We start from the raw sequence: 132,160 nt of genomic DNA, 5'->3' as shown, positions 1-132,160 counted from the left end.
CAGCGCCCTGAGGTGCGGCCAGAAGCTTGTCACAGTGTCCCCGGGGAGGGCGTGCTGCAGGCAGGCCTGTGGACTCAGGGGACAGCCAGGACCTCCGTGGGAGGACGAAAGGGAGGAGGCGGGCGGCCCACTGAGCAGCAGAGGCGTCTCCTCTGCAGGCGGGCCAGGTGTCCTGGGGGTGACAGCACCCCCGGAAATCTCTGATGGCCGTGGGACCCCCGGGGGCCGAGCACCAAGACGCCTCACTGAAGCCCGAATTCCCCTCCATCCCAGCTGGGGCTCCGGTGTGAACCTGACCTCTGACCTTTAGCCCTGAAGGCCTCAGGAAACTCCCAAGGGACACAGAGGTGGCACTCCCCGCTCTCCCAGCCCAGAGGTCTGCTGGCCGCAGAGGTGGGGGGTGACAGCTGTAGGGCTGGGCCAGCTGTTCTGAGTGAGAGAGAGAGAGAGAGAGAGCGCACCTGACTCCTCACCAGCACCAGTCACAGGCTTGTGACTTTCCGCTCACAGTGACCTCGGAGTTACTCCTCACTGTCACCCTCTGTGGCTTAAGCCATTTGCCAGCTCTGTTTCGTGACAGGTTTTTTCATGAATTATTTGCCCAGGCTGGCTTTGAACCGTGATCCTCCTGATCTCTGCCTCCAGAGTAGCCGGGATTACAGGCGTGAGCCACCGCACCTGGCTGACAGATACTTTCTTTTTTAAGAAACACAGCCCAGCCATGTTTTCCCCAGGTGTGACCCAGACCCAAACTGCAAACCTCAGGCTCCTATCTCCTGTTCAGAACCCCCTGGCCACAGGAAGGACACAGTGGACAGGTGTTCTGGGGGGTGGCCACAAGGAAAGACCCAAGTCAACCAAGGCACCCTGCACACCCAGAATCCATGTTTCCAAGGTTCAAAACCAGCCAACTCCCAACACGGCCTGAGGATGTTTGATGATTGACTCTAAGTTGACCAAGTCCCTCTGTCCCTCCTTGTGTCCCTCTCTCTTGGGTCCAGTATATACGTGTCTGCTTAGCTAGCATTTCCTCTCAAGAAGCCCTCGTGGGGGCCGGTGCAGTGGCTCAGGTGGTAGAGCGCCTGCCTAGCAGGCACAAGGCCCCAAGTTCAAATCCCAGTGCTGCCCAAAAATCAAATTAAATTAAAAAACAAAGTCCCTGTGTCCATACTCATTTTCCTGGGTCATTAAGAGAAGCCCCTCGGCCATGGCTCCCTGGGGGTTATTTCTGCGCATGTGGAGCCCAGAGCTGGAGGCCACAGTGGCCGCCAGGGGTACCACAGGAGGAGCCGTCATTTCCCACCGTGTCTGTCGCCCTCCAGCCGTCCTCGGGGCCCTGCATGCTGTCACCCATGCGTGTGAGCGCGTCATCGTCAGGACGCCTGCCGCTCTGTCCACACGGCTCAGGCCAGGACCTTGCAGAGCGGCAGGAGCCACTGTCTCAAGTGGTAAACTGAGGCTCAGAGACACTGAAGGACTTGTCCACGGTCACACAGCTTGGAGGCAGTAAGGCCAGGCCTGGCCCTGGACCCCCAACTCCCAGCACACTTGAGGGGTCACCATCCAGGTAACCGGCCGAGGACCAGACATGTCCCACTCACCAGCGATGACTTCTCAGCCCTGCTGCTCTTGACACTCGTGTCCCTTCCTCTGGGCCCCACCCTGTCCCCGCTCCTCCTCCCCGGCGAGGACCTGGGGCACCCCGATGGCGGGTGATCACGGTCAGGTGTCTGGGCACTGCCTGTCCCCACACGGCCAGACGCACAGACTCCTGTTCTCAGCTCACTCTGCAAAGCGTCCACCGGCTGCGGCTGCTGGTCACCAGGCGTCCTGCACAGGAAGGCGCTGACCCGGTCTGCGGCTGTGCACTTGTCAGAAGGCGCAGGAGGGGAAACTGAGGGCTGAGAGCATCAGGGATCCCCTGCAGGCCCCATGTCCCCCGCCTGAACCCTGAACTCACTTCTGTTTCCTCCTGGGGTGGGGAAGGAGCCAGGTCACGGGGTGGGGGGACCCTGGCAGGTGGGGCACGTCAATGATGGCTGCAGTCCCTCCTGCTCCCCTCACTCCGAGTATTGGGGTGCTGGGATGGAGCCCAGGGCCTCTGCCACAAAGCCACACCCAGGGGACCCTGCCCTCTCCTCCTGGAGGTGTGGCACCCAGGTCCCTCATCAGTGGCCTGCTGGTCACTGACACCCGGGCTGGGGAGGACGCCTTCCATCATGGGAAGCGCTCTGGGCTCTGTCACCTCCGGTTGGCTCCACCACCCCGGTGACAATTGCACTCAGTCACCCTCAGGGACCTGGTCCTGGGCTGCCTGGACACCAATACCTAGTGTGACACTGCACCAAACCTTCCCCCCGCGGCCAGGCGCCAGCTCTGCAGCCCCTGCCCCAGGCGACCATTGTGCCCTGTGGGCCACCTCCACCAGGATGTCCTCCCAGCTTGCTCCAGCCTGTCCCCTGCCCCTCAGCACAGGGTTCCCACTGTCCCTGTGTCCCCTCCCTCTGTCCCCCTCCAGCCTCTCTGTACCTCTGGTCCCTGCACACCCCTACCTCACAGCCGCCCGAGGGCACTCGGCTCTGGTTGTGGCCACCAAGACAGTGAGGTCCCTGTGTGACGCCAGCAGGGTCGGGGTGGACGGGTGAAGTGCGCGGCTGAGGGCGGTGAGTTGGCGGCCGGAACCACAGGCGCAGTCACCACACTGCCACCTCCAGGGCCACCTGGGAGCACAGCTGTGAGGCAGGTGAACCTTAAAGCCCAGGTGAGGCCCCAGGCGAGGCAGGTGACCAGTGCCGCCCAGGCACAGCAATGTGGAGCTATGACCCCGACACAGCACGGCCGTCACCCACCCACTTAGAGCGCCGCCCACTGGACTCCCCTCCCCCTACGGTGACAATGGCTCTTGCAGCGCTGTCTGCCGGGCAGAGCACTCATCTCCGCCCAGCTCCTCACAAGCTGGGACTTGACCCCTCTCCTGTCCCCACCTTACTGCTGAGAAACCGAGGTGGGCAGCAAAGGGACAGCCCAGGTGGCCGCAGCCCGGGTCCAGCTGCCAGCCTCCCCAGCCCCGTGCTCCTGTTCTGGGCGTTTCCTCTCCAAATGGCAGCTCTGTGGGGCCCCGGGAGCTGCCCCAGCCTCCTGTAGGTCCTGTCACCGCCCCTCACCTGGGACGAAAGGTTCCTCAGGGGCTGGTGGGTCACTGTCCCTCCCACGGTGTCACAAAGGCCACTCGGCATCACCCAGAACAGGGCCTGGAGCTCGAGGTGTCCGAGACACACGTGGGCAAAGACATTTCCCGTCAAAGCCATCATGTCACCTGGGATGGCACTTTCAGTGACGCCCACCTGGGCCACAGGTCCTCTTATGGGACAGGAGTGAGGTGGCCCACGTGAGGCCACCTGACGCCAGGGGAGGAGGACTCAGGGCACAGGAGTGAGGGCCACCTGTCCCGGCCTAGGACTCCAGTGTCCAGCTTGCCTGGCTGGACATCTGCCTCATTAGAGCCACACCACGAGGACAGGGCCAGCTGAGAGTGTGGTCTGGCCCTGGACAGCCGCCCCCAGGGAGCGGGGAAAGGACTCCCGGTGCAGGGTGACAGCCGGGCCTGGCCCCAGGGCAGTAGCCCTGCCCTTTCTCCCTGGATAAATGCCCCCTTCCAGCCCCATGGCCTCCTGGGGCCTCGGGAGGCAGCTGGCCACCCCGGCCTCATTCCATGCATGACGCGACAATGTGTCACCGTTGTCCCCACGCCCCTCAGGAATTGTCCCGAAGCGTCAGCATGATGATTGACTGCTGGGGGCACAGCGGCTCACGCCTGTAATCCCAGCTACTCAGGAGGATCGCGGCTCGCAGCCGGCCCGGCAAGTGGTCCAGCCGTTCACGCGACCGGATCTGGAAAAACCCCTCGCGTAAGCGGGCACCGCTGCTCGTCCCTGGGGATGAGCCCGACACGGATTCCGGCTCAGACGCTCCGGTGCGACTTCTCCACGCGTTTCTGCTGGGGACAGAAACTCGGAGGCCGAGAGATCCGTGCGCTGTCCTGAGCCTGCACGGCAAGGGACTTGCAGCCGTGAAGCGGCTGCCCCGGAAATGCAAAGTCCCGCCGGCTCCTGCCACAGGCAAGGCCGGGGACCCGGAAACCGGATGAGAAAAGACCCCAGGGAGCCAGGACTCCCCAACCCCCAAGGTGGGTGGCACCCAGCCAGCACCAGGGCCACCGGACACACAGGCAGCTGCTGAGACCAGGCCCACCCTGCACACTGCACATAGTGGACCCCCAGTTGGAGTTCAGACCTCTATGGTCAAAGCCAGAGTCTGTTCTAGAAACGGCCTCAATACGGGGAGCCCTGTCCCAGCCAGAAAGGTCAAGAGTGACCTCTCTCTCCAAGGTCACCATCCTCTGACCTGAGCACGCCTGGGGTGCACGGGGAGCGGAGTGGCTTGTGCAGCTGCTCTGACATGCTGAGCCTCAGTTTCCCCGCAGCAGAGAGGTTGAGCAGTGACCCCCGAAAGCTACCCTCACCTGCTCCCTCAGAGTGGGGTCTTATTAAGGATCGGTGCAGACAGAGTTAAGGGAAGGCCACCCTGGATCTGGGGGACCGTCAACCCACTGACAGTCCTCAGAAGACACAAAATTGGGGGTGACACGTGTGACACCAAGGCAGAGAGGGAGGGATGGGGCCACAAGCCAGGGGACGCCTGAGCCTCCATCGGCTGGAAGAGGAGCCCCCACGGAGGCCGCCCGGATCGGCCCCAAACCGAAGACCTGCGCAGTCCGCCACCCGGCTCCTGGTGACTCGTCACAGCCGCCGCAGGAAACGCCCATTGGCGAAACAGGAAAAGGCGTCGCGCAGACCGTTACAGGGTCAGAGGTGTGTGCGGCTCACGGGGCAGAGCACGCGTGACGCCTGGTTCCATCCCCAGGACACCACAGAAGGAAAAGGAAAAGGACACACGTGTGCTCGCAGCACACAGTGGGTCCACAGGGTAGGACAGACATTCACTCAGCAAACGCTGTGCATGCCTGGCCTCTCTGTGCCCCCGGCCGATGCCAGCAGGTGGAGCAGGGCAGGGGGCCAAGGACAGCTTCATGGGCTGGTGTCACACACAGAGGCCAGCGAGACGAGCCAGGGTCAAAGGGCAGAGAGCGATGGGCCGGGAGGGGCCGTGTGCACAGAGGCTGGCTGTCAGGGTGCTGGGGTCCTGGGCAGAAGGGGGGACTCAGGGCAGCGGGGCCAGGGATGGCCCAAGGGGGCTTCCCAGCATGCACTGCGGCCACCTGGGAGCAGTGGGGTGGGACAGGTGAGGTAGGGAGGGGGACAGGCAGGACCCCAGCCCAGCTCTTCAGGACTTAGGGTCTGCTGAAGTAGAGAAGGGGAGCAGCTTCAAGGCCTCTCCCGCCTGTGCCTCGGTTTCCCCAGGCCGCCCTGTCCTGCTATCTTGCGGGTGGACGGCTGAGGCCCCTCCCCTCGCCTGTGCTTCCCCGGCTCCCATTCTCTTCTGGGGACCCTGAGGGCCCAGCCGGTGTCAGCTGGAACTCGGGCCCCCTCCCTGTCCTCAGGCCTGCGACGGGGACGCCACCCAGCCTGCACACCGACGTCCTTGCAGAGCTGGGCACGTGGCGGGCGCTGCCCCCAACACGGGGCGAAGGGAGGGCCGGGCTCCCCGGGTCTCAGTGCGTCTGTGGGGGGAGGGAGGGGACCTGGCACAGGAGGGACCCTGGCCCGTTCTGTCTCCGTGTCACCTCTGAGTGACAGAGAGCCGCAGCTCTGCTCTGCCTCTGTCTGCTGTCCCTGTGTCTGCTGTCCCTCTCTCTCTCTGTCCCTGGGGTCTTGCTTCCTGTCACATGTCCCTCGCTCCGTCTGCCCACCCTCTTGGGTTTGAGGGGCGTGGGGAGAACGGGCGCCCCCACTGCTTCCCAAACAGAAAAGTCTAGGCTGAGACGACGTCACGTCCACTCGCGTCCTGGCCCCTGCGCTGGGGCCCAGTGACAACCACATCCCCCAAGGGGCTGACCCTGGCCAGCCTGGTGCCACCAACGCCAGGCTCCACGAGCAGGCACGCCCGGCTGTGTGGCACCTGCTTCCCACGCGCATGGGCCCCGGGGGTGGCGGCCGTGTGGCGTGGGCAGAGGTGGCACAGCCACCTTGGCTGAGCACTCACAGGTGCTGAGGGGAACGAGACCCAGGTGACCGCCGGGCTGACGACAGCCGCTGACCAGGTACGTAACTCTAAGCGTGTGGCCAGCCTTTGCCAAGCTGTTTCCATGGCAACGCATCTTGGCTCTGACAAGAGCTGATGAGTGCAGGGAAGAGGGTCCCCACGGAGGCGTGAGAGGGGAGGTCTGTGCGTCCCCTGTTGCTGACACCCGGGAGACAACCCCCAAGTGGAGACATCCACCACCCCAGGCTAGGCTTGTACCCCAACATGGAGGCTCTGCGCTGTTTCTCTTGGCTGCCTGGTATAAGAACTGACTTAGATCACTCAGTCATTCAACAAACCTCCTGCCCATAGCTGGGGCTGCAACACTGCCTAGCATGTGGTTCACAGAGACCTTTGAGTCCTGATGCTGACCCGGGGTCCCCACAGCCCCTTGTCATTCGAGGGAGGTCACTGTCAGCAGACCTCTGAGCACCAAGGTCCACTACCTACTGTCTCCAAGGCTGGATCCATGGGGTGAGGGCTGTGGTTCAAACACTCAGAACCACAGTTCTCCAGCCCCACCCCCGGCACCCTGTCCCCCCCCCGGCACTGTCCCCCCGGCACTGTCCCCTCGGCACTGTCCCCCTGGCACTGTCCCCCCGGCACTGTCCCCCCAGCACCCCCCTCGGCACTGTCCCCTCGGCACTGTCCCCCCGGCACTGTCCCCCCGGCCATGCAGCTTTGCCCCGGCTCCTATCACAGGTGGAGTCCGTGTCTCCATCCTTCAGTCTGAGTCTGTCCTGGGACTTGCTTTAGCCAGTAAAAGGTGACAGAGTGTCGGGCACTGGTGCTCACACCTGTAATCCCAGCTACTTGGGAGGCTGAGGTCATGAGGATCATGGTTTGAGGTCAGCCTGGGCAAACAGTTCTCAAGACCCCGTCTCCAAAATAACCAGAGTGGAGTGCACTGGAGGTGTGGTCAAGTGCTAGAGAACCTGCTTTGCCAGTGTGAAGCCCTGAGTTCAAACCCCAGTCCCACCAAAAAGAAAAGTCACAGAGTGACATCGTACCAGCCCTGAGCTTAGGCCTCGAGAACACGCAGGCCTCTGCCCGCCATCCTGGACTCCTGCTATAGCGTGAGGCCAGTCATGGCTGCCGTGCTGGAGGGCGAGGGAGCCCGGAGAACCCAGGGCTTCCTGGTCCAGCTGACCACAGAGGCACAGGCCCCACCAAGATTAGCCGTGGACCTGCCCGGGCGGCAGGGGCCCTTTGCAAGTGACAAAATGCTGGTTTAGGTCAGTTGTTACCCAGCACTGGCTAACTGATACACTCTTTTCTAGCGCCCCAGCCCGCAGCCACCCAGCCTTGCAGTCGGCGCGTGTCGAGGACTGGAGGACATGTGTGGGGAGGGGCTCCCATCCCACGTCCATGACGGGAGCCCCTGCAGCAGAATGCAGAATGGCTTGTTTTGTTTTGTTTTTTAAATGCTGGGGTTTGAACTCAGGCCTTCACCTTGAGCCGCTCCACCAGCCCTTTTCTGTGATGTTTTTTTTTTGAGATAGGGTCTCACAAACTGTTTCCCCAGGCTGACTTTAAGCCTCGATCCTCCTGATCTCTGTGTCCTGAGTAGCTGGGATTACAGGCGTGAGCCGCTGCACCCAGCTGTGTATTTTGCTTTTGACACAGGGCCTCGCTACCTTTGCTGCTGCTGGCCTCGAACCCTTCTCCTGCCTCCACTCCTGAGTAGCTGGGATTTCAGGACACTGCAGGAGCTCCTGGGCCGGAAGGCCTCGGCGCCAGCCTGGGGCTACGGGAGCCACGTAGGGAAGTGAGCGGCCCAAACAGGACAGGTCAGATCTGGGCTGTCAGCGTGGCTCAAGTGGTAGAGCACCTGCCTAGCTAGCGTGAAGTCCTGAGTTCAAATCCCAGTTCTGCCAGGAAAAAAAGTGATCATGGAATCCAGGGGCGAGGAAAAGTGGGTGCCATGGAGCCTGGGGCCATCAGGCCTAGCAGGTAATGTCACATGGTGTTCCCCTAAAAGGCCATGTGCTGGAAGCAGGGTCCCCAGTGTGGCAGTTGAAGGTGACTAGGTCATGGGGCTCCCCTCAAGAATGGACGAATGCTGGCCTGGAAGGGTGGAGGATCCCAGCCCCTCCCCGTGCTCGCTCTCTCACTCTCGCTCTCTCTCTCCCCCCTCACTCACACGCACGCACATCCTCTGCACACAGCTGCCGCGCTGTCTGTCTTTCCACCATGTGACACGGCCAAGGGGCTGGGCTATGCTGACTGGACGTCCACCCACCAGAACTGTAAGCTGGAAAACCTCTTTGCTTTGTAAGTCACCCGGCCTCAGGCGGTCACGAGTGGTGTCCTCGGCTGTCCTGATGGGCTGAGCAGACGGCAGGGCCTGCAGGGCCAGGGCTCAGGTTGGAGTCCAGGCGGGACGTGGAGAGCCGGTGTCCTGGGGTGCTGAGCGAAGCCAGAGAAGAGAACAAGGTCGGGCAGTGTGACGTGACGTCGGGGATAACGAGGAAGCGGGAGGGGAAGAGAAAAGCCGGAAGCTCCGTGGGGGGCTCCACTTCACAGGCCAGCACTCAGGGCCCAGCTAAGTGTGCTGGGGACACAGCCGCCTGCCAGTGTGGGGTGGGACCATGTGACACAAAGGCGGTGTTGGAAGCAGCCCACGGTCTGACCACAAAAGCAGATCTGCCCTGGGCCATCTGTCAGTGCCAGTGTGCCCTGCCTGTCCCCTGTCCTGTGGCCCAGGTCCTGCCTCTGGCCTCCCCTCCCTCTCCCCTGGGATCTGCCCTGGGCAGTCCCCAGCACGACCTGTGGTGCTGCTCGGCCACCTCGTACTCAGGACGTACCCCGCCTCACTTCCTGGTCACAGACGGCTCACACACTGAGACCCCGACACCCGTCCTCCTCCCCGTGTCCCTTTCTGATGTCCACGTGCCCCCTCTCCCTCCAGGTCCAGGAAAGGCTATGACTTCCCAGGGACCGTGTCAGGGTCGGGTCCTGTCCTGCCTCTTCCTCCTCCCTCTGCTGCACCTGTCACCCACTCCTCGGGTGTGTCACACAGCATCGTCCCCTGGGCTCTGGTGCGTTTCAGCCGTGTGTTTTCTGTGTTCTTAGGAACTCACGTCACCTGCATGTGACACCCAGCAGGGAATCAGAAAACATGGTGGCACTGAATGACCTGGGCCTCGGTGCCTCCCAGGCCCCCAAAACCAGCCTCCCACATGTGCCTCCAGAAGGCACTTCTGCAGCCAGCGACTTCTCATCCCCACAGGCGTGGCCAAAAAGTCCCCAAGCCTCCACCACCGCTGGCCGCCACTCCCACCGAGAAAGTCCCCTGCCCTGTCACCACCCAGCTCCCACCCCGCCCCACGATTTCCATGAGCAGCTTGGCCACAGGGGGGCCACGGGGTCCCAGTGCCGCCTGTTCCACAAAGGACACCCTGCCCACTGCTCTGGGCTCTGGGAAGGCCAGGAGCACGGGCACGACAGCCTCCGCAGCTCCACCCCACGGTGGAGAGCCAAGGGCCGGCGGTGTGTGCGAGACACCGCTCTCGAGGGAGCCGGCCCAGTGCCGTGAGAGGTGAGGATTTTAGTCCCTCGTAACCCAGGCGCCTCTTAAGGCCCCACCTCCCGAGCCTGCCAGTGACATCTGAAGCTGTGCCCTTGGAAGGAACAAACCATGTTCAAAGCACGGCAGCGCTGTCCCCTGAACCCACACAGGTCTCTTGAGCAGCGTTTGTTGATGACTGAAATGGGCGTTTTCACTGGAGGGAAGTCTGCCCGGGAAGGGACGCCCCCCTCCATGGGAAACGAGGGCTGCATGGGAGAAGCTCTTGCCAGCTCGGGCCTCTCTCCCCAGGCTTCTCGCCTTGGGTCTCTGCCTCAGGTCACTTTTTTCTTTTGTGTGGTACTGGTCTTTGAACTCAGGGCTCTCGCTTGCCACAAAAGTGCTCTCCCACTTGAGCCACGCCCCAGCCAAAATCCTTTAGTTATTTCTCAGACAGGGTCTCTCATTCTGCCTCAGGCCAGCCTTGGACCACAGTCCTACTTCCATCTCCTGCGTAGCTGAGACTACAGAAATACTCCACCATGCCGAGTTTTTTTTGTTGAGATGGGGTCTTAACTTTTGACAGGGCTAGCCTTGAACCATGAGCATCCTGATCTCTGTCTCCCAAGTAACTGGGATGGCATGCAACTGGCTTCAGGTCACTCCTGGGACAATGCACCACAGGAGGGCTGTGGCCAAGTGTGAGGCCTGTGTGGAGGCTGAGCTGCCCATCTGAACGCAGGACCATGGGAGCAGGTGGCCATGGGCAGTGGACGCTCAGACACCTGAATGGCAGACCCAGAGGGGCCCAGCACCAGGAAGGGACAGGGCCGGTCCCCTGGGGGCCTGCCTGGGTCCCCAGCACTCCTGCTGGGCTCTGATCAGCATCCTCTGGTGGTCACTAGACACCCAAAGAGAGGAGAAACCGGTCTGTCTGTTCAAGGCCAGCCTGGGCAAATACTTCTAGAGGCCCCATCCCCAAAACAGCCAGAGCAAAATGGACCAGATGTGGTTCAAGGAGTAGAGCACTCGCTTTGCAAGTGAGAAGCCCTGAGTTCAAATCCCAGTCCCACCAATCCGTCTGCAGAGATCATGACCTTTCAGAGAAAACCCTAGACTACCAGAGACCCCAAGGTGCGGGGGTCACTGGTGCAGGATGCAGACGGGACACGCCGAGACCAGCTGTGTCCACATGTGCACAGCTGATCCTGGTCAGTTTCTGGAGGCAGCACACCCCAGGCGCTGGGCCGGGTGCGGAAGTCAGCTGGCACCGGCGGTCTCTCGGTCTCGGTCTCTCTCTCCCTGCCCCTCCCCACCACGATGGACGGCACTGACACCAAACCGCGAACCACAACGACTCCTTCCTCCCTCGCTTCACTCACGTTGGGTTTTTATCACGGCTACCTGAGAGATCGGTTCGTAATGGCGTCACGAATAAAGAACTTGGAGCCATTTCACTCTTGAGGTGAAAGCCCCGCGCGGCAACTGAGACCTGGAGAAGGAAACGGTGACAAATCGTGTCATCACAACCCAGGGTGAGAGCTGGAGGTCCAAATCAGCTCGAATGGCCACACTGACCACATGACCCATGGGCTTAATCAAATTTCTATCAAAACCCTATGGCATTCGCACAGCAACAGGAGAAAAATCCGACGGTTCATACAGCCACGAAAAGCCCCAAAGAGCGAAGGCCCCGCCCGGGTGACGCGTCCTGGTGACCCAGTTTACCGTAGCGCGCCGATCAGGACATTGACCAGGAGCAGCCACACGGTGCCAGCTAAGACTAATCAAAACAAGCCCCCAACAGGAGGGACACCTGTAGGGGACCGGGACATCATGAGCAAAAGAACGAACGAGGCCCTCATGTCACGCCACCCACAAAACTAACCTGGAGCGGATTAAAGACGCCGGTGCCAGTTGCTGTGTGTAGAAAACAAGCCACTGCTTTAATGTACCTCCAAGTGTAGGAATGTTGGCTCTGGTTTGGCGGCACTGGGATTTGAACTCAAGGCCTCACACTCGCTGGGCGGGTGCTCTAAGCACTTGAGCCTCTCCACCAGCCCTTTCTGCGTTAGTTTTTTCCAAGATAGGGTCTTGGGAATTATTTTCCCAGGCTGGCATTGAACCACGATCCTCCCCATCTCTGCCTCCTGAGTAGCTAGGATTACAGATGGGAACCACCAGCGCTAGCTTGTTTTGATGTTTTGAGATTTGAGCTGGGGTCTTACTATGTATCTCAGGCTGGCCTTTTTTTTTTGGTAGTACTGGGGCTTGAACTCAGGGCCTTCACCTTGAGCCACTCCACCAGCCCTATTTTTGTGAAGGGTTTTTTGACATAGGGTCTCAAGAACTATTTTCCCGGGCTGGCTTTGAACTGCAGTCCTCCTGATCTCTGCCTCCTGAGGAGCTAGGGTTACAGGCCTGAGCCACCGGCACCCAGCTCAGACTGGCCTTGAACTCGCAATCCTCCAGTCTCAGCATCCTGAGGGCTGGGATTACAGGCATGGCAACCACGCCCAGCTTAATATGTGGGAGCTCGATCCACTCCTGGAGGGTCTTGAGAACCAGCCTGGATGAAGCCCTCGGGACAGCAGAGGCTGGAGAAGGCCGCCAGCAGCATAGCCTCAGTAGCAGTCAGCCTCATTCTCCAGCATGCCCACTGTGGCCAGCATGTCCTGCAGGAGGGACTGCAGACTCTTCTCCACATGCTCACTGCCCTGGGCCAGCCGGCTCTGCAGGCCCTCCAGGTCCATGGACCTCAGGATGGCCAGCACGGCCTCAGGCTCCATGTCCCCCAGGGGCTGGCCCTGCTCACCCGCCCGCCACCTCTGCAGGGCAGCTTCCACAGAGGACAAGTCGGGGCTGTCCCCCACCTCCCGCAGGCCACCACAGGCATCGATCTGGTCCCTGAGGTACAGCAGGAGGTCACAGGCCTTCTGGGCCACAGGCCGGTCACAGTCGAGCAAAGCATGAAAGGCGAAGTCCAGAAGCCGCAGGCGGCACAGAGTCCTTAGCACCGTGGGGAGCCGGTCAGCTGGGGTGACTGTGGGCAGGGCCACTGCGTAGGAACAGCAGGGCTGCCCCAAGGTCTGGGCCAGGAACACCTGCGCCAGCTCCAGGCCCTGCACCCGGACCTCCCAGTCCAGGTCCCTGCTCACTGCCTGGAGTACGGTGGCCACAAACTGCTCTGTGTCCTGGGCCACGCCAGCATGGCCGTCCTTCAGCCACTCAGTGAGGACCTGCACAACAGCCCTTCGCGGGAAGCCCTCCGAGTCTGTGGACAGGATGTGCAGGAGGTCCCCGAGCAGGTCCTGTGGGTAGTGCACCAGAAAGGTCAGCCGCTCGGGAAGGTGGGACCCAGGGGACATGAGCCCGTGGTCATCCAGGCTCAGGCCACCTGCTGTTCTGGCCCCTTCCTGTGACAGAGTGCCACACTGCCCTGAGCCCATCCCCCAGGTGGGGCAGTGTCTGAGAGAGGGTGTTGGGAAGCCCACAGCACCATGGATGACTACACCGGGATCCTAGTGGTCACTCCTGCCTGCACTGCCCCAGGAGTCACCCAGCCCCCAGGCCTGCAGACCAACAGCCACGGCTGCCCGGTGTGGACGCACAGCCACGTGTACCTGCTGGGCCTGAAGGTGCTCAGAGCCCTTGGGGGCGGCCTGCAGGCCCCGGCTAGACAGCTGCCCGGTGGCGGCCACCGCACTTGCTCGGACATAGCTCTCAGGGTCTTGGAGCAACTGCCGGGCGAGCGCCGGTGCCTCTGATGCCAGGAGCACCTGTCTGAAGTCAGCCTGTCCTGGGGTGAAACAGCCACGCAGCCGTGACCAAGGACTCCTGAGGGCAGGCTAGGCACCCCAGGGTCCCGGAGCTGTGGGGACGTTGCTTGCCTGGCACTTACCTCCCCAGTGTCGGCACAGCTGCGTCAGGAACTCCAGGGCCGAGTCTCTCACCTCCCAGCCGGGGCTGCACAGGCGCTTCTGCAGCACAGTGAACAGCTCTGGGCCAGGAAGGGGTGGTCAGAGTGGCCTCGGGGCTTGCCTCGCCGGCCCCTCCGCCTCTGTCCGCCTCCGCCCCTGCACTGTGGCTTCGCACACCCCTGTGAGGGGCTGGGTTACCTCTGAGGAACAGCAGGGTGTGGGGGCTGAGGTTGGAGCAGCCAGCTGACGTGGATGAGCTCAGGAGCCACCGGAGCGTGGCCTGGAAGGCTTTCTTCAGGACCTAGAGCGAGCACGGCGGGCTGTAGGACAGGAAGGGCCAGCCACCGCCTACCCCGTCACAGCTCCTGTGCAGCCCCTGCCTGGAGCAGAAGCCTGAGCCAGCACAGGACTCTTTTCAGACTGTGGGACGGAGGGGCTGCCCTCCTCAGAAACCCTGCCTGGAGATGGCTTCGGTGTCATGACACACCAAGCCACTCAGGGCCCCATGTAGCCCCAAGAATCCTGGCATTGTCTGGCCTCGTGAGACAGGCATGCCCGCAGAAACCGATTCTGAGCCAGGCGTGGTGGCACAAGCTGTCATCCCGGTATACGGGAGACTGATAAGAGAATCCCAAGTTCAAGGCCAGCCTGGGCAACATAGCAAGACCCTGCATCAAAAAAATAAAAAAACAAAACAAAACGGAACCCCAAACAGAAGGGCCACCTTCCCTCATCAAGAATTCCCTGTGGTAGATGGCAGAGTGGCTCACGTGGTAAACGCCTGCCTAGCAAGCAGGAAGCCCTGAGTTCAAACCCTATTACCACCAAAAAAAGGAAAAAAAACCCAGAATCCGGCGTGGGAAGACTGTCTTCTCCCTCACTCACCGCGGCCCTTCCAACCCCTGGCACGTTAGCTTCACCAACATGGACCTGGGGCCCAGAGGCCACATGGCCACCTGCCCTCAAATGTCACTGTCAGCAGCAGCTCTGCGCCCCGCTGGAAGACACCCTCCAACCCCCAGCCCTGTCCCTGTACCGTGGGGCTGGAGTCGGGGCTCTCCAGGTACTCCAAAAGAACAGCAAACACCTGCGTCACCAAGTCTTGGGGGCCTGTGACAGATGTGAACAGACAAGTCACCCCGACCTGCCCAGAGCCCCCACCTGACAAGGAACGTGACATCCAGGACTTCTGAGTGTGAGGCCCCCCAGAGAAGTGCACAGGACAGCCGTCCCTGGAAGCCTCTGAGCAGAGAGGAAAGGGACTCCAGTCACCCAACAAGGTCATGCAAGAGGAAACATTGTCACTCACTTGTCCCCTGAGACAGCGTCCCCAGAAAGTCGAGGGCTGCTCGCTGGACACGGACACAGCCTGCAAAGGTTGCACAGAGGCGAGCACCCACACTGGAGCTAGGGGCCACCAAGCCACGGCAGAGCCGCAGTACAGTCACCGCAGCACTCAGCAGGGGCTCTTGGGGCCAGGGCGCAGGGCGCTGGGGCTGAGGGGAGAACAGAGGGTCAGTCGAGACCATGGGTCCTGCTGTGTGTGGGCACGACAGGGCCACCGCACCTACCAGAGGGTGCAGCTCCTCCAGGTGTGCCAAGGTCTGGCACAGGACCCCCACACAGGCCGCCTTGGAGGACAGGAGAGCATCCACCGTCAGAGAGCTGCCCTCAGTCCTGTCCAGCCAGCCTAGAGGCCAAATGCAACGTCTCTCTTGTAGAGGGGGTGGTTCAAAGCCAAGGCCAGGGCCCGTCTGGCTCTGCCCTGGCCACCCTCGCTCTCAGGGGAGGCCTGGGTGGACCGAAGCTCGGGCTCTGCTGCTCCTCATCTTGCCTGTGGCCCAGGTGGGGGTGTGAGGGTCCCCTCCCAACCCCATATGCCATACCTGGGGGGCCAGGGGCCTGGGCGGTGGCTTTCAGAACACAGGCCAGGAGCTGCAGGAGGACTCCGAGGGCCTGAGCCCTCAGTGCCTGGGGACTGGAGAGAAGACACAGGTGTGGCAGGCTGCTCACATTCCTTAGCATCCCCAGGGACCAGGGCACCCCTTGAGAAAGTCACTGACCAGGGAACTCCATGGGTATGGGACAAGCTTGACCAAGGCATGTGGGGCCGGCCCTGGCATCCTTAGGAGCTGCTGGGCTTCAGATGCCCACTCAGGGCTGCTTGCACCACCCAGAGGGACTGTGCTACTCGGGCAACAGGGAGTCCCAGCCTCTGGGAGCCGTGCCCAGGCACCCCATCTCTGCTCAGTGACCTGAGATGTCCGTCTCACGTTCTGCAGACCTCCTGCCCCAGTGTTGGGGCCGCAGGGTGAGGGAGGTGACACTAGCTCAGTGTATGCTGCGAGCAGAATGCCAATCCCTCACTACCCCGTGCCGCTCTTTCCAGCAGCCCCGCAGGAAGGGTCCTGAGGCCCCTTCTGCACCTAGAATCTGCGGGCCTTCTGCACCCCTATGCCCACCCTGTGGTGCACCCCTCACAGGAGGAAGGCAGAGCACAGCTGAAGGGTCAGGTGTGAACTCATCCGCCAGAGCAGAGCAGCTCCAGGATCAGCATTATCTCTGGGGATCCCCAAAGCTCTTGTTTGAGCCACAGCAAACAGTGCTGCTGCCAGCCTGCGCCAACACCTGTGTCTGCCCAGTTGGCCCAGCTGTCTCCCGCCTGACTTCTGGGCCCTAGTCCCAAGCTGTGGATTTCCAATCACAGCCCCCCGTTCTCACGCCTGGCACCTGTGAGCCTGACCGTACCAGTGCTGGAGTTTCAGCATCCCCACAGCCAGAGGCCCGACCTGCAGGGGGCTCAGACAGTTCAGAGCCTCGGTCACTGTCCCCCACAGGCCGCAGTCGGCAGAACTGAACACAGGAGACCTAAACAGAGGACCACAGAGACCACTGCTCCCCCATCCGCAGATAACCTCCGTGCCCGGAGGGGCTGCCACGGCCCCAACCAGAGGCACCCAGCCCTGTAATGGGCCTTGCCAGTGACAAAGGTAGCAGGGTCCTCCCCGGCGGTACCTCCCCTCCAATCAGCTTCTTGGCTGCCAGGGAACAGCTGTTGAGACACCCTGGGAGAGCACTGCTCACCCAGCCCCCCGCCAGCCATGCCCCAGGGACCTGACCGGGCCACGTTGAGAAGAAGGTCCACGAGCGAGTGTGCGGCAGGGATGGTGGCTCTTTCAAGTAGGCGGGCCACGAGGGGACACAACTGCTCCCAGAGGACCTCTGTCCAGGGGCTGTGGCAGCGCCCAAATGTGGTGGTCAGGACATTCAGGGCCTGAGTGACCTGCGGGGCACCTGTGGCACACAAGGACTCTTCCAAGTGGCCCACAATCTTCCAGGCACACATGGGCCAGGCACCACCCTGTAGGCAGGGGTACCCCGCAGCTTCACCCTGCATGGACAAAGCCAGGATGTGCACCAGGAGCTGACTGCTGGCTGAGGCCACAAACAGGCTGGGGTCCCCTTGTAGGGAGAAGATGGTGTCAATGGCACCTGGAGAGGGAAGGAGCAAATGCAAAAGGGGGTCAACCCAAATAGAGAAGAGGAAGAGAACCTGAACCCAAACTTCAGTGCCCAGACAAAGAGCCTGACCAGGTGGCCCGCAGGAGGCACTGTCGAGCCCCCACACTGGACTGCAGAAAGCTGGCAGGAAGCCGCAGGGGTGAGCGGTGGCATGACTGTATTTGGAACCCCCAGCAGATTCTGCTCCCCGCGATTTGCTTCAAAGACTGACACTTGGCCCCTGGTCTGTAAGCAACTCAGCAGGTGGCCCCAGTTCCTGAGGCTGGGCTAGGGACCAGGGACATGACCACCCCAGGGTTTCTGTGTATGCGGCCGGGCAACACGGCCATTCCCACGGGGCCCTGCAGTTGGGTCAGGACAGGGAGAAGGTGCACTCACCGCTGTCGGCCAGGAACTGCAGGGCGCTGGGGTGCTGTGCCAGGGAGCGCAGGCCCTGGATCCAGCCACTACGCACGGTGGGGACGTTCCAGGCCACCCAACAGAGGGGACCCACCTCCCCAAAGAGCCCCAGCAGTAACTCGCCCTGCTGGAAAGCAAAAAGAGAAGCGGAGCCTGGGGCGGGGTGTACAGGGGTCCAGGGTAGACGGAGACAGGTTTTCTGTTTCCCATGATTGGCCAAAGCCTTGAGTCAGGACACCTTCACACCAAGTGGCCAGAAAACCGTGTTCTGGGAGTGTGAATGGGGCTTAGCTCCAGTCAGGGGTGGGGTGGGAGCTTTTGGGGAAGGAAGAACCCAAATTTTTTATTTGTTTGTGACAGGGTCTCACTGAGCAGCCTATAGTGGTCTCGAACTTGCTATCCTCCTGCCTCAACCGCTGAGTGTTGGGATTATAGGTGGGAACAACCATGCCCAGGAGAATGGGTATCAGTGAGAGTCTCTCCCTCCTCTTGAGAAGCCCTGCCCCAAACACCACCAACAGCTTCTGCACACTGCCTGTCACCGGGACCTGAGCTCCAGAAGCTACTGCTGCCTCTCCACAGCCGCCTGAGCTCCTGACCTGTGCCCACCCTCCTCTTCCAGGTGTCCACCCCAACTTCCTCAAACTTCCTAGAAAGGAAGCAGAAAACATTTCACATACCGCACATCCTGGTGTTTGGGGAGGAGGGACCAGGGCCTTGGGACACTGCTCCAAGTCTATGGCACCCCAGGGCCCTCATTTTTCTTTTGGTCCTTTTCTATAAATCCAACTCTGGCACCACTGTGGAGCCATGTCTGTGCCTGGACCCCACTCTAGGCCCAAGACGCCCACCCCAACTGAAGGGGTAGGGCTCTTGGTGACTTGCAGGGGACCCCCTTCGTCAGAGTCCTACTCCTTCCTCGGCACTACTCATAGGGGTGCCCAGCCTGTCCCCAGTCCAACACTGTCCCTGCAGACTGTTCAGTAGTGAGCAGCTGGCTGATGGCGCCAGACCACAGCACAGAGGTGGGAAGAAGGGCAAGGGGGTCCACCCCGTGCTCAGTCCAGGCCTCTCCACAGGCTGGGTCCCTGCACAAAACAGGCTGGGCACTATTGGATCACGCCTGTAATCCTAGCTACTTGGGAAGCTGAGACTGGGAGGCTTGCAGTTTGAGGCCAGCCAGGGCAAACAGTTTGGGAGATCCCATCCAAAATAATCAGAGCAAAAAGGACTGGAGGTGTGGCTCATGTGGTAGAGCACCTGCTTTGCAAGTGTGAAGCCCTGAGTTCAAATCCTGGTCCCAGAAAAAAAAAAAAAAAAGTGGGGGGAGGACCAGCAATCACAGCCCGAAGGTTCTCAGCAGCCTTTCAGGTCTCCAGCCACCACGGGTCTTGAGAAGGAGGAAGAGGAGACAGAGAAGGAGCTGGGCGAGCAACAGGAAGTATCCAGGAGATCAGAGACTGAGAACAGTCACGGTGGTGACTGAGGACAGGGGAGGCAGCTCAGTAATAAGGGTTTAATTTTTTTTTTTTGGTGGCACTGGGGTTTGAACTCAGGGCCTCATGCTTGCTAGGCAGGCGCGCTACTACTTGAGCCACTCCGCCAGCCCTGAAGGTTTAAGACTGCTTCAACAAAGCCATAAAACCCTGAAGGAAAAAACCGAAGATGACTCCGCAAGATGGAAGGCCTCCCTTGTTCATGGACTGGCAGGATTAATATTGTCAAAATGTCTATACTACCAAGATCTTCTGAGACCCGGGCTTGAGGGAGCTGCAAATGCTTCAGGGTCCATCCTTGGGGGCCTCAAAGTAGGAGGCCCAGGCTCACCTGGAGGTACTGGAAGCAGTCTTCCTGGGCAGCAAACATCCCAGCGAGGCGCAGGGAAAAGGAGAGGACCCTGGAGCTCACATCCTGTGACTTCAGCACATGTGACAGCAGCTCCACCAAGGACGGGTTCTCCTGCAGCAGGAGGAGGCTGGGCTCTGTGGACACACGTGCAGCGCAGGAGGGTGGTGACCAAGGAAGGTGGTGCCTCCCGGAGGCTGCTGGACTGAGCTGTCAGACTGGGAAGGATTCTTTGGCTGATTAAGAGGATGAAGACTGAGTTTAAACCTCACCCACAGGCAAAGGGCACGACAAGGAGCACGAGCAGCCCACAACCCTGAAAAAATGCTTTGACCCACTGTCTATAAGAAAGAAACACAGCCAGGTATGACGACCACACCTGTGATCACAGCACTCAGGAGACAGAAGGAGGATCGTGAGTTCAAGGCCAGCCTAGGCAACAAATCCAGACTCTGTCTCAAAAAAAAGTAAAACAAGACTGAGTGTGGTGGCTCACACCTATAATCCTAGCTACTGAGGAGGTGGAGATTGGGAGAATCATGGTTGGAGGCCAATCTAGGCAAAATTTTGCGAGGCCTCATCTCACCCAGTGGCTGGATAGGTTGCTGCGTGCCTGTCATCCCAGCTATGCAGGGAAGTGTAAATAGGAGACTTGCAGTCCAGGTCAGCCCGAGCATAAACTGAGACCCTATCTCAAAAATAACCAGAGCAAAAAGGGCAGGGAGCGTGGCTCAAGAGGCAGAGTGCCCGCCCAGCAAGTGCTAGGCCCTGAGTTCAAACCTCAGTACTGCCAAAAAAAGAAAGAACAAAAGAAAAGCTGATACTGTGACAGTGATGCTAGACAAAACAGACAACAGAGTGAGAAGCAGGACTGGTATCAAAGAGAGTCACTGTTGAGCTTGGTGTGGTGGCACGCCTGTGATCCAAAGCAGGTCATGAGTTCAAAGCCAGCTTGGGCTACAAACTGAGACCTTGTCTCTAAAAACCAGAAGAAAGGAAATATGTGAAATTTCTGGAACTAAACTGCAAAAGCACTACATAGTAAAACCCACAGGATGCACCTATGGTGAGTCTCGAGATATGTAGCCTCAGAATGCCAGACCGACCTCAAAGTGCAATTCAAAACAGGAACGTAACACAGCGAGCCAGAGGAAGGAAGAAAAAGCAGAAATGGATGACGTGGAATCTGTCACCAGGCCATTATCAGCTGTAGCACAAAGTGTTCACATGCAGTACTGCTGATGACAAGGAGACCTGGCACAGCTCTGTTTATGACCACAAAAAACTGAAACACGAACATCCCCCGGTACGGTGCGGTCGGCTCATAGCAGGTTACACATAGTGGACAACCCACGAGTTCCTAGGAAAAGCACTCACTCCCACAACGAGGGAGAAAAAACAAGAATGTAAACTGAGTTTGTGGTAGATCTCGTTTCATCAGGAAAACACAGTCCTGTTGCATGTTGTGAAAAACAGCAGGAAGGAAACAAAAGCACTTTCCTCTTTACTCCTTCGTGTTGCTCAAGTTTTAAGGAATATTCTTGAGCTGGAGGCGTGGCTCAAGTGGTAGAGCGTCTGCCTAACAAGCACGAGGTTGGGGGTTCAAACCCCAGTACTGCCAAGAAAATAAAAAAGAACATTCGGCACTTTCATAATCAAAAGGAAAACAAATCTGCTGAGTGCTGTGCCTCACATCTATAATCCCAGCTACTCAGGAGGATTGTGCAAGTGAAGGCCAGCTCAGGCAAAAAAAAAAAAAAGAAAAAAAAGTTAGCAAGAAAGACGCCCATCTCAGTCAAAAGCCAGCATGGTGACAGGCGGAAGTAGAAGGGTCATTGTGCAAGGCCTGAGCAGGCGCAACAGGAGAGACCCGGCCTGAAAAATAACCTGCTCAAGAAAGGCAGAGACACTCAACCCGAAAGCGCCTGCCCGGCAAGTGCAAGGCTGAGCTTAAATCCCAATGCCGCCAAAACCATTTTTAAGTAGAAGGAAGAAAACAAATTTGACTCAAGATCAACAAAATGCAACAAAGAATGTCAACCTCGGATTCTACTGGCCATTGCCTTGGACCCCAGCTGGACTTGTCCCCAGTCAGCCAGAGCCTCTACCAAGCGAAGCAAAGATACAGATGGACGGTGAGCCCTGGGCACGCTGTCCCACGGTCTCCTCCCTCCTCTGGCTTTACCTGTCTCGGTCAGTGTTTTAAACCAGTCCAGCAGTTTCTCCAAACAGGTGTCATCTGCTACCGGCTGCCTGGGATCTGCTAGCACAGCACAGAGAGCAGGGAGAAGCTGGGAGCACTCAGGGTCCATGATCAGCCAGGGGACCCTGCAGAGCAAAGAGAGGGGAACTTCATGGCCAGCTCCAGTCCTAGGCAGCCCACGGTGTCTGCTAGGCCCGTGCTGGGAGGGGGAAGAGGCCCTAGAATTTTTGCCAAAGACCAGAGAGCTCTGAATGGCCCCCACGTACGCAGGGCTCAGTGTGGGGGGAGGCTGGGTGGCCAAGAGTATGGGACGGCCAGGCGCCAGTGCTCACACCTATATAGAATCCCTTGGAGGCTAGATCAGGAGGATCAAATTTGAGCCCAGCCCAGGCAAATAATTCGCTAGACACCATCTCCAAAATAAACAGAGCAAAACCGACTGAAGTGCGGCTCAAGTGGCAAGCTTTGCAAGTGCAAAGCCCTGAGTTCGAACCCCATCCCCCATCAAAAAAAAAAAAAAAAGCATGCAAGGCCCCTCAGAAGTCCTGGGGGCCATGCTGAAGGAAGGGACAGATGACACAGGGACACAGCTGGGTACTGACGGACCTGCAAAGTGGGCCATGCTCAGGGATAGCTGGGAGCCCTGGGGTCGGCCATGTGGCTGGCGAATGGCTAGCAGGTGCACAGGGTCAGTGGGGACGGCGTGTAACAGCCCCGCAGCCGGCAGACGGGAAGGTGTCTGTCCCTCCCGGACCGGGGTGTGCACTAAGTGTCCCGTCCGGGAAGTGACCACGGGTGTCTGGGCCCTGCGAGGCTTGGTCAGGGCTGGAGCTACATCGGGATAAAATTCGAGAAGTTCTGGGTTCGAATCCCACCCCAGCTCGGCAGTCGTTCCTTCGCCGCGGGCGCCAGGCCTTCCCCCAACGACGGTCCTGAAGGGACCCGAGGCGGGGACTGAGCCTGGGCCCGTGCACGCCCGTCCCGGGACTGCTCGGGTCGCCCGCCCTCTCCACTAGGGTCCGCACTCTGTCCGCCCGCACCCACAACCGAAACCACCCCGCCGCGCGGGCCTCACCCGCTCAGGTTCCATGCGTCCGCCTCAAGCTCCGCCCCACGCTGCCCCGGGCCCCGCCCGCGACGCTGCCCCGCGCCCCGCCCGCGACGCTGCCCCGGGCCCCGCCCGCGACGCTGCCCCGCGCCCCGCCCGCGACGCTGCCCCGGACCCCGCCCGAGTCGCTGCCCCGGACCCCGCCCACGACGCTGCCCCGGGCCCCGCCCGCGACGCTGCCTCAGACCCCGCCCACGACGCTGCCCCGGGCCCCGCCCACGACGCTGCCTCGGACCCCGCCCACGACGCTGCCCCAGGCCCCGCCCACCAGTTTCTTCCCAAGCCGCCTCAAGCCCTGTCCCAACCCCCAGCCTCAGGCCCCATCCCAAGTACCTACCTCAGACCCCGCCCACAACGCTGGCTCAGGCCCCGCCTCACGCCCCCACAGATTACGTCCTAACCCTCCTCAGGCCACGCCCCCAAGTTTCTGACACAGGCCCCGCCCCGCGCCACCGCCGCAATCCCGGCTGCACGACGCTGCCTCAGGCCACGCCCCACGCCGCCGCCGTCAGTCCCGCCCCACGCTGCCTCACGCCCCGCCCCACGCTGCCCCACGCCCCGCCCCTCGCTGCCTCACGCCCCGCCCCTCGCTGCCCCACGCCCCGCCCCTCGCTGCCCCACGCCCCGCCCCTCGCTGCCTGCTGTCTCTCCCTAGGACTCTGCCACCTGCTGGGCCCACGGGAGAATGGAGGGCGGTGACAGCGGGCTTGGGGAACGTCGATGGCTCTCGGGACCCAGCTCTGCTCGCCTGGAAGCCGGGGAAAGGCCGGAACCTGGAGCGTCGCTCGGACCTGTCGCGGGCAGCGGGCGCACCTGCATGTGACTGTCCCTTAAGGCGCGTGGGCTCCCGGGCCGTAGTTCTGTCTCGGGCTCCTCGTGGCCGTCTGTTCTCAGCCCTGGGTCACCTGTCCTCTTCCCCCTCCCTCGTTGTCCCCGTCGTTTCCGCCCGCTGCTTTCTGGAACTCGTGTTTGTTCCTTCAATCCTCCTCTTTCCTCGCATTTCCCACTGCTCCCGCGTGGGTGGGATTACAGCTGTACCGCTCCAGGCCTGGCTAGCCTGCGAAATGAGGTGTCCATAAGCCTCACGCTTCGGTCCTCCCAATGTCCGTGGGGAGGCAGCCATGAGCCACCACCCACGTAGACATCGCCTGTCCTCGTAGTTAAGTGACCATAAAATGCAGCAGGAACAGGGGACAGAGGCAGGTGGCCTTGCAGGCCTGTGTGCACAGGGAGGTGACAGTTGTTGCCGACTTCGCTGGACCACGGGACACACGATGGGCAGGCACGCGCTCCATGTTTTTATGGGCCAAGGGTGATTCTCCGAGGTGCAGCCTTCCAAGAGCTCCCCGATCTGGGGGACACTGTGTTCCTCACCCCTGCTCTGCTACACTCACCCCCTTTACTTTTTAATTGCGCCCTAGCACTGGAACCGCACCCCCAGCCCTTTTTGTGTTGGTTACTATTTTTCAAAGCCGGCTCTCTACCTCTTGAGCCACACTTCCACTCCATTCTGCCCTGGTTACTTTGCAGATGGGGTCTCCAGAACTATTTCCCAGGCTGGGCTCAAACTTCGATCCTCCCCATCTCAGCCTCCCAAACGGGAAGGATTACAGGAGTGAGCCATTAGTTATTTTGGAGGCAGGGTCTCGCTTCATGCACGAACCTACCTGGGCCACGATCATCCTATTTGTGCTTCCTCTCCTAGCTGGGATTACAGGTGCACCCACTGCGCCCAGATTTTTGGATGAGTGTGTTGGGGGGAGGGGTCTGGCAAGCTATTTTTCCAGACTGGCCTCGAACCGCGAGCTTCCTAATCACAGCCTCCCAAGTCGCTGAGACTACAGACGTGAGTCCCTGGCACTCGGCTTTTTTTTTTTTTTTTACAATTTTATTGAGTTTCATTAGCCTATTCGCATACATTTATAGAAATTACTTGGATCATATTCACCCCACATCACCCTCTCCTTCGGCTGTCCCCGTCGTGTTAATTGTGCCTCCTACTCATCGTAAGCAGAGTCAATTCGCTTGGCTGCCTTGTCGCCAAACGCCTAAGGGACGCTTTACAAACTGTCAAGCGCAGTTCCGAGGCGGCGCTGATGCTCCCTCCGGCCCCGCCCTGCGCACTCCCGTCGGCCCGCGGGCTGTCGCGCATGCGCAAGACGCTGCGGACACGGTGGGCGTGGCCACATCCGGGACTCGCAGCCTGCGGCGTGGTTGCCAGGGCAGCGGGGTGGCGGGGCCCAGCGCGGGCGGGTGGGCGGGCGGGAGGCATTGCGCGGAGGCTGCAGTGGCTCCCTGGGTGGCCGGGGACCCTGCCGGCCGCGATTGCCGCGCCTAGCCCCGCCGCCACCATGAGCCTGGGCACGGAGGAGTCGCCTTCGGAGACGGTAAACACGCCCGCGGCCTCCATCCCATAGGTCTCCTGGGGTTGCGGGAGGACCGGTGCCCCGATTGTTACCGCACAAGAGCTGGTGCAGGGCGGCGGCCGCCTCGGTGGCTCTTGGACGGCACTCGCGGAGGCCGTCGCTTCCAGGAAGCCCTCCGGGACTGCGCCCTCCCGCGCGTGCGCGTGCGCGCTGCGTGACGAGCTCACCCGCGTGAGTGTTCGGCCAGAGACGCCACCGAGGCATGGCGAGGAGGGAGAAGCCCCAGGCCTGCTGTGTGCTGAACGAATGAGCTGCACGCCAGTGTGGGGGGACATGGCCCCTGGGAGGGTCTCTGTAGGTGGGGGGCCTGCCTTTCCAGGTCAAGATGGAAGCGGCCGCAGCAGTGCAAAGGGTTTGAGGGACGGAGGGGTGCAGGTGGGCGGGGGTTGACGTTGGGTTTTTGGTTTTGTTTTTTTGGGGTGGCACTTGGATTTGAACTCAGGACTTGGCACTTGCAAAGCAGGCGCTCTACCAGTGGAGTCACGCCTCCAGTCCATTTTGCTCTGGTTATTTTGGAGATGGGAGAGGTGTCTCGAGAACTATTTTCCCCGGGCTGACCTCGAACTTGCAATCCTCCCCATCTCAGCTTCCCCAGTAGCTGGGATTGCAGGCGTGAACCACTGCATCCGGCTTAAGGTTGGGTTTTTAATCAAGGTTCAAGTCCAGGGACAGCCTGTGGATGGAGGGGGCCGTGGTCGTCCACCATGGGGCTTCCCATGCGTGCGTGGAGGCGTGGAGGGGGAGATCCACGGTGCTGGCCGGCTTGGGGTTGCCTACTCAGGCCTGCCTGCGTCTGTGTCCACCATCTTCAGCTCTTGCTCCTTTATCTTTGCTTGTTTGGTGCACTGGGGTTTGAACTCAGGGCCTCGGCTTGCCAGCCAGGCTCTGTACCACTTGAGCCATGGCCCCCGGCCCTGTGCACAAAAGTGTGCAATTCTGATGGTTGGTTTTGCCTGTTTTTCTTATTTCCCTGCACACGCTTTTAGAACCCGACGTAAGAAACCGTCTCCTGACCCGAGGTCAGGGATTTCCCTGTTTCTCTTCCTCTCAGCCTGGGGTGTTTTGTGTGACTCTCTGTGGGGTCAGGAACGGGTTGGACCTCAGCACCCAGTGGCCCTGCACCGTTCAGTGAGAACACAGTTGCTTCCCTCGCTCAAAGTTTCTGAGTTTTCTTTCTGTGAGATAGGGACTGGCTGTGTAGCCCAGGCTGGTCAGAACCGCCCCATCCTTCTGCCTCAGCGCCTGAGTGCTGGGATTATAGGCGTCACCACCAGGCTGGACCTCGCTGTTCGGTTTTTGATTTTCTTGTTGATCTGCCTAGTTGTGTCCATTAGTGGCGTGGCCCTGGCAATGTGTGACTCTGGACCTACGGCCTCCAGAACTGAGCCCCCGGCCTGTTGCACGTGGTGCTCTGGCCAGGGGACAGGCACAGATGAATAAGAGTCAGAATGTTTGAACAGGGTGAAAATGAAACCCTTCAGTGGACAACTCTGTTTTTTTGGTGGTACTGGGGATTGAACCCAGGGCCTCACAAATTCCAGGCAGGTGCTCTACCACTTGAGGCACAGCCCCAGCTCAGGCTGGTCTTGAACTTTCTATCCACCTCCTGAGTAGCTGGGATTACAGAAGTGCCCCACTGCTCCCAGCAAGAACTCTATTGAAAGCACACAGCTACTCTGTAGCACCTGATGCTGGTGGCCTGGGGTCCTGGCGCACCCTTGCAGGTGAACCTTTTGGTTTTTTCCTTTTCCCCGCAGTGCTGGGATTGCCTAGGGCCTCGCACGTGCTAGGCAAGCTCTCTTCCACTTGAGGATCTTGTTTTTAGATCGGGCGTTTTGCTAATTTTGCCTGGGCTGGCCTCCAGAGGAGCTGGGACTACAGGCGTGCCCCACAGTGCCCGGGTGGACTTGAGGTTCATTTCTCTTCCCTCCTCCTGCAGCCCAGCGTGAGATGCACTGGGTCGTGGGCCCTGGATTGACTTGGTTTCCACGTGAGCAGGGAGCACGGGCTGTGGACGGCTGGCACCGAGCCGGGGCCCTGCAGTTACGTGTCTGCATGTCGTTCTTCTTCCAGGGAGATGACAGTCTGTCTGCAATCGCCTTTGACTCTGACTTTGAGACGGTGAGTGCAGTCGGCTGGCAGCGCCCACGGGGCCTATCTGTTCCCTTAGATGAGGAAACGAGGCCTCTCTCCCGCCTCGAGAGACAGATGCAAATCCTGAGCGTCCTTGGAGCAGCCAGGGCGGGCGGAGCAGGACGGTCCGGCCGGGGTGCCCTGTGGTCCCCGTGCTGAGTAGCAGTGGAGCCCTGCTGGCTGCTTGCATGGTGGGTGGTATCAGCACAGACAGGCTTAGTGACACTGCGGCCCCCGAGTGGACCCAGTTCCAGGAGCCTCTGCTCTTGGGTGGCCTGTGGCACCACTGCAGTGAGGGGTGTCACCTTGTCACAGAGGATACGGGCCTCTGGTACTCCGGGAGGAGAAGCAAGGGACATGACTGCATGCCGTCACCTTGTCCGTGTGGTGATGCAGGCTAGGAAGGGGGGTTCTCTGTCCCCAAGCCACAGGCCTAGAGTGGTGGGACTGAGTCTGCCTGGTTCTGCACTTGCACGTGACTGTCGCACGGACGGCCTCCCAACAGGTAGTCCTTGTGACGCCTCTTGTCACTTGACTCAGTGACAAGGGCTGGGTCTTGCCAGATCCACATGTGGACACCAGGCAGCAGACTCAGAATTGGCCTTGGGGACAGGGCAGGGGGCAGAGCTGTCAGTGGCACGGGGCCCTCCTTCCAAGGCCAGGCGTAGCTCCCGGCGGGGCCAGGTCCTGCATGGTGGCTCTGTCCCTTACCCTCTGAGGACATCTGCCCTTCTGTGTTTCAGAAAGCCAAAAGGAAAGGTTTTCACAGGCCTCCGCCCGCATCTCCAAGTGAGTACTGCCGGGTCCCCAGTCGGGCTCTGAGGGACGGGGTACATGCGACACTTGGGGGCATGGGGACTGCCTCCATTTGCTTTGGGGCCTTGGGCTCAGCCATCCTCCAGCTGAGGTTCCTGGGTGGGTTGGCATTGTCCCCTCCTCACCTCAGCCTCCCACGTGACGTGGCACAGCAGGACATTTCAGGCCTTGTTTTCTTTTTTTTCTTTGCAGCACTGGGGTTTGAACTCAGGGCCTTGAGCTTGCTAGGCCGGCGCTCTCACACTTGAGCCACACCCCCAGTTATTTTTCAGATAGGGTCTCGCTTTTATTTCTGGGCCAGCCTGGACCTCGGTCCTCCCACCTCAGCCTCCTGAGTGTCTGGGATTACAGGTGTGAGCCACTGCGCCTTGCGCAGATTTTTTCTGTGTGCTGTGTGGCTCTGTAGCATCGTGAGCAGGTACTTAGGTTAAGTCTAAAGCGGTGACGCGTGTGCACCGTGACAGAGGCCACGTAAAGTGCGGAGGGGCGGGGACGTCCGTGGGTGCCTCCTAGTTAGGGCACCAGGAGTTTTCACATTTTAAGGTTTCCCCTTGTCTTCTTTGTAGCAGAAATTAAAGGGGAGTTGTAAAGGTGTGTGTACGTACGTGTAACCGTTGTCAGGCTGGGTGTGACAACTGTCGTCCCCGCTGCTTGGGAGGCAGCGGCAGAGGATGGTTGAGTCCACAGGTTCAAGGCCAGCCTGAGCAGTCCACATAGCATGGCCCGGCTTGGCGTTTTCTGCATGAGCTCGGCTCTCTGCGTGTTTGTCTCACCATTTTGTCGTCTTTCTTGAGTGTGCGTGTCGGGCCCACCACTGTCCTGCAGCTCTTAAGACCTCGTGCGTCTGGCTTTGCAGAGTCACCGTACTACTCCAAGCCGAGGAAGGTGGCATCCTGGCGGTCTCTCAGGACAGCGGGGACCATGCCTCTGAGCAGTAGGGTGTCCCTGACACCCCAGAAGCTATGGCTGGGAAGTGCAAAGCAAGGTATGAGCCGCCGCCCCCGAAGGCCAAGCACGGGGGGAGTTTCTAAACTGTGGGGTGAGCGAGCCGGTGTTCGTGACCTTGGCTTTGACGTCAGTCTCAGTGGTCTGCACTACTGTGCTGCAGCAGGTCTGTGCCGTGCACAGGTGTGGTTCCCGGCTTCCACGCGGGTGGCACTTTGGCCTCCTTTGGTCCCGATGAGACTTGGTGACCGTGGCTGGAGTGGCTCTAGCCATTCCGTCTTAGTTTTCCCGACTGCTCAGTGTCACGTGAGCGGCTTGACCTTGGGTGCAGTGGGGACCATGGGATGGTGATGCCCCAAGTCAGGCTCCTGGGTCCACTGTCGAGAGCAGTTGTCATACATGTCACCACCTCCCTGGCCACGGTGTCCACTGGTGCTGCTAGCCTCCTCCTGCCCCAGAGGTCAATGGGATGAAAAGCCGCGTCGTGTTTTCGTCTACCTGTCCTACTAAACGCACGCACGTTCAAACCAGGAGGTGGGACCCAGCCCCTGCACTCCACACCCACCCAGGAGCACGCGTGGACCCTCCCCCCCAGCAGCACCCCTGACCACCTGGCGGAGGCCGTGAGAGTGAGGAGGTCAGACCTCAGGCGTTCTGCCAGCAACGGTGAGCGGCTGATGGGGACAAGGTCGTGGCTAGGAAGAGCAGAGGGAAAGCGCCTGCAGCTGAGGTGGCCTTTGTCAGAATGAGGGGATTGGCACTGTTGGAGGCACTGGGGTCTGAACTCAGGGCCTCATGCTTGCTGGGCAGATGCTCTACCACCTGAGCCACTCCACCAGTCTTGTTTGTGTTGAATATTTTCGAGAGAGAGTCTATGAACTGTTTTCCTGGGCTGGCTTCGAACTGCGATCCTTCTGATCTGTGCCTCCTGCGTAGCTGGGATTACAGGCGTGAGTCGCGGCATCTGGCTCTGATGATCTCTTAAGAGACTTGCGTGTCTTCTCTAGGTCACGTTCCTGGGATTGCTGTCTGCAGAGAGAAGGAGGACATGTGCGACGAGATAATCGAGCTGAAGAAGGTAGCCCTTCTCTCTGCTCCTCTCTGATTAGCAGTGGCAGACCCCCGTCTCTGTGGCAGTGCTGGGGTCTGTCATACAGAAAAAGCATGAGTGTTGCTCACCCAGCGTCTGGATCCTGGCCCCAGGCCTGAGGGGCTGGCCAGTGGCTCAGGGAGGGCCTGTCCCAGCAGTCTCGCAAAGGTGACACGGTTTTGGGTGGCACTGCCCTGGAGTCAGTGCGGTTTGGGTGCCACCTGTGCATAATGGAGGGTCACCTCAGGGTCCCCGAGCCCTGACCTTTGCTGGCATTTGAGGCACTGGTGTGACCCCTAGTGTTGCCCCACCCCAGCCAAGCTCTCCAGAAGCCCCGCGAGGCACGGCCAGTGTTACACCGTCTTCTGCGGTGAACTTGAGAGGTTGGTCTGGCCAACGTCAGCCGCAGCAGAACGAGGTCCACAGCCATTGGCCTCCGGGCTGAGACTTGGTTACCTCGTGCTCCCTCCCCCGCCCCCCTTGAATGGTGCCGAGGTGCGTCCTCGTCCCTCCGCTGTCACCACACTGGTGTGTGACGTCCACACACACATTTGTGCCTCGGGAGAAGTCATCCTTCTTGCTTTAGACGTGCCGGCCCCACGGCTGAGCTGCATCTGCAGGGCCGTGGTCACCTGGGCACTGCAGGTCAAGCCGAGCGCCGGTGGCCGGCACGTCTAGGCCCTATTGAGAAGCCAGGACACGTCCTACGTGGGGAGGTGGGGGCGGGGTGAGGGGAGCACGGGCAGCTGTGTCTGGGGCAGTCCCTGCTGTGCCGGTGCAGAGGACACTCGGGTTTCAGTCCTGTGACGCGCGCTCTGACCATGCAGGCCATCCAGCAGGGAAAGGCCACCCGTCTGCGGGTGTCCCCAGCAGAGGCTGGCTGCGGGGGGTGGGGGGAGCCCGTTTCTCTGGGAGGCAGAACAGTGACCGCCACAGCCGTGCTCAGGGCCATCTTCTCAGGCTTGAACTGGGCCTCTGGACGACGGTACTGACTTGTCCATGCTCGCCATCAAAGTTTCCCTGGGTAACCAGCCCTCGTCCCAAAGCCACAGAAGAGGATCGTGTTTCCATGACTCTTGTCAGGGACGCTGATCAGAGTCCTTTTCTACACGGCCGTGTCTCAGTTTCCTGTTAGGGAGGTTAGGAAGCAGGCGGGCATAGTGGTTCACGCTTGTAATCCCAGCTACTCAGGAGGCTGAGACAGGAGAATTGCGAGTTCAAAGCCAGCCTGGGCTACAGAAGCAGACTGTCTCAAAATTAAAAGAGAAAGGGTGGGGAGGTGCAGCAGAGTATAGGGGTCACCTAGCGTGCACAAGGTCCCGGCTGATCCCTGTCCTGCTCCCCCAAGGGGGACAGTCGTGCTAACCTCATAGGTTGTTGAGAAGTTGCGGTCAAACCCAGGAATGGCTCCTGCGCCCTGCCTGCTGTGCAGCGAGCGAGTGATAAGTACCTGCTTCGAAATGAAGTCGCCTGATAAGGTGGCACAGAGGAGTCCCTGGGCTCTCTCCCTCTCCCCGCGATCATCTGATATAGCTGTGCCACGGAAAAGCAAAAAACCGTGTACACTGTGTGTGCATGTGAGTGTTCCCGTGTCCTGTCCGGGCGTGGGCCCATTGTGCGCACGTGTTCCCGTGTCCTGTGTGGGCCCACTGTGCGTGTGTTCGCGTGTCCTGTCCGGGCGTGGACCCACTGTGCGCGCGTGTTCCCGTGTCCTGTCCGGGTGTGGACCCGTGCTCCACTGCTTTGCAAATGTAGGACCGCCCTCCCCACAGGTGCCCCTTGCACTTCCGGCCCGTAGCCTGGCACCGCTGTTAGTGTGGTCCGGTGTCCGTGGTTCTGTCATTTTACAATGAGCAGAAGAGACCACAGAGAGAGTGGGTGGCCTTTGGAGACTGCTTCTCTCTCACATCCCGAGACCCCTAGTGGGTCAGGTGCACTCCTGTCCTCAGTCCTCACTGCCCTCTTGACAGGCTGTGGGATTTTCATTTTCATTCAGATCACTGTGTTTTTAAACAATTTCTCTTCCTGGACTTGGTGGTGTTGCCTGTAATCCCAAGTGGACAGTGAGTCCCAGGCCAGCCTGGGCTGCATAGTGATACAAAACAGGATTTCTGTGGGACCCTGAGACCTGGCTGGATCCCGTGGTTTGGTTTCTGTTGGTTTTGTTCTTTGGAGCCTGGGGCTGTTCGGGGTGGTGGCGCCCGTGTCTTTCTGTCTTTCCTTTTCCCTTGAGGCTTGCGTGAGGTCCAGGGTGTGGTGTGGTTTGGGTGCAGCGAGTGGCCACAGATGTTCACTGGACGCCGTCGGGTGGTAGCGCTGGAGCTCTCCATCCTCTGGCTCCCGTGCCACCATCCTGTCACCGTAGCTGTGGGTCTGTCCCTTCCTCTCAGTGCCATCAGCTCTGTCCTGCAGCACCCTTGTGCTTAGGCCTGCTGTCGTCCCAGTGGGTGGACCTTGTGACTATGCGGTGTCCCTGTCTGCTGTCGCTCCTGTCCCCTGAAGTCTGCTTCATCTGACGTCAGCGTCCCCATTCCTGAGTGCGCACTGCTCCTTTCTTGCTTGTTGCGTGTGAAGCGAGTCTCTCAGCACGCAGGAGGCTGGGCAGTGGGCAGTGGGCCGTGGGCCGTAACCCTCTGTCGGTCTGTGTCTTCTCGCTCAGGTCACTTGTGTGTTGTCGTCCTTATGTGAGGGCTTGAGGGGCTCGTGTTCTGTTGCTCTCCATCTGCCATTTCTGGGGTTTTTCTTTCTGTAGCTCACTGGTAGCATTCTTGTGTCCCGAGGCCTCTGTAGTGGCCACTCCAGGTGTCCCTCGTGTACACAGCTTACTGCAGCTGTGGGTGCCTAGTGTCACTGAGCAAAGAGGAGAAACCCTGTATGTCCTTCCATCCCCACTTCTGCCTGCTTGCCCCAAACCTCCTGTGCCATGACACCATGTCACGCGTGCTCACGACTCCACGTCACCTGGCAGGTGCACTTTAGAAAACCCAAGAAGGAAAGGCGCCATGTTTCCCCAGTGCCCACTTTCCCTGTCCTGGAGTTCCAGGACCCCTCCTTTCATCACCTCCTTCCTGTGCAGAGAGCTCTGTGGCCTTCTCTCGAGTCTGCGGGTGACATGTTCCTCGTCTCAGTGGAGATTGGGCCGTCTCAGAACCCACAGAACTGGGGTGTCCTCGCACTTCTGGGAGCATTCCTACTGGGGACCTCGTGAGGGCTCCTGTGGCCTCTGTGGTCTGCCGAGGGACCCACCGTCCAGGGTCCTCCCCAGGGCGGTGCTGCCTCTCTGGCTGCTTGTGGCAGTTTTCTGTATTTATTTACAAGTGTGACTGTGTCACATCCACAGGGGTTTCCTTCCATTTGGCCTATTTGAGCTTCCTCAGCTTCTCAAACCTGTAGGTTTGTCTTTTGCCAAACTGGGGAAATTTTTCACCTTATTTCCTCATACGCCTTCTCAGCCCCGCGCCTTGTCACACCACGGGTCCCTGAGGCATGGCCCCTGTGTGTCTTCCCCTCCCCTGCCCTGCCGGCTGGGCAGGCCCTGTTGGTGTCTGCTCTTCAGCTCAGTGACCTTCTGGTTTTTCTTCATATCCTTGCTTTTTAGCCGAGACTTTCTGTCTCTTCGCTCGTTTCAAGTCGTGGGTGCTTTTGTCACGGCTGTGCAGAACCTGCCGGGCGCTGGCCCCCGCGCATGGCTTTTCCTCACTCGGGTGCGGACGTTCTGGCCCTTCGTGTGACAGGGCGGGCATGATGTCAGGAGACTCCGGGATCCCCTGTGGCAGGGCTCTGGGCCCCTCACTACCGCCAGGCAGGGATGCCCACGTTGGGGCCTCCCAACCCCACTAGGCCTTCGCTGCAGTGCTGTCAGGTGGCCCCGTCACCCCTGGGTGATGCAGCCCAGAGGGGTTCCCACAGTGTGTCCTGTGGCTGTGCCTCGCTGCCCCCCACCCCGTGTCTCCCCAAAGAGAAGAGCCGTGTGGGGAATTTTACAGTCGCCCTCGGCTCTTGGCTTCCCCAGCACCCAGCCCGGGTGAGGCGCCTCTGTCCCTCGGCCCCAGCGCGCCCGCCCACTGCCTTCTCACGCTTCAAGGTCTTGTCACAGCGGCCTGGCACACTGTGGCTGAGGGTTAGCTGGACTGGCTGGAAGAATGGGGAGCAGGAGTCCCCCCATTGCTGGGTGATGGCCACCCACGCTGGCTGTCATTGACACTTGCGTGACACCAGCAGCTGAGCCACCATAGCGTGTGGCTCTCGTGCCCTGCGACCTGTGGGACGTGTGCCCTGCCATGCTGCCACCTGGTTCTGCCCAGACCCGCGGCCTCGCTGCGGCCACAGTCCCCTGAGACGGCCGCCAGGTGACCGGCTGCTTCTCCTCACACCACTGCTGGAAGCCAGTTACCTGGGGCACAACCCAGCCCTGGTTCCTTTGCTTTTCCTACCTGGGAAAAGCTGGGTCAGACCCAGGGCATGTGCGTGCCGGGCACATCTACCCGAGCCCCACCCAGCAGGCTGGCCTGGGCTTCTTAATGTCATACGTCAGGGCGCTGGGCTCCACAGCCTGGCCAAAAGCACCTTCCTGCGAGACCATTCAAAATACTCCACGAGGACCCCCTGCTAAAAGAAACAGAACTCCAGGCCGGGTGCCCTGGGGCAGGCCTGTAATCCCCGCTACTTGGGAGGCCAGAGATTGGGAAGGCCATGGTTTGAGCTGAGCCGGGCGAAAGTGAGACCCCACCTCAACTAAAGGCTGGCAGGGTGAAGCACACCTGTGGTCCCAGCTGCACAGAAGGCAGAGAGGGGAGGCTCGTGGTCTGAGGCTGGCCCAGACAAAAGTGCAAGAGCAAGAAGGACTGGTGGAGTGGCTCACGTGGGGGAACACCTGCCCAGCCAGCATGAGGCCCTGAGTTCAAATCCCATTGCCACCAAAAAAAAAAAAAACCACGAGTCCGAAGTCGTGTCACAGGAAGGAGAGTTAAGAAACAGTAAACTGACTTGTGAAATCTTGTCTGTGTGGTCCTTTACTCTCCTCAGTCTGTCACAGATTAATATAAAATTCCTCCAGAGACGCCGGAACCATGGCTTTGGTTGGCCAGCACTTCTAGTGACCTTTGTCACATGGTGTGGCAAAAATGGCACGGAAGTGAGCTCGGTTCTTGGGCCATGTCACTGCCCATGAAGCATGCGTTTCTCAGCAGGTGCCCTGGCGTTGTGGCGGGGCAGTTCCCACCACGTCCATGACACGTGGCCTCTCCCGTCCCCCGCCACCAAGGGCCAGGAGTGCCCTCGGCCTGCAGATCTTCCCTCTGACCCCCCATGGCGCCCGAGGGAGCTGGACAACTTGGCCAGCCTGGGCTCGGCGTGTCCTTGTCCCTGCCAGCGTGTGCATGGTGTGCGCCTGGCCCCTCTCTCCTCCAGTCACTACACATGCAGAAAAACAACGTGGACCTGATGAGGACCAAGCTGCGACGCCTGGAGGAGGAGAACAGCAGGAAGGACCGGCAGATTGAGCAGCTGCTGGATCCCGGCCAGGTGAGCTCCTGCCCGAGGCCCCGTCCCCAGACCCCCGACCCCGTGTGGAGGGGCCGAGCGTCTCGGCCCACACGCTCAGCTCCCCTCACTCTGCAGGGCTCGGAGTTTGTGCGGACGCTGGCAGAGAAAAGGCCGGACACTGGTTGGGTGAGTAGTCGCCACCCCAGAGCCTCCCACAGGGTCGCAGCTAGACAGACAGCGGTGGCGATGCGCTGGAGGGGCTGGGCTCAGAGCCATCTCCACCCACGCTCCACGGGGCCGTGGGTCACAGCAGTGCTTCAGGATCCGTCGGGGAGGAAGACAGGGTGAGCAGGCCTAGCATGAGGCCAGCGGTCACCGTGGGCCATCTCGCCAGCGACACCCAACCATGTGCACCTGTGCTCAAAACAGAAACAGCAGCTGTAGAAGGAAGCCTGCACAGTAGGTGCAGAGCTCTCATGTTGTGTGATTGACGTCACCGAACAAATGAAACGAAGTGACCAAGAGTGGCACACAGTGGCAAGAAAATCACATTTGGAGAAAAATGTCCTGGACTACTCGGGTCGGACACGTCTCTTGTGAGTGTGGAAGCCAAAAGGAAACCCGAAGGGCTGCAGTTCTGAGATTCTTGAGTGTGATGCGAGCAATGGACTCGACATCGAATTACAATGTATATAAAAGCCCTTCAGACCAGCTGGGTGCTGGTGCTCATGCCTGTAATCCTAGCTACGGAGGCTGAGTGGGGAGGATCGAGGTTTGAGGTCAGTCAGAGCAAATAGTTCTTAAGACCCCATCTCCAAAATAACCAGAGCAAAATGGACTGGAAGTGTGGCTCAAGTGGTCGAGCGCCTGCTTTGCAAGTGTGAAGCCCTGAGTTCAAATTCCAGTCGTACCAAAAAAAAAACATACTGAGGTGCGAACTGCAGCAGTGCAGTGGGGGAAGATTGGGTCCCATTGAGTGATGTGTTTTCTGTCCCGGACGTGCAAAACAGTGGGCGTGACTCCAGACAAGCAGTCTGCACTGCGATATGGCAGCTGTCAGTGCATATCATGTAGAAACGTCAGGTTTCATGTAAAGATTGAAGCCTCGTGTGCACAGGGTGCACGAAGTCTTTCCCCAAGAAAATCTTCTTCATTATTTTGAGACAGCATCTCACTGTGTGCCAGGCCAAGATGGCCTTGGCTCCTTGGCTCAGGCAGTCGCCCAGCTCAGCCTCCAGAGTAGCTGGGACTACAGGCACCCTGGCTCAGAAAGTTCCTCAGACGACTGCCGTGTGACACATTTGATCTTCCGTAGTGGGGGCTTCAATCCTCTTTCATGTGTTTATTTTTTTGGTGGTGGCAGTAGGGTTTGCACTCAGAGCCTCACGCTTGCTAGGCAGGCACTCTATCATTTGAGCCACTCCACCAGCCCTTTTAGTTTTAGTTATTTTTCAGGTTGGGCTTGCATTTTTCCCTGGACCTGCCTCAGACCACGATCTTCCCAAGATCCTCTTAGAGTACCTGGAATTACAGGTGTGAGCCTCCATGCCTGGCCTTCAGTCCCCGTCGTCAAGATCAGGAGATAGGTTAATAATAGACATCTCCAAATCGGGTTCCCTCTGCCACCTCTGAGCTCTGGGGAGGCAGGAGTGAATGGTGTCGGTCTCAGAATTTATTTAAAAATACTCCCAGTGAAACCACTCACTGTCAGCAACAGAGTTCACACCATCATCAGAGCCACTCTTGGTAGGGTTGTGCAAAAGCCAGGCGTATTCAGAACGGAGGCATCAAGTTTTACGTCCTTACGCTGTGCAAAACCATGCCTGGCACTCACCTGCCCATGCGCTTGTTAGGACCGTGGCAGGAATGCGATCCAGCGTGGAAACCCACTTAGTGCACAAGGACATTTATTCCTGCCCAATTTGGGGGAAATTTGAGGAACAAGCCACTCAAAGTGGTATGTGCGTATCTCAAACATTTCTGGGAAAAAATTTTTAGACCGGGCATGGCGGCGCTCGCTGTGATCCCAGTTAGGCGGGAGGCCAGGGCTGGCCCAAGCAAAAGGACAAGACCCTGTCCCCAAAATGTCTAAAGCAAAGAGAACTGGGGGAGTGGATCAAGTGGTACAGCACTGTTTGAGGAGCACAAGGTCCCAAGTTCAAACCCAAGTGTCGCCAAATAAACCAAAAAACAGAATAGTGCAGCTGCCTCAAGAAATGCCCCCCCATGAATAATGGATGCTTCCATAGAGAAAAGGACCTGTATTTTTATTCAGTGCCATGGGGTTTGTTTTTGTTGTTCTTTTTTTTTTTTTAAACATTGAAGTTAAGTAGAATTCTAGCTCAGAAGGCAAATGCAATATTTACTTAATTTTTGCAGTACCAGGGTTTGAACTCGGGGCCTCATGCTTGCTAGGCAGGTGCTCTACCACTTGAGGCCCTCCACCAGCCCTGGCGTGTTTATTTTAATCCCATGTCCCTCAAAGTGATGGAGCCCAATTTTGAACAGTTTTACTTGTCATGACCCCACGTTGAGGAAATGTTTGGTGCCAGGTGTGGTGGCACACACCCGTAGGCCCAGCACTGGGGAGTGGAGGCAGCAGGATTGTGACTTTGAAGCCAGCCTAGGCTCCATACTGAGTCTTCTCAAAAACAAAGGGAAAAAATGGCCGATTGCACATGGAGGCCTGGCCAGGGACCGGCGGCAACTTCAGCATAAGCGTCCACCAGTGGGAGGATGGGCAGGTGATCCTCTGCGTGATTCAGAGGTGGCAGGGATCAGGCCCAGGGGGTCGTCGATGGAAGAGTCAGTCACAGGGCGTGTGGGGTGCGTCCTGTTCCCCCGCGCGGTGGCCGTGCCTGTGTCCAACGTTGCACAGCAGGCGTGCACCCACGTGACGTGCAGAGTGAGCGGGTGCGTGAGTGTGCACACGGCTGTGCCTCTAACGTGCGTGCTGCGGGTCTGCCGTGGCAGGCGTGTGCGGCAGGCGTGACTGGCGGGTGCACGCAGCTGTGTCTACTGCGTGTGCAGAGCGGGAGTGTACGACACGTGTGCAGTGGGTAGGGGTACCCGTGCACTGAAGTAGAAGAAAGTTAGCACTGAGGGGTGACAGGAGGAGAGTGGTCGAGGCCCAAGGGTGTGTTAGCCTTACCCACAAAGCCTTTAAGAAAACGTGTTCACGTATGGCTGTATTAAAATCTCATTAAATCATCTGTTCAGAGACAAGGGTGTCCTCTAAGGGCCAGGCGGACGTGCCAGGTGGGCTGATGGACTTGTCGGGCAGGTGAGGTGAAGGTCCCGGTGGCTTCCGTGATGTGAGACAGGAGGCCGACATTGCGCCCGCTCTCCCAAGCCCAGTGTGTCCAGGAGGACAGCTGCCATCGGGCTCACGGGGGTCACTGTCCTCCTGCCTCTGCGTCTCTCCCACCCGGCCCCCGTGCTCAGTGTCACACGCGTGCATAGCACAGTGGAGCCCCAAGTCACTGCCTTGGCCACCAGACAAGTGGCATCAGGAAGGAAGGTGGCACACATGGACAGGCTGGGGCCCTGGGGCCGCTCAGCTGGGCCTCGGGGAGGGAGAGCAGCGGCTTGGGCCCCGCGGACAAAGGCTGAGGCGGTGGCCTCTGCCCTCAGGTCATCACGGGGCTCAAACAGAGGATCTTCCGGCTGGAGCAGCAGTGCAAGGAGAAGGACAGCACCATCAGGTAGGGGCCGTGCCACCTGCACTGGGGTCCACTGGGGCTGCACTGGCACTCTGTCGTCCTTGTCCCCACCCATCCTGGTTCCCAGCAAAGCTGAGGAAAAAGCTGGCCGTGCCTCCCCCCACCCCACGTTTCCTCCAATCCCATCGGGGAACAGGATTCCCCAGGTCTGCGGCTCACCTTTGCTTTCCACCGTGAATTTCTTGGGTCTTGATACAGCCTCAAAGGCCCAGACCTCGCCCCGGCGCGTCTGTCTCCCAGGCCCTGTCCTGCTCTTTGGGCGTAGCTATCCTGTCTCTCTGTCTGCTTTTCTGTCTTGTTAGTGAACAGAGGTGGTCTTTCTTGGCGGTCGTTAGGTCTGTTTAAGGAAAACAAGCTGGTGGTGCTCCCTGTAATCCCAGCCCTCAGGAGCTGATGCAGCGTCATCGTGAGGCCCTAAAGGAGGGCAGTGAGGCAGCGTGTGTATTCGCGCTGCAATAAGGCATCATGGGATCAGTTGGGTTAGTGGTGGTTTCTTGGGAGTTCTTCGCGTCTTAGTGCCCTCTGCCTGAAGCCTGTGATGTGCGGAGACCGAGGCCACCGCGCTCAGTGCCAGGGCAGAGAACGGTCCCTAGAACTGGATCTCCCCACCTGCCCCAGGGTGGCCATCCCTCCCGGCTCTTTCTGTGCATCGAGCCATGTTCTCAGGGGAGCATCAGGGACGGGCCTCACTGGAGTCACTGGTCCCCCCGAGGGACGAGGCAGTATGAGGACCCTTGTCAGTCTCCAAGCGAGAGGGTCCCTCAGGGCCAGAGCCACCGAGGGTCACTCAGCCTCCTTTCCTGTCACTACCTTGTGCTGCCCTGGCCCTGGCGTTTCTGTGGTAACTCTGAACTTGCTTTCCAGCAAACTCCAGACGGACATGAAGACCACCAACCTGGAGGAGATGAGGGTTGCCATGGAGACGTACTACGAGGAGGTGCGTGTGCAGCCAGGCAGCCACCTGCTCAGCTCCTGTGACACGAGTCGTGGCACGCTGGCTCTCCTGCAGAGTCGTGGGTGCGGGTTAGGGAAGGCCCACCCATGCTGGCTCCTTCGAACATGCCCCCCTTGGCATTTCCAGATCCACCGTCTGCAGACTCTGCTGGCCAGCTCTGACCCCCCGGGAAAGAAGTACGCTAACGTCCAAGCCGCGTCTCATGGGTAGCCTGCACACTACCCAGCCGACTCTGAAAGCAGGGTAGTCCTTGCCTGGAAATGGCGTCCCCGGCCCCTACCTGGGCGGTGGTGCCGATGTCCACACTGTCCGGGGTGTTCAGGTCACCTCATGATCACTGCCTCCCCATGACGGCTGCACAAACAGTACTCCTTGACTGAGTCCTACTCACCGTCTGGCAGCTTCCGGCCTACGACTGGAAAGTGCTGCCGTCCAGTTAGATCCACCTTCTCAGGAGGACTTCCCATACAGTCACGTAAAGTTTTCCCAGCCAGGGGTGGGGGGTGGCTCAGGTGGTAGAACACTGGCCTAGCAAGCCCCAGACCCCAGTACCATAAGCCCAGGCACAGTGGTTCACGCCTATAGTCCCAGCTACTCAGGAGGCAGAGGGCAGGAGGATTATAATTGAGGTCAGCCTGGCCAAAAAAGTTCGGGAGACCCCATCTCAACAAAACTTGAGTATGGTGGTGCACACCTATGATCCCAGCTATGCAGATGTAAACAGGAGGATGGCAGTCCAGGCCGAGCTGGGCAAAGATGTGAGACCCCTCCTGAAAGGACTGGAGAGGGCTGAGATGGCTCATGTGGTAGAGTGCCTGCCCAGTAAGCATAGGGCACTGAGTTCAAACCCCATTGCCCCCCCCAAAATTTTCCCTAAAGTAGTTTATTAGGAGAGACAACCTCACCACATAAAGCTCCCATCCTTTTCCCAAGTGACGTGGCACAAGGCTTGGAGTAACTCCTGGGATGGTGGCCTGGCCACTGCACACGCTGCAGACACTTGTACAGGCTGTGCTCCCATGCACGGTCCTCAAAATGCCTTCTGTGACAAGCCAGGTGACAAGCACCTCAGCTCTTTACTCAGGCAAACCGATGTCATTCCATGAAGTCCTCAGTCACTGCTCCCTGGGCTGGCAGGGACGTGACTGGTGTTACAGATAAATATGGAACCTGTCGGTAACACGACCGACTGTGTTTTCTATCTCATGGGGTAAGGGGCAAAAACGAGAAGAGAAGCCTTTTTCCGCAAACGGGGTTCCCACGAACTCCGCTACAAGTCACCGCGCGCGCTTATTTTGCTGTAAGAGTGGAGTTTTATCACGGGGTTAGCATTTGGTCTATGTGGGATCCAAAGGTAGCGTTCCCTGTTCCGTTGCAAAACCACCCTGGGCTCCGTGCGCCCGCCCCTCGTCCGGACCCCGCGAAGCCCGTGTAGCAGCCCAGACCCCAGCCCTTGCTCGCTTGTCGCCAGGCCCGCAGCGGAGAAGAAGCCGGGCATGAGGAAGCAGAAGATGAACAGTGCCCTGCTGAACCTGTCCCGCAGCGTCCAGGAGCTGACGGAGGAGAACCAGAGCCTGAAGGAAGACCTGGCCCGTGTGCTGAGCAACTCGCCCACCGTCTCCAAAACCAAGGGTTTGTCCCCGCCACGAGGGGCGCACGGGGGGCCGCCACAGGGAAGCCCCGGCCCAGGCCTCAGCTGTGAACCCAAGTGCACAGGCCTCAAAGTGCGTGTGTCCTGTCCGGCAGTGTCCCCTCGCGGTGACTGTGCTTGCCATGTGCCATCCAGACCCTGGGGGCAGAGCTGGGAACGAGCATGCAGGCGTGTCCCATGGGGGTGACGCTGTGGTCATGAGGAGCAGGTGTGGGGAAGGCTGTGCAGAAAAGGGGTGCTAGCAGCAGACGCCCCATACTTGTCCTGGTGACAGTGTGCTGGCTTAGCCTGCAGAGTGGCAGGAGTGGCCAGGGAGGTCCTAAGGGACAGGCGGGGTTTGAAGTGAGACACCTGGGCTGGAGAACGGTGTGTGCTGCTGGTCAGTGGGTAGATGGAGTAAGTGGGGCCACCCCGCGAGCAAGGGAGGGGACAGAGCAAAGGAGCAGGGGTCCTGAGCCCTGAGGCACTGGGAAGGTTGGGAGGTGAGGGCTAGGTGGCCATGCTGGACGGAGCCCAGCAGTGAGGACCAAAAATCAAATTCAATGGAAGCCGCCTGAAGGGACTGGTGAGGTCAAAGCCACGCCAAGATATTGGCAGGCAGGCGCCAGCATCACTGACTGCAGACAACCTGCAGGGGGCCGGCCTCTGTCCGCCGGGGGCTCGGAGCTTCGCTGTCCCCCGTGGGAGGGAAGGCTGTCCACTCGGGGGACATAAGGAAGACCTGTTGCTTCCTTAGGTTACGTGGACTGGAGCAAGCCCCGGCTGCTGAGACGCATCGCAGAGCTGGAAAAGGTGAGTGGGTGTCGGAGCCCCGTTACCAGGACCTGCTCGTGCCCGAGGAGCGCTGTTTAGTGGGGGACGTGACTCATGGAGTGAGACGGGTCACTGGACAGGCAAGTGGTGACCGTCCAGCAGGTGGCTCCAAGTGCAAACCAAAAATCCTGGCTCCTGGCCGGGCCTGGCCAGGACCCGGGGTTTGTACCGCACGTTGTCCTCATTTCATCTGGGGCAGGTCACATCAGTGGACCTCCACGTAGCTGCGGGTGGCAGTGTGTGACCCTGGCGCCCCTGCACAGCTGGCATGTGCTGCCTGCCAGCTGCCAGTCCAATGGCAGACTTTTCCTCCCGTTGTGGGATAATTGAATTTGCAGACGACTCTGGGGTCCAGGCCACCTGGGAGGGTGGCGTTCCTAGCGGCTGCATTGATGCGCCTGGCCCATTATTGCTGGGATGATGAGCGAGAGGCAAAAGGACGGTGCGGGTATGGGGGATGCAGAAGTAAGTTCAGCGTTTACAAAGTGGAGAAGTTGCTCTGCACCGCGGGTACTTGTGATCAAAGCCCTCTGGGAAGTGGAGGCAGGCCGGGGCCAGAGTGGAGGCTGCTCGCACCCCTGTGGTCACTGTGGGCAGAACCGGAACACAGCTCAAGGTGAAGGGCAAAAGGGTTGGAAATTTCAGATGCTCCCTGCCTGCTCACACCTGCATCCTCCTGGCCTTTGTCACCCTGTGCCCGGGCCGGGTCTGCCCGCCCCACCGCCCGTCTGGAGCTGAGAAGCCCTTCCAGCAGCCTGACCCAGACTCGTGTCACAGCCACGCTGTCTCTGCACGCTGTCACCTTTTGCCTCTAGCTCATCACCCCATCAGAGGAACTCGTCCCCCGGGGCTGGTTGTCTGTCTCCTGGTTTTGTGAATGGAAAGGAAACGCGGGAGTAACACAGCCATGTTCCCTCCAGAAAGTGAGCTCGCTGGAGAGCCTGAAGCCGCACGCTGCAGAGCTGCACAGACTGTGTCCCCTGGTCCACTCGGCCTCCAGCACCGCGGTGCACAAGCCGCCCAAAGCGGACCGGGCCGAGAACCCCGAGCACCTGCAGCACCTGCGGGGGACGGTGAAGAGCCTGAAGGGGGAGCGGAGCTGGCTGCGCGCACAGCTGATGGAGAGAGAGTGGGTACCAGCGTGCGGCCCTCGTGAAATGAAGGACGCCCTGCGACCATGTCACGTCACTGGGGGGAGGGGAAGGAGTGCCCCGTAATCTGCTCATGCTCAATTCCAGAAAAGCTTCTCGGAAACTTGCCATCTCCATTTGCATGAAGTCAAGTAGATTGTAGGCAAAGTGGCTTTAAATTAGTGACGTCTGTGACATGTGAGTCCTACGTCACATGTGTGCTGGAAAGTGTTCTGGGTGACCTGGGGGTGAGGGCAGAGCCTGCCTACCTGTGCTGCAGGCCCGGCTGAGACGAGGTTAGGACGGAGGCCAGAGGCCCGGCTAGAAGTTATAACGGAGGCCAGAGGCCTGGCTGGTTGCCATCAGCAGCTTGGGGCCTGGGTCCCTTTCCAAGGAACGCCACTTGTGGCAGTGTGCAAAGCCGTCGTGTAGCATGAGGGCTCCTGAGTGAGCCCCTGCTGCCCCTCCAGGGCTGTCTCAGTGGACACGAGCGCATGGGCCACAGTGACACGGGTCCCGTCTTGGGCTCCCCTCCGGTATAAGTGGGTCTCTGGTTCTGTGCCCGCAGCATGGAGGTGAAGCAGCTGCTGCAGACCAAGGCCGACCTGGAAAAGGAGCTGGGCAGCGCCCGGGAAGGCGAGAGGGCACGGCAGGAGCAGGAGCAGGCACTGACGTAAGTGGTGCCATTGCTTTCTTTTGCGGTACTGAGGCTTGAACTCAGGGCCTGCACCTTGAGTAACTCCACCAGTCCTTTTTGTGATGGTTTTTCTTGAGAAGTGTTTTCCTGGGCTGGCTTTGAGTAGCTGGGATTACAGGTGTGAGCACCGGCACCTGACACTGGCGCTGTTCCTCACGGGGATCTACACTCCTTGCCCCAGGGGACCCATCCCCAGGTCTCACTCAGCACAGCACAGAGGTCATGCCTCTCCTGGCGGTGGTGTTCAGGGCTGTCCCTTTCCTCAGGACTCCTCATTACAGACCATGTTTATCCCTGTGCCATGGTGGCTGCTCCCTGCATCCCCTCCACGGCAGGTGTGCAGTGTGACAGTGGTGCCTACCAGCCCCAAGCCAGGCATCCCTGCTCCTCAGAGGGGACTTTGTAGTGGCACTGGTCACCAGAGCCAGCAAGTGCAGGCTACCGCAGGGTGGAGGGGCCTGGAGCACCTGGCTGGGAAAGTGGCTGTGGTGACCAAGGAGCCACTCCCTGGGGCCGTGCAGGCCAAATGGGGACCGAGAGCCTGTGCTGGGAAGAGGGGCTCCTCAGGGGTGGTGGCTGCTCTTTAACGAGATCCTGTGACAGCTGCAAGCTACCGTGACTGTAAAGTCACCTAACTGTTCACTTTAACACGTTGATTGCTACATTTTGTTATTGATGACTGTAATTTCCAGCACTGGGGCTGTGTTGGGCAGGGCTCTCCCACGGAGCCTAAAATAGTGAATCTCTCCTTGTGAGTTTTGTATGGACATAAAAATGTAAACAGAACGAGATTTGAAACGTGAGTAGGCGCATTTAGCACCCAGAATCATCACTAATACTCGGCTTTGTGGAGTGAATATAAAACATTTTATCTTTAGAAGATTGCAACTGAATTTTGTCAGGAGGTCTGAATTAAATCAGAAAGGGCAGGTGTTCACAAACAGTGTTTTACCTCAGTGCTTGAAGTAAGGACACATGTCACAGTTCCTGCCACCCCCACTGGGTATGGTGACACACGCCTGTAATCCCAGCTACTCGGGCAGCAGAGGTAGGAGGATCACAACCCGAGGCCAGCCCAGGCAAAAGCATGAGACCCTCTCTGAAAAACAGACTAAAAAGGATGAGGGCTGTGGCTTAGGTGATAGAGCCCCTGGCAGCAAACTCAAGGCCCCCGAGCTCAGTGCCCGGTACTGCCAAGAAAGAGAGCCGTCAGATTGGTGGTGTAGCTCAGTGTAGAGAACACGCCTAGAGGGCGCGAGGGCCTGGGCTCCATGCCAGCAGCATGGATGACCCCATGTGACCCCTCCCTGGTGCAGTGACTGCTTTTCAAGTCCCAGCAACGATTCCGGGATGGTGCCAGCCCAAGGGGACCTCAGCCCTGCCCTTTCAGAGCTCACAGAGGAACCCCATTAAAAAGCTGGCCCTGCAGTGGGGTCTCTGTGGCCACTAGGGAGGTGACCTGCCACTGTCCAGCATCTCAGTAAGGTGTCCTGTTTCCTCTGCAGGGAGGAAATTGAAACCCTGACCAACAAATGTCAAGAATTGGAAGAAAGCAAGAGAGAAGAGAGAGCGCCTCGGTCAGACGTTAAGAGAGAGGAGAGAGGCAGCGCCGTGGACGTGGCTCCCGAGGTAGAGTGTGACCTATCCTCTCTTCTGTTGGGCGTGACGTGGCTCACAGCTGGTGTCTTCGTGCCCAGTTTCTCCTGGCCATCCTGTGATGGTCCAGTGTCTTGTGACCCTCGCGGTGCTTTCTGTACCCAGGTGGTGTGTGTGGAGGGTCCGCGGTTCTGGATGAGCCAAGGTCAGGTAATTGACCTCTCTGCCTGGGGCTGGGCTGACCACTGAGGTGTGGGAGCCACAAGAAGGGAGGGTAACCAAAGAGGCCCGGGTACCCTCCCATTCATCCCTGAGCTATCTGGTGAGGACCTGGTGACTGTCCCTCCTCTCCTCCTTTGGAAAGAAGCCACAGGAGGCCGTGGTGAGTCCCTGGCCCTTCTCTGCCCCCAGGGCGACCAGGCAGCTTCGTACATGGAAACTTAAGACTCGGTGTCCCACACCCGTGTGGCCCTTTGTTCTGAAAGGTCCTGCCTCGTGAACAGATGGTAGATAAGCCATGCAGGCCGGGCATGCTGGTGCACCCTGTAATCCCAGCACTTAGAAGGTGCAGGCAGGATCTGGGGCTCAGCCTGGGCTACAGAGCAAGACCTGTCTCAAAACAAAGAAATGAGCTGGGGCGTGCTTCAGTGTAGAGCAATGCCTGAGAAAAAAAAAAAAAGACAAGCAAAAGAAAAAAGCCCAGCGTGGTCCTGGGGTCCAGCAGGAGCACTGGCAGAGGTGGTGAGCTCCGCCCTCCCCGTGGTGCTGTTCAGAGCCTCCAAGTCCCCACAGTAGCTGGAAGTCACCCGTGGCCCCCGGCAGGTGGGTGGCAGCTGTAGGTGGCTGAACATGACAGGGTTTTGGTTGCTCAGTGTGGGCTGACTGTCCTTCGCCGGGTTTGGATTTTAAAGGCCTCCCCTTTCAAGCAGGTAGGCCATTTTCAGTTACCATGGCGACAAGCCACAGTGCTGCAGTCTCTGTGTCCCCCAGGTGCTATGGTGACCTGCATCCTGGTGCCCCTGCTGGTGGCCTGAGGGTTGATGGGAGGGCATCTGGCTCCACAGCCATCTTGACTGTATCTGTCTGTGTCTGTGTCTGTCTGTCTGTGTGCCTGTGTCTGTGTCTGTCATCGTGGGGTTTCAGGCACTTGGGCTGATGTTCTAAGTGACCTAAGCTGTGTCCCCTGTCTCCAGACAGTCTGCCACTCTCCACTGGACCTTCACTTTGGTGGTCCACGCAGCCTGCACTGAGGGTCACTCCTACCCAGGTGACATGCTGTGGCATCCAGGGTGACAGGCAGGGCTGGAGTGTCCCCGGAGTCCTGGTCACTCAGGGCGGGGTAAAATCTTTTCCAAGTGAGGTGCTGGCAGGTACCTGGGCGTCGTCAGGGCCTGTGAACTTGTCACCTGCTGCTCCTGGTCACCCTGCCAGGCGCTCAGTGGTGAAGGATTGGGGCCACTCCTTTCTGAACATCCTACTCAGGGTCGTGCCATGGGGACAGTTGGTGGCTTGGCTGGCACTGAGGGCCCACCTGTGGTGTCCTTAACATCGTGATCTGTAGACTTCTGCCCATCCACAGGTGCCCCCCTGACTGTGCTGGCCACCTGCAGGGCTGTCACAGGCTGCCACCCTTTTCTTTCAGGATCCCTTTTTCTTATTACTACTTTAAATGTGTTCAGTTTTGTTTTGTGAGACAGACAAGGTCTCATTATGCAGCCCAGGCTGGCCTCAAACTTGTGATCCTCCTGCCTCCACCTCCCAAGTGCCGGGATTACAGGTGTGCACCACCACGCCTGGCTGAAATTTAGATTTTTTTTTAGCTGTCTGGCAAGAACTGTTGGACTCAGTTCCCTCCATCCTTTGAGTGCCCACCTTCACTTTTTTGGTCACATCAGCCACATGTGACATTTCTCTTTGGTAGAGCAAAAATGTATGAAGGTGGAGGGCAGGCGGTGAGACCCTTCTGTGGGGACAAACCCAGGATGTCACAACTTAGTGTCGGCACGTGCACACCAGTACCTTGGTGAGGAATCTGATGGCAGCGACTGCCAAGTGTCCCAGGATCTGTCTGACGAGGTCTGGTGAGACCCACAGACACAGAGATGAGGGCCAAGAGGGAGAAGCCTGCCTAATCCCACGTGCCTCCTGGGTGGCAGGTACCACACAGGCCACACAGAGACGACAGGGTCAGGCAGGAGGCGGGGACGGCAGGGACCAGGGCCTTGCACTGAGCAGGATGGTCACAGCCCACAGTGCTGAGGAGGCCCAGGACTGGCTCCTTTGAACGGCCTTGGTCACTCCGGGTGCAGAGATGTCCTAGCTTCTGGGTACCAGGCCCTGGGCAGAGGCCGGGTCACTAGCTGGGTGTGTGAGGGTTCCACAGGAGGTGGGTGCCATGGTTGAGCTGGGTGGCTGCACAGGAGAGCCCTTTCAGTACCTGGGCAGCAGCCAGCCCTAGGGAGGCCCACGTGTCCACTCCGGTTAACTACAGAAAACAAGAGCTTGGTTTCCACCTGGCTGCGTTGTGGCGGTCACCTGTGCTGGGCGCCGCCCCTGTCTGCACCCCACTGAGCTGCCCTTTCTCTGTGTGTGGTGCTGCGAGGTGAACTCGGGGCTCTGAGGGTGCACAGCTCTACTGTGTCCCGAGCTTGCCTTTTTCATGTGAGAAAAATAGTATTTTATCTTTACGAGAAGAGTCCTTGTGATGATAACTTGCCCGCTAGGTTGTAGAAGCCAGTGGCATTTCAGTGTCACGATAGCAGTTACCGCTTCTTTGTACCAGAAATCACACTGGACACTGGACACGCCTTGCCTTTGATTCAGAAACCTCGTTTTCGTAAGGTAGAATCAAACTTTAAAAAGGCCCAAAACACCAGGCTGGGCGTAGCAGCTCACACCTGCAATCCCAGCTTCTTGGGAGGTTGTAGAGATTGGGAAGGTGGCGGTCAAGGCCAGTTTAGGCAAAAGCCAGCAAGCCGGGCGTGCGACACTGTGATCCAGCTCTATGGGAGGCACAAATAGGAGGATCGCCATGCCGGCCTGCTGTGGCAAAAATGCGACATCCTGTCCGAAGGTAATGCTAATGGGCTCTGGTGTGTGTGTGCCTGGCCGCGAGTTCAAACTCCGCGTACGTAACGCTTGAGCCCTGTGCTGTTGGGGGCCCTCGTCCTGGGAGGCACGCGTGCTCAGGAGAGCTCTCGGCCAGGAGGGACGGTTCCACGTCCCCTGACCTAATGAGTCTGGTCCTCGTCTGAGGCCTGACAGCCATCTTTCCGCAGCCGCCTTAGGCCTTGCGTTTCCTGCAGGCCCCCGGAGAGCCCCGCACGCCCTTGCCCTGCAGCGAGCTCCCGCAGCCCGACTTGGAGCCGGATTCCCGCAGCAAGGACTGTCCCCAGGCCCCTGGCCCCTGCCCCGACTGGAGGAGAGAGGCTGCCGCCAGGACCCTGCAGGCCCGGTGGAAGGCGCACCAACAGCAGGTGGCACTGCGACTCTGGTCTCTGTCCTGCAGGGGGGAGGGCAGCGAGCAGCCGAGCGCCTCTCGTGTGCACCATGAGCTCCCAGCCCTTGTGGCAGGCGAGGTTGAGGCCCGAGGCCCAAGACTGTGCTGAGGAACTCGGGTTTCTCGGCTGGGGGCCTGACTCACGGCATAGAGCATCTGTCTAGCAATTGTGAGGCTCTGAGTTCAAATTCCAGTGCCACCGGAAAAAAAATTTCATCTTTCTCACGTTCATTCACTTTTTCTTTCTCTCTTTCAGAAAAAGGCTGTTCTGGACGAGGTAAGAATGTTAATGCCACCAATTTCAAAAGACTTGTTCTTACTGGGCAGTAAAATAACTGATGGGTATTTAAGCACACACCACTGGTCCTGATTATCAGGCAATCAAACCAAACCTTGACATTAAGCTCAAAATACATAAGTTGTAGAAGCATCAAAAGAATATTTGAGGAATTTCACACTTTCTAAATTCACTCACTCAGGGCCAGGCGTGGTGGTGCACGCCTGTAATCCTCGCTTTTGGGAGGCAGGAGAATCATGGTCCAAGGCCAACCCAGGCAAAAGCACAAGTCCCTACCTCAAAAACAAACTGAACGCAAAAGGCCTGCGGTGCGGCTCCCATGGTAGAGCGCCTGCCCAGCAAGCACTGTGCCCTGAGTGCAAATGTCATTCCTTAACACCTGCACCCATACCCACTGTCAGTCCTGTGTCTGACCGTCTGAGGGTCACCGTCACCCAGACGCCTGTCAGGCGGCACGAGGGCGAGGGTGGAGGTCCCTGGGGGGGCCTGGGGAGGGAGCACGGGGCATCGTGGGCGGGACGGTGGCGGCAGGAGGAGGCTCGGCAGACTGGTGGCTGGGGAGGATCGGAGCCAGGTCACAGGGGTCCTTGGAGCAGCCAAGAGCGGAGGGATTTTCTACAGAGCATTCTGAGTCACCGCCTTGTGCCCTGGAGGCGCAAAGACCTGAAGCTTCTCGCTCAGGTCCTGGAGGCCTCAGCCTCCCGCTGGCTCCTCCAGACCCCGCTGGGCAGTGAGTTTGTGTTGGTCACAGGGAAGCTCTGGGGGCTTGGATCTCCTCACCACCTTTCTCCTGCCACCAAGCTCTGGCTGCTCTGGCTGACCCGATGGCCTGGGTGACCTGTGCACTGCCCAGCCCCCTGGGACAGGCAGGGCCAGAGCTCGGCCTTGGCCAGTGCTGACCTCCTGCCCTGCTCTCTGCCTTAACCTGGGCTCCTTGGTCATTCACCCAGTGCTGACCGGGCCCAAGGCTTCCGGGAAGACAGTCCAGCATTTGTGTCCAGTGACAGTGGCACTAGTTGCCTTCGCCAGTGTGTTCTATCATGCCAACCTGAGCAAGGTCCCCTGCTTACCGCTGGCCTGTCCTCAGCCTCGGGTCCCTTGGCCCCCTTCAGGAGCCACCTGGGTCAGTCTTGGCCTCCCCACCCCACCTGCCCCACCTCTTGCTGCTTTCCAGCCCCCAGGTGCCACCCTCGTCCTCTCCAGCTGCTGTGGCCATTTCAGGTCCCACTGTCCAACCTGCCCTCCCTCCACCCCACACCCATGCCCTGCTGGTCACCTTGCTGTTGACTCTGAGAGGTGTGATTAGCAGACCTTCCAGCTGTGGCGAGGAGCCGCCTCATCTCTGGGGTGGCCACAGTCAGGAGCGACAGTACCACGTGGGACGCAGAGGCAGGGCGACCGCATAGCGAGACCCTGTGTCAAAGCAACAAAAAGCCAGCAGTGCCAAGAGGGGCTGGAGAGCAAGGAGCGCTCGTGCTGTGCCCCTGGCGATGGACAGACCGTAGCCACCAGGAAGCTCACTGGTCATCACCACATGGCCAGCCACTCCTGTCCCAGGTGCTCGCAAAGGAGCCACACTACTCCTTCCAGCACTGCCATGACGGCCAGAGGCGGAAGCCGCCCTGGGCCCCTCGCCCAGCAAGTGGACGGGCAGCGTGGTCTGTCCACACAGCGGGGAGTGGTGAACCCTGCAAATGCACCAACTGAAGAATACCAGCAAAGGCCGCGCTGTGACTGGTGATGGAAGTGTCCCAGACAGGTGACCTGTGGGGACAGAAGGACCAGGGAGAAACGGCTAAGGGCTCAGGGTTCCTGTTTAGGATAATGAAAATGTGACAACTGCCCCACACAGAGCAGAACCAGTGCTGCCGACTACAGCATGGCCACCGTGCTGACCTGGATGTCTGCTTCACTGCTAACAGAGCTTGCGGCTAAGGCCGAGACTCAAGGAGAGCGCCTGCCTAGCAAGTGCAAGGCCCTGCGTTCAAATCCCAGTACCACAAGGAAAAAGTCACTTGAGGTGTAGTGGTGCACACCTGTAATCCCGGCACTAGGGAGGTTGAGCAGGAGGATCTTGAGTTGCAGGTCAGCCTGGGCTACATAGGCACACCCTGTTTCAAAAAACGCAAACAAACTTCAGAATATAAAAGGGAGGGAGAGAGAGAGGCTGTCCTCTTCCTCTGCTCCCGAAGTCTGACCACGTCCATGTTCTTGTGGAAAACTTCCACCTTTGGGGACATTGGAGCTGCCACACACGGCAGCCCAGGGCTGCTCGATCCCTCCCCGCTGAATGGCTCCCATCAAGACTGCAGGCATGGGACGCAGGCCCTGGACCTGCTCTGCTACCTGTTGTCACCCTGCAGGTCCTCGGCTCCCTCTAAGACCAGCCATCCCGGCAGTGTCCTCAGCCACAAACCCAGTGGCCATCCAGTCTTCGCCTTGCCAGGAAGCCCAAGACTCACCACAATCTCCTCGTTGAGGCACCGCTGTGCTCGGGTCCCTCCTGGGTCCCTCCCTCCATGTCTGACTGCTGGGGACCATCCTGGGACCATGGTGCAGGTCAGCATGGGTCAGCAGCCCCATGCTGGCTGCTGGGGATGACAGGACAGTGACCCCTGGTGCATCTGCCTCAGGGCAACAGACTGGAGCTTGTGAAGGCACAGTCATTCTGGCCTGCCACCTGTGTCCGCACCGTGACCTCAGATAGGCCTGAACCCCAGTGCCAGCCTCCACAGACTCAGAACTGCTGCCTGGGCCACCCTACGCTGAGAGGGGAGGTCTCAGCCTCTCCTGTACCTGTTGTCCCCTGTGATGACCATCTTCCGCCACCAGGCAGGACAAGGCCAAGTTGAAATCTCGCTTGGGTTCTTATCATCCCTGCAGCCCAGCACAACCCATGGCTGCCGGAATCCGGCCTTTTCTGGGCTGCGGTCCTCCTGGTGGCCGGGACCCATCTCCTCGTAACCCTCTTGCTTCCTCTTCGCCCTCCTACAGCTGACCCCTCGCAGCTGACCGTTCGTGCTGGCCGTCACCCTCAGCCCCAGCGTCCCTCCAGCAACCTCCCTGCAGCCCTGGGCCGTGGCATAAGCTGCGCCTTCACCTGGAGGGCGCATCCCCGGTGCTCACGCGTCCTGCTTTGTTCAGGCTTCTGCTGGAGGCCTTTGCTTTCTTCCCAGCATGGACAGGGGACCCTGCCATCTTCCCCACCCTGTCCCTAGAATCTGGAACAGTGCCTGGCCTGTGGTAGGGTTCAGGGTGTGCTTGTTTGGGTTTTTTTTAAACGTAGGACACCTTGCTTGCAAAGCAGGCCCTCTACCACTTGAGCCACACCTCCGGTCCATTTTGCTCTGGTGATTTTGGAGATGGGTCTCACAAACAAATCTGCCCAGGCTGGCCTCAAACCTTGATCCTCTCACCCTCCTAAGTAGCTGGGATTACAGGTGTGAACACTGGTCAGTGTTGTCTTACGGAACGTGTGAATGAAGCACTGAACTCCGCCATGGACGGGACAGACCAGCAGCATGCAGGCAGCATGTGGTCACCACCTTGTCCACTTTTCCTGTCCTGTCCCCTCCCACCCACCTGCAGTGTCATCTCTGAGTGACAGGTGACAGTAAGGTCTAGATTTAGCATGCGGAGGGTCGGCCTCATTTCAGCTCCCGCTCCGACCGCAGCGGTCACCGAGGCAAGCACGGCTCCACTGCCAGCCTTTGGGTGGGCTGTGTGGTTCTCACTCCTCCAGGCGGCCCCGGCTGTCACAGCGGCCCCCCACCTGTGGGGCCTCGACCTCCAAGCCCCATCCCCGACCTTTGGCCTCTTTTGTTCTGTGTTTTTTCCCCAATATTGGGATTTGAACTCAGGGCCTAACCCCTTTTCTGCTTTAGTTATTTTTAAGGTAGGGCCTCCTTCGTTTGCCCAGAACCAGCCTCTGACAGTGACTTTCCTGCCTATGACTCCCAAGTGTCTGAAATTAGAGGTGCACACTACCATGACAACTTAATATTGAGACAGGGTCTCGACAACTTTTTCCCCAGGCTGACCTCGAACCCAGATCCTCCTGCTCTCCACCTTCAGAGTAGCTGGGATTACAGGCGTGAGCAACTGTGCCCAGCTCCTGGTTCCTTAACTTGTTTCTCGGTTTCCTTATTCATGGCGTTCCTTTCCCCTGCCTTTGAGAAAAAATGAGGTGTTTCAGACAGTTTCACAGAAGTGGCTGGACCACTCAACTCACGTGAGGTCAGGGCTCTGCGCTTGCTTGTCACTTGTCGTTCTCTACCATGCTGGAGGTGGCAGGTCCTCTGCCGAGCCTGAAAGGTTTAAGCCTGGGCAAGAGGCGGAGGGTTTCCCCTACAACATGGAGTGTGGATTTCATGCATTACTGACACAGCCATGGGAGACCAGGGTCAGAGGGTAAACAGTTCCCTTTGGGTGTCCCTAGAGCTCTCACATGGCTTTAAGATGTCTGTGATGGCAGTGACAACCCCTGCGCGAGAGTGGCACACAGCACCAAATGGAACCACAGGCTCCATGGTTGTCCAGGCAGCAGGTGTTGTTGCCTTTCTCCCTGAGGGGCCTGGTGCCTCTCAGCTTGGGGAGCCAGAGGGAGAGAGCCTCTGGGATACCCATACTGATGCATCAGTGCTCAACAGTTTTCTAGACTTTCCCTTAATCTCTGCCCTCTTCCTCCTCTTCCTCTCCTGCCAGGCGGCCGTGGTGCTTCAGGCAGCCTTCCGGGGACATCTAGCCCGAGCCAGGCTGTTATCAGGCAAAGCCCGTGGTTCCTCCCCTCCCTGCCCACCGGGCGTCCCAGAACAGGTAATCCCCCGGTGGTTGAACACAAGCCTGGTCACTCTGGCCGCTCCCTCTCAGGACTCCCCCCACTTCAGCCACCAAGACAAGCTCAGGCACTTTGCTGGCCTTAACCTGGCTAGGCAGGTGTGCCCTGTGCTCCATCCTGCGGCCTGGGGAAGCCCCGCGGTGGTGCCTCTGACATGGCCTTGGGCTGACTCAGCTTTAGCGGCCGGGTTGCTTCGTGTTCTGGGAGTCGAGTGGCACGAGCTGGGAATTCAAACATTTGTGCTTCCCAGATGAGATAATGTCCCAGCCAGGCACAGTTTCTCACACCTATAATCCCAGCACTCAGGATGCTGAGGCAGAACAGTCATGGGTTCCAGGCTGCATAGCCTGACCCTGTGTCAAAACTAAAAACAGAGTCTTGGGGAGTTTAAAATAAAGATCCTCCAGTGAAGAGGGCCTGGCGCTCGGGTGCCATGCCTGGGCCGGCCAGGGTTGCCACCGTCTGTCTGTTGCACACAGAGCTCTTCCCCGTCCTGCATCCCAAGCCCGGCGTCCCAGGCCAAGGGCAACCCAGAACAGGAAGAGGTCATCACTATCATCCAGTCTGTCTTCCGGGGATTCCTGGCCCGGGCCAGGTACAGGTGAGTGGAAGCCACGGGCACCTCAGTGCTAGGCCTCAGGGGAATGTCCAGTGCAGGGCAGCCTGGGCGCCAGGCCACCTGCTGTTGGGAGCTGGAACCGGCCACTCACCAGGGCAAGCCTTGGGAAAATTACTTCCTCACCGTGGACAGGGCACTAGCTGCAGGCTCAGGCCCTGGGGAGGCCTTTCTAGAAGGGTTGTGGACACTGTGTCAACTGGGTTCATTCATTGCTCCTTTCTTAAAGAAAGCAGCGCCGGGTACCCTGGCAAACGCCTTTGACCCCAGGTACTTGGGAGGTGGAGATGGGGAGGATCACAGTTTGAGGCCAGCCTGAGCAAAATGTTAGCGAGTCCCCATCTCAACCAATAAAAATAAAAGCTGGGTGTGGTGGTGCACCCCTGTCATCCCAGCTACACGGAAAGTGTGAGTAGGATTGCGGTCCAGGTCAGCCCTACCTAAAAAGCAACTGAAGCAAATGCCTGGGGCCTGGCTCAAGTGGTAGAGCGCCTGCCTGGCAAGTGTGAGGCCCTGAGTTCAAACCCCAGCACTGCAAAGAAAGAAAAAGAAGCCCTCCACAGCCCCGCTCAGGCTCTCCTGAGGCAGCAGCAGGGGGTCCCTCTGGTCTCCCCAGGCAGGAGCAGGAAGTGCAGGCTCGTCCCCAGCCCCTCACTCCTCCCTCTGCCACATCGACTCCTCTTCTTGGCCCACAAGGCAGAAATGGTGCCCACGGGCAGGAGAACCGGGCCACATCCAAATCTGCTCCTGATCCTGCATGACATGGGACAGACCTGGCTCCTGGTCTGGGAGGTCTGTGTTCTCCATCCTCTGACTGAGCTGGGCTTTCTTCCTTCCAGTGCCACCAGCACAGGGACAGCCACCGCTGCATCTCCGAGTACAGCCGCTGAAGTCTCACGCCCAGCGCCCTCCCCGGCCCCCCTCGTAGCGTCTCCTGGTAATTCTGATTCTGGCGCAAGGGCTGCTGGCCCTGAGGCCACCTTCTGGCCACATGGGGCTGAGTAAGGACACCAGGAGGTTCATTGTGCCGTAGCTGCCCCGCCCTGGGCCACACCTCACTCTGGCCCTGTCCTCGCCACTGTGGCTGCAGGCACCCAGTCCCAGCTTCTGGCCTTGGTGTCTGTATTCCTGGCTCCGAGCTGACCTGGGCCCCTGCCTCTCCTGTTTAGTGACTGTCCTATTCCCTTTGCTGTGTCATTAAAGCCCAAAGGCCCTTGGTGAAGAGACCTGGCCGGATGGGATACCATCCCCAGCTGAGGTCCAGTCCCCTCCCCGTCCACCCTGAGTGGTGACCCCGCAGGCTCCTGTCTTGCCTCTGGACACCTCTCTCCCAAGCAGCTCGCAAGTCACCCCCGCCCTAGAAGCTGCAGTTCTGTGAATGACCCTTCACCTTCCACTCACTCAGAGAGCCCTCCCCCTCGCTGTGGCTGTCCCCCTCGAGCTGCAGGTGAGCAAGAGGGCAGGTGCAGACAGGGACTGTCACTAGACAGCTTCTGCATGAGAGTGTGGCCTGCAGGCCACCACATCACCAGACACCTTGCGGGGAAGTTTCTGTGCTGAGCTCCTTGGGCACAGAGGTGACCCAGGGAAAGATGGGTGAGGACAGACACTAGCCTACTGTCAGAGGGACAGGTGACAGGCGGTGACAGGTGCTGCCCAGGACTGACTTGATGCTGAGTGGGGTCCGATTGTATGTCCTTCCAGATAAGGACAGCAAAGCAAGTGGCGATGAGGCTGTGGAGCTGGAGGACAAGGACGAACCCAGGGAGACAGCAGGCCCACAGCTGCGCTCTGGTAAGTGGGGATGGCGCCTCTCCGAGCAGTCACCCTGTTCTCTGATGGCACAAGAGTTACACAGTTAATGAAGTCACGACTTGCCCCGATCCTGCCTGCCCTCGACCTGGCCGTCCCTCTGCATGGGCCTGGCCCTTCCCTTCCCAGAAACCCCGTCAGAGCCCAAATTGGAGAGCCTCTGTCACTCTATGTTGGCTTGGACGTCACATTTGAAATCGTTTTTGTCCACTTCAGCCATTCGTTTTCTAGCTTTGTCAGAGCAGGGACACTGGGAATTTTGACATTCTCTCCAGACTCTCCTCTGCAAAACTCAGGGAACAAGGACCAGCAGCTCTGGGGTTGCAGGGAAAGCGCACAGGCGCTGGAGCCCCAAAAGCCCTAGCCAGCCGGCAGCCCCTAGTGCCCCAAAAGGCTTTGGGATGCTCTCCAAAAGCCCAGTTCCTGCTGACTCACCAGATGCCATGTCTGGTGACATTTGTGTTTGTTTGGTCAGGGCTGAAGTGGCTGCATGCCGCCCTTCCTCCTCTTGTCAAACGTGAGGGATTTAAAGGACAGTCATCCACCTGTCACCCACCTTGGCAAAAGTGCCAGCACACATGGAGCAGGTGGCTCCGCCCCAGTGACTCAGAGCACTTTGTGTTGCTGCTTGTTTGTTGGGAGCTTGTTTGTTTTATTTTGGGTTTTCTTTGGTGGGACTGGAGTTTGAGCTCAGAACTTCACACTTGCAAAGCAGGCGCTCTACCGCTTGAGCCAGGCCTCCAGTCCATTTTGCTGTGGTTATTTTTTTATTATAAATTTTATATTAGTATATATTTGTCATACAGGAGCTCTGGTTATTTGTTTTGGAGATGGGGTCTTGTGAACTGTTTGCCCCGCTGGCCCAAGTAGAAAAGATTACAGGTGTGAGCCACTGGCACCAGCTGTTTTTTGGGTTTTTGAGGTAAGATCTTAACTGTGTAGCCCAGGCTGGCCTCAGACTCAAGATCCTCCTACCTGAGCCTCCTGAGTGCTGGGATTACAGGTGTGCACAGGACCATTGGTGAGCAGGTTGTGTTTTTAAAGACAAAAAATGGGTCAAGTGTAGTGGCTTATGCCTGTAATCTCAGCTACTCAGGAGGCAGAGATCAGGAGGATCATGGTTCGAAGCCATCCTGACCTTTTTGAGACCCAATCTCGAAAAAAAACCTTCACAGAAGTAGTGATGGAGTTGTCAAGGTGAAGGCCCTGAGTTCAAACCCCAGTACTGTCAAATGAAAATGACCTTGAAACTGATGTTCTTAGTCTCCGAGGTCCCACTTAGGAGTTTTTTGGAGGTTGCTAGGATAGGGCTGGTGCAGTTACGCTGTCCGCTGGGTGGTGCAATTATAATTCGCTTTTTCAGAATCCCAAATCTGCGACGAGTTTCTGTCTGCCTCAGCCTCAGCAGGGAGCTCTTGGCCCTCACCGGGCAGGCCCCGCCTCGTCCTGCCCGCTCACCTGGCCTGGCACGAGGCCCGGGAGCTGCACCTGCAGCGGGGAGCCGGCTCCTACGCGCTGTGTGAGTGTGGCACCAGCCCAGGTCCAGATTCCCTGTGCCAGTAGGTTTTTTTCTTTTTAGGCTGTACTGGGGTTTGAACTCAGGGCCTCAAGCTTGCTAGGCAGGTGCTCTACCACTTGAGCACCAGCCCTTTTTTGTGGTGTGTTTTTTGAGATAGGTTCTCACAAACTATTTGCCCAGGTTGGCTTCAAGCCACGATCCTCCTGGCCTCTGCCTCCTGAGTAGCTGGGATTACAGGCGTGAGCACCAGCGCCTGGCTGTGCCAGTGTTCTGATCTCAGGAAACCGTCAATTACTCAGAGCTGGGAGATGGCGTGTGGGTCCCTTGTGAACCCCAGGTCTGAAGCCCTGCCCGGGGCTTGCTGCTTTGGGGGCCTTGGTCTTGCCTGCTGTGGAGCTGCTGATAGTGTGTGTCCGGGCAGGCAGTCCCCCGCTCTGTCGCCCACACTGCTGACCCACTCTGGTTCATTTCAGCAGAGCCCTCTCCCCTGGGGCTGCAGCCCGTGGTGTCCCCTCCTGTGGACGAAATCAACTCTGATGACTCTGACGACATAATCGTGGCACCATCTTCACCCGCGAGGAAAAACCCTCTCCCTCCCCGGCCCTAAGCATTGTCTCCAGATGGCGACAGCACCCCGGCAGGATCGGCAGGATCGCAGGATTGGGTCAAAGGACTTCAAAGGACGAAGCCTGCTCTTGAGGACTTGCTAACGAAATTGGAAAGATAATTTATCTTGCTAGGGAGGGAACAAAACCTCCAAACCCCAGCGTCCTCGTGGCTTCCCTCCTTCATTGTGCCTTCTGTCCCCCTGACGGCCTTTGTGTCCCTCTTTGGAGGAGGCCAAGTGGCCACCTCAGTGCTGACAGGCACGTCTGTCTACCCTGAATTGAGGGCGGCAGGCAGCCCTACCAAGATGGCAGACTTACTGCCTGACCTCCACCTTGACCTTGACCTTGACCTCTGAGGAGCTGCCTTGTCAGGAGCCTGGCTGTGCCTTTGCCCCATGGGGCCCAGAGATGATTCCAGTGCCTTTTGGGGGAGTGAGCCAGGCTCCCCACCCCGTCCCGACAGCAGAAGGCAGTCACTTCCCACGGCCCTGTCCCCTGTCTTCTGTCCCCTCACTCCCCTGTGCTGCCATAGCCACCCCTCCTAGGAAGGACCGAGGGGGTCTGGGAAGACGGGATGGGGTGAAGAGGCGGGCAGGTTCGCTGGTCACCCCAGGGGCACGGAGTCTCCGGTTGGGGGTAAGGTCTGTTTTGGATGCAGGGACAGGCCCTGTCACCTGGGTGTGGGAGGCCCCAAGGGCACCAGAGCCACCTGGCCCTCCAGGAGATGGCCAGTGGAGGTGTCTGGCTCCACTGAGGAGCTGTGTAGTTTCAGTTTCTCACTTGTCTGAGATTAGCCAACGGGCAAAAATAAGAGGCCCCAGGTTTGCAGGTTCAAGGGCGTGCAGGCCACCACATAGCCAGGCCTGCTCCCGGGTCTTCTCTGCAGAGTCCCTGTGGGACTGGTGGGCCGGCCTCCTCGTCCACTCGGGACTGGGGACGTCTCGCCTGGTACTGGCTGTCTTGGGAGAGACCTGAGGCTGGAGGACCCCTTGGATGGACATGATGGGTTCCTGAGGTTTCGCCCCTAGGGAGAGTCTAAGCCCTCGGCTCCCCTTTGCCACAAAGGTCCCTGATGGCTGTCTTGTTATTTAGCCTCGGGCAGGTGGCTGGACTTGGTGGCCAGGAAGGGGAACTCTGACTTGTCCACCTGACTGTAGGGACAGTGAGGGAGCTCCTGGCCCTGGGATGGGACCCAGAGCAGCTGAAGGACTTGCCTTGCCACATGGGTCACTGCCCGGCCCTTCCTCCGCTGAAGCTGAGGCTGGTTCGGGTCTTTTCTGTTCTGGGTGCTCTGTGTCACCCAGTCCGTTTTCTGACTTAACTCACCTTTGGGCTGGCGTGAGTCGTCCCCCACTCCCCCGGCTTCCTGCACGTCTCCCCTCTGCTCTGTTCCCTGTGACCTGTGCCATCCCTCATGGGTCCAGGTACATTGTGAAAGCACAAGAGGCCTCCGGGGCACCGTGAGCTGGGCTGAGGGGTCCTCGGTTCTGTCTTGGGGTGACCGCACCCCTTAACAGAGGTGTCTCTGCATGGCATTCTCCCAGGACAGCACCTGGAGTTAGTTCTGGGGGTTGGAGGAAGTTTTTCATGGGACACCCTTGCCTCACACTTGGAAGCGCTTCTGCCAGGAGGGTTGCTGGGGGACAGTGCCCATCCCAGGCCCTGTGCACCTGACCTGCAGGGGCCCGGCCAAAGGGCGGAGTGGGGTCAAGGTCAGCCCCGGAATTGTTCTCCTGACTTGTAAAATGTAGTCTTTCCTCTGCTCTATTAAAAGCAAACAGTCTGATGCTACCTCAAGCCTGTGTCTTCCGCTGTGTCCAGTGTCCGGTGCTGGTCACCCAGGTCCCTCCACTGGGACAGCCTGGTCGACTGCTTTGCCACAGAGAAAACATGGGGCGAGTGTCACCAGAGGTGTGGAGACCTGGGTCTAGTGCTGCTGGCGTCAGCAGGAGGGACTGGGCAGGTTGGCCTTGAACTTGGTGTTCCTCTGATGGTGCTGCACCACAAGACAGGACCCTTGTTGCTGGGCTTGGTGGGGTTGGTGCCCTGTCCCCACACCTGGCCATCCAGCTGGGGTGTGGGTGGAGCTGTGAGGGGCGGGGCCAGTGGGTGGGGTGGAGCTGTGAGGGGCGGGACCGGTGGGGTGTGGGCGGGGCCAGTGGGTGGGGTGGAGCTGTGAGGGGAGGGACTGGTGGGGTGTGGGCGGGGCCAGTGGGTGGGGTGGAGCTGTGAGGAGCGGGGCCAATAGGTGTGGGCAGGACACTGGGTGTGGCTTGAGTGGGCGGAGTCTCAGGAGATAGCAAAAGGGATGCCCTGGGGGAACCTGCCAGGGAGAGCAGGGCAGAAACCTCGGGCTCAGGGTCAAGTGCCAAGGCAGGCCCAGGTGTGTGCACTTCCGAGCAGGTGCCAAGTGTCACCCGTCACTCACTGTGCCCTGATTGTCACTGCAACACCTCCGATTCACCTTGAACGTGGAGAAACTTCACCAGTCACAAGCTGGGTAGGTATTCAACTTTTTTTTTTTTTTTTTTTTGGCAGTACTGGGGTTTGAACTCAGGGCCTCCACCTTGAGCCACTCTGCCAGCCCTTTATGCAATGGATTTTTTGAGATAGGGTCTCTTGAATGATTTGCCTGGCCTGGCTTTGAACTGTGATCCTCCCAGTCTCAGCCTCCTGAGTAGCTGGGATTACAGACAGGCGTGAGCACCGGGGCCTGGCGGTAGTCAACTTTGAAAGAACGTCCCCCGACCTTTCAACAGAACTGACAGAAGACATGAGAAGCCCCTGGATCGGCCGTCCCCACCATGTGGGCCAGCAGCCACACCTATGGAGGTGACCGCTGCCAGGGACAGCAAGCAAGCGCAGGTGCACCGCACGCTCCACGGAGGCACCTGTCCCTTCCACCCATTCATAGAGGCGCTGTCCAGTGGCCTCAGAACATCCCCAAGGACACACAGGGCGCTGGGTGGCTGGGGACACGGCTTTTACAGGGTCTTTATGGGATGCTGTTCCAGGCCAAGGGCAGACTTTCCCAACGGTGCCGGGTGCAATGCCCACCGAAGGCAGCTGAGGAGGTGTGGGAAGGTGACAGGGACAGGCTGTGGAAAGCCTGCAAACCGGGAGGAAGTGAGGTGCAGATGCGTGGGGCACAAGCCAGTGGCAGTGAGTTTCAGGGGTCCCTACAGCAAGTTTCTGGGTACAAGAGACAGGCCTGCAGCATTGGCAGGGGCTCCAGTGGTCCCCAAAAGCAGGAAGGGCACAGGGGACCCAACAAGTGGCCTAGGATGAGACAGCAGAGCCAGGCTAAAGGCCAGAAAAGCCCGATGTCCTGAGAGGTTTGTGCTGGCTCGTCTGGGCTGACCCTGACCGCAGGTGCTGGCTTCTGTGTGACGAGCGTCTATTTTTGTCTCCTGGCAAGGGGAGCGCGGCTAAGCCCTCAGTCCTTTGCAAAAACACCGATGGTGTCGGAAAAGGACCGCCCGGCTCAGATGTGCCAGGACAGCAGAGCAGAGCGCGGCTGTAAAGGAAATCCCTTCTATCTTTTATTTAGCGCTGACCCCCAGATCTAAATTAAAGTCCCATTGCCACCTGCCTGCACTAATTGCGGCTCAGAGAACCCCTGAGGACAAGACTTGGCATAAAGAGCTGACAAGGGTCCCGGGCGACTATTTCTCAAGACCCCCCCCACCCTCCAGGGGGCCCCTGGGGGCCGGCAGTGCCCACGTTGTGCCAGCTGCTTTGTCCGGTGCTGGCCACAGCAGGGAAACACCTGTAAAGCAAGAGAAATTGCGTCTGGAAGCCGAAAATGGCTCAGAGGGCCAGGAGGGGCTCCACTGGTCTTTAGCATTTTTTATTTGAAATAAATACAGAATTTACACATAAATCTTTTTGTTTATTTCTTGGCAGTAGGGTTTGAACTCAGGGCCTTGTGCTTGCTAGGCAGGCGCTCTTCCACTTGAGCCCTTTTTTGCTTTGCTTATTTTTCAGACAGGATCTCTTTGTTTTTTCCCTGGCTGGCCTGGACCATGGCCCTCCTGTTTACACTTCCCGGATGGCTGGGATGGCAGGAGTGCAGCACACACCCAGCTTACTATTGCTTGAGATGGAGTCTCTGTTTTGTTTTGTTTTGCCTGGGCTGGCCTGGAACCTCAAGCCTCCTGATCTCTGCCTCCAGTGTTGCCGGGATTACGGACATGAGTCACTGCACTCGGTCCTCTCATACAAATATTTTGGAAGGGCTAGGCTCTTGTTCCTGTGCCATTTGTCCAGTTGCTTTGCAGGTTGTTTATCCAGATGGCTCTCTAAATGTCTCACTCTTGATGACTGCCACGTGTGCTCCCGCTGTCTCTATCCACCCGGCTTGCATGCTCCTGTGCCAGATCTGCCTCAGGAGCCCATTTTCCTGGACTTGGGGCATTTTGCTTTGGTCCTAGCAGGGGACAAGTCCCTGCCACACGCGGATTCTCTGAATTTCACAGACACACAGTTCCTCTGAATTTCAGTCCCTTGGACGTGAGCAATGGTTTGAACATCAAGGAAAGGAGAGTGGCTGAGCGTGGTGGTGCACACCTGTAATCCCAGCTCGTGGGAGGCTGAGGCAGGAAGTTCTCCAGTTTGAGGCCAGGCTGGGCTACATCTCAAGGCCCTGACTCAAAACAAAACAAAAATGAGTGTGCCAGAAGGGAGTTCCCAAATTCTGTTTAATTTTGTTTCAGAAGCGGGGGAGGAGGTAACATGGGAACCAAACACAGATGGCCTTGTTTGTCTGGACCTCACGCTGACTGACATGTTGGCTCTGCCACTGACCGGAGCCGCTCCTGGTGCCCGGTCATCCCGTGTCCCGCTGGCGAAGCGTTTTTGCATCTGAACTGGGCCGGGAGGGGCCTGTGAAACAGAGTGCTGGCCGCGGACGCTTCACCCAGCCCCTAACCCACCACCACCTCTGCCAGCGCAGGCTTCAGCTGTGATTCCCCCACGAGGCTCCGCCTAGGAGCAGAGTGGATGTGGCCTCTGGTCCTCTCAGCGATGGCTGGCAGGAGGAGAGGAAGAAGTGAGACCGTCCCCAGAGCCCATGCCCACCACTGGTTTTCCGTGCTCTCGGGAGTTCTTCCAGTTTGGTCTGGAAGGGGGAGCACAGGGGCCTTCTTAAAACCGGGCGTGCTGGTGCATGCCTGTAATCCCAGCCCTTGGGGGCTGAGGCAGAAGGATTAAGAGTTTAAGCCTGGCCTGGGCTACACAGCGAGACCCTATCTTAAAAACCGCAAAACCAGCAACAACAGCTGGGTGTGTAATCCCAGTTACTTGGGAGACAGCGGCAGGAGGGTCAAGAGTTTGAGGCCAAGGGCTGGTGGAGTGGCTCAAGCCACTGTGCCTGAATAGCCAGCATGAGGCCCTGATTTCAAACCCCAATGTCCCCTCCTACTCACCCAATAAAGAGACTGGGCGAAAGTAACCCAGGCCAGGCCCTGGCCAAGGCAGGCTTCTGTGGGACACCCCTAAAGTCCCCAGGGGACACAGGACAGGACAAAGGAGAACCTGAGTCCCCCATTACTGCTATGGTGTCCAGAACAGAAATGACGAGGGCGGGGACAGGCTGGCCCGGCTCTGGGCATCTGCTCGCAGCTCCTGGCCCTCCGCTGGCTCCCCTTCCCACGGCCTCCTGGGTTTGCAGCCCCAAGGGCAAGGTTTCCATGGCGCCCTGCCCCTGCTGGGTGAGGACAAGGGGGGAGCCCCGAGCTACGCGTTAGTCAAGCCCAGAACGGACGCAAAGGAGAGCCGTGTGCCAGGGCTCCGGGCCCAGCCTGGGGCTTTCTTCCCAGGGATGAAAGAGAAGCAGCGGGGAAAGGGGGAGTGGCCCTAATGGGGGGCCCCACACAGAGGAGGGCTGCTCCCCGCAAATGGCAATGGCGGCCTTCTGCCCCCCTTCCCCCCACCATGGCTGCTACCCCAGGGCTTGCCCACCGGCCGCCTCTTCTCCTACCCCTGGCACTAAGCCTTGTCCTCTCTCTTACACGGAGGGGTCCCCAGGTTCCGTCCCTCCACCCTGACCTACCCACAAACATGCGTACGCACGCCCTGCACGAACCACGCGCACCTGCACGAAAATGCACGCGCACGTGCACACGCAAACTCACAAACTCCAGCCAGCATGCGTGATCGAGAACAAGACAAGACCCCCAAAATGCCGGGTGTGGTGGGGCATGCCTGTAATCCCAGCAGAGGCAGGAGGATATCGAATTCCAGGCCGGCCTGAACTATATAACGAGACCCTGCCTTAAAAATATATGTATGTACTGAGACGTCTGAGCGGGTCTGCTGTCACCGGGACGCCCTTCCCTGGCCCACGCGTCACGGGCACAGCCTCAGGGCTGATTCAGCGACATCCAGGTCTTGCAAGTGACAATCACCACCCTGTAGCTGTGACGAGGTGGCTGCTAAAGTCCCCTCTGACACGACTCCAGGTGATTCTGCGGTGGGCTCGGTCAGCACTGCTCCTGCCCGCTCACTCTCGGGGCCACCGAGCCCTGAGGTCATCACAGGACTCGGCGAAAGGCACTGGCTCCCTCTGCCTTTTGGGGGACACTTCTGCCTATCACTGAAATCCCCACTCCTCCCGCAGGACCCCACTGTCACCCCAGGCCTGGCACCCGCTGCCCCTGCCCCCACGGGGTCCCCCGCTCCGGCCGCTCCATTCTCATGCTCAGCTGGCCCCAGCCGCTGGCCGTCTCTTCTGCACAATGTTAACTGAAGCAGCGTCTCGCTCTCCTCGTAGCTCACGCTGGCCTCAAACTGGCCCTGTAGCCCAGGATGGCTTCCAACTCACCATCCTCCCACTTGGCCTCCTGAATGCTGGAACTACAGGAGTGTGCGCCATGCTCTCCTTAGAAATAACTTCTGTCAATATTCAGCAAATCCCAGTGCAGACAGCAGCGGAAGGAGAGGGAGGGAGGGAGGGAAGTAGGACCGGCAGATAAACACTGCACAAAAACAATTTTACTAGAGCGAGGATTGACATAGGTTCTCTTTGATTTGTTACAGATCACATTTACTTTGACTACACTTGAATGGAAGGGAAGGGAACGTGGAGGACTGTTCAACTGTGGAGCTCACGCCTGTAATCCCAGCTGCTCAGGAGGCAGAGACTGGAGACTGGGAGGATTGTGGTTCGAGGCCAGCCCAGGGAAAAGGTAAGCAAGACCCCATCTCAATCAGTAAGCCAGACGTGACGGCAACACCTGTGGTCCCAGCTTCACAGGGGGCCGAGGGAGAAGGATCACCGTCTGAAGCCGGTCCCCAGGCAAAAATGTAACTCCCTACCTAAAAAAACTAAAGCAAAAAGGGCTGAGGAAGTGGTTCAAGGGTAGAGCACCAGCCTAACAAGAGCAAGGCCCCGAGATCAAACCCCAGTACTGCCAAAAAAACCAAAAAAAAATCTGAGTTCTAAGTTTTTAGTACAAAGCCAAACTTGTGCAGAGATTTCTGGTGTCCTTCCAGTGACGTGTTCTGGCACCCGTGTCCCTTGTCTACCGTAGCTAAGAGGCATCCTTAGCTCCTGGTCCCGTGCATCCTGCCTCACTTTGCCGTGTGTGGCCTGCTGGGTCGCTTAGTCACTCTATCCGGAGGCCGGGCGCACGTTCCAAGCGGAAGTTTGGCCCAGGCACTGAGAGCTGTGGGAACGGGACGGGGCCACTGGCACAATGGTCCTATTTGCATTTCAGCAGGGGAAGCCTGAGCCAGACGAGGGACAGTGGCTCCTGGGCTGGCGAGGGACCGTGTGAATGCAGCCCGCCTCCCAGTGCCCTCCACAGATGACAGCTCAGGCGTCCCAGGGCCCCTCAGGGAGGGGACAGTCAGGCTGCTGGCCAAGAGAAGTGGAGGGGGGTGAGGGCCTCAGAGGGGACAAACTCTCCTGCCATCCCTCCTCCGTGATCCTGCCAGGGCTGCCCGCTCCCAGGGTCCCCGAGGGGCAGAGAAGGCATGAGGCGTCCGCAGATGCCGCACAGATCCCAGGGCTGTGGCCCGAGTTGACGGCCTCCTGCACCTGTGTGACAGGCGCTGGGCGGGTGGAGGTGCTCTGAGATATCTCCCCAGGAAGGCCAAGCTCTTCACACTATCAAGGCAGGACCCCCACCCTTCCCAGGGTCCTCCCCAAGTGAAACGGGATTCCTTTGAGCAAGACATTCCTCCAGCCAGGGATGGAGACACCCTGCCGCGCGCAGGCGCCCAGAGTTAGCCAAAAGTCTGAAAACTTAGTCCCCACGGCTGTCTCATTTCTGACACTCACGGTCTGGTGAGTCACCAGGACCCACAGAACTCCCAGCAAGGGTTGTGCTCATGCTTAGTGTTCATTTCAGGGGAAGGGTGCACGTTACAGTCAGCCAGGTGCCAGGCGCAGAGGTGCGTGCCTGTAATCCCAGACCTCAGGAGGCAAAGACAGGAGGATCATGGTTTGAGGCCAGCCTGGGCAAAGTCACACTGAGATCTTATTGGGGTGGGGCATGGCTTAAGTGGTACAGCACCTTCCTAGCAAGTACAAGATCCTGTGTTCAAATCCCAGTACTGAAAAAAAAACACCAACCAAGGGAACAGATGCAGGGTGGAGTTCAGCAGGACTCTAAAGGGGACATTTCTGTTCTCCTTGGCACTCTGTACCCCTGCCTGTATCGGCGCATGGCAACCAGTTAATGCCACCCAGGAACCCCCCACACGCACCAGTGTCAGTATGGAGGCTCCACACACAAATTAGTTGACTGACTAATTGATTGAACAGATGGTTATCAGTTAACTGATCTGGACTATCCCAAAGCCCCCATCCCACATTGCATAAGGTGTGGTCAGCCCCCACCATAACCAAAGACACCCCATTCAGGTATGACATAGGTAACCTTCCTGAAGCCAGGGGGACAGGTTGGACCTCTCTTTGTGCTGGACCAACGTCTTCACTACACACGGTGTCAGCTGTGGAGGGTGGCGTGGTCCCCACCTTCCTAGCTTTGGGCCCTGGGGAGCACTTCACTCCGGGTTTCAGTCTTGGCAGGTGTAAGGGGAGGGCCCGCCTGGGGTACAGACACCGCGGTCCCGTGGACTCCCGTGGGGAAGCCGGGGGTTATGGCCGTGTATGCCACCCTCTCCCCTAATTTAAAGAAAGGCCGGGAGTGTTTCGCAGCTTGTTGGTGAATTGGGGGTGCATTGGGGTGAGCCCATTTCCATCCGTAAAGCTGGCCTCAGACTGCCAAACTCCACCTCTGCTGCCAGGGAGCTGGGATTACAGATGCGGCCCACAATGTCCGGCTTGGTTTTTTTTGTTTTTGTTTTTTGAGATGGGGTGTCTCTAACTCCCCCACCCACACACATCAGGCAGGCCTCGATCTCCATCCTCCTATCTCCATCTTGGATCTGCCCTGGGCTTGGAGACTGAGGGAGACAGCTGGAGCACTGGGACTTGGGACGGCGTGCTTGGTGGCTCAGAGGCCCCCTGCTGCTGGTTTCCTGGTTCCCACTGGCTTTCTGGATAGATGAGGCTGCTGGCCAGGTAACCACTGGCTCGGGCTGTGTTTGCCTGGCTCTGTGCCCCCTCGGGGACAGTGCTGGCTAGCTTCCAGAGCCCAGGGCCAAGTCCCTCGTGACCAGATGGAAAGCATTGCTGCTGTGGCTTTCCTGTGACCGAGCTGCATCAGCCAGGTGTCTGTGGTGAGCCAGGCCCTGGGCTGGCTGTGTGGCCCGAGTGGCACCTTGCCACCTATCACAGGCGCCAGGGGAACTGGGGCCTCCAAGCCCTGTCCTCTCCCTGCCAGTTCTCCTGAGCGCTCTCCCCACAGAAAATGTGAACCTCACTGGACGGGGCCCAAGCACAGGGAGCTCCATTGTTCTGGCGGGGCCCACATCTGGGGGCCGGGCCCCCTCCTGCACACGTGCAGCTGTGGCCTGGCTTTGCTCCCAGGAGCTACAGGTCTGGGAACAACCATCGAGGAGCCTCAGCCCAGCCACCTCCCCTGGCCTGGAGACAGTCCCTGGGGACTCCAGGCCTGGCTCATCCCTCCCTCTGGAAACTTTGGTCACTCACAAATCTGACTTCACACAAAGGAGGGATGGACGGAGGCAGAACTCGGGTTTCTGGCCTGGGATGTGATTCTCGGAGCCTCCCCAGCAATGGCAAAACCTGGGCCTCAGTTTCCCCATCTGTAGAGTGAGGCGAAAGTCCAGCCTCCAGCCACAGGCGGGCCAGAACAGGCAGGAAGTGAGCTCTGGCGGGTATGGGAGCCCCTTCCTTCCTGCCTTGTCCCCAGGAGGTGACAGGGCTGCTGTCTGTCAAACTTGCCCTTCCACCAGGGTCCTCTCACTAGAACTGGACGCTGAGCACCGTCAGCATGAGTAAGGGTTCAGATCCACCAGCACAGTTGCAGCTGTGCTGTCCCAGACTACAGGCTGGGGACCTTATTTTCTCCTTGTCACCCCTTGTCACTTTTCCTTTGGAAACCCCCTCAGGAAAGGGTTTCAGGGGCCGGACACATGGTGAATATTAGCCAATACTTAGTTCCTTTTTTTTCTACACTGGGGTTTGAACTCTGGGCCTACACCCTGAGCCACTCCACCAGCCCTGTTTTTGTGAACGGTTTTTCAAGATAGGGTCTTGAGATCTATTTGCCCAGGTTGGCTTTGAACCATGATCCTCCTGACCTCTGCCTCCTGAGTAACTGGGATTACAGGCGTGAGCCACGGTGCCCGGCTTAAGTTTCTCTTCATTCCAAATGAATCAGAGACAAAGATGTGTGCTATAGACGCCCAAGGGCCCCAGGAATCCGTCTCCGTCTCCTAGGACCGCAATCAAAGTGCCACAATAGAAGTTTGGATTGAGGTAGCTCAAGTGGTAGAGCGCCTACCAAGCAAGTGCGAGGCCCTGGAGATCAGAAGTCAGATATCAAGGCAGCATCGGTTTCCTTTGGAGGTTCTAGACTGGGCTACAAACAAATTTTTGATCCACCTTCCTTCACCTCCTCAGAGCTGGGATTACAGACATGCACAACTATACCCAGCACCAAATTTCCTTTTCTTGTAAGGACACTGTCACTGGATTTGGGTCTACCCTAATCATGTATGATCTCATTTAACTTGATTTCACCTGCAAAGACCCTATTTCCAAATGAGGTCAGAGTCCTGCCAGAGGTTAGGACTTGAACCTGTATCTTTTTGGCTGGATACAATTCAATCCACTCTTTCTGAGTTACTTCACATAACAAACAGACTCTCTGGCCTTTTCAGAAGAAGGTGCTCAGTTTGATGAGGCTTCTGGAAGTATGGTGAGGAATTCCTAGACCCCATTCCTGCATGGGTGAATCCTGGCAAAGCTGCGAGGCTGATGTTGGTAGCGCTGGAATAGGGAGATCGAGCAGGGATACAGGGGCTCTCTCTGTGGCCACGGAAGACACTGGGACACCAGAACCTGTCCCCACACGTGAGGACAGTCTCTGCTGCGGACAGACACTGTCCCGTTCATCCTCAGAACTGCAGAGCCGGGGGCAGAGCTGTGGGGGCAGGCCTGGTCTCCATCGTGCAGCTGATGAGACAGGTTACCTGCCTGGGGTGGGCGTCCTGCCCACCCCCAGTTCACAGCCAGCAGTTACTCAATGCCAAGAAAAAGGATTCATGCAGCCATGTTTCTGGGAGGGTAGCCTTGGTCTTTGGGGACATGAGGGGACCTTTGCCTTGTCCATTGGTCCCGTAGCCTTGGGTGCACTGAGGAAAGAGAAACCTAAGCCAGAATCCAAGACCTGGCCTTGCAGCCACTGGGAATGGAGCTCATGCTGTCCGTCCTCCTGCGCCCTAACTGGGAGCTGTGTCAAATGATCCAGAGGATGGAAACCGCCCTCTGCAAAGGCCGTATCACAGAAAATCAGGGTCAGATGAGCAGAAGACAGGCCTCTGGGAAGCCAGGAGGGGCCTGGCTGCCCGCAGAGCAGGGCAGATGGAAGAGTCCAGGTGTGGAAACCTGTGCGTGGAACACAGGAGGTCCAGACATAAGGCCCCAAGGCAGTGAGGGGACAGAGCCAAGAGGATGTCCTCAGGGGTGAGGCCAAGCAGGTACTGTAGCTCCAGTGGCCTTTCTTCCTGGGTCCAGGTCAGCTGTCCGCAGCAGGTGCTGAGTTTCCAGGCCTCAGGGTGCCAGGACAGGACATTTTCTTTGTCTCAGGTCTTACCCAAAGACGTGATCCCCCCCCCATACCCTGCATCCCCACCCGCCACAGGGCTCTTCGTGCCAGGCCTTCTGAGCACCGTGCTCTCCCTGTACCTCTGCGACCCCCCTTCTCGGGGGAGGATGTGGATGCACAGAGATTAGGTAACCTGTCCACGATCACGCAGAGCCAGGCTCTGAATCCACATCATGTCCATCCTGCAGAGCGGCCACTCACTGGGGCGCATGCTGCAAGGAAGCTCACCCAGACCCTGCGGGCCCGACCCCCGCAGCAAATGTGCAGTAAACCAGAGGACTCATGGGATGAAGCACAGCTGCAAATGCAAGTGGGGTTCCACCCCCGGGGTTCACAGTAGGGACAAGTTCTGAGGGTCCTCGGGCCTGGCGGACCTGGCGCCCCCGGGGAAGGGGAAGGCAACGAGGTAGGCGGGACTTCTGACGGTGGACCAATGGCGTGGCGGAGGTGGGGCCTCAAGGTGGGAGGGGAGTAGGGCGGAGCCAAACCTGGTTAATGTAGAGACGGAGGCTCAGTGGGGCGGGACCAGTGGGCAAAAGCACCAATAAGGACGCAGAGACGGGCGAGCGGCACCAGCTCAAAGGCAGCGATAAACCAATGAGATCTCAGAGACAGTCGGAGGGCGGGGAAGTGGAGTGGGCGTGGCAAATGGACAGCGAAGCAATAACAGCGTGAGGGCGGAGCCAGCGGGCGGGCGGGCGGAGGCGGTGGCGGCGGCGAACAAAGAGGCGGCGGGCGCGGGCGGCCGAGTGGAGCCGAGTATAGCCGAGCCGGGCCGAGCCGAGCCGGGCCGAGCCGGGCCGGGCCAGGCTCAAGAGCTCACGAGCAATGCGTGTGGTTAAGAAAGGGTCGGCGGGTTCCTAAAGCCCCCCGCTCCCGGGCCAGCCGAGGGAAAGCCACGCGTGGCCGCGGCATCCGGCCCGCCATGGCCGGGGTCAGCTACGCGGCGCCCTGGTGGGTGAACCTCCTGCACCGGCTGCCCCACTTCGACCTGCGCTGGGAGGCCACCAGCAGCCAGTTCCGGCCCGAGGACGCCGACTACCAGCAGGTGACGCGCGTCCCCGGTGTGTCCCCAGGTCACGACCCCTCCCGAGGGTCCGAGACCCTCCCTCCATCCCCATGCAGGATCGCGACCCCTAAATCCTGGAGGGCCCTCTGGTGCATGGATCCCCCCATCTCAGGGTCTCAAGCCCTCCCCTGGGAAGGTCCTGGGTCCCTCCAGATTGTCACCAGGGTCCCCCTATTTGGGTTAGTGGGGCCACCTCCCTCCCCTCCATGGACAGCGATGGACTGCTGCCCAAGTCCCACTTTATGCTTGGGGCGACCCCCGCCCCAGGTCTGCACCCTGAGCTCCCTGGGTGCAGACAGGAGGGAATTCCTCACCATCCCCCCACCCCTCTTAGGCCCCAGATGGGGAATCCACTGCCAGGCTCTGGTGAGTGAGTGGCCTGGGCAAGGGCCAGCCCTCTGTGGCTGCAAATGACCCCCTGCTCAGCGGTCAGGCTGTGGGATGTGCACACTGTGCAGTGCGGTCAGTCCCTGGTGGAGGGGGCCGTGAAGTGGGGACAGGAGCTGGGCCTGGGTGTTGGTGGCTGCAAAGGCATTGAGCCCCTCCGGCAGAGCTGGGGGCTGTATAGGGCTCTTCTCAGCCTTCTCCCTGTGGAACCCTAGGCCTGGCGTCATGCCAACTCCCAGTGCCGCCCTCCCCCCCACACACACACTGCTGAACCACTGTCATTTGAGTGCAGGGCAGGGGACCAGGCTCTTGGCTTTTTCTTCCTGCCAGAGGACCGGATTCCAGAAGCCAGGGTGGGGGGTTGGCTGCCTGGTCATCCCAAGTGCTTCTGGGTTTCTCTGTTGTGGGTGTTCAGAGCAGCGACCCCGCGGTGGCTGGCGTGGGAACCCAGCGTTGCTGGGCTGAGTAACAGCTCACCTGCTCAGCGCTTTGCGGCCTCCAGCCCAGGAGAACCGGAAGTCCAGGGTGAGGGCACATGGGAGCTCGCTGGTCCCACTCCTGGTGTACCTGACCCCAGGTCCACCAGCTGACCACGTTCCTAAGCAGATTAGAATGGAGTGAGGAACGGGCCCCACCCACACCAGGAAACAGCAGGGAGTCCTGGAGGACCAGCACAGTGTGGGGCTGCACCAGCTTCTCTGTGCTGCCCAGAACTGGCTGTGTGGTGGCTTTGTCACACTCCTCCTTGAGGACTGTAAGCGGGAGGTTGTGTTTTACTTGGAAAGTTCTCTGCCCTGAGGATTTGGCCAGATCTCAGTTCTGAAGGCCTGGAGGCACCTGAGGCACCCAGGTGGCTGTTTCCTGTGGCCTGTGGGCAGCCACCTGCTCACACTACAGTAGCTGCATTTGAACTTGCTGTGAGGATAGGTGGGCCCCTGCTCTCCAGGAGGCCTAGATTCCAGCACACGTGGCGGGGGGGCGGGGGAGTGAGGGGCGGATGGGGGGCGGCCCTGGGCCTGGGAGGGCCTGTTGTGCCCCTTTGCTGCCTTGCCCTGCTAGCTCTCTGCCGTGGGAGAGCTCTCTCTGACTCACTCTCCTTCTGGCCCCTCTCGGAGGAGCAGAATTAGCCTCTGAATAATTCACAGTGTGGAAACCAGCCTCCCCCGCCACCTTCGCTCCTGACGCCAGCTATGGACATGCGTCCTGCCCCTGCCCTTGCACGCTGGTGCTTTTAGGCCAGGTGGCTTGTTCTCTCTGACCATCATTCTGAAATCCCAGGGCTGCTGGGGCGGGGTGGGGGTGGGCAGCAGGAGCAGAGCGCCCATCCCAGGCAGGTGGGATCATGGCCTGTCATGGGGCCTGACCTGCCTCCCTGGGGAGTCTCGTTGTGGGTAGACCCTTCCCCATCCCGATCTGGAGTGTCCTCTTAGCCATCTTTTTACCCCTCCTCCACAGTTGCCTGCTATGAAGGGGTTTTCTAACTTCCTTGCTGTTTGGGGCAATGGTGGGGGCTAGGGTCGGGGGTTGGGGCCTGGGGAGACCCTCCTGGGTCCTGGGCTGTTTCTGACCCCTGTGGCCCACTGTCGGGACCCCTGGTGAAACCCCCAAGGAGACCCTTTAGCCAGGCCCTGTGCGGGGCTTTCACCCAGCCCCCTTTCACACAGCCCAGGAGACACTGATGGTGTCTGCTGTGCACAGATGAGGAAACAGGCCAAGAAGGGACTGGATGCCCCACTGGAGCTGGTCAGCCTGGGTTGCTGGATCTGGAGTTGATGGGTTCTTCCAAGGGCACCTAGACCCTGCGAGGATCTGGGCACCCAGAGCCACGACCAGCCCTGCCCTGAGGTCCCCGCAGCCCTGACACAGTAGGTGGGATCTTCCTACAGCGTGAGCTCTCTTGGAACTGCTATCTCTGACCATGGCCTTCCCAAGACCACCATCCTGGGAGAGTGCCCCACTGTCCACCTCTTGGGGCTGTGATGATGTTGCAGAGCGGTCTGCTCTGTGCTGCCCCCCACCAGGGCTGTCCTCAGGCTCCTGCTTCCCAGGAAGGGAGTAGGGGCCCCCAGCTAAGTGGACAACACAGGGCCCAGAAGCCTGTCCTGGCTGCCTGAGGTCCCCCAGTTGGGGTAGCAGAGCTTCTCTGTATAGAATATGGGTGCCTGGGATGGGGACTGCTGGGTCCTGGCCTGGGGGCTCACTAGTCTTCATCACCCACCATGATTTCATGTCCTCAAGAAGGGGTCAAGTTCCTGCTGTCTGCTCCCAGTCTGGCTCAGTCTGACTCACTGTGTCCAGTAATTTAGGGCAGGCTGGAAGCTGCGGCTGCTGGAGAGCCGTGGTGACCAGTGATAGGGTTGGAACAGGGGCCTGGTGGTCTGGGAAGGCTTCTTGGAGGAGGTGTTACCTAGCCTGCCATGTAGGCTTCCAACCAGGCTGCAGCTGAGGACAGGCGTTTGCTCGTCTCCTCTCTGATTCTCCCATGTGGCAGCCCAACTCAGGCTCAAAGCCGGTACAGGGACACACCAGCCTTGCAGGTAGCAGTAGCACTTGCCTAGGGCTCACCAGCACGTAGGGCTGTTTCCATTCTGGCCCTGAGTGCTTGGTGTGCCCAGGGCTTGGGAAGAGGGTTCCAGACAGCAGGAACAGCATGTGCAAAGGCTCTGAGGCAGAGAAGCTGGATCTTCAGGCCAGACCAGGCAGAGCCCTCTGATCCACAAAGCGTAAGGAGCATGCTGCCTGGGAGGTGTGTGTGTCCTTGCACGTGGCCACGCAGAGGGAGCTGGGCTCTGGTCGAGTGGCCCTCAGGGCCAGGTGTCTCCTAGCGGAGCTTGGAGCTGGCCCATGACAGCATGGCCCCTCAGTTTACAAGGTCAGCTGCAGGCAGCAGGCCAGTGACAGAACGGCCATAGCCTCCTCCAGACAGGGCTGGCCTCATTCCGGAGTCCTCACTACTCCGGAAATGAGCTCTGGCTAAAAAAGCACCTTATCACTGTCTTCAGCTTACAGAGGCTGTGGGTGTTCGTGGGACACGGGGCGGGGGACACATGAAGACAAAAGAGCCGCCCAGCTGGAGTCGGACCTGCAGGGTGTTTAGGGGTGGGTGCCATTTGAAAACAGCCGTGCTACATCCCTTCTTGTCTGTGGCCTGCTTTTTTCTTTCTTTTTTTTTTTTTTGGCAGCACTGGGATTTGAACTCAGGGCCTCACATTTGCTACATAGGTGCTCTACCACTTGAGCCACGCACGCCCTGAGCCCTTCCTTCTTTAGGTATTTTTCCGTAGGTCTTGCATTTTTGCCCGGGGTCAGATTGAGCTGTGATCGTCCTACCCCAATATCTGAGATGACAGGCCTGCATCCCACCCGTGGCTTGTTGGTTAACTTTTCCGTTGACCCATCAGTCTTGAACTGCATCTTCTGATCTCTGTCTTCCCAGAAGCTGTGGTTACAGGTGTGAGTCCAGCTTGCTCGTTAAACGCCCGTGGCCTTCTTCTAAGTGCTTCCCCAGTGTCCCACTGTGCTGGTCAGCATTCTGAGGTTGCATGTAACAGAATGCTGAAGGCAGTATGCCCTGGGGAGCCAGGTGGGAGCTTCTAGAGCAAGCCCGGGGTGGGCAGGACTAGATGGGCTAGACTTGGGGTACAGATAATAGGGTCTGGGCCTTGGGGACCAAGGGAAGGCCTCTCCAGGCCTGAGTGGCTGTGAGTGTTTGCACTGGAGTCCCAGGAGCAAATGTGGTGCCTGGCCTGGCCTGGGTCAGCCCACCTTGTGGCCAGGGGAGGCTGAGGCTATGACCCCTGGGCCCCCTTGTCCTCTCCCATTGGGGATGGTGCTGGGACATAGTCGGCCGACCTGCCACCTTGTGTATGGGAAGTGCTCTGCTCCATTGTGCTGGCTCACCGTGGACCTAGGAGTCTGCAGATCTCTGATCCCACAGTCCCAGACCCTCGAGAAGTCCTGGAGAAAGGAGGTCCTAAGGACACTTCTGCTAGCTGGCACAAGCCTGTTATCCCAGCACTTGGGAGATAGAGACAGGAGGATAGAGAGTTCCAGACAAGTCTGGTGGCATGGTGAGACCCTGTCTCAAAAATCAAAAACAGGCAGGTGCAGTGGCTCATGCCTATAACCCCAGCTATTCGGGAGGTGGAGTGAGGAGGTTTGTGGTTCGAGGCCAACTGGGGCGAAAAGTTCACAAGGCCCCATCTCTACAGTCAAGCCAGATACGGTGATGCACACCTATCATCCCAGCTACTGGGAAGGTGTAAAATGGAGGCCCAGGATGTCCCTGACGTAAGTGCAAGACCCTATCCTCAAAATAGCTACGGCAGAAAGGAATGGGGCCGTGGCTCAAGTGGTAGGGCGCCTGCCTACCAAACGTGAGGCCCTGAGTTCAAACCCCAGTACTGAAAAAAAAAAAGTGTAAAGCAAACAAGAAGGGTTCTGCTGAGGGCGTGGGGGCATGCAGGTCACTTTACGTCAGTGTAGTGGCGCCTTGGCCACTCCAGGCCCTCTGCGGGGTTCCTGCCCACCCTGGCTCGCATGGCTTCTCTCTCAGGAACCCTTGTACCAATCTCTCTCCCTGCCCCCACTCCTGCCAGGGGCCCAACCTCACCCCACACGTGCCCTGCTGCCCTTCTGGCTGCTGTCCACGGCCCTCTCGCAGGCTCTGGGAGTGCCAGGTGCTCTGTGGCTCTGACCCCCAGGTCACAGCCACCCTGCTGAGAGGCTATTACTGTGTGTTTCTGTAGCACACGGTGGCCCCTGGAGCCGGACACCATGGCCCTACACTGGCAGAAGCTGAGGGCTGTGGACTGGGGCTCCGGCTCCAACCCACTCCTTCTGCCCTGTGGACACAGCTTCAGTGCAGCCCCAGGTCCCTTGGTGCTGGCTATGGGGCCCAGGACGTCTGACTGCACCCCTCCCCCACAGGCCTAAGAAGGGGAACCCAGGCCTTAGGCCCAGGCCTAGGGTCACCGAAATGGGAAGTGACTCATTTGGCCACCAAGGGGAAGGGTTGGTCACATGAGAGCACCCTTAGAGGGCCAAGTGGCCTTCAGGGCTGCCTGTGGGCCCGGCCAATAGAGCCCCCAGCCCTGTGAGGCCGGGTGCACGTGGCTGTCAGGCTCCTCATGGTCTTCACTGGGGAGAGCGGTTGAGGACACAGACCCAGAATGGTCACTGTGGTTCAGCTTGGCAAGGCTCTGATAGGCCCATCCCCTGAGCATGGCGCCCCCTGGAGCTGGGAACCACTCCCCTCCTAGAGCGGGATGGAGGCCTGGCTGCAGAGGCCCATCCAGGCTGTGGATGGGCCATGGGGGCTCAGAGCCTTGGTCAAGGCAGCTTCCAGCCAGTGCCATAGCAGGACACCTGTGCTGGGTGACGACTGTGCCACAGGCTGTTCCCACTCCTGTCCAGAGCCAGGTGTCTGCTGGGAGAGGGGTGGTGTGAGGCCTCTCTGCCCAGGACCCTATGTCCCCAGATGGGCTGGGGCACAGTGTACCCCCTAGATGGGGTCGGAGCCCACGCACATGCAGGCCTGCACACATGAGTGCTCCTCGGCCCTCAGTTAGCCTGGCCACCCCCACCCCCGCCTCCGCTGCCCCAGAGCAGGACTACTGGAACCTGGGACCTAGGAGGGTACAGATGTACCATGAGGCAGCGACCACTGTGTTCCAGCCAGGCTTGTTGCCCCAGGGTGTGGGAATGGCCTGAGAGGCCAGCTGGTTCACTCTGCCTCTGAGGAAGGTGCCAGGCATGGCGGCATGGCACACCCACTGCCTGGCTGCCTGCTCGGCCCTGGGCCCTCTGGACTGGGTGCCTGGCCATCACCTCAGAGGCGATCACCTGGGGTGCTTCCAGCTCTGGGACCGGGTTCCAGGCTGGCTCAGGTGACCAGGCCATATGGTGGCTACCCACTGGGTCTGAGGTCTGCCAGTGTGGTGAGAGCCCAGAGCTTCCTGGAGTTCACGCTGGGAGACAGGTGTGTCAGAACAGAGGGGCCAGCGTGGCCACGTGCACTGTGCCCTCTGCAGGGCAGGGCAGGGTGGCCCTGGCTGCAGGAGAGCTGGGGTCTTCTCACTGGCGTCGGGCTTCAGGAGTGCAGGATGGGGCTCAGCTGCAGGAGACCCGGGCTGGACCCTCAGCCACGTGCTGCCTCACTGAGCCTGCTTCACGCGATTCCAAAGTGTGACGTGTGCAGCCTTGGGCGCCTGCGTGCCTGGACCTCAGAGCTGGGTGGGCACGGGGCCTGGAGCAGAATGCTGGGCCCTGCTCCCAGCTCCCGCGTGTCCGCCGCCAGCTGCTATCCCCAGGCCCCGTCAGCAGCTCACTGTCATGGAAATCGTGAAACCCAAGCCCAGGCCGTGGAAAATCTGTTTTTAATTTCTGCCTGGTGTGGCTGGGAACCTCGGCTGAGTGTGCTGGGGGGTGGGGCGGTGGCAGTACAGCCAGATCAGCACTTGGGCAGCCTGGCCTGGGCAGGGAGGCCTCTTTGCAGGTCAGTGAGTCCTGGCTTCCTGCGAGAGGAACAGCTAGCTTCCTGCAGCCTCAGTGTCCGTCCACATAGCAATAGTCGGCCCACCTGATGGCCAGGGACCCTCAAGCAAGAGTAGAGAGCTTGCACGCAGTGGGGCTCAGGCCAGGCCTGGCCTGGGGAGGGGACAGTACCGTTGTGATAACCCCCTCATATTGGGGGCCCCAGAGTTGGAGAGCTGTGGTGCTGGTTCCTGGCCAGCCACCAGCCGCCCAAACCTTATCTCTTCCTCTGGCAGATATGGCTGCCGTGGGTGTGCCCCAAGGCAAGGGGTTACCACTCATCTCCCTTCTCTCACCCTCCTGTCTGGACCCCACCCTTCCTCTGGAGCACTCTCTGCTGTCTGAACCCCACCTGATCTCATTTGTCACTGGACTGTGGCACACAGGGCCATCTTTGAGGGCCCCTCCTCCTGGGGTACCTTACCATCCACCCAGGTGTGATTATGTGTTGACTCATCCCTGCTCCAGGCAGGCAGGTGTGACTGTGTGTTGACTCATCCCTGCTCCAGGGAGGCAGGTATGACTCAGTGTGGTAACTGATCCCTGCTCCAGGCAGGCAGGTGTGACTGTGTGTTGACTCATCCCTGCTCCAGGGAGGCAGGTATGACTCAGTGTGGTAACTGATCCCTGCTCCAGGCAGGCAGGTGTGACTGTGTGTTGACTCATCCCTGCTCCAGGCAAGCAGGTGTACTGTGTGTGGTGACTTATCCTTGCTCCAGGCAAGCATGTGTGACTCTGTGTTGACTCACTCCTGTTTCAGGGAAGCAGGTGTAACTATGTGGTAACTCATCCCTGCTCCAGGGAGGCAGGTGTGACTGTGTGTGGTAGCTGATCCCTGCTTCAGGCAGGTAGGTATTACTGTATGTGTTGATTCATCCTTGCTTCAGGCAGGCAGGTGTGAGTGTATGGTGACTTATCCTTGCTCCAGGCAAGCAGGCGTGACTTTGTGGTAACTCATCCCTGCTCCATATTGTGACCGGTGGCTCAGTATGCCACTTTTCCCTCTAGGCTGCTGTGTCTAGATGCTTCTGCCCTGGTGAGGCCCAGAGCCACAGATTTCCAGCCCACAGGGAGCAGTCTACACAGGGCTGGCTGAGCCTGTCCAGTCTCAGGGCCTTGTATGTGGGGTGTGCTACGTGGCTAGCAGGGGTCAGAAGGAGAGCAGGCCTAAGCAAGAGGTCATTCAGGGGCCAGCTCCAGGCCGTGCACACATGCCCTGTCCCGTCTGTGCAATGCATAATGATTTGGGGGCCTTCCCTGCACAGAGCAGGACTGGGCAGGACGGTGGGGGACGGGGGTCAGAATCCTAGGGATCTTAGGGGCAACCTGGAGGAGGTAGCCTGTGACGAGTGCTGGGGACAGTGGGGACTCCCTGAAGGAGACCTAGGGACCGCATGTGCTTGGGTCTGGAGACCAGAGAATTCCGGGCCAGCCCTCAGCCACTCTCCTCGTCTGCCTCTGCTCGGGGGACCCGGCCCTGACTGGGGACGGAGACCTGTGGGTCCCTGTAGGCCCAGTGGCCTCAGACCTGGCCCGTCTGATTTGGGACAGGAGGCTTCTGTTCCACAGGAGTTTCGGGAGTGGGTGTGCGTGGGGGGTGTGGGGAATGGGGCTGGGCAGCCCCCTAAGCACCCACCGCCTACAGCTCTGAACTGCAGGACCTGCGGAAGGATGGGGTGGTCCAGGCTGAGGGGCAGGAGCCCCAGGACCTGGGAGGGGTGGGTTGGCCTGTGGCCACCCCACGACCGGAGCGCAGGCCAGAGCAAGCATCTCCCTCGCCACGTCCACCACGGATGGAAAATCCCAGGTGCTCAGAGCCCAGGTGCTGATCAAGCGTTCCCATGATGGTCCTGAGTGGGCTGTGGACCGGCACCGGGCCACCCCGCAGCCCAGAAGTGTGTCTTTTAGGGATCTGGCCTGAGAGAGTGGGCTGAGGTCACGCCCACAGTAATCTCCCCGACAGCTGGCCCGGCCTTGTGCACACCAGCCGGGGACAGGTCCCCTAGTCTGCAGGGGTGTGCTGGACCCCTGGGTCCCTGTGCTGACTTGCCTTGGTATTACCGAGGGGTGCTGTCCTTTTCCTCCTGAGAAGCTGAATGGGGCTGACAGTTGAGCAGGTCCTGCCAGGGAGAGCACTGCCCAGCCTCTCGGAGTTGGAGGGTAGGGGCCTCAGTTTACCTGCAGCGAGGCTGAGCCCCTCCTGTGTGCGGGCTCTGTGCAGAGCAGAGTCCTAGGGGTAGAGACGAGGTCAGCAAGGCCCTGTGTCTCTCTGGCCTGCTGCAACGGTGGGCAGCACCACCCCTGCCCAAATCACAGAGCTCAGTGCAGCCTTCCCAGTGCCCCGTCCAGAACGGGCAGTCCTAGGAGGTGAGGGTGGAAATGGGGTCTCCAGCCTCACAATCAGAGACCGGATTCCTGGAGCAGACCAGACCATGGTGGGAGGAGAAGGAAGGGTACCAGTGTGAATACCTGGCAGCCACAAGGGCACCTGGTCACCGCCTCCAGGGCTTGAGTGACTCTGGTGTCCTTGGGTGGCCCCCCTGAGTCCCAGGACACATTTTGGTTTTTTGTTTTGTTTTGTTTCTGGAGACAGTCTCACCATGTAGCCCGGGCTTCTCTTGAACTCACGATCCTCCTGCCTCCACCTCCTTAGTGCCGGGATTACAGGCATGTACCACTGTGCCTGGCACCCGGGACACAGTCTCATCCTCAAGGCCTGAGGTTTCTTGGGGCTGGTCCTGGCCTGGCCTCACCCTTAACCAAACTGGGAGTGCCTTGTCCCTTTCCCACCGGCCTGCTGTAGGCAGCAAGTGTCCCAATTGACATCGAGGGGCTTGGAGCCCCAGGAGCACAGGGCCACACCTCCTCCCCCCGTAGTAGAAACCTGGGCCCACACGTGGTATAAACGGTCACGTGTGGGAGGGGATTCACACTGGCATCCCGGCGTGAGCAGCTGTGGGTCCCCTCCCCTTCCTGGCTCAGAGCTGCGGAGCTGGGCCTGGAGGCAGCCCTGGCCTCACGGGGGCAGGTGGCTTTTTCTGGGGTCCCCCACGCAGGCTCCGCCTGAAAGCACTGCTCGAGGCCTGTATTCCCATTGGCTCCTTCGCCCTCCCAGTGGCTCCTGGAGAGAGCCATTGCTGGCCATTGCTGGCCGTGCTCACACACCAACCCTGGCTGTGTTCACAGTACGCCGCCTGCTGGTCCTGGCCCTGGTCCAGCCTTCTTCTGGCAAGCCCCATCGTTCACTTACGGTTCACCATCAGTTGGATCCCTGTGTGTGCCTGGCACCTGGTGGCCTGTAGGGACTGGCTGGCCTCGTCCCAATGCCGGATGGCCTCTAGTGTGTCTTACGTTATGGGGCCTGTTTTCTTGTCTGTCAAGTGGGGGTGTGTGTTTCTGGCATCACTGAGGAGGAAGGCCAGGCCTGCAAGCTCGTAGATGTGTGCTGTGACTGAGCACCGAGTGAATAGACCAGCCCTAGAGGCTGCCTGCCGCGTGTCTGAGGTCAGCCCCTTCCTCTTCCTGATCCCCAGTGTCCTCACCCCTGGACGTGTGTCCCCGAGGGATGTGTGCTCGAGGTGAGGGATGGAGCTCTGACACCCCTACCAGAGCTGCATCACCCATTGAGCAGATATGGGTGCAGGGGAGTGAGGGCCATGCCAGCCAGGGCCTGGGAGGGCTGACCAGAGGGGGCCGGCCGGCCAGTGCTGGGCCAAGACAGGGCTAGGTGACATGGGTTCCAGAGCCGTGGGGACCTCTGGGGTGGCCCTGCTTATGGAAGTGCAGGTGTCCGTGTCCCCAAGATTGGCCAGTTGCCTTCACAGGCCTGCCTGTCTTTACCTCGAACCTATAAGGAAGGAAACTGTAGGACCTGTGAGCACAGCTGGTGGGGTTGGCACCTCTGGTTCGTGCCCAGCTGTGAGTAGGTGAGGGTGGATCCAGGAAGCCCAGTTCGACTCCCTGATGTTTACTGATGGCCACTGTATAGGGCTGGTGCTAGGGCACAGAGACTGTTAAGGCCCCTGGGACTGGCGACTGGCCTCTGGCCCACACACAATGCCCAATTCCACTGGGGCCACCTGCTGTGGCCAGCTTGTCGCTGCCTCCCCATGCGCTCCTAGGCTGTGCAGCCCCTCCTGACCTGAGCACCTAGGGCCCAAGGGAGCCCCGGCTTTGGAAGGTGGCTCTGGGGCCAGTCCTCCCCAAGGTGCCTGTGCCGGCCACTGCGAGCCAAGCACGGGGCTAAAGAAGTACGCTCCTCCAGCGCCTTGCCCAGGCCACCCGTCACAGGGCAGCCGAGGGGTCAAGGTGCAGTGTGTCGGGACGGCCCCGTGGTGGAGTCCTGGCCTTCCCCTGAGGGCCCCCCTGCACTGTGCCACAGGCACAGACCCAGCCTCCAAATGGCACCACAGCCCAGTGTGACACTGGCCCATGAAGTTCCACTGTTGTGCGTGTCTGCTGGACATGCAGGCTCCGGAAGCACCTTCGTGGCCAGGTGGAAGGGGAGAAGCTGCCTCAGAGTGTGGGGCCAGCTGGCTTTAGGGAGGAGGGAGTGTCATCGTCCTGCTGCCTGGCAACTGTCCCCTGGGAGCTGCCCCACTGGGGAGCAGTGCTGTTGATCCAGGAGCCTCTTGTCCCAAAGGGTCCAGGCAGGGGTCCTTCTGCCCATGGCTCCCCGGGCTTGGGCCCCGCGGACAGACACAGTTGCCAGGGTTATCAGAGTTGCGGGGTGACCATCAGGCACCCCCGAGCTGCAACTGGTGCAGAGAGATGCCCTCCTCCCCCTCCCGGCAAGCTTCCTGTGCATTGGAACGCAGGCCTTTGGGCCTGGTCCTTTCTCTGTCGGAAGCATCTCTACTGTGAAAAGGTGGCCAGGCAAGCCCTGGGCGGTGCAGAGCCCAGTGGAGGCGGGCTGGCGCCTGCTCCGACTGTGGACAGCACCAGGCTGTGTCCCTGCTACCCTCCTCCCCACAGCGGGTGCTCAGGAAATGTGTGGGGTAAACTGCTTCCTGTTATGCCCAGCGTTGGGGCAGGAGGCCTCTGCTGTCCCAGGGCCCAGGGGACACAGCATCAGGCAGCTATTCACAGCCAGCCCCCAGCCTGGACGTCGCACCAGGCCTGGGTGGTATCCCTGGGACAGACTCGGTGTGTGGTCGGTCCTCATCTCATTGAGTATAGGCAGCACCAGCTGGGGGCAAGGCCCCTCACAGCCCCCCAGATGTGCGTGAGCCTGACGTGCCCCTCAAAGACTTTTGTCATCAGCAAAGTGGAGCACAGTCCCCAGCAGGCCCACTTTCCTAGCACCCCTGAAAACCTCCGCACTGTGGGGTAGAGGGGTCACCATGGCAAAATGCCCTCCTTTGGCTGGTGGACACAGGGAGGCTGGGGAGAAAGAGGGGCAGCGGTTTCACCTCCCCGTTTTCCTCCCACGGCTGAGGGAGGAGAGCGAGGGGCAGGACATTCCATCCCAGGAGCCCCCTGGGGCTGGTGATGAGGACAGATGCCATCCTCACATCCCCACTTGCCCTGTGCCTGGCTCAGGAGCTCACTGCCCCTGTGCGCCACTTCAAGGGACCATCACCGTGCCAGCCCAGGAGGTGACAGGTCCCTGTAGAAGGACGGCTCGGCATGGGACCTAGGAAGGGACCCCCATGGCCTTGCCAGCTGGGCACGCATGGAGGCCTTGAGCTGGTCACTCCTCGTGGGGTCTGGGTTCAAGTGCCATGTGGAATGGAAGATGGTGAGCAGTGACCACCAGAGCGTGGCTTAGGTGTTGGGAGCCTGCACCCACGCCTCACCTCCCAGGGCCGGGGGAGGATTAAATGGGGGGGTCAGTGCCAGGTCCCCTGGCCAGGCAGTGCCTGTAGCCGGTGCGGAGCCCACCGCCCTCCAGCGCGCTTGTGCCGCCCGCAGGCGCTGCTGCTGCTGGGGCCGCGGCCCTGGCCTGCCTGGCCCTGGACCTCCTCTTCCTGCTCTTCTACTCCTTCTGGCTGTGCTGCCGGCGGCGCAAGAGCGACGAGCACCTGGAGGCTGACTGCTGCTGCACCGCCTGGTGCGTCATCATCGCCACGCTGGTCTGCAGGTGAGTGCGGGGGGCGGGGCGTGGGAGGGGCCGGCGTGGTGGGGGGGCCAATGTGAAGGAGCGAGGGGTGGTGGCAGGGGCCAAACGGGGCGGGGAAGTGGGCGGGCGGGAGGGGCCGGGGACGCCTGCGCTCTCAAGGCCCTGCCTCCTCCAGCGCGGGCATCGCGGTGGGATTTTACGGCAATGGAGAGACCAGTGACGGCGTCCATCGGGCCACCTACTCGCTCCGCCACGCCAACCGCACGGTGGCGGGGGTCCAGGACCGCGTGAGTTCACGCGGCGGGCGGGGGAGGGGCGCCCCTCTGTGTGCGCGGGAGGGCGCGTGGGCGCGCGGAGTCCCCGGCCTCAGCTACTCTGGTCCGGCAGGTGTGGGACACCGCAGCGGCCCTGAACCGCACGGCCGAGCCCAGCCTGCAGAGCCTGGAGCGGCAGCTGGCCGGACGGCCCGACCCCCTGCGCGCCGTGCAGCGGCTGCGGGGCCTGCTGGGGACGCTGCTGGGCTACGCGGCCTCCGTCCCATTTTGGAAGAACCCGGCGGTGTCGCTGCAGGCGCTGGCGGAGCAGGCGGAGCTCTACGACTGGTACAGGTGCGCGGCCCCCCGCCTCCGCCCCGCCCCTGAGCGCGCGGCCCCCCCCCCCCGCCTCCGCCCCGCCCCCGAGCGCGCGGCCCCGCCTCCGTCCCGCCCCCGAGCGCGCGGCCCCGCCTCCGCCCCGCCCCTGAGCGCGCGCGCGCGTGTGCCCGCAGGTGGCTGGGCTATCTGGGCCTGCTGCTGCTGGACGTTGTCGTCTGCCTCCTGGTGCTGGTGGGCCTCATCCGCAGCTCCAAGGGCATCCTGGTCGGGTGAGTGCGGGGTGGAGGGAGGGTCGTGGCCCAGCCGCACCCGGGACCAGCACCGTGGGCCTCCTGTGCCGCGTGGGCTTGCTGGGCTAGTGGACGCCTTCTTGGGACTTGGTGCCCAGGCCCCCGAGTGCCGGGGAACTCGTTCCATTCCTCCATCCTTGGCTGTGCTGACAGCCTGGGTCCATCCAGGCTCTCACAGTGCCACCTCCTCTGAAGATCACAGGAGTGGTACCTTTTCCGTAGAGTGGCTGCAAGGGGCTGTCACTGTCCCCACCTCTTCCAGGCTCCTGTGGGGGTCTGGCACTGGGAGAGTCCAGAGGACACCCCATCCTCTGCAGTGTGGTGCCCCGTGAGGGATGAGCGTGTAGGCGACAGCGCCCTAGAGAAGAGCATAGCCAGGGTGGGGGGTGCAGGCATCTGGGCGGTCGCACTGTGCACGCTGGGCCCAAGAAGGCCCGAGAGTGGGGACTTGGGGACAGAGGCCTGAGGGAGGCCAGTGTGCAGGCCTGTGGGTGTGTGTGGGGATGGGGGATGGCAGGTCTGGGGCTCTGAAGGAAGCTGTGTCCCACAAGGTTAAAGTCCCTGGTATAGCTGAGATCATAGGCCCCTGAGACTGTCACATGAAAGCCACAGAGCCAGAGTGAAAGCAGTGACTGTGATCTACTGAGGAGAGGATCCTGAGGAGGGAGCTGGGGGCAGGAAGGGTGAGGCCCCAAAGCCAGCTGGTCTTCAGCCCAATCCCACCCGCCTGCCTCTCCCATCTCTGAGCCCCACCCCGGCAAGGAGCCGCATCTGTCCAAGCCATGGCTAAGACCATGCCACAGGGGCAGCCACAGCCCCTGCAGGCCAGATCCCCCAGATGTGTCCTGGGGCCTGGCACTCTGGTCTGCAGCTTGGTGTGTGGCATGTCTCCTCCCCCCAGCCCGGGGGCTGCTGACCGGCCTCCTTTGCCCCAAGGGTCTGCTTGCTGGGGGTCCTGGCCCTGGTCATCAGCTGGGGCACACTGGGCTTGGAACTGGCTGTGTCTGTGGTGAGTGGCTGGGGTCCTGAGATCCCCATCTGCTGGGCCTAGGTGGGGAGGGGGGTACCACATTCCTCTGCCCTCTTGCCCTGGGGCCAGGGTGGACAGAGAAGCACAGCTCTTCTCTAAGGCCTGCTCCTTTGCCTGTGCCCACCCAGGGCTCCAGTGACTTCTGCGTGGACCCTGACACCTACGTGAGGAAGATGGTGGGGGAGCACTCAGTGCTGAGTGAGGGTGAGTCTGCAGCCACATCAGAGCTGGTCTTCCCACGCTGGGCTGGCCTGGGGCGGCAAGAGGAACAAGTGAACAAGGCTGAGGTGCCCCTGCCGTTGGAGCCTTGGGTCTCGGGGTGGCAGGTCCCAGGCCAGGAAACTGGTGAGTCAACAGGACCACCTTTTCCCAGGTGGAGGCTCTGCGGGATGGGCAGGTGCGGTGAGGCCAGTGACAACCTGGGGGGCAGTCAGGTGGCAAGGGAGGCACACAGCCAAGCCGGAGATTTTGAAGTTGAGCCAGGTGAAGCTGTGCCCCAGGCGAAGGCCAGGTGCAGGCACACAGGCTACATGGGAGCCTAGCCAGGCTGCACGCAGTTGTGTTGGGGCTTATTGTAGCGGGGGCGCCTGTGGCCAGGGGAGAGGGGAAGAGGCGAACCACGGCTTTTTAAAAGCTTCCGTGAGGCCAGGCACGGTGGCCATGCTTGTACTCCCAGCACTCCAGCAGCAGGATTGCGAGCTCAAGACCAGCTGGGTTATGTCGTGAGACCTTACTGCACACAAAAAAATTTAAACAGCTCTCCAGGCTGCTGGGTGGTGACCCGAGGGTTCTGGGGAGGCCGCTTGGGAGGAGCCAGCGAGGCCTTGAACAGGTGGAGTAGGAGGCGGGCAGTATGGGCTTTGGGGGTGGGGCAGCAGGACTTCCTGATGAGCTCAATACAGGAAGAGAGGAACTGGGATTCCGTGTCGCTGGTCCTCCAGCCCCAGGCTCCTGGGGCAGACACCAGGGCTGAGTGCAGGTGGCGGTGTGGGAGACCACACTCCCACTGTTGCCACATCTGGCATCCTGCACACCAGCAGAGGGTCGGTGTCCAGCCTTGAGCTCCCTGGAGGCCACAGCTCGCCCCCATATGCTTGGTGCACTCATGCAAACAGAGGCCACCCCTCAGTCCCTCCTCCCCTTCCCCCTCTCTCCACAGACATCCTACAGTACTACCTGGCCTGCTCACCCCACGCCGCCAACCCCTTCCAGCAGGTAAGAGCCAGGCCAGTCCCCAAGCCCACCCACTCCAGCCAGCACCACGGGAGCTGTGCAGGGGTAGCTGGGCGGACACTGTTAGCCCAACCTGCCTAGTGCTGCCACGTCCCCGAGACTCCTTTCATTCCTTGGGGGGCAGAGGGAGGGTCCCTGGGAACGCTTCTGAACAGTGTCCTGTGGTGACATTTCAAGGGGTGGCAGTGCTGGCTGTCATGCCAGTAGAATCCGTCTCCAAGACAACCTGCCAAGGGTAGGCGTGTGGTTCACGCCTGCCATCCCAGCACTCACTTTGGGAGGCTGAGGCAGAAAGGACTGGGAGTTCGAGGCCATCCTGGGCTACATAGGGAGGCCCTGTCTCAAAAAAAAAAAAAGAAGACTCACCTGCATTGAGAGTGCCTGTTTGCTCTCTGGAACAGGTGCAGAGGTGCGGTGCTCTGGCACCTCCTGAGGGAACCCCCTGGTGTGCGGACAGTGGGGGTGGGGGAAACGGGTACGAGCCCTGTAGGCTGTGTGCCGGGGAGGACCGGGGTGACCAGGTGGTGGCCCAGCCGCTGGAACCCAAGCCTTTCTGGAGCAGAAGCTGTCGGGCAGCCACAAGGCCCTGGTGGAGATGCAGGACATGGTGGCTGAGCTGCTGAGGAGCGTCACACGGGAGCACCCAGCCACCAAGGTAAGGGGTGCAGGGTGGGGGAGCCTGGGGTCCCATCTCCTCCGCCTTTCAGTATGGAGCTGTCTTCCCATCCTCCTCCCTTTCCATTGTTTTCCCCGGGGGAAAGTTCAGTACTTTTTAAAAAAGCAATTTTGTTCTTTATATTAAAAGTGACAACTGGTGGAGTGGCTCAAGTGGTAGAGCGCCTGCCTAGCAAGCAGGAGGCCCTGAGTCCAAACCCCAATACCACCAAAAAAGAGGGGAAAAAAAAAAGACAGAAACAACCCAAACGCATCAGCGGTGGAGTGAGTATGTTACGGTATAGCCCACACAGAATACTATACAGCAGTGAAAATGGAGGCACATACACCCCCATGTGGGCGCGTGTGGTTAAGCTTCTGACAAAAGTCCACACCTCCTGGGGGTGTCTGGGTGGCCTGTGGGGTCCCCGTCCCTGTAGGACAGGAGCAAGGAGAGCTGTCTGGTGGGCTCTCCAGCTCCGTGGGAGCAGAGGAGTACCTTCCCTGAGGGACTTGGCGGACTTCAAAACAGCCAAGTGTTTGAAGTTCACGCACGCGATACTTTGTTTTATTTCGCGTTCCTGGGACAGCGTGCCCTTGTGTTTTGCTGACATGGGTCAGTAGACACATCAGTCAGCTCCGGCCACTGTCACAGCACTGCAGATGGGTGGCCTGACTGAGACCTTTGTGTCACGGTCCTGGAGCGTGGAAGTGTGAGGTCGAGGCGTGAGCCGCTCTTTCCTCCCGACGCTGCCGCCCTGGTCTGGCAGTCTCGTCTTCCTGCGTGCTCACAGGGTCATCCCGCACACGTGTGTCTGTGTCCTGAGCACTCTTGTAAGGACCCCAGAGGGCCACTCAGCAGCTTCACCTTGCTGAGCCGGTCTGCAAAGGTTCTGGGGCTTCAGTGCGTGGATTTTAGGACACAGCTGAGCCCGTCACGCTGGGCTCTGTGTCCCTGACACAGCGTGGCTTGAAGCCGTGTTGCTGGAGGCGGCACTGGGCCTCTCGTCAGCCCAAGGTGTTGCTGTAGCCGTGTCTGCATGTGTACGACAGCCAGAGGGGTCCACACACGTGCACACACAGGTGCACTGCGACGAGGCTCGCTCTGCACAGAGGGTGTCACGTACTGTGGTGTCTCTCAACGTCTCCCGTTAAGAAAGAACACTCTTTCACTGTTCTTTAAAATAGGGTTTTTAAAAAACAGCTGGGTACCAGTGGCTCACGCCTGTAATCCCAGCTACTCAGGAGGCAGAGATCAGGAGGACCGCGGTTCGAAGCCAGCCTGGGCAAATAGTTCGTGGTTCAGATAGTTCCACGAGACCCTGTCTCGAAAAAATCTTCACAAAAAGGGCTGGTGGAGTGGCTCAAGGTGAAGTTCAAACCCCCAAAAAAAAACAGAACCAGGCCCCAGCCAGTGACTCACCATGGTCCCGTGACAATAGGGAGATGTGACTTCACATAGCACTGACCCAGGGGACAGGCATCCATGGGTCCCTTGTGTCCCCATGATCCAGGGCACAGACTCCATGGTTACCATTCTGCCCTCCATCCCTGCTTCCTCAAACTCTTCCTTCCCCACCTTCCCCTCTTTCTTCTTCCTTCCCTCCCCAGAACTGCAGGTACTTGCCAGGCAGGCGCCATGCCAGGGGTGTGTGCAGAGAATGGGGTGGAGGGTGGTCTCGGTGGCTGGTTGTGGGGTGGAGGAGCCTTGGGCTCCAGGAGGAGGTGTGGTGTTGACGTCAATGGCGCATAACCCCCCCAGGACCCCCTGCTCCGCGTCCAGGAGGTGCTAAACGGCACCGAGGTGAACCTCCAGCACCTGACGGCCCTCGTGGACTGCCGCAGCCTGCACCTGGTGAGGGCCGCCGGGGCGGGCGTGGGCAGCTGCGGGCAGGGTTGCTGCCGGACGGGGACAGCCCACCGATGGGGGCTCTCAGCCCACCTCCTGGCAGGGGCGTCCAGGCCACTGTGACTTGGCTCTGGGGGTGGCGTGTCGGCCTCACCCTGCCGGAGTCTGACTCTCCCCTCTGTCCCGCACAAAGGACTACGTGCAGGCCCTGACGGGCTTCTGCTATGACGGCGTGGAGGGCCTCATCTACCTGGCCCTCTTCTCCTTCGTCACGGCCCTCATGTTCAGCTCCATTGTCTGCAGCGTCCCACACACCTGGCAGCAGAAGAGGTGAGGCCCAGGCCACCCAGCACGCGAGGTCCTGGGCTCGAGTGGCGTGTGGGTGCCAGGCTCCTTCTCTGGTGTCACTGTGCCCCTTCACCCTCCTGCCTCCTTCCCATTTGGGCACTGACTGCTGCTCGTGGACGCACGGGGCTCGCCTGTGTGTTCTCTTGACGGTGGTGGTGATGGATGGCGATGGGGTGGTCATGAAGGTGGTGGTCGTGATGGTGGCGGTGAGGGTGGTGGTGGTGACAGGGGCAGTGGCGGTGGTGAACGTGGAGGCTGAACGGGTGGCCCAGATCTCAGCCCTGGAGCGCATGGTTGACTCCGACCCTGACTGTACCCGCTTGTCATCTGACTGGACGAGTCACTGCTACTCCGGGCTGCGGTGCCCCTGCATTAAGGGAGGTGTAAGAGGTCGGATGAGCTCTGTGTAAGGCCCCACCTGGGCTCAGCCGTGGTCCCCGCTGCTCAGCCACAGTGTGTCACCCCAGCCCAGCCCAGCGTCCCATCAGGGACAAGAGGGTGTGGAGGGCTCCAGAGTGGCAGGGTCTGAGCCACGGGCTCCCTGGCCTCGCTCTGCAGCACCAGTGGTGTGAACGGGCCCTGCAGGGCCAAAGCAGGGCTCCCCAGCCTATGCCCCAGGCGGGGACCTGCACCCTACTTTCAATAAGCAAACAGCCAGGAGAGCCCTCTGCGTGCTGTGGGACAGGCCCAGGTGAGGTGACCATGTGGTCTAGGGCCCCGCCTCACAGTCAAGGCAGCGCCTGTAACTGCCCACAACCCATCAGTGTGACCGTGGCCCAGCCAGAGTCAGAAGCAGGCGTCCGCGCCAGCGCTGCTTCGCAGGCTGTGTGGCCGGTGCCCTCCTGCAGGCCCTTTAGCTTGTGTCCTGTCCCTCCCTGCAGGGGCCCCGAGGAGGATGGGGAGGACGAGGCTGCACCGGGGCCACGGCAGGCACACGACAGTCTATACCGCGTCCACATGCCCAGCCTCTACAGCTGTGGCAGCACCTATGGCAGTGAAGCCAGCATCCCGGCCGCGGCCCACACGGTCAGCAACGCCCCGGTCACCGAGTACATGTGAGTCGTGGGACAGGTGGGACCAAGGCTGGGCCATGGCTTGGAGGATGAGGGAGGCCGGCGCAAAGCCTGCAGGCTGTGGTGGAGGCTGGGCAGCCCCAGGCGTCAGGTGACTTAGTGTTGAGTGTCCTCTGCTCTCAGGTGAGCCCAGTAAAGGGCCATGCGGAGCCCACCTGATCAGACAGAGGGTCCATGGCTAGGCCGATGGCCCAGGGGAGGGGAGGCCTGGGCAGGCACAGGGGGCCGCTCTAAGCCTATTACTGTGCTGGGCCCCCGAGACCCTCAGTGAGAACAGGTGTCAGCCCTGTGGAAATCGGCGTCAATGGTGGTACTGGGCAGAGTCCTTCTGGCACTGAGATGGGTCACTGTGGCCAGTGGCCACTCATCAGCTCTCTCCTCTCCTCTCAGGAGTCAGAATGCCAATTTCCAGAACCCCCGCTGTGAGAACACCCCTCTCATTGGGCGTGAGTCCCCACCACCCTCAGTAAGTCCAGGGCAGATGGGGTGGGGGGATCCTCAGCCGCCAGGGGGTCCACTGCCTTGGTTCTGCACCACCACGGGGCTCTGGTGTGGTTGTCGTGGGCAGTGTGAGCTCTGGGGATAACTGGAGCCTCTGGTGCCGGGGACCCAGCAGGGTCTCGGTGGACATCTGGCCAGAGTCTGTGGGCTCATAGCTGTCACCAGCCTTGGGGAGCCAGAGCGCACAGCGCTGGGGGCCCGCTGCCCAGAGGGTTGGCTCTTGGCCCTTTCTTGGGGTAGGCAGGTGGGCAGCCCCACCACACGGGCCCCTGTGCTCCCTCTTCCCACCTTCACTCGGGCTCCCATAGCCCGGCTGGGCCTCCTTTCCTGCTAGGGGCCGGCCTTGCTTCCTTTCCTTCCGTCCTCCTTTTCCTGAGTGTAGCAGCGTTTCAGCCCCTGGCTGTGCCAGCCTGGGCCTGGAGTTCCCTCAGCCTCGAGGAGACATGAACAGGAGAGGACAGGGTGGACTTAGTGCCAAAGAGAAGGAGCTGGTGGAGAGGTTAGGGTCCACAGCTGCCTGGAGGGCCAGGTGCGAGAACTGGAGCCAGGAGGCTGAAGGCCACCATGCTTCAGAAGTGCCCACTGTGTGGCAACCACTGTTTTCCTGTAGTATAGGGCTGGGCCTGGGGTACCCAGGACCTGGACTAGGGGCTGTAAAGCCCAGAGGCCGTGCCGGGCTGCAGGCCGCGCCCTGGCGTTCAGGTCGCCCCTCTCTCTCTCTCTCTCCTGCACTCCTCCCACCCCGGGCCCTCCTAGCGCTATCTGGCTGCCCTGGACTCTGGCGGCCACGCGGGCTGGCAGTTTAAGCCCATGGACAGTGCCCGAACGCTGTGGTAGCTGTGCCCTGAGTGACAGGTACTGACCCACCCGGTCCCCTGCCCGCACGGCTGCCCGCCTGCGCCTCCATGCCTCGCACCCTCTGCTCACCACCGCCCCCCGCCCGAGCCGACCTCAGGCCCAGCTGCTCCAGGGCCAGTGCTGGGCGGCACAGCCCAGACAGAGGCCGCTATCATGGCCCTGAGCCCGCGGGTCTCAGCACGAGCAGTGAGCCCCATTCCAGATTTTCCCTGTCCCCTCCCCCAGCCCAGCCGCCCAGCTGTAAGTGGCCAGCCTGTCTTGTCACCTCCCAGTGAGGAAAGCATCCACCCAGGCCCCGTGTGCACTAGGCTTGAGCACAGAGCCGGGCCCCTGGGTGTGCGGCTCCGGCCCAGCCTCCGGGTTCGGCAGATCAGCCGGTGCACACAGGTGTTCGGGCGAGCGTGCACGCTCCTCCTACCGTCCCATCCCACCACCTGTCCCCGTCCCCGCTGCATGTCCATGGAATGACATGGCTGCTCATGTCACCCTCCTCCTGCCCTCCCCGCTCCATGTCCATCACACAGCTGCTCACACCTTCTAGGTGTTCCGGGAGGTCCCCCGGGGGCCCACGGAGCTCTGACCCTCTGGATATGGGGTTGTGGGACCAGCCTGGGATCGCTGGGGTGGCAGGTGGCCACTTGGGGTGGTGGGATCAGCCGCCAAGCTTCCTTACCACTGGTGACCTTTGGCCTTTGCCCCTACCATGGACGTGTGGGTTCTTTTCCCGCTGCCTGGCCTCAGCCCCTGCTTTGTTCTCATGTGTGTCCACCCTGAGCACACGCCACACTGCATTCACCACATGTGCACTGTTCGAGGCCCATGAGCCTCTGGTTGGACAAGGGTGGCCAACGTGTGCAGCCCGTCGCCTCTGTCCCAGTCTCAGGCCTTGGAGGAGTCCACTGTGGGTCCCTCCCGCCACGTGGGCAGCAGTGTCACTCCAGCCTAGGGTGATGGGTCAGAGTGACCATGGGGGCCTAATGAAGAAGACGCATCCTACTCATGGCCTGTGACCCGTGGCCTGGCAGGGCCTGGGACTCAGCCTGGCCAGGTGGGCAGCCTGTGTTTGGCCTTCAGGTCTGGGCACAGGGGGTCCAGTTAGGGCCTTGACCTCTGGCTCTGGGGGGTGCAGATAACAGGGGTCTCCCCAACCAACTGGTGGGGACTGAGTGCTCCTTGCCCAGCCTGGGGCTGACTTCCCAATGGGCCACCACCTCCCTCAGGCCTACCCAGTCCTGGGTCCAGGCCCTGTACTGGCCGGCTCCTCTCCGGCCCCCTGCCCCTTGGGCTCACCAGCTGTACACTGCTCCATCTTCCTCCCAAGGGTTGGCTTTTGCCAGCCTGTGCAGACTGCATGGAGGAGGCTGCTGGCTGCCCGGCCTGCGCAGGGGCCCCACTGACCCCCTCCTCTCTCCTCCAGTACACGTCCAGCATGAGAGCCAAGTACCTCGCCACGAGCCAGCCTCGCCCCGAGTCCAGTGGCAGCGTGCACTAGACCGCCACCCCTGTGCCAATCGCCCACCCTCCTGTGCCAGCACTGCTTCCATCCGTGGCCACCTGCCTGCCGACCCTCCACACACCAGCTCTGGGCACAGCCGAGGCCCCACCCTGCTCTCCCTCCCCGCAGAGTCGTCCAGAATGACCTCTGGGCCAGGCTTAGAAGGAAGGGTTCTGGGCCACCCCCAGCCTGGGTCACACACCTGGACAGATGCTGCCACCAAACCTGGCCTCCCGCTCCACAGGTCCCTGTGCTGTCTTGGACCGCTGAGACCTGCTCTGTGCCAGGTGCCTGTGTCCTGACACACTCCTTCTGCTGATGGCCTTCCAGCCTCGTACACCTCAGCCCTGGCCTTCCCTGACCCACCCCTTCCCTCCCACAGCCGCCATTGTCTCCTGGTGCCGCCCTCGCCTGCTAGCCCCGTGCTTCTGTGGGTCACATCTTAGTTCACAGGCCAGCAGGAGACCCGTGACTGACATCGCTGGCCACTGAGGGACAGACCTGCACCTGCCTGCTTGTCTCGCACGTGTGGACTCCCCGCCCCCCACGCCCATCTCTCTGCAGCATCTCCGCCCACCTCCTCTGGTCCACACGGCTCACTGGCTCAGCCCTGCTTCTCCCGCCAGCTCCTCCTCCAGGGAGGCTCCCTTCTCTGCCTCACCCAGCACCTCTCTCCCTCAGCACCCGCCCTGCCTGAGGCATCCGGCCTTCCCCGGACAGCAGGTGTCACACAGGGCCTCCCAGTGCTGGCCGCCTTGGTGCCAAACCCCTCCTCCCCCCTCCCCCCAGGACGTAGCAGCTTCCTGCGGTTTGTCTCTTGCACTAACCACAGTGTCCTCTCCGTGGCAGGCGGGCGGTGGGCCGAGCGCGATGCTGCTCCCTTCCTTCCCTTCCTGTCTGCTTTCAACAGGACAGGTGCAGCGTCTCTAGGGCCCTGCCTCGGGCGCTGGACCTCAACTGGCTGTGAATGTCCCCAGCCTCCGGTGCCCGTCTGGGGACTAACCACTAACCTCACTCCCAGCCTCCATGGGTGCCCCTGGCTGACCAGAGCCAACAGGTCTAACCCCCGTCCAGCCTGGACCCAAGGCCCAGGACTGCAGTGGGGGTCCAGGACTGGAGTAGCTGTTTTCTTCGTGGGGTGCTGTTAGGAGGGGGCCATAGAGGGTCCAGAGACCCCTCCTGGGCAGCTGCAGCCCAGGAGGACGGTGTCCTCAGGAGTCACTGCCCTGTGGACTTCGGACTTGGACTAAGGTCCCTGTGGCCGCAGTCTCCCTCCCTGTGAAGTGGGAACAGGCTTCCCCAAGGTGCTTTTGGTCCTAGCGTGTGATCTTTGCTTGTGCTCCCGGGGTAGAAGCAACCGCAACCGGCAAGTCAGGACCCCGAGGCCCAGCCCCAGCCAGCTGGGACCACGCGGTCTGGTGCGGGCCTGGCCTGAGGGCCAGGGGCAGCCAGAGTGGGCGGCAACCGAGGCTCCGGCCCTACCGTGGGAGGCGGTTTACAGACCTCTGGTTCTCCCTGCTGGAGCCGCAGGGCAGCTGCCCAGTCCAGAACCGGCCTTGCTCCTCCCTAGGGGGAGGCTCCACCTGCCTTCTTCCAAACCCTTCTCTGTGCTGGTGTCTGGGACCAAAAGGAGGCTGGTGGGCCTAGGGCTGAGCCTGCGCATCTGAGCCCTCAGGGCAGGACCTAACCTCAGCAGAGGGCTTCTACCCCCGGCCTCACCTGGCCTGGCTGCGGACCAGGAGATGCAGCCATGGGCAGCTTGCCCGGTGTCCTCCTGGCTCTCCTGGCCGTGCCTCCGGGGTGCTGTGCTCCCGGGTGCTCTGGGGCGGCTGAGGCCCCGGCTACCCACAGTGAATGTATATATAGCATAAGAGGCGGGCACTGCCCAGCGTGGCTGTGGACCTGTGCTGTCTTGGGCGTCCTGACTGTCGTGTGCGTGCCCCATCTGTGACTGCTCACCGAGGCTGAAGAAAGGAAGGGGCAAGTCGGGGTTCACGCCTCCACCCCAGTCGGCGGAGGGGGCTGCTCCTGCCCTGGTTTTCTTTTCATTTTGAGTTTTGGGAATCACTTGACCCCCATCCCAGTGACCCTCCACACCTCCTGGGGGCGACAGGCCAGGGCCAGCTGCCAGTGACCAGCCCCGCTCCCACTCTGCCCATGAGGACCCCGAAGCATGGGAAGGGGCGAGGTCAGAGGAGCTCAGCCACCAGGCAGGTCCCTGGCCAGGCCAGGAGGAGGGGTCCAGCTGGGACAAGCGACTTTCTGCAGGTGTCCACCCCCATGGCAGGTGGTGGACAGGCCTAGTTGGAATCAACCCCAACCCTTTTCCCAGCCCCTGCCCCCCATCTCACTATGCAATCCCCGTTCCAAGCACGGAGCCCCCCAGCCCCAGCTCTGCCCAGCTGGGAGGGCGTGGTGAGGCCACAGCCCCTGCGCCCGGGTGGCCGGGGCCTTTGGTGGGGCGTCTTTTTGTGTTGGACCCTAATGGTTACGTGCCGTACCCCTGTGTTTGTCATATACACGATTTAGTTACGACTCACCCCGGTTCACCTCCCCCACGCGCAGTGTGGGTCACCCCCGAGCGGAGACGGCCTGCTTCCCCTCCAGCCTCCATAGGGCCTTGGCTGTGTGTCATGTCGCTGTGTTTTTGTTTTTTAAAACTGGGTTTGGGGTTTGATTTTTATTTCTTTGAGGGGGGGACTTTTATTTTTCTTGGCAAATACTAAAATTCTCGTCAATGTAATATCTGTGGTTTCTATTCAGCTTGGGTTTCATGTTTTAAAATAAAAATTTGAAAACAGGTGTCTGAGTTGTGTGGGGTCCAGACTCGAAGCAGTTTGCAGGGTGGGGTCGGGGGTGTGAACCAGGTGGGCTGGGCGGGGCTTCACTGGCAGGCGGGGCCTTGTTGGGTGGGCGGGGCTTCACCGGCAGGCGGGGCCTTGTTGGGTGGGCGGGGCTTCACTGGCGGCCGCAGAGTGGCTCCATCAGAGGGCTGGGGGAGTGGTCGATGGTGGACAGACCTGGTGAGAGCCTGGTGTCGCAGCCTGCACTGCCTGTGGCCCAGCATGGCAGTGGTGGAGGGACCTAAGATCAGGGGCCATGCCGGGTCCCCACAGAGGTCCCCCTCCTTCACAGAGCGGGGGCAAGTGTCCTCACTGGAAGGTGCAGGGGCTCAGTGGGAAGGAGCGGTCACTTGGTTCTCTCTGAGACGCAGGCTCAGAGCACGAGGTGCCCGGGGCTGCCTGGCACGCGGCCCTTTGAGGGGCAGCACCCTGTGGGCTGGGGACGCCCCCTCTGACCAGCAAAGCATTTGTCCCCCAAGTTGAGGTGCACAGGTGGGCGAGGTAGCCGCTGGGGCGGACAGACACCTGGTTCTGGCTCCCAGCTCCCGAGGCCCATGGGGAGGTCGCCGGGCAGAGACCTTGCCAGAGCTTTCCAGGCAGACTGTGTCCTGGGGACATTTGGGCTTGAGGACCCAAAAGGCAAGGGAGCCCCAGGCTTGGAGTGAGACCCAGGCACATGCTGCTCTCTTAGACCTCAGTCCCCCGTGTGTCGGGGACACTGGCCATCTGGTTCTTAACCAGCGGGTGGGCGGCACCCACCATTCCATCAGCTCCCCGGCCCCGGCAGTGTTAAGTAGACACCGTACAAAAGGACGAGCTCAGCTGCGACCCTCCTGCCTCCCTCTTACGACAGCCCTTGCAATTACATCAGGTTCACCCCAATATCCAGAATGATTTCCTATCCAGACCCCCTTGGCCGATGTACGATGACACCCTGGAGGGTTAGAATGTGGATACCAGGGCGCTAACCTGGGGCCGCTGAGGCAGGAGGGTTCAGGCAGAGGGCCTTAGAAAGACTTTGACCTCTACCCTGGGGGAGGTGGGAGCCATGCACGAACAGTGGGCGGGGTGTCCCTGAGTGGGTGGGACAGCAGGACAGGGACAAAGCGGGGACCCTGAGGCCCAGGGTCTGGAGCTCACAGTGGGATTACCTGGGAACAAAGCCACTTGCCAGGCCTAGCCGATGACCACGCTAATCAGGTCCTGGATGCAGGGTCCAGAGGAGCCAGGGAGGGAGGAGGAGCGGCTGGGAGAGCCAAGGGGTGGTTTGACCATGAACTTTCAGCCAGGTGAGGACAACTGTGGGGTCCAGATATCAACGGGAGAGCCGGATGGACAGGAGGTCTGGGCAGAGGGACAGGGGTAGAGGGACACAGGAGGCAGGCAGGGTGGAGGGCTGTGGCCACAGTGCAGGCGAGGCCTGTTAGCGACTATGGCAACTGGGCCAGGCGTGCGTGGGAGGAATTAGAAACACCAAGGTCAGCTGGGCACTGGTGCTCACGCCTGTAATCCCAGCTACTCAGGAGGCAGAGGTCAGGAGGATCACAGTTTGAAACCAGCCCTGGGCAAATAGCTCGTGAGACCCTGTCTTGAAAATACCCATCATAAAAAAAATAGGGCTGGTGGAGTGGCTCAGGTGGAGGTCTTGAGTTCAAATCCCATGCCACCAAAAAAAGAAACACCAAGGTCTGCAAGCGTGGTCACGGTGCAGGACAGGACACAGCAGCCAGGAGCCAAAATCTCCCTGGAGCGAGGGTGCCCATGGGGCAGGAGGTGACCTAAGGTTAAGGCTAGGCTGTGGGGGCTCAGAAGGGAAAAGCCAGGTGTGAGTGACCAGCAGGGGACGCTGGGCCCTCAGAGGAGGAGACACCAGGGACACCGGTGACACCGGGGACATTGGAAGTACCCCAAATTGCTGCTGGGGCTCAGCTGGGGCTCAGCTGTGACAGGACCGGGTTGGACTGGAGCAGAGCGGTCACTCCGCTGAGGATCGGAGTGCCAGGCTCTCACTCCCGAGCTGGGGCACCAGCGGCAGCAGGGGGTTCCACCGACTTGATGTCACCACGTGGCTTGAATCAAATTGGCAAACGCACTCGTCGCGCTGGAGCGGCAAGGAGCAGCCCGGGTGGCAGCCCCTTCCTCCCTGCCACCCGCTGCCCGCCGCCCGCCACCCGCCGGGCCGCGCACCCCTACATGCAGGCAAGGGTTCCCGATAGGAGGGATTCAGGCTGCAAGAGAAGCCGCCAGCTGTCACCGCCAGACGGCGCCCGAGGACCGTGGTGGGTGGTGTGGGAGAGGCGGAGGCCAGGACGGGGCTGGAAGGGGGGCAGGGGGCCCCCAAACTCCACAACTACTCTTGGGGCCACGACAAGGGTATTTTCCCGGTCACGGGGTCCCTCCTAGGGATGTACCAAGTGTGCGTCCAGCCCTGGGCTCTGAAAGTGGGGAGGGGACAGACAGAGGTCAAGGCTAGGGCTGCAGTTGGGGGTGGGGTTGGGCAGTTGTGGGGACGCTGGCCGCAGGCCGGCCAGCTCCTCTGGAAGATTAAAAGCTGGGTCTGGCCTAGTCCCCCATTTCCCTGACACCCCAGGCCAGGAGAGGGGACTGGCTGAAGTCAGTCACCCAGCAGGGTCTGGCACCTGCCCCTGGTGAAATCTGGGGGACAGTCACTTTGCCGGCTGGGGTTTGGGCCGGGTATGGCTGGAGTGGGGGTATCTGGGTGTCCACACTGTTGGTTGGCAACCCTGAGCTGGACCGCCTCCTCCCCCACTGTGCCTGCACTAAGCCTTCCTGCGCCAACTGAAGACGCCTCTTCCAGGAAGTCAGCCCTGATGACCCCCCTGGGGAGGGGAGTTCCTTTAATAAACCCCAGACCCTTTACACCCGACACTCACCCCGAGAGCGGAAGCTGGGGGTGGCTGCTGTGTTCTGCCACCCAGCAGTTTTATTTTTGAAAGCCTCACGGATGATTGGCGGCTCTGCAGGGGTGTCTGTCTGAGCCAGCAGGGCTCCTTCCGTGTGGCAAGGAGGCCACCAGCTGTACCCAGTGATGCAGGACTTCCCTCCTCAGCCTGATTCACAGCCCTGAGGGCAGTGAGTAGGAGTCAGCTGGTCCCCCAGGGTGCGCCTGACAGTTCCCCAGCTTCTCCTGGGAGAGGAAGGCCCTAGGCGCTGGCCTGCTCCCCACCCGCATCCCACTTCTCAGATGGGGAAACTGAGGCTCCTGGGAGGGCGGAGCACCGCACACCGTGCCCTCCTCTCACAGGGGTCTTTGGAGAGGCTGGGATGAGAGATGGACGGTCACCCTCTGCCTACAGGGCCCTATCACCCCTGTGCGGAGGCCACGCCACGTGGGGACCAGGGCACCAGGCCTGACTCACCCAGGCAGGAAGGAGGCCCACAGCCAGTTCCCCTGTGACCCCCCCAAATGTCAGCTTCCTCTCCCATCCTGAGGCTGAGCAGAGTTCCCCACGATGTGGCTAGCCAGTGTCGCTGGCGACAGTGAAGGGGTCAGGCTGTGGTGGCCAAGGGGCCTTCCTTTGTCCTCGGGTTCCCGTCACTGCCCACACACCCCGGGCAGCTACCCCAGTCTTTGGAAACCACGCTCTTCTGACTCAGGCCCATCTAAGGCCTGCCCGTCCCCCGTCCCCCAAAAGCCGAGCTCTAGGGGCCTGGCCTGACCCGCTGGGGGGGCCCCCGGGCTTGGCTGGGGTAGGGGCTCCTCCGGGGGAGCCGCCTCGCCGCGCCTTTGTAGGCCTGGGGGGTAACGAGACAGTAAGATGGGGGTCCTGGCGGCCCAGCGGGGGGCAGGGTCCTGTCAAAGCAGGCACCTGCAGGGGGTGGCCGCTGGGCAGTGCCAGCCTCCCCAGCCCGGAGGCGGCCAGGGGCCCAGTCTGAAGAAAGAGGAAGTGGGGAGGCGGAGGGGGTGGGGCGGGGATTCCCCGGCTGGGGGCCTCGGATTTGAGGAAGAAAGGCCACCAGGGCCTGAGTCCTTCCTGGCTCCAGGACCTGTTCAGTGGGGGCTGGGCCCAGCCAGCGTCACCTGCTGAGCCTCAGTGTCCCTATCTGTGAGTTTCAGACAGGGACGGATGGAGCTGGGCAGAGGACTGAGGCCTGGGGCCAGTGGTCACAGTGGTCACCCTCCCTCCTGCAAGGAGGTCTCATCTCCTGGTGTTTGTCCCCAGGCCAGGCCAGCACAGCTGAGGCTCCAGAGCCTGATGGATGCTTCCTGTCTGGGGACCTGTGGCACCCAGTGGCCCTGGCAGTCCCTCCAGGAAGTACAGTGGACCCGTGCTATCAGCAGCCACTGGACGGTGACCTGGCGACGCCTGGGTCCCAGCCAGCAGCTACTTTGGTTCCAAGTTTCCTTCCAAAAGAGTCGGCTTAGTACAGGAGAGTCTCCTCACCCACATACCCGCAGTGAGCCCTGTCCCGAGTCCCCTCCCAGGGGCCACCCGTCACCCCGGGAGGTTAGGACCCACGTCCAGTCAAGGACCCGAGTGGCTGTGAAGACTCCTTTATTCACAGCGGAAGGGCGTCGCCAGAGCTCGAGGTTCCAATCCCTTACTTTTCCGCGCTGCGTCCTTGCAGAGAGAACAGAGAACCCGAAACGCGGGTGACAGGGGACAGGGGGCCGCGCGGGGCCGCAGAGGGGGACGGGAGTGGGGTTTCCAGATGCTGGAAGGCATAAATAGCGTCAGGCGTTCAAAGCTGAGCTCTACCAGACGAAAGGCCCCGAGTCCACCTTGGGCCTTTTCTGATCCACAGAAAAGATAAAATGAGACCCTCCCCACCCAAGCCCGAAAACAAACCTAACAGCGCCACCCACCCACCCACCCACCCACCCTCGCGAAAATACAGCACAGTGAAAATACTGTCACGATATTTACAACACGCCCACTGTGGGTGACATTCTCTCTACTTTAGAGAGGAGACAGTCGCTCAGCTCCGACTCCCCGAGCGTGGGGAGACAAAGGCAGGACCTCGAGGGGCCCAGGACAGCTGGGAGGGGAGCACTGTCCACCCGCTCGCTGTCTGGGAGCCACCGGGGACACGAGGCTCGGCCACCCCCCCCCAGCACGGCTGGACCGGGGGCGCCCAGCGGGGCCAGGCCTCCAGGCCCGGGTCCCCCCCGCCCACAGCCGGCTCAGCGACGGAGGCCTGAGCCCCAAAAGAGCCGGCAGAGCGCGGGAGGCGAGTGATTTCTGCCGCTCCTCACCGAGCAGCCGGCGACACGGTGGTGCACGCGCCACATGCAGCCCCGGGAGCCTCGAACGTAGAGGCCAGGCTGGACAACGGGGTCTCTGGGCCCTTTGGATACCAGGGGCGCCCAGGGACGGGATCTCAGGCACGGCTGCTAGTGTGCAGTGTGGGGACACCATGGCGTGTCCGGGTACAGATTGCAGTGCACAGAACGGAACCTGTGAGGACACAGCGGGAGGGTCTGTGTGGGGTGGGGGAGTCCTGGGGACGCCTCTGCCTCATCCCGCGGCTTGGGGCGGCCAGCCCCCCCCACCCCTCCGGGCCTCAGTCTTCTCACCTGGACGGATCAGCATCCACTGAGAAGGGCCCCTTCACGTGCACGGTGTTCTGCTTATTTTCAAACGTACCGTAGCTCAGGGTCACCTGCGGAGGGAGGAGCAGAGTGACCCGAGAACACCCCTGGGCTCTGGACGAGGGACAGCCCTTCCTTGCCCTGCCTGCTGCCCTCCCCCGGACCAAGGGCAGAGAATCTCTGCCGATTCAAGCAAAGTACCGGGGGGCCGGTGCAGTGGTGAAGAGCGCCGGCCTAGCAAGTACGAGGCCCTGAGTTCAAACCCCAGGGCCACCAAAAACCAAACAAAAAGCCAAGTACTGGAAAGGCACCGAGCAAAGGTAACCGGCAGAAGGACTGGACCAGCAGTTTGCTGTGACCCATGTCCACCCTGCTCAGGGAAACCCAGTGCCTGGGGCAGCTGACAGTGTGGTTCTTCCTGACTTCCCTATTGAAAACAGCGACCCGGTTGAGCGGGGTGATACATGCCTATAATCCCAGCTACTTGGGAAGCAGAGATAGGAAAACCCAAGTCTGAGGCCTGCCCTGGGCAAAAAGCACATGGATCCTATATGAAAAAATGAAGTCCCTCCCAACCCCCCAAAAGGCTGGATGTGTGGCTCCAGGGATGGAATGCCTACCTAGGAAGCACAAACCCCAGTACTGCCCCAAAATAGCCAGGTGCCGTGGCTCACACCTGTAATCCCAACTATACAGGAGGCAGAAATCAGGAGGATCGTGGTTCAAAGCCAGCCCAGGCAAATAGTTTGCAAGGCCCTATCTTGAAAAAAACTATCACAAAAAACGCTGGTGGAGTGACTCAAGGTGTGGGCCCTGAGTTCAAATCCCAGTAACACACACACACAACAACTAATAAGACGGACCCCCGCCTTCCCTCCTCCACAAGCCTGTCCTCCGCCTGCCGGGTGCTGACGGGCCCTGGGGCACACACACCTGCTCATGGAGCTCAGAAGTGGGCACCTGCTGCAGGTTCTCCAGGTGCGAGTGAAACAGGCCACTGCGGATGAGGGGGACGCCCAGCAGGGTCTCCACAATGTAGCCAATGGTACAGTCATCCGGGAGCCGGATCCTCTCCGCGGTGCTCATAAAGTGACCCCTGCTGTGGGAGGGAGAGGCCAGGGGCAGTGAGCAGAGGCTGGGGCCACCAGCTTGGGGCTGGGCTGGGAGGAGGTGGGCGTGCCCCAGGGTGGCCGTCCTGCCTGCGGCTCCCTGTCCGTCCACACACCTTCCACACGAGACAGGGAGAGGTGTGGCCGTGCGGCACAGCGGACACCCGCAGCTGGGAAGATGACCGAGCCGGGCCTCACGGGAGGGAGGCCTGGGACCCAGGAAGACCCAGCACCTGGCAGCCTTGTCTGTGCAGGGCACTCACCTGGCCCACGGGCTCATCTTCAGAGCCAGCCCTCGGCTGATGCAGAAGCCAGCCCCACCGGTGGCAAACCAGAAGTGGACAGGACGCTGGGGGAGAGAAAGTGTCGTGAGATGCCAGGCATCCTCCCCTGGGGCGCTGTGTGCGGAGTGACATGGACAGTGGGGGTGGGGGCACTCACCACCGTGTTCTCGCTGACCCGCTCCGTGGCCTGGATGGGCCGGTCCAGGCTGGGCTTCCCGAGGTACACGTCCTGGCTGTGCCGGTAGCTGGCCAGCAGCCGCAGCAGGGCCTGTAGGTTGACGTAGTTGTCATCGTCCACGTGGCAGAACCACCTGAGGGCAGGGCGAGGTGTCAGGGACAGACCCAGACGCTGGAGGACTGGCAGGGGAGATCCTGGGGTCCAACTCACTTCCTCCCCGACTCAATGAAGCGGTCATACTCCACGGCCATCTTGCAGGACAGGGCCTGGCGACTATGGGCTGCTGAGCAGTTGGTATTGACCACGTTGCCTGTGGACGCGGGAGAAGCTGTGAGTGGGGCTGGGCTGGGCCCAAGGGGCCTCCCTGACCCCGGCAGGGACCCTCCCCCTGCCCAGCCCCCCCCTCCCTGTGGCCCGCCCCTGCCCATTCAGCCGGCTTTTTCCCAGTAGCCGCCACCTGTTGTCTCCTGCTTGGCTCAAAGGGACAGGGACTGAAAGGGCCTTATCTGCATGAGAATTGGGGGCCCTGGAGTGGTGGGGCGGGGCGCTCAGCAAACCCTAGGGGTAAACAGCCTTGCAGCCCGGCAGCCTCGAACCTCTCAGCCCCAGGGGGCGGGGGGCTACTCAGAGAGCCCCGCTCCCTCCCGGCCAAGCCCTGGGCTCACCCGTGTGCCTGGCCAACACCTCGTCGTCCCCATCGGTGAAAATGAATGTCTGGAAGGAGAAAGGAGACCTTAAGCCCCGGGGCCACGGCGGACAGGGCTGGGGCCATGGCGGACAGGGCTGGACACCCTGGAGCTTCTGCAGCTGCTGCTCTGAACACCTCCTCCTCCCTCTCCCCAACACGCACACAGTGGGGCTGCAAGTGGCCGCTGGGCTGGGGGGCCTCCCTCCACAACACGACAGCTGGGTCCAAGGTCACCTGGGCAGCTGCAAGGCACGAGCCAGGTGGGTGTCCCACCCGCCCGCCAGGTAACAGACTCGCGCTCCCGCCTGCCCGTGCACCTGGCAGGCGCACCCTTATTGACACAGCGCCCGGCCTGCCCGCTTGGAGGCTGCGGGAGGAGGTCGGCTTTGGGAAGCGGAGCCTCAATCGCTGGGACCGGGGACAAAGGCCTTTGCTGGGCGGCTGCCAAGCCCTGGCAGACAAAGGGCCCGGAGGGAGGATGAATCACCAGGCGTTGTCCGCCAGCTTTGTCCTGGCCCGGGGCAGCCTTAACTCCGCGAGTTAAGCAAGGAGTGGCAGCAGCTGGCCTGGTTAACTGGGCTGGGCCAGAGGTCCCCGGAAGGGGTGTGGCCGCTGGCAGTGCAGCCATCCCAGACTGTGTCCTTAAGCTCGTCCCCAGCACATGCCCAGCCAGCAGGTTCCCCGAAGCCCAAGTAGCCACCGATGGTCAGTGCCGTGGTGGCAGCAGGGCTCGTGTCCCCAGGCCCCGTAGGGCACCCACGCAGCCCCGTAGCCCTCCCCCCTCCCCCTCCCCCTCCCCCTCCCCGCGGTACAGTGGAGGAAACCAGTTCACAGAGAGGAAGAAGGCTCCACCTTCGCCGGGCCACCCCTGCCAGGACTGTGGCTCTGCCGAAGAGGGGCCGCTGGGGCGGGGCCAGGAGCTGCCGGCGCCCGCCCGGGCCGGTCGGCACACGGGCAGGAATGTTCCCTCCGGGTCGGCCCGCCCAGCGCGTGCCGCCCGCCGCACCCTGGCCCTGGCATGACCGAGAGCGAGGCCGGCCACGGGATCCCCCAGTGCCCACCAGGCCTCGGTTTCCTTCTGCGCACAAACAGGTCGGCGCAGCGTGTGCACGCCTGGAGCACAGCACACACACCCAGCAACCTAGGGAAGCCCCCGACCTGGGCCACGAGGGTGCAGCCCCCCTCACCTGGGCAGCCTCGGCACCTAGCTTAACCTGACCCCAGGCTTGGATGACGAGGTCCAGAGGCACCTACTCCACACACGCATCCTTCCAGGGCCCAAGAGACACCCAGCCCCCCACCCGCGGCCCAGCATCTGAGCCCAGGAATGCCGTGGGAGGCGGAGGGGCCGGCCTGTGCAGACACTCGTTTGCTCCACTGTGCCGCTGGATTAAAAAGAAAATGCTTTCTTAATGAGCTCAGGCAAGGCCTGTTCTCCCGCCTAAGGCTACAGAGATTAAAGTCACCTTTGTTCAGCTCGGAGAGCCCAGGGACCCCCAGAACATCCCTGGACGGGAGGGGCTGCAGGGTGTGGGGGTGCCAAGCCTCCTGTCTCCCCAACACAGGGCAACTTGGAGAGGAGAGGGTAGAGAGGGTGCACCCTCACCCACCATTCAGAGACTCAGTTTCCTCCTCTGTGAAATGGGTGTAGTGAGCTCACCCATGCAAAATGCTGACACAGACTGTCTCTTCTTCTCCCTAGCAGCCCTGGAAGGTGGGCACCAGTCCCACCCAAGTGCACAAGCGGGGAGACAGGGGCCAGGGAGCTGCAGGCACCAGCCCTGCCTCAGGGAACCAACCCCGTCTGCGTCCCCCACCTTCCCTGAAAGAGGACGATCAGGGCAGCAAGGGCGGTGGTGTGGGGGGGGGGACAGCCACAGGAAGCAGCATTGTTCCTGGAACTGTGATTCAAAGAAACACAGGATGCCGACTGTGCCCCAGCCATTGTGGCCAGGCGGTGGCAGCCTGCAGCCTGGCGCGCTCCTGGGAGGTGGGGGAGGAGCAGGCAGGCCAGAGGCCAGACTTCACCCCTCCCTTGCTGACCAGCCCTCCCCACCCCACCCCACCCCAGCTCTCCAAGGGTTGCTTGCATCTCCACCTCAGGCTGGCACGACCCGGATGCCCAGATACCCTTTCTGGGCTCTTTGACGCTCCTCTGGCTTAAATGGCACTTCCTCTAGGACCGTTCCTCCCGGCTCGACCCATGCCCCCTCCCAGCTGCCCTGCACAGACCAGGAGAGCCGGCCCTGTGCAGAGTTCCAAGGACCCCGGCTCACACCTCATGAGAGGGGCTCTGCACACACATGAGCCGAGCCAGGAGGCAGATCCAGCTCCCCCAAGTGGGGGGACCCTTCAACAAGGGCCTCCAGGCCCTGTGGAGAGGTGGACCCCCAACTCCACACGCCTCCTGGGCTCACCCCAAGCCTCCAGGTTTTGTGGTTCTCTTTTACACACCCTACAGCGTCTCTGTCACTTCAAAGCTGAAGATCCCTAAAGCCAGAAAGATCCTGGCCTTGCCCAGTGCTGCGACTCCACACCCCAGACCCCTCTGTGAAGAAAGGCCCCCAATTCCAAGATGAGAGGTGCTCGGGGCTGGTGGCCGCACAGAGGGGTCTGCATGCTGTCCCGGGTCACACAGCAGGAAGGCTGAGTGCTGGAGAGGGGGGTGCCTGGCTCAGGGATCGCACCCCACAGGGCTGTCAGTCAGGGCTGTGGGGGGGGTCAAGAGGCCCCCTCATCGCCAGGCAACCTGAGTGGCCAGCACGCCAGCGGCGGTTCCCATGGAGCGCGGAGCTGCACACAAGAGGCTGGAGAAAGGCGCTTTGTTACCTTGCCCAAGGGGCCGGCGTGAGAGCCGCCCGGCGCTGGGAATCCTAACGGCCCGGACGCCAAACAAAACCCACGGCCCCCGCTGCCCCCTCCCGCTGGCCCGCTGAGCCCCTGGGAAAGGGACGCTTCGTTCCCAGGAGGCTGCTGTGAGGTTCCCGGGGCCCCTCCCCAACTGGGACCAGAGAGGACCTTGCCTGCCCCCTGGCCCCCATGAGGAGCTCACTAGGGCGAACCCAAAAGCCTGAGGTCTTGGGGGCTTTGCAGAGGGAGGATGTGGGGGCCTGGAGCTGCTCGCGCGCTCCCTCCCCTGCAGGGCCACACTGTGCCCTCTTCCCTCCCCAACCGTCTTCTCATAGCCTGGAGGGAAAATTTCAAAGTGGGGTGTGTCTTTATGTGTGTGAGCGTTGATCCCCAACTGGAGGACCCAGGCCTCAGGGGACCTCCCAAACTGGGAGACCCCAAAGTGCTTGTGCACTCCAGGCGCGCTCTCTCTCCCCCGCACGCACACACACTCTGCGGGGCTCCCAAGAGCAGCAATTTGGCCCGCACACCGTGCAAGCTGTGCGTCCCCTCCCTTCTTTCACCTCCCAGGGAGAAGTTGGGCCCAGGGTAAATGACCCTTAAGGGCTGAGCCCAATTTGGAGAGGCTTGGGGACAAATAACACCCGATTGGCTCCAGCGTCTGGAGGACAAACATCACAGGACAGCCGCCCAAGCACTGGACACTGCTGTAGGGTCCGCGCGGCCATCCAGGGCTTGCAAGTTGGCTAGGAGCCCCTCTCTCCCCGACACTTCCACAGCTGTGTGGGACAGTGACCCCAGCAGGTACCTTGGGCTCCAAAGGAGATAGATCCAGCTCCAGGCAGGAGCACAGTCTCTGGACAGACATGCAGCCTGGCCCCTAGCTGGACAAGGCAGTGCGCGCCCGTTTTACCGTCCTCCCGCCCAGCCCGCGGGGGCTCACCATCTCCTTGTGGCGCGAGATCCAAGTCTCCAGCAGCAGGTCGAGGCGCGCGCGGTGAAACTTCCTGGTGGTCTTGACCGCGATGAAGACGTCTCGGGGCGCCAGGGGCTCAACCGGGGGCCTCGGGTGTCCATCCGAGGGGCGGGGGGCGCCCCCGAGTGGCGGGCCCGCATCCCTGCGAGAGCGGGTCAGCAGGCTGAAGTACTCAGACAGACTGTGCACCTCGCGGGCAAGCGCTCCGGGTGCCGCCACCGCCACCGCCGCCGCCCCGAGTCCCCGCACCGGGGCCACCCCCGCGGGACCTGCCAAGCTGCGCAGGGCGCGCCGGCCTCGCTCGGCCGGGACCGGGGGCGGCGGCGGATCGGCGGTGAGCACCAGGAGACAGGCGAGCAATGCGCCTGCCAGCGCCAACAGCAGGCGCCGGCCGCAGCGCTTGAGCATGGTGGCCGGCGGCCGCGCGGTGAGCCAAACGCCACTCCACCCAGCCCGAGGTGCCGGGGTCCAACCGCGCGCCGTCCGCGCCGGGCGCTCTAAAACCTCCCCGTTAGCCACGCCCCGCTCATGCTCATTGGCTCACGCGCCGAGCACTCTTCAACCTCCCCTCTCGTTAGCCACGCCCCCTGGCGCTCATTGGCTCAATCTCCGGGGCGGGGCCTCGTAAATCTCCCTCCCCTCCAGCCAGGCAAGTGCCCACGTGGGGCCGCGGCAGGGGGCTGGGAACGGGTGCCGCCCCCTTTGCGCACGTGCGCGCCCCGCCCCCGCTGGGGTCGCCCGCGCGGGTCGCCGGCGGGGGGGCGTGGGGACTCCGACCCGGTTGCACCGGATGCACTGAAAAGGGGCACCCTAACTTCCAACTCCCGCGCCCGGCTGCACGTGGAGGTGGCCAGGGTGCTGGGACCTGGACTCCACGCTCTGACACCCCACGGGTCGGAGCTTCTTAGCTCCGCAAGCCGGCTTCCTCCCTTAGGGACTGCGCTGACACAGCAAGTAGAGGCGACATCGGGACGTCCCCTGCGCTTGGCTCCGGGGTGGCCGTCATTGACAGGGAGCTGGAGGTTGTGGCCACCTGTGGCTCTCCTTCCCCTGCACAGCCCTCGCCCCCCAGCTGATGTCCTGGAGTAAAGCGGGTGTGGTCCCCGAAAACCTCAGCCAGGAGAAAGCTAAGGCCACCCCCCTCCGCCCTTCCCTTTGGGGATGAAAGGCCGCCCTTCTGTCCCATTTGGTCCTTTGCGCTCGGGCCAGATGTGACCCAGCTGTGCGCCCTCCCCGGCGCACGGCCCCCACCCCTGGGTCTTCCCACGGGCCGGGCCGACCCCCTGCACGAGCGGGGGCGGCAGGAATGCGCAAGCGGCCGAGGGTGAGGGGCTGCGGCCCGGAAGTGGCCGAGGGTCCCCGGAGCGGGAGCTCCTGCCCGCCGCGTGTCCCCAGAGCGCAGCTGGGGCCGGCTCTGCGCTTGGCTGCGTCCTGGTGCCCTTGGCTCCAGTTTCCTGGTCCCACCCACCGTGACCATGATGAGCTGAAATCACTACTCCCTGGCCACCTACACCCACAGCACGTACCACTGCAGGTAGTGGCACTTTTTACCCCTTTATCTGCTTCGTTTCCCTGAATATCTGCCCACAACAGGACAGCGGCTCCCGGGAAAACCCACACATTGGAGGATAGGGCTCTATGAAGATTTATTGAAAAGAGGTCTGGCCTGGCTCTCAGACCCCCTGGGGACAGTACTGTGGCCCATTTGCTCTGGGGTCCCTGGGGGGGGTCGCTGCAGCCCCTCTGTGTTGAAGTGGGATGTGGTGGGGGATGGTGGTTCCCAGGCCTCTTTCTGCCCGCCCCAGGTAATTAGCAGGCACCATCTCGGGTAGACAGATGCCTGAGCAGATGGTGCTGTTCATGCCCAAGTGACGAGTCTCCCATGGTGTCACCTCCCACCATAAACCCCTCCCCCATCAGCCAGAACCCAGTTCTCCCAACCCTTCACCTCCCAGCAGCTGCAGGGGTTTGAGGTGCGCCAGAAGAACTCACCTGATGACTGGTGGGCTTTCCTCAGTTGGTCCACCAGACCAGCCTCAGCCTTGGGGGGTCTGCCCTCTCTTGTCTGCACCCCTCTGTCTGTCTACATCGAAGCTGTTTGGTGACCCAGCCTCCTTCCCCAATCATTCAATTTGAAGCCTCTACCTGGATTTCCCTGTCCCCTGCCCTATTCTCAGTACAGGTGCAAGGAGGAGAGGAAGCAGGAGAAGCTACGCCTCCCACGCTTACCTGACCAGGTCCTTTAAGTCCCAGGCGGGGACTTTCTCAAGGTCCCCCCCACCCGCCCCTGCTCCCTCCTCTCCCTGGCTGTGCGTGGAGCAGCCCCCGGGCTTCTGGTGCCTCCCTGCAGCCAGGCCTGAGGGGCGTGGGAGCCTTCTAGCATTCTTGTGGGGGCTGGCCGCAGGCTTTGGCAAGAGTGGTTCGATTTCTTTGGTGTCACAAGAATGGAATTTCGTGGTGACTCCTCAAGGTCTGAGGACTGGAGGGGGTGGCCGACCAGCCGCTCCAGCTGGAGCGCTCCCCTTCCCCCAGACCTAAGGCTCACTCCAGGGACCCTCTGGCACAAACTGCAAACTGCTCATCTATGGGCTGGGGTAGGACAGGAAGTAGGGAGCTGGGGGAGGGGGCTGGGAAAGGGGGCCATCCTGGGTCCCAGCCTCAGGTAGGACCATGTCAACAGGCTTTGCCTTCCAACCCCAAAAGAGCTGCCTCAGCCTCAGCCATGGCCCTATGGCTTCTTCCCCCGCCTAGGTTCCCTGCCTGTATGGGCAGGATGATACTAACTTTTGGTACTGGGGTTTGAACTCAGGGCCTGCACCTTGAGCCACTCCACCAGCCCTTTTTTTGTGATGGGATCTTTTGAGAGAGGGTCTCACGAACTATTTGCCTGGGACTGGCTTTGAACCACAATCCTCCTGATCTCTGCCTCCTGAGTAGCTGGGATTACAGGAGTGAGCCACTGGCACCCGGCTACTATCCATTTTTTAAGGTGCCTATGAGCAGCTGGTTCTCAGGCCCAGATCATGGTTCTTCTGGGCACAGCCCCTCTACAGTCTCACTTGGGGCTTCTGACGGCTGGATGCCTGCATGGTGGACACCTGTCCTTTGAGTTAGGTTGGAGAGGTGACCAAGGGAAGGCCCTGCTGGCCTGTGGCAGTGTGGAGGGCCCGTCTCTCTTCTGAAGAGGCCATGTTGTGTGAGGTCCCCTTTCTTCCTGGGGTCTCCGGTTGGAGTCAGGCCCACTGGGTCCTGAAGACATGAGTTGGATTTGCCTTTGCCCTGGGGCCCTTGGGACTGCCTTTGAGTGGGTCATCTGCCTGTCTTCCCCCGTGTCTTGGGGCCCAGTGGCCTGCTCTCCTTCAGGCCCTGGGAAGATCTATGGAGACCCTAATGGGTGATCCATTAACTCAGCAGGAAGCCATGCAAGTCCCTCTCCCCTGCTGCTCCAGTGTCAAGGGTCCTGCTCAGTGTCCCAGGAGACGAGCCTTCTCCAGCTGGGAGGGTGGCACAGTCCAGAGGGAAGGCAGTTTTTGACTCTACAGCAAGGCGTGTCGGGAAGCTGGGGCTGGGCTCTTTTGTTAACTGATACATGGATACAGGCAGGTGGCAGGGCAGGAGTGTGCCAGGGGGGCCCAGTGAGACCCAGCCCAGAGACTTCTGGGAAAATCAAACAGTCAGGGCTGGCAGGAGGGAGGAGACAGGGCAGCGAGAGCCTCAACACAGCTGGCTCCCAGGAGTGGAGTGAGTGGGGCACAGGTGGGCAGCTGGCTCCCGTCAGCTGGGGTGGGCGCTGCCCAGAGGAGAGCAGGAAGCTTCCAGTGTGATGAGTGGGGCGCCCACCCCTCACCCCACCTCCGCCTGCTCCGCCTGGCACAGCACAACTTCACCACTGCTCACATGCTGGGTGGTCTTGGGCCAGTTCCCAGCTCACTGTGGGCTCAGGGTGTCCCTCTGCTCTGGGACGTGCCTGGTGCCTTTCACCCTTCTCTGCAGGCTGGCTAGGGGGTTGGCACTGTGCAGGAGTGTCCCCGGTGTGGACAGTGACCAGGCCCGTTAGCACTCAGACAACTTGTCCTCTGGCTAGGCAAGGCTTTGGAAAACACCCTGGCGCTGGGCTCTCTGAAAAGTTCCAAGTGCCACTTCCCCCAAAAGCTCTCCCCAAACCCGGTGTCACCCCCTCACCCTGGTACTGACCACATGAGGCTGGACCTGCCTGTTTGCCTGTCTCCCTCCTTGAAGATGGGGCGTCCTGCTCCTTGTCAGGGTACAAAGCAGGTGCTCAGCAAGCAATGGCTGGACAGGTGAGTGAGGGATGGGCGGGCGGACAACGGATGGATAGGAAGATGGAAGGACAGGCAGATGGGTGGGCAGATGGACACACGGATGGACGGGTGGGTGGATGGATAGATGGATGGATGGATGGATGATGGGAGGATGGAAGGATAGACAGATGGGTAGTTAGAGGATAGATGGGTGGACAGGTGGATGCACAGATGAAGGGATGGACAGACGGATGGATGGGTGGATGTGCAAATGGCCAAGGAGAGGCATGTGGCTGTTGGGGGAGGTGCTGGATACCTGCTTCATGGGGGCAGAGACTGTTGTTCACGGCTGCCCTACTACGCGCTTGACAGACGTGGGTCATGTTTGGATGGGTGAATGTGCGTCCATGCCTCAGTTCCCCAAATGCCAGGCCTGGGGAGCAAGTGTCCCAGGGTAAGAAGGCCTGGCAGGGCTGCCTGCTGACAGCTGGCAGAGGACACAGGCCTGAGGGAGGTCACGTGGGGGCCAGTGCTTGTGACAGTGAGCTGTGGCCCCTGCACTGGGAGCAGACCCATACCTGCCATGCAGTCCTCCGAGGGTCCCCTTCAAGTGCCAGGAATTCAGAGAGGAGGTGGCACACCCCGGACCCCACTGCAGAGGCAGGACCTCTTGGCCTCAGGGCCTAGGTTGTCCTCACCAGGAGGCCAGGCCTGGCAACTGAACCTCCTCCCCCTTCTCCTCCCCACCCAGTGACTTGGCCAGGGCAGCTGGGCTGCAGGCTGTTCTGGGCTAATCTGATTCACAGCCCCCAGTCGCACAGCCCAACCACTGGGATCCACTTACTGACATCCTGCACAGGCCAGACACCCACCAGGGAGACACCAGAGCCACCCTGCCCCAGCTGGCCTTTGTCTCCCCAAGAATGGCTGGTTTGTGTGGCTGTCACGGACTGACGGGCACTTGCGGGCCTGGCTGTACTGGAGCCTGTCCGACCCCAGGCATGGCCTCCCGCCCCAGTCACGACCCCGTGCCCAAGTCAGTGGGACAGTGGGAGCCGTGGGAGGGAGGCTCCAGCTCAAAGGGGACTCTGCTTACCAACGATGGGCACTTGCTGACCTCACGCTCCTCTGTAAAGCGCTGTGGCTTTGCCCTCCCAAGGGCGCGGTCACCCACGCTGCTCGGCAAGTACCCGGGGCCGGGGGGTGGCAGGCTGTCCCAGGTGATGATCACTCATCCAAGAGCTGCTGCTGGGCCTGGGGCCGCCCCTGCCCCTGCTCGTCCATCCGTCTACCTAACTGTCCACCATTCCTCCTGCCCCTGTCACCCAACACCGTCCCTACGTGTTTCTCTCCACGCTGGGCTCTGCTCACGATCCCAGAGCTAAGATGGGGACGGACACCCGGTGACCTCAGGGAGCTCGTCCTCTCGTGGGGAGGGTCCAGAGGGCATCCAGAGGTTCCCAGTGAAGCAGAGGCTGGTAAGGACTGGTGATGATCAGTCACAAAGGCGCCCAGGACCCGGATGAAGGGGCAGAAGTTGTGAGGCTTTGGGCAGATGGGGTGGGACCCGCCTGGGTCACCTCGGTGGTGACCATGCCTAGGCAGGGGTGAGATCAGAGCTGTCCCCAGGGGATGAGGCTAGCCTTTCAGAGGGAAGTCAGCAAACTGTATCACCACAGAAGCTGCTGTGAGGCCATGATGGTCGGCCTGTGTCAACCCGGTGTGCCCGTCTGTCCATCTAGGCCTTGGTGTCTTTGGGGCCAGAGAGAGAGAGGAAGTTGGGAGGAGGCTGGGGACCCCCTCAGCCTGTGTCAGAGGTTATTTTAGGGGGAGATTTGAAGAGGAAGGGCAAGCCAGGTATCTCAGGGGTTTGACCCTGAGGGTGGGGCTGGGAGGCCTGGTGGGCAGCAGGTGCATATGGGTCAGGAACAGGGACAGGGGCTCAGAGATGGAGAGGAGGACTGGGCCTGCACAGGAGGGAGACAGGACCTCTGAGGTCTCCCTCTCGCTCTCTGCAGCCGGGTCCCTGCACCTTGCTGTCTTATCCAGGGGTGATTCTGGTCTGGGGACATTTGGCTGTCACAGCTGGGGAGTATTGGAGCAGCGCTAATCACATGTACTTGGTAAAGAAGTGGGGGTGGGGGTGGGTTGCAGGTCCAGCCTAGGGCCACAGCGAGGCCACTCGACAGGGCCTCCATGGTGGCTCTCGAAGGCCACACCTGGGGGTCCACACAAGCTGGACCTGTGCCTGGCCATGTGGCCTGAATGGCCACTAGCTCCTGCTTCCTGCAGGAGGTCACTTGAGGGCAGAAGGCACAGAGCCGCTGTCAGGACAGTCTGGCCTCCTGGAGCGGAAGGATTGCATAGGGGGTTTCCGGTGGTGTCCCTGCAGGGTGGGGAGGGGGCTGAGGCCAGGGCCAGGCAGCTGGGGGGCTGCACCAGGGTGTGGCGAGACAGGGGTGACAGATCTGCCTCTGTCTCCCCAGGGGGGCCCTGCCACCCCCCAGGGTCTCCCAGGTAGGCCAGCCTGAGGACAGAGCCGCCGGGGAGGAGGTGGCAGGAGGGGTGACACTGTTTGCTCAGCCGGGTTTAATCTCCAAAACAGGAAGGGAGTATATTGACAGAAGCCAGCAGCAGACGGAACTGCTCCCTGCCTGCCAGGTTCACATCCCCTCCCCCTCCTCCTGCTCCCCAAACTCAGCTCTCCCCGCTTCCCAAAGCCCCCAAAAAGGAGGGGCAGGAAGGTGGGGGGTGCTCCCAGGTCACAGGCACAGCGAGGGAAGTGAGCTGGCCTGGGTCACACAGGGCGGCCAGGGCTATCTCAGACACTGTCCCAGCAGAGTGGCTCCCAGCGGACCTGGGTGACCCATGCTCTCCGAGGGGGGCGTCCCTCTGAGGGTTTTCAGGCCTGGCTGTGGACAGTGGGATGTGCCAGTGCCCCCGGCAAGCTCAGGGTCATTCTAGGTGGCTGCTTTGACTGACAGCAAGGTCATCAGGTCCAGCAGGAGCCCAGGGATCCCTTCCCTCCCTCCCACCTCTGCAGGTACCTTGGTGCCAATCCCTGGTCAGGGCCAAGGCCACCCAGTCCTTCTAAGCCACCTTGGGCAACCAGTGCCCTCTCTCTGGGTCACCTTTCTGGATCAGAATTCCATGGCTGTGAGTGGGCACTTCGGTTCTTTGCTGTGAGTGGAGCATGGTGGGCTTGGCTGGACAAGGAGGCCCGGGCCCTCCAAATCCTAGAGGAGATTCTGGGCTGGCTCTCTCCTTGTTTGGCCTCTGCCATCCCCTCACCTCCTTTGGTGCTGACACACTAGGACTCAGCCAGGCCATCACCGCTCATGCCGTCACACCCGCACTTCCTGTCTGCCTCCCTACTCAGCTGCCTGCAGGAAGTCTTCTAGGCTTGCCCAGGGGAGGACAAATGGCCATCCTTCCTCGGGAGAAGAGTCCCCGGGCCTGGAGCCTGGCATCTCTTGGGAGGAGCAGGGAGGCCTTGGGTGTGTCTCCGGTCTCCTGTGCGCTCACAGGCTGTTTCTGTCTGCTCTCAGCCTCCTATACCAGCCATCCCGAGCCCTGTAAGTTTCTTTTTTTTGGCGGTACCGGGGCTTAAACTCAGAGCCTCAGCCTTGCCAGGCAGGTGCTCTACCACTTGAGCACGCGCCAGCCCTTTTTTCTTTAGGGCTGATCCTACTTTTTAGATAGCATCTTCTATTTTTTGCTCAGGGCTGGCCTTTGAACCATGATCATCCTAACCTATGTCCCCTTTGTAGCTGGAATTACAGCCATGCACCGCCATACCCAGCTTGTTAGTTGAGATGGGGTCCTGAGCTGGCCTCAAACCTCAAATCCTCCTGATCTCTGCCTCCTGAGTAGCTGAGATTACAGGCGGGAGCCACCATGCTGGGCCCACTCCATGGGTTTCTGCTAAGCAGTTACTCCAGGCCTGCTGTGTCCCCAGAGGCTGCCCCTCCCTCCTCTCCTGCCTCCACCTGCCATAGCTGTCATTCTATCCCTGCGACCCAATTTTCCTCCTTGTCTGTGGCTTGGGGCAGGGGACCCTGGGGGGACAGTGCCCCTCTTTGAGATGAGTGGATGGTGGATCAGGTGTCCCGGGTAAGGCCGGCAGGGGCGTCTGCTGGCTGGGGCAGAGGGCACGGCTTTCAGATCTTCAATAGCCCGGGATTAAGTTCCGTCCCCGTCCCCGGGGACCCCCGTTGTGTGGGCATTGTGAGGATGGGCTGGGAACCACAGCCTCCCGGTCAGACAGGGACACGCCTGGCCCTCGGAGCCGGGCTGGGGCTGCGTCCCGGCATCCTCCGGGGTCACTGCTTGGGGAGACACGGTTTCTCTGGCGGCTTCATAGGCGGGCATGGCTGGATGGCTGCGGCGTGCAACTGGTCAGCGTGAACCCACACAGTGGGGCGTGGTGGCCCTGATGCCACCCAGCTCCTCCCCAAGGCTGCTGTGCCCAGCGGTGAGACCTCTGTCAGCTGGCGGAGCCCTACTACCTTTTCCCCAGCTGTGGATGAAGACCCACTCTTTTTTGTGCGATGCTGGGGTTTGAACTCAGAGCCTTCACCTTGAGCCACCCCACCAATCCTTTTGTAGGCATTCTGTTTTTGAGATAGGGTCTCACTAACTTTGCCCCAGCTGGCCTCAACCTCATGATCCTCCTGAGTAGCCGGGATTACAGCAGGGCACTACCACGCCCAGCTCTACACTGGCACACTTTGGAGAGCAAGTTAATAATTACTCCTGGGATATGGCAGGACAGTCACAGGAAACACAAAAACAAAGACCCGCCATGGGGTTGCACGCTGGCAGATATACACTCTGTGCTCAAGAGTTAGCATGTGCCGGGCGCCTGTGCTCACGCCTGTAATCACAGCTACTCAGAAGGCAGAGATCAGGAGGATCGTGGTTTGAAACCAGCCTGGGCAAATAGTTCATGAGACCCTCTCTTGATAATATCTGACACAAAAAAGGGCTGGTGGAGTGGCTCAAGTGATAAAGCACCCGCTTAGTAGGCGTGAGGCCCTGAGTTCAAACCCCAGCGCCATCCCCCCAAAAAAGGAGCTATCTTGTGTCACAGAGCAGCCTTTCTGTGCACATGTGTGTCCCCACGTGTGCATGCCCTGTGGGGTCAGGCACTGCCTGCTGCTAGGCTGCACGTGTCCAGGGGACATCTGCGTCCCCGGGTGCACACACCCAAGCCTGGCCCGGCCACCCCAACAAGGCTCCTTCCCGGTCCAGCTGGAAACTCCGGAAGGAGGAGGTGGGTGGGGCTGGCTTCATTCTCGTCCCCAGAGAGGTGGCCTGGACAAGGTGGGAGGCGGAGGCCAGGCCTTGGCTCCGAGCAGGGCCCGAGACACAAGGCTTCCTGTCCAGCGCCTGGACTGCAGCTTTGGACAGGAGGTTGGAGGTCCGGAAGGCCCTGCCTGAAGAAGAGGTCTTCTGAGGCAGAATCTGTGTCCAGAGCCCGCCCTTCCCTTGCCTCTTCCTCCAGGAAGCCTTCCGGGTCCTCTGCCTGCATCCCATGGGAGGCCAGCTTCCTCCCCACCCCAGCACCTGCCTGAGCTAATTCCTGCTTCCTTGAGCCCTTGAGCCGCCATGGACGCTTTTTACTCTAAGGATTGGCTTTGTGGCACACATACAGCCCTGGCTGGTTGAGGCTGGGCGACTTGGAGCCCACCGCCCAGGTCAGGGCCCTTTTGTCTCTGGCTGCCATGACCCTCTTTGGACCTTCCGGCTGGTGGCTGCTCTGCCCTTCTGAGCTTGGCTTTTGAGGACAGAGGCACTTTGGTGCTAGATGTGTCCTCTAAGGCCAGGCCTGGTGGCCGCTACAGGCACAGGGGAGAGCCTGGGGCTGGGTCAGGCCACACTGGCCTTTCAAGAATGCAGGCAGCCCTCAAGGTTACCCTGGTCAGTCCTGGGCAGTCACCAAACCCTCCCCTTTGCGTATCTGGAAATGGCATTGAGACTCTGTCCTCCTGAGCAAGGTCAGCCCAGACTTGCACTCTGGGACTCAGGATTGTTGGGGTCAGCAAAGTGTGCAGACGGACAGACAGACAGAATTAGCAGCTCTGTGTGCTAAACAGCAGGATCAAGTAAAAAGGGTGGGGAAAGAGCAATGAGGCCGGGCAAGCCAGTCCTCGGCTGGACACAGGGGTCCTGTTCTGAGATCATTGTCCTGGGCGAGGGGGCAGCAGGTGCAAAGGCCCTGGGGAGGCCAAGGCCCCTCGGCCTCGTGTGGCTCTCACAGGAAGCATTTGTGAGGAAGGGGTGGTGGGGTGGCTTCAGGCTGCAGGGAAGGGGCTCCTTGTCTGTGGTGGATGGGGACAAGGCCAGGGCAGGCTAGGGACAGTCTTTCCTCAGACAGCCAGAACTGGAAGAGACCAGTCCATGGGAGGTGGTAGGCTGCAGCAGGAGTTTCAGCCAGACTCACGTCCTTTCTGATACTTTGGGGAGCAGGGGTCCCCATTAGCCCACAGTGAGCACTACAGGGAGCTCCCCCCGTGACCCTTCTGGACCAAGGAAATGAACCCCGAGTTGGGGCTCAGCGTCTGTGGAGTGACCTCTCTCGTCCATGGGAGCCCGTTGGCCCCCATGGTTCTGGGGTTCAGACCCCCACCACCCTCTCATTGGGTTCCTAGAGCTGCTTGAACAAATCACAGAGTGGCAGATTCAGAAAGAACAACTCCGTTCTCCCTCAGTTCCCGAGGCAGGAGTTCAAGGTCGAGGTGCTGAGGCCTGCTCTCCACTCCTGGCCCCTCTCCGGCTTCTAGTGGTCACCTGAAATCTGCAGGTGACCCTTAGCAGGTAGCTGCCTCAGTCTATCTCTGCCTCCCTTGTCCCGGGGAGTTCTGAGTCTCTGTGTCCTTCTGTCTGCATTTAAAAGACTGACCCTAAACCCAGGAGGATGTCTTCTCAAGATCTGTAACCAGGGCTGCTGGAGGTGGTGTACGCCTGTAATCCCAGCTAGTTGGGAGTGGGTGGTCAGGAACACTGAGGCTGGAGACCAGCCGTGGCAAAATAACAATGAGACCCTATCTCCAAGAACTGGTGCACACCTGGCTTGCATACAGGAGGCAAAGACAGGAGGATCTTGGTCTGAGGCCAGTTCAGGCAAAAATGGAGACCTTATCTGAAAAACAGCTAAAGCGGAAAGGACCGGGGGAGTGGCTCAAGTGGTAGAGCAGCTGCCTATCAAGCGCAAGCGCTGAGTTCAAACCCCAGTTCCTCCAAGAAATAAATAAATGTTAAGCTATTTCCCCTTCCAGGCGCAAGGACTGGCGTGTCTTCTTTTGGGGGGAGACCACTGTTCAACCCACTACACCCCGAAGCCAGGGATGTGGGAGGCTGGATCTTTCCTCACTGCTAAGCCAGTTCCCGCGCCCCGGGGCCCGTGGTGGGCACCCGTTGTCCTGGTGAGTCAGGGGCAGAGCCCTGTCTCATGGTGCAGGCGGGGGAGGCAACTGGGAAGGCCGGGAGCGGGCAGCGCCAGGCCTGCCCACCAGGAATGTGACCTGCAGTCCCCGCCCCCAGCAGGACGGATGGACAGACATTGCCCCAGGCCGGCTCTGGGGCCTCAGAGTCATCTGTCTGGCTGAAGAGACAGAGCACAGACAGATGGGCCAACACCGAGGACCCTGTGCCCAGGCCTCCCTCCAAGCCTCAGGTCCGGGCATGAGCGCCGGGCCAGTGGCCACCAGGCTCCGGGCCAGTGCGACCAGCCCTTGCCCCGGCCCTGCCCTGCCGGCTGGAAGCTTCTGCCTCGCCCCCGTGCCGAGCCGGGCGTAGGCCGAGCTGACCTCCACAAGACTTGGAAACCGAGGCTCGGGCATGGAGCCAGGAGGGGCTGCTGACGTCCTCCTCCGGGGGCTCCTTTGGCCCCAAGCACTGACCAGGAGCTCTTCCCGGTCACCTGGAAGGCCTGCCAGCGGTCTCAGCTCCCCCCTATGTGAGATGAGGGGGGCGACAGTGCTCCTGGTCACACAGAAACTGTGGCCAGGAGGTGCCTGATTGGCCTGGCCTCGGGACCCCAAGCCCAGCAGATGTGGATCTGGACAGGCTCGGGCCCCAGCTGGCCTGCCACCTGCTGTCCTGCTTCCTCCCCGGCCCTCTGAGGGGAGGTGGTGGGAACTGGCCTGTTGTCTGTCTCCCAGCCCCCCACCCCCGTGGTCATCCCCTGGGAGGCCTGGTCACTGGGCTCAGGTGTCCTGCGGTCCCTCACAGCTGGCTTCTCTCCTCCCCAGGAGCCACGGGCAGCTCAGGCCCCACCCTCGAGGACAGTGGGCAAGCAAGGTGGCCGTCTGGCTGCAGGAGGGGCTGGGCTACCTCTGATGCCACCTCCCTGTCCCCTGGGAAGGCAGGATATCCCCTGAGGCCTGTACCCTTGACCTCTGTGCCTTCTCCCCTGTGCTGGCTGCACCTGCAGCTGTCTGCTGGTCCCCAGCTCACCCTGGTCAAGGCGTGGGTCCATCTCGGACCCGTGGACTCAGGTGAGGCTGGGGGCTGCAGCTGGCTGGGTTTCCAGACTGTGCCGTTGGCTGCCGGTGCTCCTTGGGCAGGGGAGGGGGACCAGGCTCACAGCCCCACCAAGAGGGAGGCTCACTGGGCACTGGTGGCTCACGCCTGTAATCCCAGCGACTCAGGAGGCAGCGGTCAGGAGGATCGCGATTGGAAGCCAGCTGGGGCAAAGAGTCCACGAGACCCTATCTCGGAAAGCCATCACAAAGACGGGCTGGTGCAGTGGCTCCAGTGGTGGAGTGCCTGCCTAGCAACGTGAGGCCCCAAGTTCAAACCCCAGTGCCTTAAGGAAAAAAGGGAGGGTCATTGTGGCAGGGGGTCCCACAGTCCACGAGCTGTCCTCTGCCAACTCCCCAGCTACCACGACCTCGATCTGCGGGTCTCGGAGGTAAACCGAGGCTGGCAGGGGTGACAGTCTTTGCTCAAGGGCTGGGTTACCTCAAGTGTGTCACGCAGCCTCTCTGAGCCGCGGTGTCATCAGCTGCACAATGGAGTAATGAAGACCTGCCTCAGCCCTCGTCCCTGCTACCCAGACCCCAAGGTCACCTCCGAGCGCTGGACCCCGTGCCACTCCTGAGACCCCACAGGGTCTGTGAGCCACACGGTCAGGGCCTCCTCGCGGCTTTGTCCACCCAGGCTCGGGACACCGGAGCTCAGAGAGGCCAGAACACCCAGGAGAGGTCGGCCAGCCTCCCGCTGCCCAGGAGCTGCTGGGAAACTGGTCCGGGGCTGGCAGGACGAGGAGGCAGAGCTGGGTGGCAGAGCCGGGGGACCTCGGGCTGCCACAGGCGGGAAGCTGGGCCTGTTCCCGGGGCCCAGGCCTGCTCCAGCTCGCAGACGGGCACGGCGCCAGCCCGGGCGCCCACACAACGGCAGATCCATGCGCCCAGAGGGCTGTGCCAGCTTCCGGGAGCGTCTGCCGCTCCACCACGCAGGAGGCCAAAGTCAAGGCCAAGGGCTGCTGTCTGCCCCTCTATCACCCCAGGACAGAAGCTGGGGAGGCGGACACAGAGCTGGCCAGGGCAGCTGCCAGCAAGGCCACAGCCCTCCACTGGACGTTTGTTCATTCATCCATTCTGCAATCACAGGCCCTTGCTGTGTGGCCTTGGGCAAGTCTCCTGTCCTCTCTGGATTTTTTTTTTCAGTACTGGGATTTGAATTCAGGGCCTTCACCTTGACCCACTCCACCAGACCTTTTTTGTGATTTGTTTTGTTTTGATTTTGAGATGGGGTCTCATGAACTATTTGCCTGGGCTGGCTCTGAACCACGATCCTCCTGATCTCTGCCTCCTGAGTAGCTGGGATTACAGGGGTGAGCACCGACACCAGGCTCCTCTATAGGTTTTGAGGTCCCTGGTTTGGCAGGGGAGCCCAGCCTCCATGCTGGTCACTCAAGGATCTGGGGGGGACAGGAAGTGGAGAGTGGGGGCAGCCACAAGCCCCAACTGCAGCCAGTGGCAGCTTTGAGGCTGGATCTCCCATGGCCTCCCGGGAGAGTTCTGGCATCCCGCTCTCACCCACGCAAGGCTGGGAGAAGCTCGGGCCCCAACAATCCTTCCCCGTGGTGAGGTGCAGCTGACCACGGGGCGGGGAGTCACCTCCTGAGAAGTCCTATGAAGGCGCAGCCCCCACCCCATTCAGCCCTGTGACATCCTGCGCCATCCTTCCCTGACACCCCATGCCCCAATCCACACAACCCAGCTTTACTTTTTTTGGCGGTACTGGGATTTGAACTCAGGGCTTCACACTTGCTAGGCAGGCGCTCTATCACTTGAGCCACTCCTCCAGTCCGTTTTGCTCTGGTGATTTTGGAGATGGGGGTCCCTTGAAAACTATTTGCCCTGGCTGACCTCGAACAGTGATCCTCCCGACCTCAGCCTCCCAAGCTGCTGGGATTACAGGCGGAAGCCACCAGCACTTGACTCCCAGCTGTGACTCTTGCCCCACCTTTGGAAAACTCGCCCGAGGTCACCTTTGCTCCATCTTTGCACCTACTGTCCCCTCACCCAGGGCCACTGAGTCCATCTCAGTATAAGGTGTGACAGTTCCCTCATCTGCCTCTGCGACAGGCTCCAGCCCTTCCCCCCGACTCAGTTTACCCGGCTGTGAAATGGAAACTGTCCTGTCCTTCCTGTTCTGGTGAAATTCCCATGCGTTCTGAAGAGCGAGTGTGGCTGAGGCCGAGCACCCCAGGTGACCCCGCTCCCCGTCTCTCCTTCTCAACTCCTAGGGGGTGTAGGTGGGGCCTGGGCCCAGCCAGGTTCCCGGGAGCAGCAGGGACAGTGGTCACTTCCAAGCTACGCAGGCATGAAAAGTCCACGTGCGCCATCTTTCCCCGACACCTGGGCTGAGCGCAGAGCTGGGTCCACGCTGGGCACGGTGGTGCCTCTGTTGGACCAGCCGGGCAGCGGTGAGCTCCCCATGCTGGAGGCAAGCAAGTAAAATGAGCGAGGAGCCAGGCATGGACAGGCCGGCCTTTGAGATCACATGGTGGCCTATTGGGTCTCAGGCCTTGTCTGTCTTCTGGGGACAGACGGTGCTGGAGGGAGGACGGGTGTCCCTGTGCTGAGGAGGGACATGGGGCAGTGAAGCTGTGGAGGATGAAGTCTGGGCAGCCCCAGTGGGGACCCCAGCCACCCCTTGGCGACTGTACCCTCAAGACACAACCCCTGCCCTGAGCACAGTGCTCTCCACTGCTGGCCACAGGCCAGCTGTGTCCTCTGGCCTGCAGTACCTGCTGCAATGGTTCAGTCTGCAAACACGCAAGGCAGGTAAGAGGGAACGACCGGACCAGACGTGGTGGTACGTGCTTGTCATCCCCGCGCTGGGGAGGCTGAGAGGAGGCGGGTGGCCTCAAATTCAAGGCCAGCTCAGGCTTCAGACATAGCGAGAGCTTGTCTCAAAAAGTAATGTCAGGGGCCAGTGCTCACACCTGTAATCCCAGCTACCCAGGACACAGAGATCAGGAGGATTGGGGTTCAAAGCCAGCCTGGGCAAATAGTCCAGGAGACCCCATCTCGAAAAAAACCCGTCACAAAACAGGGCTGGCAGAGTGGCTCAAGTGTTAGAGTGGTGAGGCCCTGAGTTCAAACCCCAGTGCTGCCCAGAATAAATAAAATAAATAAAAAGAAACGTTGGCAGGGACAGGGCAGGGGAAGGGCAGGTCTGCAGGTGACTTTCCTGTGAGCTCTGGGAATACCTGGGAAGGGGTGTCCAGCTGGGGCAAAGGCCCTGAGGCCCGTGGCCTGGCACATTCCAGAGCAGGGAGACCCAGCATCCCAAGGAAGAAAAGCCTTCTCCCGCCTTTCCCAACGGGATTCCCGGGGGGAAGGGCTGGGGGCCTGAGGACAAAGCCAGGGACAGAGGACTGGGGCCAAGGGGCTGGGGGCCCTGGGGGCTGGATTTACATCCTCCGCTGACCTCAGTGGAGAAACCAGCCTTGTCGGGCGTGGCCGAGTCACCGGAGACCAGTCTGGGGGTGGGACAGCCGTGATGAAAGCCCAGAGAGAGGATTAGCGTGGCCGAAGGCCTCGCTGGCTCCATGGCAACCCGAGGGAAGTGGGGAGAATGGGGCCTGTGTGTTAACACCCTCGGGCCTCCGCGTGGGGCTGGGGGCTTGTTAACCAGCTTAGCAGGCGGCCAGGCGCCATTGACATGGAAATCCAGATGGCCTGAAAGGGGAGGAGGCGGGAAGGAGGGATGATGGGGGCAGGTGCAGGGCAGGGCAGGGATGGGTGAGCCCCACCTTCCCGGCCGTGTTCCCCAGTGTCCACCCTGCCCATGGTCCCCACTGCCAGACTGGAAGGTGCCCGCCTGGCTTGGCACCCACTAACCAGGGGTCCGGTGGGGCCTTGGGGGCAGGGAACAGGCAGGCCCGTGGATGGGCCCTGGCTAGGGACAGGCTGGCTTGAGTCAGGCTCAGGGGACGACATGGGCAGGGCTCACACCCCAGTGTCCTCCCAGCTCCTGGCTCCAAAAGTGGCCACAACGGAGGCTGTCCCCGGCCTGGCCTGTGCCCCTCAGAGCTGAACCCTGCTGCCGAGATGGCCACTGTCCTGGCTTCTTCCACAGACCTCTGCTGTCCATCTGTCCAACTGCCACAGCTGACCTGGCCACTCCTGAGCTGGGCCTTGGGCCCCTCCCAGGCCAGTGAGGCCTCTAGCTGCCCTCAGCCTCCCGACCTGACAAGCCGGCAGCTCCAGCTGCAAACGTGTCCAGGAACAGACCAGAGGACAAGGCAGGGCTGGCAGCAGCCGGCCATGTCTGTGAGATCAGACTGAGGGCTGGGGACCCAGGGGGACCCCTGGCGCTGGAGAGAAAAGCCTTTTGCCAGCTGAGATGGGCGCAAATGCTGGGAATGGCTGGCTGGCTGGGTGGGTGGGAGGAAGGAGCTGAGCAGGTGCCTAAGCCTCTGTTGACACTGGATTGCTGCCATCTGGCTGCCCCTCCAGCAGTGCCCCTCCCTCCTGGCCCTGGCTGGGGCCTCAGTCTCCCATCCGAGACTGAGAGGGAGGAGTGGTCAGCAAGCTGAGCTGGCACAGCCACTGGCTCTGCAGTGGGACCTCCAGGTCGAACTGTCCCTTGGGGACTGGAGAGGCAGGATGTGGTGGCTTGTGCCTGTAATTCCAGCTATTTGGGAGGCAGAAATTGGGAGGATCAAGGATCGAGGCCAGAAAAGGCAAAAAAAAAAAAAGTTAACGCATCCTATCTCAAAGAATAAGGGTGTAGCAAGGAATGCTTGTAATCCCAGCTACAAGGGAGGCATAGTTAGGAGGACTGTGATCGGAGGCTGGCCCTACCTAAAACATAACTAAAGCAAACAGTGCTGGTGGCTCACGCCTGTAATCTCAGCTACTCAAGAGGCAGAGATCAGGAGGATCGCAGTTCAAAGCCAGCCCCGGGCAAATAGTTCACGAGGGCTTATCTCGAAAAAAACCCATCACGAAAAAGGGCTGGTGGAGGGGCATTGTGGTCACAGCCCTCTGCGGGCTGTGGGGGTCCCGTGGGGAAACCGAGTCAGAACGGTGGCGGTGGAATTAGCCAGTTCTTGCTCCTGCCGGCCCAGAGCCTGTCAACTGAGGAACCCAGGATCTGTGAGCGTGGCGTCCACACTGTGCCCTCCAGACCTTCCCCGGGATTGTCACTGTCCCCGGTGATGCTCCCAGACTACATGGCTCCCACTTGTCACAGCAGCTCATACGTCGCCCCTGGGCCCCGGTTGGGGTCCCGCGGGCCGGGGGACCTCAGGTTCCCGTCCCCCATCCCAGCCCCCAGGGCTGGGGTCGAGTTTCCTCAGGGCCAGGCCCAGCTGCCTACAGCTGGCAGAAGTTGGAGCTGGGAACCTGAGGAGGCCCCGTCCTGTCCCCCACGGGCACCATCAGAGCCTCCCCCTCGTCCGCCATCTGCCTCTGTCTCTCCTGGGAAGGGGGCGGGGTAGCCCCATTCCTGGGGCGTCCCTCACATCTGGCCCTTCCCAAGTCCAGCAGGCCCTGCCCTCGCCACCTCCCCAGGCAGCCGCCTCCCTGCACCCACCCGGCCTCCTGGGGTCCTCGTGCCTGTCACCCCTCGTCCTTCCCTTTATCAAGCTTCCTGTGGGCCCTTCATGTCCCACGCAGGACCGGGAGGCCCCGGGGCCGGGGCGGGGGGGACGAAGGTGCTGTGGGCCGGACGGCAGGACGCCTGTGGGGGCTCCATGTGGCACCAATCCCATCTTCTCCCTGAGGGTCCTGGCAGAGTGTGGCAGAATGTGGGGGTCCTGGGTGGGCCTTGGAAGAGACAGGGGGACAGTGGGTGTCAGAGGACAGGGCAGGCGTCCCAGGCGGAGGCCAAGCTGCAGTGCTGTGTCCCCCGACACCCAGAGCCTCTGAGCATCCGGGAGGACGGGGTGGGCACCAGAAACCAGGCCGTCGCAGGGTGCCTAAGAGTCTGCCAGCCAGAGAAGGCTGTGTTTGCCGAAGGACTCTTGTCATTTCCTTTCCTGGGGTTTGAATTCAGGGCTTCACACTTGCTAAGTGCTACCTCTGCCTCCCTTGTAGCTAGAATTACAAACTCACACCACCACACCCAACTTACTGGTTGAGATGGGGTCTTTCTAAGTTTTTGCCTTGGCTGGCTCTGAATTGCCAATCTCTGCCTCCCTAAGCTGGGACTACAGAAGTGAGCTACTGCACCGGCCTCTCTTGTCGTTGTCTAAACTCTTACGCAGGCCCCATCCCGCCCTGGGTACTTCATCAACTCAGGCAACAGTTTTTTTTACTGTGTGTGGGCTCCACACTGGACACAAGACCAGAGTGTGGTCCACACTGGAGCGGCCCCCCGCCCCGCCCCCCGAGCCCTCTGGCAGCTTGCTGTGAAGGGGTAATTCTTCCTGGAGGAAAAACCTGCCAGGCAGGCGTGATGGCCTGTGCAAAGGCCCTGTGGCCAAGAAGAGTGTTTGAGGCCTGGCCAAGGCACCAGTTTGGGAACCCTGGGAGGCCAGAAGGCCACAGACACCCCGGTGAGCAGACCGGGGCCTGACATAGGGTGGGCCTGCCACCCTTCCGCGCACACCTCCCCCATAACCAGGCATCCAGCCCTGAGCCCGGGAGCCAGGAGCGGACTTGGGGCCGGCTGGCAGCAAGGCTATTGGGAGGGGACTTTCAGGAAAGTGGGGGCACATGGCATGTGGATGAGGGCCAAGTGTGCGGGGACACACAAACACATACACAGACTCACATTTAGGGACACGCGGACAGGGCAGAGAAGCAGATTGTCCCTGACTCCTGTGTGTCCCTGCTGCCCCCTCAACCCCCCTCTCCAGGGACACACAGCAGCCGCCAGGCGGGCCCCCTTTCTCCTGTCCCTTTCCCGGGCTCTTCAGCAAGGCAGTTGCTCGAGACTAATTGAATTTTCCGCCTGGCAAGGGTGGGGAGTCAGTCGGCTGCTGGGAAGGAGCTGTTAACAGGGCCGCTCCGCCCTGCTCCTTTCCCGCCTGCCCCTCCTCAGTGGAGGAGCGGGCTGGGGCCTGGGAACAATGGACAGACAGACAGACAGGTCGCAGTCCCCACCCCGACAGCGCCAGAGGGATAGGAAGGCCTTAAAACGTACCCCAGTCCTACCTAACGGCCCTGAGCCCCCAGGGTGGCTGGCGTGACCATCCGAGCCTTGGTTTCCCCTGCTGCTCCCCCCCCCCCCCCCGCCTCCCCGCAGAGAACTGGGACTGAGCTGGGGACACAGGTGTAACCCAGACAGCAAGGGTGGGGGCCGCCCTTTTGTGCAGGAGTGGAAAGATTGAGGTCCGGGTGGCATGAGGCCTGGTGGCAGTCGGGGCTGGACCAAAGGTGACCACCGCCTGTGCCTCACCACACAGCCAGATCGTCACGTGAGGCCTGCGTGATGGAGGCTGAGCCAGGAGCCACCTGGGGACTCAGAAGGGAGCTTGTGTTGTCCCCTACCACACTCCTGTCCCCACCCATCAGCCTCTCCTATCTTGACTTCACCTCTCATCCCCATCTGGGGACTCAGAGGCTCCCCAGCCACACTGTTTGAACCCTGTGACCCCACCAGCGTCCCAGGTTCAGGGTCAGGACAGGGAGATCCACTCTGCTCCCCTGGGAGCTACAGGTCTGCTAAGCAGGGGTCCCCAGGGCTGCAGGCAGATTAGGCCACACCGTCCAGTTCCCCCAGAGTCCTTAGCCTGTTAGGGGTCATCAGTGAGGATCTGAATTGAAGTCAGGACTGGGATAGCCGGGCATGGTGGTGCACGCCTGTAATCCCGGCACTTAGGAGGTAAAGGCAGGAGGATCGCGAGTCTGAGGTCAGCCTGGGCTACACAGCGAGACCCCCGTCTCAAAGTCACAAATACCAGGACCAGGAGACAGTGAGAGGTCCACATGGGACCTCACATGGTCAGTGTCCATCACCTTGCATGCATGGAGGGCCTGTGTGGACCCAGAGCCAGCCAAGTGTCGGGAAGGAAGTGAGACCACGTGGCCTTTCAGGTAGCCAGTCCCCTCTGTGGCTCCCTGTGGCAGCACCACACTGCGCCTGGGCTGTCCTGACACAGGCGGGCACCGTCCTACTGATGACAGCTCACAAAACACCCAGGCTCCTGGGGACCTGTGCCACCCACAGGGAATGGCCATGAGGTCCTCTGTCCTCCAACAGCCCCGTCTCTAGACAGGGTGGGGGCTGAGGAGGAAGCCATTTGTCACTGAGGTCCCTGAGGGGAGACCTCAGGAAAGGAGAGCAAGGGAAGGGGAAGGCTGAACCCGAGGATGAGTCTCCATGACTCCCCAAACTTCCCCTCTAGCGTCCACAGCATCGAGCATATGGACAGAGAGGCATATGAGTGGACAGACAGGTGGACGGGGGGTAAGTGGATGGAGGAAGGGACAGACAGATTGATGAGTGGGTGGGAAGTGGGTTGATTGATAGGTGGATACATGGATGGATGGATGGATGGACAGGTGGATAGATGGACAGATGGGTGGGTGGCTGGGCGGATGGGTGGATGGACGGGTGGATGGGTGGACGGATGGGTGGGTGGGTGGGTGGATGGGTGGACAGGTGGGTGGATGGGTGGGTGGACGGGTGGGTGGGTGGACGGGTGGACGGGTGGTGGGTGGACGGGTGGACGGGTGGACGGGTGGTGGGTGGATGGATGCATGGAGGATGGCGAGGAGGATGGAGGGGAAGGTCGGTGGCCCCTAGACTCAGTCCTTGTGGGTCCATTCAGATGAACCTGGTCGTAGCTGGGCGGAGGGACCCCTGGCTGGATGGCTAAGCTGAGGTTGGGGTCAGACACCCCAAACTTCCCGGAGCAGCACCACCTGTAGAAGCAATCAGACTGCACGGCACGAGCGTGCACAGAGAGGGTCGTGGACATGGAGCTGTCCAGCCAACAGTGGTGTGAGATGTCCCTGTCCTCCAGGGACAAGATGGAGAACCCAGATGGCCTTGTCTGGAGGGTGGGGTGTACAGGCTGGAACAGAAGGGGGTGCACCAGCCCCTGTGCACTAAGGACCGCGACTTGGGCCTGGAGCGCGTCCTACAGACCCTGGCGGCCTCCACCCTGCTTTTGAAGGGTCGCGTCCCCTCCCGCACACGCAGGTGCAGATGGTGTGCACACGGCTGGCCACATGTCCCGGACACTGGCAGCAGAGGGCCCCGGCTCTGCCTCTGACCTGTGACCTTGCCCACCACCCCAGGAAGGGGGATGGGTGCGCAAGGGGCTGCAGGGCGGGAGGCCAGGGCTGGGTGTGGCCGGTCCCCAAGCACTGACCCCCCTGCTCCTGTTCCTCAACCCCAGGCTTCCTCCGGTGCCCGGGGGGGGGGACAGTAATTAACGTCTTCCTGTTCCGACCAGGAGTCCC

The 132,160-nt window shown here is 60.5% G+C and overlaps 4 protein-coding genes across 23 annotated transcripts; 2 read left to right on the top strand and 2 right to left on the bottom strand.

Annotated features, from left to right (window-relative positions):
- Positions 1–11,956: 11,956 nt before the first annotated feature.
- Brat1 (BRCA1 associated ATM activator 1) lies at positions 11,957–22,725 on the bottom strand. 6 transcript variants are annotated; one of them, XM_074075396.1, is made up of 15 exons: positions 22,674–22,722; positions 22,205–22,429; positions 21,581–21,723; positions 19,378–19,532; positions 17,530–17,677; positions 16,749–17,121; positions 16,378–16,497; positions 15,516–15,607; positions 15,201–15,319; positions 14,939–15,125; positions 14,666–14,739; positions 13,828–13,930; positions 13,611–13,709; positions 13,333–13,508; positions 11,957–13,020 (listed from the first exon to the last, which is right to left on the bottom strand). In XM_074075396.1, the coding sequence occupies exons 3-15, from the start codon at positions 21,705–21,707 to the stop codon at positions 12,334–12,336; spliced, it is 2,460 nt and encodes an 819-aa protein (XP_073931497.1). In that variant the 5' UTR covers positions 21,708–21,723; positions 22,205–22,429; positions 22,674–22,722; the 3' UTR covers positions 11,957–12,333. The 6 variants fall into 6 exon arrangements, with proteins under 6 accessions (XP_073931497.1, XP_020014811.2, XP_073931498.1 ...); XM_020159222.2 differs by lacking the exon at positions 22,205–22,429 and having other exon boundaries at positions 22,674–22,725; XM_074075397.1 differs by lacking the exon at positions 22,205–22,429 and having other exon boundaries at positions 17,530–17,674; positions 22,674–22,725.
- A 2,236-nt stretch (positions 22,726–24,961) lies between these two features.
- On the top strand, positions 24,962–61,136 carry Iqce (IQ motif containing E). Of its 14 annotated transcripts, XM_074075412.1 has the most exons (25): positions 25,037–25,093; positions 27,072–27,122; positions 27,206–27,253; positions 28,009–28,054; positions 28,938–29,066; positions 29,558–29,692; positions 30,034–30,104; positions 35,526–35,639; positions 35,736–35,786; positions 39,234–39,304; positions 40,187–40,259; positions 40,404–40,453; positions 41,749–41,909; positions 42,665–42,720; positions 43,662–43,870; positions 44,440–44,544; positions 46,074–46,197; positions 46,330–46,374; positions 49,470–49,640; positions 49,920–49,940; positions 54,666–54,776; positions 55,278–55,399; positions 56,254–56,351; positions 57,119–57,208; positions 58,590–58,804. In XM_074075412.1, the coding sequence occupies exons 5-25, from the start codon at positions 29,003–29,005 to the stop codon at positions 58,787–58,789; spliced, it is 2,142 nt and encodes a 713-aa protein (XP_073931513.1). In that variant the 5' UTR covers positions 25,037–25,093; positions 27,072–27,122; positions 27,206–27,253; positions 28,009–28,054; positions 28,938–29,002; the 3' UTR covers positions 58,790–58,804. The 14 variants fall into 14 exon arrangements, with proteins under 14 accessions (XP_073931503.1, XP_073931507.1, XP_073931511.1 ...); XM_074075402.1 differs by having other exon boundaries at positions 24,962–25,093; positions 27,072–27,253; XM_074075406.1 differs by lacking the exon at positions 27,072–27,122 and having other exon boundaries at positions 24,966–25,093.
- Positions 61,137–72,264: 11,128 nt separating this feature from the next.
- On the top strand, positions 72,265–98,336 carry Ttyh3 (tweety family member 3). The gene is given in 15 exon segments (XM_074075422.1): positions 72,265–72,607; positions 85,463–85,472; positions 85,475–85,631; positions 85,786–85,897; positions 85,998–86,218; positions 86,377–86,472; positions 87,430–87,502; positions 87,652–87,727; positions 88,683–88,738; positions 89,319–89,411; positions 91,173–91,265; positions 91,453–91,589; positions 92,489–92,662; positions 93,071–93,146; positions 95,457–98,336. Coding segments are annotated over 15 exon segments (1,572 nt in total). The 5' UTR covers positions 72,265–72,484; the 3' UTR covers positions 95,532–98,336.
- Positions 98,337–103,225: 4,889 nt separating this feature from the next.
- On the bottom strand, positions 103,226–110,498 carry Lfng (LFNG O-fucosylpeptide 3-beta-N-acetylglucosaminyltransferase). 2 transcript variants are annotated; one of them, XM_020159389.2, is made up of 8 exons: positions 109,984–110,498; positions 106,168–106,216; positions 105,713–105,812; positions 105,482–105,635; positions 105,304–105,389; positions 104,865–105,030; positions 103,917–104,002; positions 103,226–103,797 (listed from the first exon to the last, which is right to left on the bottom strand). In XM_020159389.2, the coding sequence occupies exons 1-8, from the start codon at positions 110,422–110,424 to the stop codon at positions 103,734–103,736; spliced, it is 1,146 nt and encodes a 381-aa protein (XP_020014978.1). In that variant the 5' UTR covers positions 110,425–110,498; the 3' UTR covers positions 103,226–103,733. The 2 variants fall into 2 exon arrangements, with proteins under 2 accessions (XP_020014978.1, XP_020014980.1); XM_020159391.2 differs by having other exon boundaries at positions 104,865–105,027.
- Between the last annotated feature and the right edge of the window lie 21,662 nt (positions 110,499–132,160).

Source organism: Castor canadensis, chromosome 6 (genome assembly GCF_047511655.1).
Source record: "Castor canadensis chromosome 6, mCasCan1.hap1v2, whole genome shotgun sequence".
Classification (NCBI taxonomy): domain Eukaryota; kingdom Metazoa; phylum Chordata; class Mammalia; order Rodentia; family Castoridae; genus Castor; species Castor canadensis.
Note: the sequence above shows the minus strand (reverse complement) of the source record. Positions and strands in the feature narration are given on the sequence as shown.

Bases quoted from the DNA above. Each gene is read 5' to 3' on its own strand.
- Brat1 (XM_020159222.2), bottom strand. From the start codon at position 21,707: ATGGACCCTGAGTGCTCCCAGCTTCTCCCTGCTCTCTGTGCTGTGCTA. The intron at 17,678-19,377 runs GTGAGCCTGGGC...TTTGCTTTCCAG, and splicing joins ACTGCTTCCAGTACCTCCAG to CAGGGCGAGTTACTGCTGGG. The intron at 13,021-13,332 runs GTACACGTGGCT...CACTACCCACAG, and splicing joins AGCACCTTCAGGCCCAGCAG to GACCTGCTCGGGGACCTCCT.
- Iqce (XM_074075401.1), top strand. From the start codon at position 25,379: ATGAGCTGCACGCCAGTGTGGGGGGACATGGCCCCTGGGAGGGTCTCT. The intron at 40,454-41,748 runs GTACGCTAACGT...GCTTGTCGCCAG, and splicing joins TCTGACCCCCCGGGAAAGAA to GCCCGCAGCGGAGAAGAAGC. The intron at 57,209-58,589 runs GTAAGTGGGGAT...TCGCTTTTTCAG, and splicing joins AGGCCCACAGCTGCGCTCTG to AATCCCAAATCTGCGACGAG.
- Lfng (XM_020159389.2), bottom strand. From the start codon at position 110,424: ATGCTCAAGCGCTGCGGCCGGCGCCTGCTGTTGGCGCTGGCAGGCGCA. The intron at 105,813-106,167 runs GTGAGCCCAGGG...CCGCGTCCACAG, and splicing joins GGTGTTGGCCAGGCACACGG to GCAACGTGGTCAATACCAAC. The intron at 105,636-105,712 runs GTGAGTTGGACC...CCCTGCCCTCAG, and splicing joins TTCATTGAGTCGGGGAGGAA to GTGGTTCTGCCACGTGGACG.